The sequence below is a fragment of the Pelophylax lessonae genome (assembly GCF_965119305.1).
Source record: "Pelophylax lessonae genome assembly, chromosome: 9".
NCBI classification, from domain to species: Eukaryota; Metazoa; Chordata; class Amphibia; order Anura; family Ranidae; genus Pelophylax; species Pelophylax lessonae.
In genome coordinates this window covers 103,660,223-103,804,401 of record NC_138776.1, presented here as the reverse complement: position 1 = coordinate 103,804,401, position 144,179 = coordinate 103,660,223, and the positions used below count along the sequence as shown (strand labels likewise).

The window sequence follows — 144,179 nt, the reverse complement described above, 5'->3', positions numbered from 1 at the left end:
CAGAAACTGAGACAGAAAATAGAAAATAAACTTTTATTATCATTCTAAAAGGCTTTCTGCTTTAAGTCCTTTTTTTTTGCTCCCCTGCACCAACCGCAAATCCAAAGAACAGGCTGCATGGAAGGAATGCTGCTCTAAGAGCATTCAGACACCTTACCATTTCATCTTGGCAGATTTTGAAGCAAGCCTAAAGCCTAAATAGATGACGTTTAGTTTGCTCAATCGCTGTGTGTTATAACCAACTGTGAGTTTGCTTTCCCTTTTTTCTAAGACATTTTTTTAGCTCAGTGCTGCTGATCTCTTCCAGCTTCTTTCAGTCACCCTAATGTCATGCATGCAAGCCAGTGGCTGCACATAATTACTATGGACCAGCTTTCTAATAATGAAAATGGTGGAATGTGGGTGTACAATGTGTATCGGCACAACTGCTGGTAATCTCCCCCATGGACTTGTGACGGAACGACAAAGCAGTAGCAAAGTTGGGAGGCAGGGACTGTGTTGTCACCCTATAACAGAAAGTGACTGAACATAGCCAGCATGGCAGGATTTTAATGAAAGTAACAGGTTTAATGATTAAAAAAGGTTTTTCATTTTCGTTCATTGATGGACACAGCGCTCCATATTCAGAACCATGGGGTTATAACTCCCTACAGGAGTAGGACACTAGGCAGAAAACAGACTTGGCTACGCCTATGGGCAGTCCTACCTGGTATACATCCTCCTCCCTGCTATAGGCCTTCAGTTTTGTTTCTGCCTAGTCAGGAGTAAGAACCTAGTTCCCTGCCGGGATCTTTGGTTCTGGCAATTTGTTCCTTTTAAATGGCATTTTTTTCTCCTGTTTTTTTTCTGTAAGATCTACAATCAACTGCCGGACTGGGTGACGGGTTGGATAGCTAGATCCAGCAGTCCCCGCAGTCTGGCCAGGGAGCACATGCAGACCAGAGCTCTGCACTGGGTCGGCCTTGACATAGCCCCACTGGACGGGGGGTTGGCCTGCGAAGTAGATGCCTCGCGGGGTCGCATATGACCAGGTCTTGGACCGAGTGGCAGCGTTCCTCCTGGCCGATAGCCCCCAATATTCGATGGTGAGGGGTTTTGTCTGGAATAGTGTCCACTTGGTTCTGTGGAATGGAGAGTTAGATGCCCCCCCTCCCCCTGGATACGGTGTGGGGAGGACGCAGGAAGCCCCTGCGGGTTCCCCTCCTTCCCCCTAGGCCCCCCTGTTTTGTGTGGTCCCTGTGGGCCATCTTTGTATCCCCCCCACCCCCCTGTACAGGGTAGCGTGGTGGGTTGGTAGGTGGATGTGGGCTGGTGTGCAGCACTGTACCGGTGGGAGTGGGGTCAGTTGGTTATGCTGTCGGGGGGGACAGACTTCCCTGCTTGGGTGGGTGCTGACAGTTTTGTGGTCCTGCGACTGGGTCCCCCCTTCCGCCGTGGATTGTGGCCTGGGATCCAGGGGTTTCTCCTGGGTCCCTGGGAACCTTGTGGGCACCTCATGTGGCTGCCATTTTGCCATGATCAGTGCCATTGCTTTGGGGCCAGTGTTGTTTTCTATCCCGGCAGCCATGTTTAAGTAGTCTGGCGGCCATTTTTGGTTGGTCTGGCCTGAATAGGGAGCGGCGACTATGACAGTGGAGCCTCTGGGCTGCGATTATGGCTGTGGGGGCTCCTCCTTTTCCCCTGGTGTTAACTTCTGGGTTTACTTTTCCCCTGGACGCCGCACATCGCTTGGCTATTCTGGTGCAGACCGGCACTCCTCCGGTAGGGCGGTGAGTTCTGGTGTGGTCCCTCCCTCTCAGGTTGCGGGGTGCTCTGCTTCAGGTGCCCCTGTGGTAATATGGGTACGGTGCCTTCGGTGGGTAAGTCCCCTAGCGGTGCTAGACACATTTTGTTAGTGGGTTCCACTTTTAACTCATGGAGTCTTTCTCGGCACAAAAAAAGTTTTTTCGTCCCTCAGGGTCCACTGACAGGGATTCACAACCTTTCAAGTCCTCCTCGGGAGGTTCCAAGCAGGCCCTGGTCTGGGAAGCCCAGAGCGGGATTCTCTAGACCCGCGGACAAGACTCCTTTAACATGAAAGTGCGCCCTCATCCATACTTGGGATGGGAGGCGTCTTTGTTGGTTTCTAGGCCCGTGGATCTCCTTGGTGAATGACAAATTTGTCCACAAAGTAATTCTAACCGGTTACAAGATAGTTTCGTTCTTGACCTCCTGAAAAGTTCTTTCCTTCCAATGTGCGTCTGTCCCCGAACCGACTGCAAGCTATCTTCAAGGCGGTGCAGGACCGCTTGCTTCAGGGAGTGATTGTCCCGGTTCCAGTAATAGAACGGTTTCAAGGTTTTCATTCAAACCTGTTTACAGTACCAAAGAAGGAGGGCAAGGTTTGTCCTGAACTGCTTTGTGCGGGTACAAAAATTCATAATGGAGTCCATTCACACAGTGGTGGCATCCCTACATCAGGGGGATTTTTTAGCCTCTATTGACATCAAATATGCTTACTTGCACATTCCAATATGTGCCTGACACCAGCATTTCCTCCGCTTTGCTGTGGGAGAGGACTATCAGTTAATGACGTAACCCTTTTGGTCTCGCTTCCGCTCATCGGGTCTTCACGAAAGTGTTGGCCCCGGTTCTGGCTTACAGACCTTGAAGGAGTTTGGTTGGCTTCTAAACTACCAGAAGTCTGCCCTGATTCCATCCAGAAAATTGGATAATCTGGGTCTGGCTCTGGAATCAGCTCTAGCTAGAGTGTTCCTTCCTCTGGACAAACTCCATAAGTTGCATGCTGCGATTCATCTATTGCTGACCCACAGATGGCCTTCCCTCTGGACTTGCATGCGGGTGCTGGACCCGATGGTTTCTACTCTCTACGTGGTTCTGTTTTCACAGTTCAATACAAGGTCCCTCGAGAGGGAGATCCTGGTGAAATGGGACAAGTGTCCAAAGTCTCTGGACAATCAGATTTGACTGGTCTGGTGGCTTCACTTTCCGACTCTTCGGCAGGGCATTTCTTTTCTCCCTTTCAAATGGACAGTGGTCATAATGGATGCCAGTCTGTCTGGGTGGGGAGGTGTCCTGGAACTGAGCTCTGCTCTGGGTTGTTGAACACTGGAGGAATCAAGACCACTGAACAATGTCTTGGAACTTTGGGCAATCAGGCTGTGCCTAGATCACTGGACGGATCGGCTCCGGGGGGGGGGGGCTCCAGTTCCAGTTAGACAATGCCACAGCAGTGGCTTATGTCAATCACCAGGGCGGAACAAAAAGTGTGTTGGCGGCTCTGGGATTAGTTGGCATTCTCTGGTGGGCAGAATGCTTCATTCTGGCCCTCTCCATTGTACACATTTCGGGTGTGGAAAATTGGCAGACGGACTATCTCAGGCGTAGGACCAGGGGGGAGTGGTCCCTTCATCTGGATGTGTTTCCTCTGATATCTCTGTGGCGGAGAAGGATCTGTTGGTGTCTAAGCTCAACAGAAAGGTACTGAGATTTGTGGCAACATCACGGGATTCTCTGGCAGACACCACAGACACTCCGGTGACCCCATGGGGTTAGTATTGTCTGAGCTACGCTTCTCTCCTCTCAAGCTTTTTCCACAGCTTCTGTGCAGAATCAAGGCTGAAGGAATTCTGGTCAGTTTGGTGGCCCTGGAATGGCCTTGCCAGTCTTGGTATGCCGACCTGGTGTGATTGGTCACCTAGGTCCCTTGGAGACTGCCTCTCAGGGAGGGCCTGCAGTCCCAAGGGCCGATCTTCCACCATATAGTACAATCGCTGGCTTTGATGGCCTGGCTGTTGAAAGCCAGGTCCTGAAGAATAGAGGTTTGCCTGGGTCAGTGATTCAGACAGTGGTGAAGGCTAGGAAGTTTACCTCTAGAAAAATGGTGGTCTTCTTTCAGTGTCCCTTAGCTAAGCATTCCTTGGTGTGTACTTTCATTCAAGGGGTTCGATACCTGACTCCACTGGTGCGGTCTCCTCTACCGCTGTGGGATTTGAACTTGATACTCTGTTCTCCAAAAGCCTCCCTTTGAAAACACCTGGGAAATTCCCATGCTTACGCTGTCTCAGAAATTGGCTTTTTTGGTGGCTATCACTGTGACCGACGCGGGTTATCAGATCCCTGCCCTTCTCACTAACTTGTGACAAAGGACCATCCAATCTCACACCACACTGTCACTTACGTAACAATGCCACTCTCCGCTGCACTCTGCACAAAGATTTTACAGCTAGCGGGACCACAGTATATGTGCCAGCCGGCTGAGAGCAATTGTTACTGGGCTAATTAAGCTATTAACCCTTTAACTGCCACCACCCACTTTGGGGAAACTCGTAATTTTAGCAATACCAATTATGATTTTAGAATAATGGTCTGTAACACACACTGTAACCACAGACAGGTATATTCAACGGATTTATCCTTTAGTGTAACACTCTTCAAGAGACTGGTTCTTTGTTAGCTTGCCTTAAGAACTTAGGGGCAAGGTTAACACTTTTCTAAATATGGTTTTAATAATGAAAAGGTCAAAAAAGGGTATTTCAAAGAAATAGAGACATAATTCAGCAATAGAAAAACAAGGTAGAATTGAGGAGGAAGAATACTTGCAGTCAATGTCCTGGGTGTTATCAGAGTTCGGTCGATGAGCCAGGTGTTATCAGTTCTGAAACTTGACAGATGTTCCTGCTTTGATGGTACCATGAAAACTCTCTCAACTGGTTAGGCATCTTTTTCTCTGGGATCAAAGGGGTGTTGACAGATGCCCCTGACCAATAAAACGGAGTGTCTATGGGCTGTCCTGCAGTTTATGACAATATCAGGTCTCTCCCCTACAGACAGTTTTATACCAGGGTAGCTCAGATAAACTCGTCAGAAACAAAGAGAGAAAACAGGCGCCTCTGAGTAAAGATTTTAATGGGCAAACAATAGTAAAAACTTACATCGGGGTAAGTAATAGCAGACAAGGTGGGTCCTTCCGGTATCCGTGTGGAGGCTTGGGGCTTAGGGTCACCGATGGGGATCTGCAGTCATCTACGCTCTTCCTGTTCCTGTCCGGCAGGAAATGGAGGGTGTCACGGGCGTGAGATGGAAGCTTGGACCGCAGGATGGAACCCAGGGTGACTGTGTTGCACGTCCACAGGATCTTCCAGCGTGATGACAACGCATTTCCGAGCATGCGCACTGCGGTGGGATACCAGCGCGCGCTCCTTTTTCAATTCAGATGGTAAGGAGGGGAAGAACAGACCAATTTATGTGCTCAGGAACAGTGTCCTCTAGTGAGGGAATTACTGAAGTGCTGTCTAGATTGATTACCATTGTTCTATGTTATGACTATACATGAACTTAGGGTCCCTCTAGAGGTCAGAAAGGTGTACAATAGCAACTTGCAGTAATATAGGTCTGATACAATACATGAAATGACATTTGTAATGAAAATATATACATTGAAAACAGGACTATATAAAAGATGGCTGTGGGAAAGGTGAAAAGACAGGGTAAATAAGATAAATTAATAGAAATAAAAATAATGACAAGGATAATGGGAGGAAAAGATGGGAAAAAAAATATATAATGAGAAAATAATATATAGATACATATAATGGAAATAGAAAGGAGTGATGGATAACAATAATAGTTATAAAATAAGAATTAAAGATAAAAAACATATATATATAAATATATGTGTATTGTTGGAATGGATAAAAATAAAAATAACAACTGGAAAATATATGTGTAAAAAATGTATAATAAAAAATGATAATAATATATATATATATATATATATATATATATATATATATATATACAAATGTATAATAGGGAGAGTTATGGTAGTGCAGTGCATGGATGGGATGGGATGATGATGAGTCTCTGGGCTATGTAGGGTACCGGGGGTGAGACCTGAGGAGACTGATTATAAGATGGTGGATACATCTAATTCTTTGTTGATCCCATTGGGCGAAAGTGTGTTTGAAGAATAAATCCAAAAAGTTTCACATTCACATAGTTTGTGAAATCTTTCAGCTTCAGGGAGATCTTTAGGTATTTGCTCTATGATCCATACCTCAAGGTCTGTGGTGGATTTTCCGTGATGCATGAGAAAATGGCGGGGGACACTATGTTGGATCAATAACCATGATGTCATTATCAAAAGTGCCAATAAAGGAGGAGGTATTGCCCTCCTTGATCAAGATTTTTATATCCAGGAGGCTGAAAGACTACTGGCTGATTCCAACACCTACACACCACTCCATTAAGACCCTCTTCCTGAGTACAAACTTGACCTCAAAGTCATCATCGACCATGCCGTTGAAACTAAAATTATAGGCTCCAATGAAGCCACCTTCCTCAATACGATGTTCTATCGCACCCCATATTTTTACCATATTCCCAAGATTCACAAAAACCTCACCCACCCCCCAGGCCGTCCAATTATCGCATCCATGGAGAGTATTACCTCTGGTCTCTCCCTCTACATAGATCAATTCCTCCAACCTCTAGCCCAAAGCTTACCGTCCTACATTAGAGACGGTACCCACCTTTTGGAACTACTATCTTCCTACACATGGGAACCTAGTTACACTTGGATGTCTTTGAATATCAATTCACTGTATACATCCATCCCACACCATTTTGGTCTCACAGCCTTAAATCATTTTCTCCATCATGATCCTTACATGAGTCCAAAACAAGCCCATTTCATCTCCGAATGTACAAAATTTTGCCTCACCCATAACTATTTTAAATGTAACGACCAATTTTACCTACAAATTAATGGAACAGCCATGGGAGCAAATTTTGCACCATCCTACGCGAACCTAGCCATGGGTCTATGGGAATTCCAAAAAATATGGCACAACAACCCATACTCCAAACATCTTATCTTCTATGGCAGGTACATAGATAATATCCTCATAATCTGCAACTACAATCCCCACGGTTTAACATTTACCCATGTCATCAACTCTGAACGACTTGCTTTTCTGGACCTTGAACTTTATTATATAGGAAATCAAATTCATGCTAAGAACTACTCTAAACCCACTGCAGGTAACTCCCTTCTGCACTTTAAGAGTTGTCACTATAACAAATGGACCAACAATATCCCCAAGGGACAATTTTGCCGGTTAAGGCACAATTGTACCAGACACGATGACTACGTAGCTGAAAGTCATCTCCTGAAAGCAAAATTATTGGACAAAGGTTATCCGGCCCACCTGGTAGATCAAGCATATCACATGTATCTTACAGACCCCCCTCCAGCCAAATCCCAAGACACATTTGATCAATCCATCCGTTTCACTACCAAATTTAATTACGAACACAAAAAAAAATGGAACAGATCCTTCGCAAACACTGGCCTATACTCTTGGAGGATCCATATCTCAAATCAGTCCTTCCGAGCATACCCAGAGTCACATATAGAAAGGCACCCAACCTGAAAAATAAAATTGCACCCAGCAAACTAAAAACCATCAGGGATGTCACCCCTAGGACGTGCCTTATACCCTTAAAAGGCATGTATCGGTGCAACAAGTCCTTGTGCAAAACCTGTGCACATGTTAAACATGGTAAAAACAATTCCACACTCAAAATAAAACATATAACCTTGATGACTTCTATAATTGTTCGTCTGATTTTGTAGTCTACTGCCTCAGTTGTCCTTGCAACCTCCTATACGTAGGACGTACTATCCGCCCCCTTCGACAAAGATTTGGGGAACACAGGAGGAAAATAGAGGAAGGAAAGGACAAACATAGTGTCCCCCGCCATTTTCTCATGCATCATGGAAAATCCACCACAGACATTGAGGTATGGATCATAGAGCAAATACCTAAAGATCTCCCTGAAGCTGAAAGATTTCACAATCTATGTGAACGTGAAACTTTTTGGATTCATTCTTTAAACACACTTTCGCCCAATGGGATCAACGAAGAATTAGATGTATCCACCATCTTATAATCAATCCCTTCAGGTCTCACCCCCGGTACCCTACATAGCCCTTAACTCTGGTCATAGGTTCATATGTCTACATATATATATCCCCCCCTTCTTTCCCATTGCCAATACTTCCCCATTCATTATAACTAAGAGAATATCTTCTGCTCCCACCACATGTTTATCCATTCCATATTTCACACACTTTCCAGCAAGAGACTCATCATCATCCCATCCCATCCATGCACTGCACTACCATAACTCTCCCTATTATATATTTGTGTATATATATATATATATATATATATATATATTATAATTTTTTATTATACATTTATTTACACATATATTTTCCAGTTGTTATTTTTATTTTTATCCATTCCAACAATATACATATATTTATATATATTTTTTTATCTTTAATTCCTATTTTATAACTATCGTTATCCATCACCCCTTTCTGTCAGCGAGTCTGTGGTAGTGAGCCCTTATAGATCCCCAGCTCAGTACCGAGTCGGTCGGTACACAGGAAATCAGATACAATAGCCAAGGGATACACGGATGGGAGCTCAGAGAACAGTGATGTTGCTCAAGCAAGGAGCAGTGCACTGAGCATGTGTATATATAGGGAAGCACACAGGGAGGTGACCCAGGAAGTAATAGACAGGAAAAGGATATAACCCACAGTGGAGCAGGCGACGCCCATAGGAGAACAGAGAAGCCAAACACCACATGTGAAGATAGCAGCAAGGAGGTAAGAGATACAAACAAACTACAGGTTAACTTGTGACACTTTCTTTTTCCATTATATGTATCTATATATTTTTTTCTCATTGGATATTTTTTTCCCCATCTTTTCCTCCCATTATCCTTGTCATTATTTTTATTTTTATTCATTTATCTTATTTTCCCTGTGTTTTCACCTTTCCCCCAGCCATATTTTATATAGTCCTGTTTTCAATGTATATATTTTCATTACAAATGTCATTTCATGTATTGTATCAGACCTATATTACTGCAAGTTGCTATTGTACACCTTTCTGACCTCTAGAGGGACCCTAAGTTCATGTAGAACTTGTAGAACAATGGTAATCAATCTAGACAGCACTTCAGTAATTCCCCCACTAGAGGACACTGTTCCTGAGCACATAAATTGGTCCGTTCTTCCCCTCCTTACCATCTGATTTGAAAAAGGAGCGCGCGCTGGTATCCCACCGCAGTGCGCATGCTCGGAAACGCGACGCCATCACGCCGGAAGATCCTGTGGAAGTGCAACACAGTCACTCTGCGTTCCATCCTGCGGTCCAAGCCTCCATCTCACGCCCGTGACACCCTCCATTTCCTGCTGGACAGGAACAGGAAGAGCGGAGATGACTGCAGATCCCCAGCGGTGACCCTAAACCTTGTCTGTTATTACTTACCCCGATGTAAGTTTTTACTATTGTTTGCCCATTAAAATCACAGTCTTTACTCAGAGGTGCCTGTTTTCTCTCTTTGATTCTGTCTATGTCTGGAGATCGCTTCCGCACCCTAACGGGCTGGCCCTGAGCGTATGGACTGTTTCCTGTTTCCTGATTCCATCTAAGACTTTATGGTAGCCCCCATGTGCTACTATATGGACTACTTTTTAATGTAGTGCTATTCGTTTTTGCGCCACTTGTCATTTTTTTCCAGATAAACTTGTCACCCAGGGAATATCTGACAGCTATCTTCCCTTCTATATGTGCTAGTGTGGTCATGTATGACCTTATTTCTTTCAGTACAACATTTCTCATTCACATATATACTAATTCTTAATGTTTTATGTTCCTGTCTGAGTTTATGAATCGTGTGTGGATTTGTTAGGTTCTGAATTGGGCAGAGCGCTCTGATCTTTTACAATCCTCATTAGTTCTGGGCATCCCTAATGGATTTGGTCATAGATTTACGATAGGCTTGGACAGCAGAAACAGACATCCTGCCAGGACTCAATTAGCTGTTTACAGCTCTGACAGGCCTAAGCGCTAGTTTCTGATGTCTCTGAGTTGAGATAACTGCTCTTTTGAAGTGTAAAACCTGTGCATTCTATAAATTAACTTCTTCCGGTCCGCGCTATAGCCGAAAGACGGCTACAGCGCGGACTCGAATTTCCGGGAGGCCGTCTGTAAATGGCCTCCCAGAAACAGGCTCCCCACGCGCTCCTGCGAGCGCGCATCGGGGGAAAATCTGTGTCGGCCGTGTCCCTTGGACACAGCCAATCACAGATCGTGGTAAATGGCCAATCACAGCGGCCATTTACCACGTGATAGGCCCATGCAATGAGAGATGATCTCATATGTAAACATATGAGTACATTTCTCATCGCCAGCTCTCCTTCCTCACACAGAGACTGCAGTGTGAGGAAGGAGCAGAGCCGATCAGCCATTCGGGGACACAGAAAAATGTAATCAGGGCACTGATCACCAGTGCCCTTTTTACAATAGAGGTAAATAAAATACAATGTGCCCACCATCAGTGCCCACGGTGCCCTCCATCAGTGCCCCCCATCAGTGCCCACAATCAGTGTCCATAGTGCTGCCAGTCAGTGCCCATCAGTGCCTGCTCATCTAGGCACTGATGAGCACTGACTGGCAGCACTATGGGCACTGAGTGTGGGCACTGATGGTGGTGCCCATCAGTGCTCATCAGTGCCGCCCATCAGTGCTCATCGGTGCCACCCGTCAGTGTCCATCAGTGCCACCCATCAGTGTCCAGCAGTGCCACCTCTCAGTGCTCAGCAGTGCCACCTCTCAGTGCCCAGCAGTGCCACCTCTCAGTGCTCATCAGTGCCACCTATCAGTGCTCATCAGTGCTGCCTATCAGCAGTGCCGCCTATCAGTGCTCATCAGTGCGGCATATTAGTACCTCCTCATCAGTGCCACCTCATCAGTGCCCATAAGTGCCACCTCATCAGTGCCCATCAGTGCAGCCTATCAGTGCCCATCAGTGCCGCCTCATCAGCACACATCAGTGAAGGAGAAAAATTTATTTATTTTCAAAATTTACTGACCGAAAATAAGAAAAACTTTTTTTTTTTTTTTCAAAATTGTGACGAGACCCTTGCTCGCCCTGTCCGCTCTCCCGACACTCCTCTGTTTCTAGTCAGTCAGCTTGCAGATCGCATCGTCTGATGGTTTGGTCAACCAAGGATCCGGGATCCGAACTACAGCTATGTGCCGTTCGGAATCCATTAGAACAAAACACCAAGCAGGCTGTATGTAAGTTCAAGCAGGAAGACAATTTATTGGAAGAACACAGCACACTTTATACAGAAATTGGAATATCCATTCAAATGAGGGCTTGAAATGAGTCAACAGGGATTGGTCAGATAGCTTTGACCAATGCAAGGAGACAGAAGCCCCAGGGGGCAATCAATGTACACAATAGTCAGACACAGAACAATGGTTGTCTAACGAGCCCTGAATACACATTACTCTGTGTCAATACCTCCCTTAGCAGACAACAGGTGCGGTCATTAGCATTAGCCCACCTGACAATAGTTGAATGGGGAGCCACCCCCAGACAGTCCGGCTCCTCAGAACTTTCTGGGATGACCATATTAGGAATGGGCTTCCTGCTCAGAAACCTCATGGCAAAGGGAACAATTGACCTTGCTGACAAAAATGAAGCAATTCAACCCCTCACCCATCTGTCCTTAAATTCCAGTGATGGTGAACACCATCACATATCTTCCCCCGGGTAAACAGTCCAACAGCCACAGTGGGACCCCGAACGGGTCAACTCGAGGATGTTGGAAAAGTAGTCTTAAGGTTCTAGGTCTGTCTGCCGGGATAACCCATCCGCATTCCCATGTATATTCCTGGTGTAGGGGTGTGGGGCCTTTGTGTAATTGAGAAATCTACACGTATGTGTCTTCCATCAAGTTCCATGCCATTTGCATGTTCTTTTGCCTCCTTTGCGTCTTCAACATTTTCAAAGCAGACAAACGCGAAACCCCTGGAACGCCTAGACTGCCGATCATACACAATGGATACATCAGCCATTGGACCATATGTTGAAAAAACTTCTCTTAGATCTCGCTCCGTTGTGTAACGACTTAGGCCAAACACGCCCAAACAGCAGTTAGGATCAGGATTTACCGGACGTACTCTACTTCCTATATGCCGCCTTCGATTTGACATGGGAGAGCGACTGTGGCTGTGACGTCTGGAGGTCCCGGCCATGGTGGCCTCTGGGGCATAAGAGGAAGTTAAATGGCCCAAATCATTTCCCAAAAGTACTTCTGCGGGTAACTCGCGTAGCAATCCCACTCGCACATATCGCTCCCCTGAGCCCCAATCCAAGCGGACTTGGGCGGTGGATAAACGTAGCACCTGGCCCCCTGCTACCCTGACTGCAATAGTCTGGCCGGTCCGGGCTGACTGGGGAATCATGTGAGGCTGGATGAGGGTAATCGTAGCCCCGGAATCGCTGAGTCCCTGGGCTGGCTGCCCATTAACCCATACTGCCTGGCGATGGTGCTGCCGATTATCTCTGGCAGCAGCTTGGACAGGGTCCACTTCAAAAAGTTCGCCGCACTCTTCCTGAACATCTCGATGGATGGGCTCATTCCGGTAGCAATGAGCCGCTGGTCTGGATGGATGATTAGTCTCTCGATACCTCGTGGATTGGCTAGGGCAATGTCGTTGCAGATGACCAGTTTGGTTACAGGTATAGCACTTAGGTCCGGTAGGAGGGTTGAGTCGGGCTGGGGGTCTCGAGGCAGACCACGGAGGTACTGAAGTCGGCTTAGAGGCTGGTAAACTGGGCCGAGATAGTGGATAGTGCTCGTTTTCGCCTGACCTTCGAGAGTCCAGATATTCATCGGCCAGAGTAGCCGCTTGTTGTACCGTCTGTGGTTGTTTATCTCGCACCCAATCCCGTACTACCGGAGGGGTGTGGTTAAAAAACTGTTCTAATAGTACTAGCTGGGTGATGTCCTCTATGGTATGAGCGTGGCTTCCCTGGAACCAGCTCTTAAGGTTCCGCTGCATATGATGTGCCCACTCCACGTATGTTGTGTTGGTTTGTTTCCGGGATTCTCGAAACTTAATCCGGCTGGCTTCGGGTGTAATGGCAAATCGGGCTAGCAAAGCTTCTTTTACCCGGTCGTAGTCTTTAGCGTCTTCGTCCTCCAGGGCCCGAAATGCATCCGCCGCTCTGCCAGTTAAATTACTCGCCAGTAAAATGACCCAATCTTGGGACAGTACTTCATGTATCTGGCATAGTCTCTCAAAGTCCTGCAGGAATGCGTCAATTTCCTCCTCTCCTTCCTTAAATAGTTTGAACGCCCGAAAGGGCAACTTACGGACAGTCGCTGCATCTTTAGGCGTTTTCTCAGATTGACGTATTTCTGCCATTTTCTGCTCATGTTGCCGCTCTCGTTCCCTCTCTTGCCATTCATCCTGCAGCTGGATGTCTCTAATGGCATTCTGTATGGCGGTCTCTGATGGGTTAGCACCATATAATGCCAACCGCTCCCGAACTCGTTGCTGAAAAAAGTCTTCAACTGACCGGGGTCCTGCATCACCATCCCTCTGATCCATCTCGGCTAGCTCACTGATCAGGGTGGCCTTGTTCTTTGTCCCACCGGTCCCTCTGCGGCTTTCAAGTAAGTCTTTCAGCGTGGCTCTCCTGCATGCTGCATAGCTGGTCATTGACTCTGGTGGTTTGGAGTGTCCCGGTAACTGGAGAGCAAATCCCACCGCTGCCACCAATGTGACGAGACCCTTGCTCGCCCTGTCCGCTCTCCCGACACTCCTCTGTTTCTAGTCAGTCAGCTTGCAGATCGCATCGTCTGATGGTTCGATCAACCAAGGATCCGGGATCTGAACTACAGCTATGTGCCGTTCGGAATCCATTAGAACAAAACACCAAGCAGGCTGTATGTAAGTTCAAGCAGGAAGACAATTTATTGGAAGAACACAGCACACTTTATACAGAAATTGGAATATCCATTCAAATGAGGGCTTGAAATGAGTCAACAGGGATTGGTCAGATAGCTTTGACCAATGCAAGGAGACAGAAGCCCCAGGGGGCAATCAATGTACACAATAGTCAGACACAGAACAATGGTTGTCTAACGAGCCCTGAATACACATTACTCTGTGTCAATACCTCCCTTAGCAGACAACAGGTGCGGTCATTAGCATTAGCCCACCTGACAATAGTTGAATGGGGAGCCACCCCCAGACAGTCCGGCTCCTCAGAACTTCCTGGGATGACCATATTAGGAATGGGCTTCCTGCTCAGAAACCTCATGGCAAAGGGAACAATTGACCTTGCTGACAAAAATGAAGCAATTCAACCCCTCACCCATCTGTCCTTAAATTCCAGTGATGGTGAACACCATCACAAAAATGTTCTGTCTTTTTTCTTTTTTTTTTGTAAGAAATAAAAAACCCAGAGATGATTAAATACCACCAAAAGAAAGCTCTATCTGTGTGAAAAAAAATGATAAAAATTTCATATGGGTACAGTGTAGTATGACCGCGCAATTGTCATTCAAAGTGTGAGAGCGCTGAAAGCTGAATATTGGCTAGGATAGGAAGGGGGTGAAAGTGCCCAGTAGGCAAGTGGTTAAAGGAGGAAAGAGGGGGCAATATCCCTGCGGCAATGTGTAACTGTTCTGCAAGACTGTCATGGCTTACCTATGATAACTAAACAACATGGCTGCTTGCTACAGTTTTTTATATCATTACACCTCCCCCTCAGGTGGTTGCATGGGACGGAACTGCAATTTCCCTCCTGACGCAACCAACTGCTGCCGGCTTGGCTTGTCGCCCCACAGGTCCACCTTGCTAAGGCATCTACCTTTGTGCGGTCTGATCTGATTGCATTGCTGGAGAACCGGGTTCCCTCTAGTGAGTTGTTCTCCCTAGCAAAGACATGAAAGTGGGGGGTGTCATGGCGCTCTTCTAATATCCCAAGATGGTACAAGGAATGTGGGTGGATGGGAGGGGGGGGTTATGGGGCTGCGTGGGGGGGGGGGGACAAAGTTTGGTACTGTAGGGAAGCTATAGTCCGCGGCAGCCGGCTGAAGCGTGGAGAACTTTCATGAGCTGCCTCTAATCCTATTGGTACACCTGTATACCAGTGATCTCCCACCCCCTCCCTTTCCCTCTCCCACCCCATTTCTCTTGAACTATTGGATGTTTCATCTTTTTATGACATTTTATAATATTGGCACATGAAAACTTCATGCCGTGATTTCTTTCATAAAAACAATTTGTTTTTCTTCAAGTGACAGTTTTTAAACAAAGCTTACAGCAACGGAGTATATTCATCTCAGTCCCCTTTTTGCATTATTGCTCAGTCTCTTTTGCAATATCATTTATATATATTCATGCATTTTCCCACATGGTATTGCTTTTATTTCCTTACTTTTCACCATATGTATATATGTGTGTATATTTATATGTTGTATGCTTTATGTATGAGATATATCTTGTTTTTATGTAAGGTACTATCAGAGATCACTTCCAGTATCTCACCACCATCTCTTACATAGTAAAATTTATACCAGTCTTCACTACCTTTTCCTTCTCCTCCCCTGAGTTCGTGTGTCCCTTCCTTCCTTCCCTCCCCCCCCCCCCCCCCTTTTTTTTATTTTTTTTTATTTTTTTTTTGTGGTTTTTTTTATTTATTTTTTTTGTGTTTTTTTTTTTTGTGTGTTTTTTTTTTTTTTTTTTCCTTCCCAACATGGATATCATTGAACACCTAGAGTCCGCCAAGTACACTATACTTGACGAACTATACATGCTTTTCCCATCGACTTTTTTCCAAAATCAGGCCTCCATCCCCAGACCCCAATATCGCCTATTATGTACAAAATTTCGCAAAATAGAGGACCTTATTCATAAGGCCAATATGCAATGGTGGGATAGGTTCTTCCTTCAAGAATATCTCAATAACCACATCACCCCTAGAGGCCTTAGGGTCTTAAAAAATTGTCCATTCTTGAGTGAAGAATTGGATCGAGAATGGTTCCACATATCAGAATTCTGCACACGTAAATGGATGTCCATTATTATCACACAGAGAGAAGCCCAATACCATTCCTTCATCTCCAAAACTCAAACGCTAATTTCTTCCCTCCAAAAAGACTTTTATCCATTTCCATCTTCTTGGCTCAGAAAACTTAAATTAAACACAAAATTTCTAGAAGATTCCCTCCTTCGAAACAAATTGCAGAAAATACGAAGGGATATAGATGACTATGCTCAGAAAAAAGTTTTCAATTGGAAATCCACACAGTCCCCCCCTCTCACTACCGCCACAGGCCCAGTCCCTCTCATGGACTGTCGCCCTGTCAGCCGGCAATCCACACAATCTTCCCTCCCATCCACCACCGCTATAGGCCCAGTCCCCCTCATGGACTGTCGCCCTGTTCCCACACCCTCGCTACTCAAGAGGGTATGTACATCATCCAAACAGATCAATTGTTCTTCCAGCAACCTACCACCACGTGGAAAGGACCCCCCTAAACCCCTTATTCCATCCCAACCTTGCTCTACACCATGCAGTCGTCAAGCAGAAGTCCCTCGCCAAAGGAGCAAAAAGGCTACCAGATCAAAAATAGATTCCAGCACACCCCATCCACTTGACAATACTGGGCAACAGCATATCATGCCCACAGCTCAACAACACCATACATCTGAACCCAGCCCACCCAACCAAACCAGCTCAGGAACAGAGGACAAGCAATACCATGTATTAACCACTGACCCTCCTACCACAGGAGTGTACTCGGTTCCCCAATCACAGGAGCCCCCTAATGCTACACCCAACACACCCCCTATAAGCTTACCAGCTCCCTCTTCCCCCCAGTCTTTTTTAGTACAAACCCCCCTACCCTGCTCAAAAAGAAAATTCATCGCAGAGGTAGAAGAGGGGGAAAACGTAGACACGGACAGACCAGAAAAGTCACGCAGACTATGAAAATCTTCAACATCTCCAACCACCCCCTCTCCACATCTGAAGAATCCCTCTTAGCCCGAGGACTCACTTTTGCGCCTACAGCTGCTCCCAATCCATTCACCCTTTTCCTAGATCTGAACAGATTCATACGGAACCTTACGGTGCAACGCTTCTTCCATATTCAAGCTAACAAAAACAAAAACAGTATAAAGGAATCACCAATACCCAATATAGATGATACTGACAGTTCTCCCACCACTGAACAGAACTATAATTTCAATACACAAGAACTACAGGCTCTAGAGAATTTAGAAGATCTATACACTTGCGATACTGATGATTACGTCTCCATTCTTTCTCAAAACCTACCTGGTTCCCCACCCATACAGCATACTACGTTTCGGCCCAAATCAGTTTTTTACCCCACATTTGCTAAAGGTCCGTACATCCAAAGCTTCTACCAAGTGGTCCACGCTGATATACGCCGCATGTGCCAATCATCCCATGACCAAACACACCCTGCCTCCAATCTAACACCTATGGAAAAATCAGCTTTAAAGGAACTCATGAAAAACCCAAATATCATCATAAAATCAGCGGATAAAGGTGGTAGCCTGGTCGTTCAAAATAAAGCTGACTACATTAAAGAATCCATCAGGCTTCTGTCCGATAGCTCCACCTACTTAAAACTCACCAGTGACCCCTTGCCCGAATTCAAAGTGGAAGCTCATTCCCTCATTGAAAAAGCGGCAAAGGACAATGTCATCACCTCCACAGAAGTGTCATTTCTCAAACATGACTTTTACCATAGGCCATATTTTTATCATCTCCCCAAGATCCATAAAGATCCCCTTCATCCCCCGGGCAGACCCATCATTGCAGCCATTGAGAGTGTCTCCAGTTATTTTTCCTTCTATATCGACCATTTCCTTCAACTGATAGTCCAACAACTTCCGTCATATGTTAAGGATGGCATCAATCTACTGGACCTATTATCCTCTTACCCATGGCAACCATCATATCTCTGGCTATCTTTGGACGTAGTCTCTCTATACATCTATACCACATCACATTGGACTTCAGGCCGTACGTTTCTTCTTGAATGATGAATCTGCACTCAATCCCCGGCAAACACACTTTCTCCTGGATCTCATAGAATATTGTCTCACCCACAATTACTTCGAGTTTAATGGCGAGTTCTACACCCAAATCAAAGGCACGGCCATGGGGGCCAATTTTGCCCCCAGTTACGCCAACTTAACTATGGGCTACTGGGAGCAGCAATACATTTGGCACAACAATCCCTTTGCTTCTCATCTCATCTTCTTCGGTCGATATATCGACGATATAGTTATCATCTGGGATGGCCCAGCCTCCCTCATACCACCATTTCTCGAACACTGCAATAACAACCAGATGGGGCTTTCCTTCACATCAGTCTCAGATGCCGAAAAACTTACTTTCTTGGACCTCGAGTTATACCATCATGATAATACAATCAGTGCTCAGAATTACGTTACAAACCCACCGCTGGAAATTCATACCTGCACTACAATAGCTGTCACCACCCCAGATGGATTCAGAATATACCAAAGAGCCAATATTGCCGCCTTAAACACAATTGCACTCAGTCCCAAACATATCTCCACCATGGAACACTACTCAAACAGAAATTTCTTGAAAAGGGCTATCCTGAAGAACTCATAACAAAAGCCTCTGACCACTACCTGCATGAAGATCTAAAGAAAAGTAGAGCGGAGTATACACGGAAAATAAACAATCATCCCACCTCTGCACGATTCACTACCCAGTTTCACAGTAAATTCAAGCACATGGAACGCATTTTCCATAAACATTGGGCAATCCTAAAGGAAGACACTTACCTACGTGCAGACCTCACCAGGCGCCCCCGTTTTTCATACAGGCGCGCAAAAAACCTCAAAACTCTAATAGCACCAAGCCAGGTCCGCTCCATTAGACCAAAAACTAACTCATCACTCACCTCCTTTCTCCAAATCAAGGGAATGTACAAATGTTGTAAGACCAGGTGCTTAACATGCAAACATGTGAGACACGGTCTAAAGGAATTCACAAACAATGGAAAAACCCATCACCTCACTGACTTCTACACTTGTTCGACGGAATATGTCATCTATTGCCTCGTGTGCCCCTGCAACCTACTTTATGTAGGCCGTACTATACGGACCTTATATATATATATTTTTTTTATATATGTATATGTGTATATGTATGTGTATATATATATATATATATATATATATATATATATATATATATATATGTGTGTGTATTCTATTCTCATTTTCATTTTTATTTTTATTTTATTTTTATTTTTTCATTTTTATTATTATCTTTATTTTTACTTTTATTTTCATGTTTATTTTTATGTTTATTTTTATTTTTATTTACATTTATTTTTATTTTTATTTTTATTTATATATTTTTATTTTTATGTTTATATAATTTTTTTTTTTTTATCTTTACATTTATTTCTATTTTTATTTTTTCCCTCCAATACCGTTTTTTCATGTAGATGTATACACACATTACCGATCTATTTTCCCCATGGCCATGTCAGTATTGTTTTTATGGGATTTATTCTTATAAGTCCTCTTTTATGTAATACCATCATGTATTTTTATGTACTTTTATGGATTTCCTAGAGACATGTATCCCCAATTGTGTTTTTACTGAGATGACTTTCTTGGAGTCTTTTGGCTCCGCCCCCCCCACAGACAGATGTCTTTGCAATTAGTCCGGCAACAGGGTATAAATTCCCTGCCCCACCTGAGACACTCCCATCGCCTGACGAAGGAGCACGGATGCTCTGAACGCGTGCAACCCCTATTTTTCTCCTGCCAGGAAGTGATGTCATCAGGGATCAGAAGTCGGCAGCCGGAGCCCTGTTGTGCATGCTCTGCTGCGGCCAGTGACAACTAGCAGCCCCACAGCGGCTCGGCTATACCTCTGGAACCTCACCACCTTCTCCTATGACCACTACCCTGGAAGAGGAAGATGGATGACCCTAACAGTCTTTGTGTACCGGTCTCACCCAACCTCGGACAGTGAGACACCAATTTTAACAGTGTTAAATAAACTTGTACTATACTAAGCTGGCGCCGCTCTCTAATTTCTTGTTCTCCCTAGCAACACAGTTTGGCCAACAAAGTAGTTTTTGATGGGTGAGTACCAGTCGGATGTAACCACCTGGATAACGTGGCAGCTTCCGTGGTGCCCACCCGATCACAAGACACCTCTGTTCAAGGATGGCATATGTTAACTGTCTAGAAGGTGCCTTCCTGCATAGGTAGAGGATGAGATATTTCTCTCCTTTCTCATGCATCTGGCCCAGGGCTGCACCTGACCCAAAGGTATTGGCATCAGTGTGTGCCAGGACCGAACAGTTGAATTTTGGGGACTGTGTCCCAGGTGCGCTGGGCCAGTACTTCCGCCAGGGCGGGACAGTCCTTCTTACACGCTGGCATCAAGGATGTCATTTTAGTCAGTTTCCCAATGTATCGGCCATTCACGGGTTCAGCTGAGCCACTATAGTTGTATCCCAGCATTCTACTGTAGCCAGCTGTACCCAGGAATGACGTAGCCAATATTTTGGTCTGAGGAGTAGGCCAGGCCCTGATAGCTGCAACCTTCCCAGTTCCAGATCTCTGGGTGCCTACTTCCCCCTGCTGTTCCCAGTACCAAACCACTTTGTTGCCCATCTGACAGTTACTGCTTGAAAAGGTCAAACTAGGTCCTGCCAGATTGTTTAATACTGCACACTGGAGCCCTGGGTGTTCCATCCAGACAGAGCCAAACACTACCAGGCCCCTAAAGCAGGTCACTGCACAAGAGCCTTCCAGGTTAGAGGGTTTGATCCATGCCCCCCTACTCAGGTTCATAATGGTTAGACAGTGGCCAGTGGCCACCTCATGGCTTCTTGGCATGGGGTAGGCCACAACCGCAGGGCTGGCATTCAGTTTTTTTAAGGGCTCCACAAAGCCTAGTCTTCTGATCCCTTTTGGAGACCAGGACTTCTGGTGACATCCAGCCCCACCTCGTGGACACGATGGTGTGCCCTCCCAGGTTTTTCCATGACCCTGACACAGTATACTGTAAGCACTGCCTGCAACATAGGTATCTGGAGGGAGAAGAAAGGTGATTTCAGCTGAAGTCCTAAGCCTACTCCCTGAGGGTCAGCTACCACATCTAACAGGGTACCTAACTCTTCTAATTTAGGTGTACTGCCACTGGCCACGACATGTGCTGTGCTGGGATGTTGTTGAAGAATCACGTTAGGCTGCAAACCATTGTGTCTCACTCCAGTCCTGGCCTTCCTGATTTCACATGGATCTTCACAGACCTTATCAGGTGACACCTTTAACACATGCCTTCTAGGTTGACTGGACACAAGGAGCAGCTGTTTACCCCTTTTAGTCTTCCGGTCTCCTGCCTGTAGACCTGTCTGCTCACTGTCCCAATCAAGCCTTTGTTCACTTTTCTCAGCAGGGAAGCTAACAGCTGGCCTCCTCTCCCTTTATAGAAGAAGGAGAACCTTATACTTATACTCCACCCTCCCCTTCCTCTGTCCATCCACAAGTATCCCAGGCATTAACCCAACATCTGCACACAGTACCTTGGTAGGACCAGAGCGTTCCGTGGGGGCATCAAGGGTGCTCTTAGCAGGTGTGTAGCAAGAAACAGGGGTACCTGCAGGTCCTGGTTGCTGGGGAACTTGACTCACAGGTGCAGGAGGGGTTGCCATGGGTGATTTCCCTCCTTTCCAGCCATTTGGAGGAACCTTGTGATGGTCATATACCCAAGTGTTGATATAGGTATCTGCCAGTTCTGCTGCTGCTTTGGCAGAGGTTGGCTTCCACTCCAACACAAACTGTCTGACATCTGTAGGACAAATGGGCAAAAGTTGATCTTCAATTATAAGATCTTCCAGGGACTCAAAAGAATCGGCTTTCAAGCCTCTAGTCCACTGCAGGGCTTACCACATCCATATATGAGTCCCTAGGCCCCTTTTGCAAGGACCTAAATCGCTTCCGGTACACTTCTGGGGCCAACTGATACTTTAGGATGATCGCAGCCTTCATGGCCTCATAATCATTGTCCTGCTCCGCTGGCAATTCGACATAAGCTTCCAGGGCCTTGCCTTGCATCCCTGGCTTTAGGTACTAACCCATTGTGCTTGGGGCAAATGGTACTGATGGCAAGTTTTTTCAAACGACAGTAGATACACGTCAATGTCACTGTCCTTTTCCATAACTTGAAATTTGGCTGCCTGGCTCACAGGCAGAGAGGCATCCCTGTGTTCTAGGGATCCGAGGATCTGAGCCTGTTGCTGCTGCTGGAGCCTAGCCATCTCCAGTTCGTGCTGCTGATCAACCTCCCTCTGCGCAGCCTCTCTCTCAGCCTAGCATTCCGCAGCCTCTCTCTCAGGTGCAGCCCAGCATTCTACAGCCTCTCTCTCAGCCTGGCGCTCGAGAAGCTGCAGATACACCATAGGATCCATCTCCCTGATGTTTTGTAGTGTTTCCTGCATTTGAGGAGAGTCTAAGCTAGTTGCAGGCAATCTGGGGCTGGCCTGCTCATGCTGTGGCTTGGAGGTGACATTCAGCGATACTCCAGTGTCAGTCTCTACTTGCCCATCCTGCGAGGCCTTTTCTGAACCATTGGGCTCTGAAGTAGCAGGAACCCTTTCAGGTTCAGGTTCCCCCAGGTTCCGGTCTGCCCAGATATCATACTCCTGTAGGGCATGAATCATTCCTTCACGATTTTTGCCACCGAGATCAATTCCTCTTAATGCACACTCAGCAGTCAGGTCTTTTTTGCTCAAGTTTTTATATTCTGACAACCCAGGCATGTTTGCAAGTAGAAAAGATAGAACAGAAAGCAGAGATAGGAAGGAGCTGTAGGAAGTAGCTGTTGCTGTATGTCTCTTTAAAAAAACAAAAAATATGCACCGGCTTATCTCTAAGCACTGTTTCCCCAAATGTTACAATCCTTCAGTGCAGAGCTAATTCCTAACAATGCACTGAATGCTCTAATGCAAAACTATCCCACCGCTGCTAGCCAATATGTGATGGACGCGGGTATCAGATCCCTGCCCTTCTCACTAACTCATGACAAAGGACCAGCCAAACTCACACTCTGTCATTTACATAACATTGCCACTCCCCGCTGCACCCTGCACAAAGATTTTTCAGTTTGCGGGACCACACTCTAGGTGCCAGCAGGCTGAGAGCGATTGTCATAGGGCTAATTAAGCAATTAACCCTTTAACTGCCACCCCCACTTTGGGGAAACTCATAATTTTAGCAATACCAATTATGATTTTAGAATAACCGTCTGTAACACACACACTGTCACCACAGACAGGTACTGTATGTTCATAGGATTTATCCTATACAGTAGCACTCTTCAAGAGACAGCTTCTTTGTTAGCTTAAGAGCTTAGGGACAAGGATAACACTTTTCAAAATACGGTTTTATTAATGAAAAGGTCAAAGTTGGTGAAAATAAAATATTTACAGAAAAAAGGTATTTAAAAAAAAAAAAATAGAGACATAACTCAGCAATAGAAAAATAAGGTAGAATTGAGGAGGAAGAATACTTGCAGTCAATGTCCTGGATGTTATCAGAGTTCAGTCGATAAGCCAGGTGTTATCGGTTCTGAAACTTGACAGATGTTCCTGCTTTAATGGCACCATGAAAACTCCCTCAACTGGTTAGGCATCTCCCTTTTTCTCTAGGATCAAAGGGATGTTGATAGATGCCCCTGACCAATAAGACGGAGTGCCCATGGGCTGTAGGGATACTAAACACAGGGTAGCTTAGATAAACTTGTCACCCAGGGAATATATGACAGCTATCTTCCCTTCTAAATGTGCTAGTGTGGTCATGTATGACCTTATTTCGTTCAGTACAACATTTCTCATTCAAATATATACTTATTATTATTAATGTGTCATGTTCCTGTCTGAGTTTATGAATCATGTGTGGATTTGTGAAGTTCTAAATTGGGCAGATCTCTCTGATTGTGCAAAAAAGCTATCACCGCAGTTATGTGAAATAAATAGAAAAACATTTTTTGAAAAAAATATCCGACAGCCACCACCAGATAGTGTTATCCACTTCCAAAAATCAGAAAATTGTCAATAAATCAATACGTGCATACACTCAAAATCATGAAATTAAATGTCCATAAATAGGTGCATTCCAATCCTCAAAGTAATGGCCACCACAGACGTGATTAATATATGATATTGTGCTTCACTCCACCGCCACCAGAGATCAAAGCCTCTCACCTTAAGATTTGACCCAGAACACTGAGTCATAAACAGCTTTTTTACCCCTCTGGGGTCACAGGCAGATGTTGCCAAATGGTAAGGAGGACTCAGACGGATGCACAGGGACAATGTAACAGCGATGGTGCCGCTTTCATACAGGGCACATAGAGATCACCACATAAGCAAAGAAGCAAAAAGAAATCTAATGCTCTCCGTGCGGATAGGCTGGTAACAGCCGTTTATTAAAATCAATATACTTTTTTGTGTGATATTGGGAAGCACTTATGATTTAAGGTCATTGAGTTTGCTTATTATTTACACATATTGTCATTATACATATAATTTTTTTTGACATATTCACTATTCATTTTTCTGGCGCAGCACCTGTTTGTTTTGAATTACTTAGATCTCTCTGATTGCCTTTTACGATCCCCATAATTTTTGGGTATCCCTAATGGATTTGGTCATAGTTTTACAATGGGCCTGGACAGCAGAAACAGACATCCTGCCAGGACTCATTCGTTTTTTACAGCTCTGCATAGGCCTAAACACTGGTTTCTGATGTCTCTAAGTTGAGATAATGGCTCTTTTGAAGTGTAAAACCTGTGTCCAGTACGTGATATCATTACAATCACCTCGGCTCGCAGGGTGTCATAACTAGCAGCGTTATCTTGACGTAACCCCTACTTGGTGGTCCATAAAAATAAGGTGGCTCTTCATCCACACCCATCGTTCCTACCTAAGGTGGTCTCTGACTTCCATTTGAATGAAGACATTGTGTTGCCTTCTTTGTTTCCCAGGCTCATTTATCCCAAGGAATTTGTGCTGCATACCCTGGATGTGGTTCGAGCGATTTGGGTGTTTCTGCCAGCCACGGAGTCTTTTCGGAGGTCAGACTCACTGTTTGTGATCACGGACGGGCTAAGAAAAGGGCTGTCCGCTTCTTCTGTGACCATTTCCAGATGTATCAGACAGATAGTGACTCAGGCCTATTCTGTCAAGGGTCAGTTTCCTCCTTTCCCTGTAACAGCGCACTCTACTCAGGCGCTTAGTACTTCTTGGGCGTTTCGTCATCAGGCAACGTGCCACTTGGTTGTCGGTGCACACTTTCACAGAATTCTAAAAGGTGGATGTTTTGACATCTGCGGATGCTTCTTTTGGCTGCAAGGTTTTGCAGGCTGCTGTTTAGAGGGTCAGTTCCCTCTTTGGGGGTGTATTGTTCAGGTTTGGCTCCTGTTGTTTTTTGTTGAGCACCTGTTACATGGTTGGCTTCTTATTTTTAGCTTTGGTTTTTTGTTCCACCCTCATGTTTTTGGCTCTGCTTGGGGACGTCCCTATGTTCTGAATATTGAGTGATGTGTCTGCCAATAAACGAAAGAGAAAATAGGATTTTTGTACTTACCGTAAAACCCATTTCTCTGAGTTCATTCTTGGACACAGAACCCACCACTCTATGGAGATTTGATACTTCTGACACTGTTTGTTACTAAACTGAAGACCTATAGCAGAGAGGGGGATGTATTCCAGCTAGGACTGTCTAAAGGCATAGCCAAGTCTTTTTTCTGCCTAGTGTCCTACTCCTGTAGGGGGCACTATAACCCTATGGTTCTGAATATGGAGCGCTATGTCCTTCAATGAACTCTGAGAAATTGATTTTACGGTAAGTACAAAAACCCTATTTAAATTTAAATATTTAAAGTACACTGATATTTAAAGGCTATATGTGATATTTATAATTGGGTTTACATCTAATTTAAAGCTATACTCCAGGGAAAAACATTACTCTTGCAGTGGTTCCCCCTCCCCACTTCAAGGATTAACTGCTTATTTTGCCTAGGGGATCATGAATAAAGTGATATACACACCTTATTCCTTACTTCTGCAGGCTTCCTCTTCTTTGTGGGACTGCAAACGCTGCAACCTCTTTTCTTCACTGCCCAACCAATCAAAGCTCTCTGACGTCACCCATACAATGCCTCCGACAACCTGAGAGTGTCAGACAGCAGAGGTGAACAGCAGCTGCTAGTGCAGCGAGGAATAAGAAAAGTAATACCTTATTCATCATTGCCTAGGCAAAACAAGCAGTTACCTCTTGCAATGCGTAGGTTGACCAACTGCATAGGTAAAGATTTTTCTTCTCTGGAGTTCAGTTTAACTTATTACAAGTTCCCTTCAAAGTTCACGTTTTTTTGTTCAGAGTTTATTTCTACAACTTTTAATTTACAAAAAAATTGCCTCCCCTCAATGTGAACTTGTAAACAGGGCCCTTATTTTTCCACCAGTGATGGTCATGCTGGACAAGGGCACCTCCCACCGTCCTCCTGCAAACGGAACAAGATAGGGTACCATGCACAATACTGTACATGCTAATGTTTTGAAGGCTTCCTATTCCCATAAATCTCTGCATTGAAATTCTAATGACCATGGATTATAGAGGACTAAGCTATCCCCATCTGTCATCATAGTGGGGCAAAATAACCCATCCTGCTGTCATTCAGTTAAAATTATTTAATTGATCGGAAATACTCTAATGACTGCTCTCTTTTATCAGCCCATATGACACTTAGGGTGACAGAACTACCCCAGGGGTACAAGCATCACTGCCTGCAAATCTCAGCAGTGGATTATAATGGGCTATAGAATTGCAGATCGTTTTATAGTTGAACAAAAATCCAAGTCCAGGTGTTTCAGTGCAAATAATTTGACAAATTGTTAAAAGCTGTCAATGCTTTTATTACATGGCATTTAAATATGAAAGCGTTTTTGTTGCTAGTATCACATATCGCTGTGATAGTAAATATTACTGTACTAGTCTAGTACAAGTTTATTTCCATTACAGTATTTTGCCCAAAGGCAAGGGCAGTATTGTTAGAGGTTTTAGTAACATTTACTGTACATAGAAATAATTTTAAACACTTCTGTATACTGTACTTTCAAGTGCTTAGTGTTCTGTACTATATTCTATACTGTTTAGAGGTGTTCTGTACTGTACTATATACTGCTTATTGCTTAGTAGTGTTCTGTACTGCATTATATGGTAGACTGCCTTGTAGTGTTCTGTATTTTATACTGCCTAGCAGTCTTCTGTACTGTACTATAGATGGCCTAGTAGTGTTCTGTACTGTATTATACAGTGCCTTGCGAAAGTATTCGGCCCCCTTGAACTTTGCGACCTTTTGCCACATTTCAGGCTTCAAACATAAAGATATAAAACTGTAATTTTATGTGAAGAATCAACAACAAGTGGGACACAATCATGAAGTGGAACGAAAATTATTGGATATTTCAAACTTTGTTAACAAATAAAAAACTGAAAAATTGGGCGTGCAAAATTATTTAGCCCCCTTAAGTTAATACTTTGTAGCGCCACCTTTTGCTGTGATTACAGCTGTAAGTCGCTTGGGGTATGTCTCTATCAGTTTTGCACATCTAGAGACTGAAATTTTTGCCCATTCCTCCTTCCAAGACAGCTCGAGCTCAGTGAGGTTGGATGGAGAGCGTTTGTGGACAGCAGTTTTCAGTTCTTTCCACAGATTCTCGATTGGATTCAGGTCTGGACTTTGACTTGGCCATTCTAACACTTGGATATGTTTATTTGTGAACCATTCCATTGTAGATTTTGCTTTGTTTTGGATCATTGTCTTGTTGGAAGACAAATCTCTGTCCCAGTCTCAGGTCTTTTGCAGACTCCATCAGGTTTTCTTCCAGAATGGTCCTGTATTTGGCTCCATCCATCTTCCCATCAATTTTAACCATCTTCCCTGTCCCTGCTGAAGAAAAGCAGGCCCAAACCATGATGCTGCCACCATCATGTTTGACAGTGGGGATGGTGTGTTCAGGGTGATGAGCTGTGTTGCTTTTACGCCAAACATAACGTTTTGCATTGTTGCCAAAAAGTTTGATTTTGGTTTCATCTGACCAGAGCACCTTCTTCCACATGTTTGGTGTGTCTCCCAGGTGGCTTGTGGCAAACTTTAAATGACACTTTTTATGGATATCTTTAAGAAATGGCTTTCTTCTTGCCACTCTTCCATAAAGGCCAGATTTGTGCAGTATACGACTGATTGTTGTCCTATGGACAGAGTCTCCCACCTCAGCTGTAGATCTCTGCAGTTCATCCAGAGTGATCATGGGCCTCTTGGCTGCATCTCTGATCAGTCTTCTCCTTGTATGAGCTGAAGGTTTAGAGGGATGGCCAGGTCTTCGTAGATTTGCAGTGGTCTGATACTCCTTCCATTTCAATATTATCACTTGCACAGTGCTCCTAGGGATGTTTAAAGCTTGGGAAATCTTTTTGTATCCAAATCTGGCTTTAAACTTTTCCACAACAGTATCTCGGACCTGCCTGCTGTGTTCCTTGTTCTTCATGATGCTCTCTGCCCTTTAAACGGACCTCTGAGACTATCACAGTGCAGGTGAATTTATACGGAGACTTGATTACACACAGGTGGATTCTATTTATCATCATTAGTCATTTAGGTCAACATTGGATCATTCAGAGATCCTCACTGAACTTCTGGAGAGAGTTTGCTGCACTGAAAGTAAAGGGGCTGAATAATTTTGCACGCCCAATTTTTCAGTTTTTTATTTGTTAACAAAGTTTGAAATATCCAATAAATTTCATTCCACTTCATGATTGTGTCCCACTTGTTGTTGATTCTTAACAAAAAATTACCTGTTTTATATCTTTATGTTTGAAGCCTGAAATGTGGCAAAAGGTCGCAACGTTCAAGGGGGTTGAATACTTTCGCAAGGCACTGTATACTGCCTAGTTGTGTTCTGTACTGTATTATATACTGCCTAGTTGTGTTCTGCATTATATACTGCCTAGTAGTGTTCTGTACTGTATTATATACTGCCTAGTGGTGTTCTGTACTGTATTATATACTGCCTAGTGGTGTTCTGTACTGTATTATATACTGCCTAGTGGTGTTCTGTACTGTATTATATACTGCCTAGTGGTGTTCTGCGTTATATACTGCCTATTAGTGTTCTGTATTATCTACTGCCTAGTGGTGTTCTGTACTGTATTATATACTGCCTAGTGGTGTTCTGTACTGTATTATATACTGCCTAGTGGTGTTCTGCGTTATATACTGCCTATTAGTGTTCTGTATTATCTACTGCCTAGTGGTGTTCTGTACTGTATTATATACTGCCTAGTGGTGTTCTGTACTGTATTATATACTGCCTAGTGGTGTTCTGCATTATATACTGCCTATTAGTGTTCTGTATTATCTACTGCTTAGTGGTGTTCTGTACTGTATTATATACTGCCTAGTGGTGTTCTAGACTGTATTATATACTGTCTGCCTAGTGGTGTTCTGCATTATATACTGCCTAGTAGGGTTCTGTACTGTATTATATACTGCCTAGTAGTGTTCTGTACTATATTATATATGGCCTTGTAGTATTCTGCATTATATACTGCTTAGTAGAGTTCTCTACACTGCTCTGTATGCAATCCTCACCTCTATTTTGCACTGTCCATAAATTGCTCTCATTCTGTCTTCAGCTCTGTCCTGCACTGTCTGTGTGCACTGCACTGTGTTGTCCTCAGCTCTGTCACACTGTCTGTGTGCACTGCACTCTATACTATCCTCCCCTCTATCCTGAACTGTCTCTGTACATTGCTTACTCTGCTATATACTACACTGTCTCTCTGTCCATTGCTCCCTTTGCTGTATACTGTACTGACTGTCTCTATACATTCCTCCCTATACTGTATACTGCACTGTCTCTGTACTCTACTCTCTATACGGTATACTGCACAATCTCTATACATTGCTCTCTATATGGTATACTGCACTGTCTCTATACATTGCTCTCTATACGGTATACTGCACTGTCTCTATACATTCCTCCCCATACTGTATACTGCACTGTCTCTGTACTCTACTCTCTACACGGTATACTGCACTATCTCTATACATTGCTCTCTATACAGTATACTTCACTATCTCTAAACATTGCTCTCTATACTGTATACTGCACTGTCTCTGTACTCTACTCTTTATACTATATACTGCACTATCTCTATACATTGCTCTCTATATGGTATACTGCACTGTCTCTATACATTCCTCCCCATACTGTATACTGCACTGTCTCTGTACTCTACTCTCTATACGGTATACTGCACTATCTCTATACATTGCTCTCTATACGGTATACTGCACTGTCTCTATACATTCCTCCCTATATGGTATACTGCACTGTCTCTGTACTCTACTCTCTATACAATATACTGCACTGATTCTATACATTCCTCCCCATACTGTATACTGCACTGTCTCTGTACTCTACTCTCTATACGGTATACTGTACTATCTCTATACATTGCTTGCTATACTGTATACTGCACTGTTTCTGTACATTGCTCTCTATACTGTGTGCTCTCTATGCTGTATACAGCACTGTCTCTGTACTTTACTCTTAATGCTGTATACAGCACTGTCTCTGTACTCTATTCTCTATACTGTATACTGCACTGTATCTGCACTCTATTCTCTATACTGTATACTGCACTGTCTCTGCACTCTACTCTCTATACTGTATACTCCACTGTATAAGTACTCTACTCTCTATACTGTATACTGCACTGTCGCTATATATTGCTCCCTCTACTGTATACTGCACTGTGTATGTACATTGCTCCCTGTGCTGTTTACTGCACTGTCTCTGTGCATTGTTCCCTGTGCTGTATACTGCACTGTCTCTGCACTCTACTCTCTATACTGTATACTGTACTTTCTCTGTGTATTGCTCCCTCTACTGTATACTGCACTGTCTCTATACATTGCTCCCTCTACTGTATACTGCACTGTGTATGTACATTGCTCCCTGTGCTGTTTACTGCACTGTCTCTGTGCATTGTTCCCTGTGCTGTATACTGCACTGTCTCTGCACTCTACTCTCTATACTGTATACTGCACTTTATCTGTGTATTGCTCCCTCTACTGTATACTGCACTGTCTCTATACATTGATCCCTCTACTGTATACTGCACTGTGTATGTACATTGCTCCCTGTGCTGTATACTGCACTGTCTCTGTGCATTGCTCCCTCTACTGTATACTGCACTGTGTATGTACATTGCCCCCTGTGCTGTATACCGCACTGTCTCTGTGCATTGCTCCCTATGCTTTATACTGCCCTTGCTGTTGCCCTCAGCTCTGTCCTGGACTGACTCTGGGTTGCTTTGTTCTGCTTTCTTGTCTCAGCAGGCTGTGCTGTACCGGGTAATGTACTATATTCCGCTCTGCTGCTGTCATGCTGTGTGCACTATCCTTGGCTGGCTGCCCTGGTCTCTCATTGGGGGTGGAGTAATGATGTTTTGGGGCTTTTCCAGATAAAAGAAGCTGAATCAGTGCTGGGCTGCGAGGACACAGAGAGGAGGCTGGACAGAAGAGAAGATTGCTGGTCTCCTGGGCAGGGAAAAGGACTTCTGTGCTGCGTCTGGGATCCAGCCTCTGCGCCTGGCACACACTGATAACCTGCTGGTATATACTCTGCCCATACTTCACACTTTCTGCTATTTACTGTAAAATTCTTTTACCTTCCAGGTCACAATATTAACATTTTAAAGGAGAGATCCTATTTACTGCATTCTTTATTTTATGTATTTGCATTGTAGACTGCTACCATTATTTAATAAGGCAAATAGTGTAGTTTTGCAATCAATAGCACCTAAGATTGCATCTTTCACCGCTCAGACTCCAGGAAACTGAAAATTGGTAGTTTGCTGGTGTTTGTTTCCTATTGCCTAATCAAATAATTTAGTTTGCAATGGATATTGCTGTAATCAAGCAATACTAATCTCTGTAATGCAATTTGTTGAAGGAGGTTACATAAATTCAGCCATAAACTTTCTTTTTTATATTTTATTTTGTGTATGCATGCAGCTGTGCCTTTTTGTTTTAATTTTTTTTTAAGTTTGTTATATTAAATAATGTTTTAAAAGAATGATAATCTCTTTGGATTCAGTAACTAGAACTGTGGAACCCTATCATTATTGCTAATATCTGCTGTTCATATTTTCCTAGGTGCACTTTTGTCTCTGGGGGTATTTTCATATTTGGTACCCTCTAGTGTCAAGCATCAGTATTACAATGCTGTGGGTCTTGGTACTGCTGTCCTGTGGGGTTCCTGCTGCTTTGATCCCATCACCTGTTTCCCGGTGTCCAGCTCGCTGTGATCCGTCCTCCTGCCCGCCATCACCTACGAACTGCCCATCTGGAGAGACAGCACTGCGCTGTGGCTGCTGTACTGTATGTGCTGCTGATGAGGGGGATAGATGTGGAGAAGGACCAGCTGATCCTACTTGTGCCTCCGCACTGCGCTGTGTGAAGAGTGGGCTTTTGGGGAGTCCCAGGACTTGTCAGTGTCCATCTCCCCAGCCTGTATGTGGGAGTGATGGAAATACTTATAGCAGCCTATGCAAACTGCAGGCAGAGAGTAAAGCTGTTCAGATTCAGGGATCTGCAGCCATCATCCCAATCCAGAGAGGAGATTGCCAGCAAGGTAAGAACAAGGGTAGCTAGTGATTGAAATATCAAGTTATAAATGAAGCACAATTGGGATCCCCATTAATAATTCTAACATTGGTGATTTTACCTATTTCAACTGTTCATCAGTTTGGAGTACATTTGCAAACATTGCTATCCTTTGCACATTGCGTTTTGCTGTATTGGCATTTTTCTTCTTCTATGGCTATGATTATATTCTGTCATAGGTGTGCGCAGCCTATTGCATTAGGGTGTGCACCCGAGAGCACAAACACATGTGTGTTTATCAGCAAAGCAGTAGATATTGTAACTAGAGCAAAGATTGGTGTCAGTAGGGCAGTGGACAATGTCAGCCGTTTTTTATAAAAAAATGTTTTACTTACTTTTTTTTCATTAATTTCTACAATATTATTTTTATTACCTTATTTGTATTACCCATTTGGGGGCTTTGGTGAAATATCAAGGGCCTAAACAGACCTCTGATGTCTCACTTTTGAGACAGGGAGAAACTGAGGACAGAAACTCCCCAATCTCTTTCTCTGCAGCCGGGCAGTAAACCTAGTTTACTATGCTTCAGTTTAGAATGAAGAAAGAAGTGATTGGTAGAGATCACTCGCTATATTCATTCAGAAAAGGCAGGGGCCGATTAATTAAATATTTACCACCCCCTGCCCTGCTCCTAAGAAGAGGGTAGAGAAGCTGGCAGCACTGCTGGGGGGAGAAAGGAAGCAGGGGGAATCGGCATCGCACGGGGATGATTAGGGTATGCCCAGGCACACTTGGCATACCCTCTGCGCACACCTATGTATTCTATATAGTTTAGCTGTTGTCTATCTGTTAAATAGTTAAAGGGGTTAAATATCTGCAATAAAGCTGTTCCCGGAAGTACCGTAACTTTCTTTTAGAAACCTATCTTGCCTTCTCTTTTGAATATGGGCATGCAGGGCCAATTTCATTCCATCTGCTGTTTAATCTAGTTATCATTTCCATTCTGTTTCAGAAGTTGTTTTACAGTATCGATACAGCGTCTCCAATTTGTGCAGCAGTTTACATATTGTACACTTATACCAGTCCCTGTCCGCGAGAAGCTTACAATCTAATATCCCTATCTCACATACATACACATACTAGAGCCAATTTATGCAAGAAACTATTAACCTTCCAGCATGTTTTTGGAGTTTGGGAGGAACTCACACAAGTACAGGGAGAACACACAAACTCCATGCAGATAGTGTTCTGACTGGGATTCAAACTGGGGACCCCAGTGCTGCAAGGCAGAAATGTTAACCACTAGACCACTATGCTGTCCAGTGACTTTTTTGTTGACATTGCGTCAGATACATTATAGTAGCTACACTAAAGTCAAAATTAGCAGCAAAGGCAGTTCGCATGGCTTCAGTTCCCCAAAGTGTCATCCATTTTTTTTTTGCTGGTCCAGCTTAACTTTACCTGCACAAGTATAAATGCTATTAACCTGTAGCAGCAGGCACCCACAGGTGTCTATACATTATTCAAGTTGTTCTCTAAAATGCCATGACCCTGCTAAAATGGGAACTTCTAGTTTTAGAATTATCTAAGTTTGTGCTTGGCCCTACTCCTTTGCCACTCTATGGAACAATGTGATGAACAACTTTAAGTGATCAATAGGGAGTACAAGATGGGCCATGGCCAGGCATGACATTGGGAAGTCAAAATTTGCACATCATTGCACCCCAAGTTTAGAGAATTTTCAGATGATTTAGGCTGTGTTCAGTAGACAAGACTGTTCTTTTCTACTGGGCCAGTTCACACCTGTGCACTGCACTGTCGTGTATTGGTAAAAATGGTACAGGTGTCGTTTTTTAGAGCATCAATGTGCACTTTTATCCCCCTAGACCTCATGGCAAAGCATTAAAAACACTTGTAGCTTGCATTTTCGTGTGTTTTAGCTCATGACAACAAGCCCCCATCACTCTAACAACCTTTGTCCAACCAAGTTTTACGACTTTCGTTGGACAAACAAAAAAATTCAGAAAATGCATGAAAACACACTAAAACACATGTAAACTCATTAAAATGTGCACTAAAAGCAGACCCAAGGGTATGAAGCTATCCAGAACAGCAGTAACTGTATGTAGGCATCACTGAGAGTTTGATATTACATGCAGCAAACAGCGTAATAGGTTGCATGGTAGTACAGATACACACTTTAACTGAATCATTATCACCAAGAGGGAAAGCAACCCCATCATGACCAGGAAAGGCCATTCTCACATAAAGGGTGCTGCCTATTTTGCATAACTTTTCCTTGTCTTTATCCAGCAGTCATGGTCTTTTATTAGGAGAATTTCTTAAATAATAAGTGGTATTTATTATATATTAAATATTTAACTGCAAAACTAGACAGAAGAAACAGAGGTAGTGCTTAAATCAGAATTTCTTCTTACCCTTTTATGACTAATGATAAATTTGGTAAATAGTGGTTATGATTCATTACATTATTATGTGCCCAGCGAGGAATGTTCATATTTTACTTATTGCCATATTGTAACCATGGAAAGCCATGTCCATGTAAACTTTCCATACTGAATTATGAATAGCCGCAGACAGGAAATCAAGCCAATGAACACAGTCTGAACACTTCACAGGCCTAGGAGAACAAGATAGATAATTAATACTGTTTAGAAAGTTTGTCATTTACTGTCATTACTTAAAAAATCAGATTAATCAGAGAGGTGGGGAATGTCAAAGTGTATGAAAGAAAAAAACACATTTAATACATCTCTGCAATATTTGCATATTTCTCCATGTTTTGTTCCTGCAAAAAAAAATAAAAAATCCTGTTGATCCTGCAAGAAACCCAGAGAGCCTCTAACCAGGGATGATCCCTGGTTGAGTCGAAACTCAGTCCAAACCCCATTCTACAGATCCCGGTGTCACATGTTCGTAACTTTGCCAGCCCAATAAGTTGGTCAATATAATTGACCAAATATGGCCAATTGTGGTGTCATAAGCATCCCTGCCTCTTCTGTGCACGTAAATGTCCCAGCTGCAGCTAATGGGCTGGTAGGGATGCAATCATGTGACAGCTTCCTTTTGGGTTCTGCTGAACTGGATTCAGACCAAACCCAGCTCATCCCTACTTCTAACTTCCTGTTTGAGCTGACAACGCTGCCTCTGCTGCACTGAAATTCCAAACGTTATTTCTTATGACTACAGTCTGCCTTCTCCTTGTTACAGAGATGTGGAGAGGAGTTATTTAGTTTTATGTATTCCAGAAGAGAGAACTGGGCAAGACTGATAATGCTGCTTGGGATTTCAGCAGATGCACTGTGTTGTCAGCTCAAACAGGTAGTAACAGGAACTCCAGCCAAAAATGTTATTAGCTATGTAAAGAGAAGGAATTGGTCTGTGTTCCATTTTGGAAAGAGTTAAGCCCCGTACACACGTACCGATCGTCGGCCGAACGATCAGCTGTCTTTTGTCCGAAGGCTGTCTTGTCTGTTGAAAAGTGCAAAAGACTGCACACGAATTTTGTCGGCCAACAACAGCCGACTGCAGAAGTGATGTCATGTGATGGTTAACTTTCCTTGTCTTTTTTCTTTTCTGAGCATGCCCAGTCTTGCAAATCTGCTGTCTGTCGGCCGAAATCTGTACTGACTGGCGAACAATCGGCCGTTCTGGTGTTGGCCAACAAAAATTTTAATGCTTGCACGACAGATTCTGTTCGGCCAAAAATGCGCTGTCGGCTGTCGGAAGCATCATACTAACAAGCCTACAATCGGATGATCGGTCGTCGGCCGAATCTTTACGGCCGACAATCGGTACGTGTGTACGGGCCTTTACTCTCACTTTCTGTTCCAGTAATAGGGTGTCACAAGGACAGGAAGAGATCAGGCATCTTTCTGATTGGGACACAAATTGCAAAGAAAAGCAGAATGGGAAGAGGTTATAAAATCAGGTTTTTTATGCTCTTTTTTTCCTGTCCAGTGACACTCTGATGTCACCAAAACAGGAAGTAAATGGAAAACTACTCAATGAGGATATAGACAGGAATAGAAACTTGATAGAGGTTGTGACTATTAATTATATTAAAAACTATAACTAAGATAATGTTTTTACCTGGTCTTGTAGTTATACTTCCACAAGCTCTTCCCCCACAGTGAAATGTTCAGATTTTGCATGTTTTCTTGGACAGTGTATCTACAGCTGTTTTCAGTTTCCTTCATCTGTCTTCAAAATGCTCACACAATATTCCATGTGTCTACAAAGCAACAAGAAACGTTTATCCCAGTGGAAACAACATATAAAGTTTCTAAAGGGTCAGTCCACCCAAAAGTGATAATTAAGTATCTGGTGGAACCAATGGGTTGAGTCAGCCCTTAGCTTTTAGATTTCTTGGACAGCGCAACACTGAGATCTTCCAACCATAATTCCTATCTGTATTCTGGATGTTCTTACTCTCAACGTTGTAGGTTCCACACCTCATATTCCTTGTAATATAAAATGAATACATAATCTAACAAGGAGAGTGAGAATCCCTCATAGTGGCCACAGGAGGTCTTTAGACCCTGGAACTCAAGCTTGACTACTTTACCAATAAAGTCCCAATGGGGGTCTGAAAAAATGTCAGGTAGTTTAACTCTCCCTCATCTTCCCAAAACTGAAATTTTCTTTTGGGTGGATTGACCTTTTTAACATATAAGGGGACATGACAAGTAATACATTCTCTTTACATGGTGGAATATTTTGTTTCCCTTCCCTACAGTATAAAAATTGCCGGAATAGTGGAGTTGCGCACTAACATGGAACACTGGTCTGTTTATTTTGTAGCCATTATTATGTCTTGTTTCAGTTCCAAATAAAATAAATGCTTGGATAAATTTCCTAGTTGAAGATAAGGGCAATATGACAGCATTAAAAACACAAATAAAAAACTGGCAGTCAACAGTACACCCTGGGAATATATACTTGGCACTTATTCAAGATACAGATTGAGATGTCATCCTATTTTCAATTTGACTGTCAGTGAATACTACCTCCTGCTTATTCGTGTATAGTACTCATTTGTATAGCATTTGTTCACCTTTGTTCTTGTTACAGGTCAGAAGGATCCAGACAGCCCTCGCTATAAGTATAACTTTATCGCTGATGTGGTGGAGAAGATTGCGCCAGCTGTTGTGCATATTGAGGTGTTTCGAATGTAAATGTCAGCCACGGAATGTTATACAACATAGTTCAAATGGGGTTGTACTAACCATTGTCATACAGGATGCATCGGTTTTAGTAACCATATGGAAAAAGCTAACTTAACAATGTATATGTTGTGTGTTAATAATGCCTGGCATGTACAGTGCATGCTTTTGTGTGTGTTTATAAAAAAAAAGTAGAGCTATTCATCCTGTGAAACTGCACGTACATCCATTCTGTGTGGATGAGGGTAACATTGAAAGTTATTAGGCTTTTTTTCTCCAGGTTGTATGTTATTTATTCATACAGAATAGTAATCAGGAAAATACTGCATTACGGTTACTAGATGGTGCTGATGATCATAAGAAATCAAAAACATATTTACTTTGATCGTCCACTCCATCTAACAGTGACAATGCAGCATTTTTCGTGAACCACTCTGTTTATTAAATAAATAACATTCAACCTGGAGGGAAAATAGCCAAATGACTTTTCATTTTTCCCCAATCACACAAATGGGATGTACACAAGACAAATACCTCTGCAAAGTTTTTATAAATACACCCCATATTTCAATCATTATGATACATTGTATGCAAAGTTTCATCTATATGCAATTATTGCACTTAATTGTTTTTTTTTTTTTTTAATTACATTGGTTTATAGATAGTGGTATTTTTACAAAAAAAAAAAAAAAAAAGGCCTAATAGTGTAAACTTTAAAAATCACTGTGGGAAAAGAGACTACTGTAGAGAGCTGAATATGTATTTGGCAGATTCATAGTTATGCACACTTTAAGGGGCAATTATAACAAATGAGGGTAGGTGAAATAATTTGTTTTTTTAAGTAGTTCAAAATGAACTGAAGAACGCTGCTACATATGACAAAGAACAATGTTCCCATAGCAGCCAGTATAAAATATTTTTTTCCTTGTTCTGGGTACCCTATTTTAAAGGCAGCTGAACTCTGGTTGGTTGTTTCACTTAATTTCACTTTACAGTTGCATACATACAGGGGCAGACTGGCAACATTTGGCCCAGGGGCAAGTACAAACCAGAGGCCCATGGTGTAGTGACTTGAGCCCACTCCCACTCTCCCTCTTCCTGTCCTCCTCCTGATCCTAATTCCAGGCTGAAGCTCCACTTCAGGTACTCTCTACTCACCGACTGAATCTCTGTTCCCGACTTGGCCAGCAGGGGCTGTTGGCTTGGTTGGGACTGGCCGGGGGAGGAGTATCCATTGGGGCATTAAACCGGCTTCTGCTCAGAGGGGGTAGGCCTGCGCTCTGTCCTTGTCTTCAACTTGCACTCAATGGGTCAGTAGCAGGGACTTTTTACTTCTCTTTACCAGGAATCTTTATGGCATGTCCGTGGCAGAAGTGGTGCAGCCTTTTTATGGGGCATCAGAGTGGCCCAGGGGGCAATTGTCCCCCTGCCCCCTGGCCTGGTCCTCCCCTGCATACATATTAAGATATTCTTTACTAAGCTTTTTGACACACCTCAAATTTTCTCTAGCATACCTTTTATAAATCAGCTGTAAACTGTGAGTGACTTGACTAGCCAAGATTTCATGCAGATAAGGCAATTTGCCCCTGACACTTGCTCTTTGCCCTCACTTTATGGTCACTTGGCTAGTAGTTTTGAATAGCCTTGTATTCTAAACATGATAAAATGAGAAATTATTCCTGGCACATAGAACTATGGAAGCAGATTGGAAAACTGCCAACAGAGTAAATTATTTGATTACTTGCTCATCTCTATTGGCCATAATGTAATGCAGTCTTTCTCAACTTCTTTGACATGGAGAAACCCTTGAAACAATTTTCGGGTCTCAGGGAACCCCTTCTAAAAATTACTCTATTTACAGCTCACGGTATGATAGCATAAAAACAGTATGCTGTCATATAAGAATTAATAAAGGAATAAGGAATGTGGCATAGCTCACATATTTGAAAACCACTTTATTTGACAATTCTATTTTTAGCAGTAACAGTAAAATAGAATAAACTATTTTATTGGCAGAAAAGAAGTTCAGAAAATTGTTTTCTTTCCCTGGTGTTCAGTGGAAAAGTTACCCTTACATTGGTGGTCATCAAGAAGAGGCCCTGTAGATTGGTGATTGGTGGGAGAAACACCTCCTTACATTGCTGGTCATTGGGAGGAGGGCTCTCTTACACTAATGGTCAGTGAGAGAAGGGCCTCATTACACCCCATTTTGGAAGACTGCTCCTTACATTGTTTGTTAGTTGAAAGAATGCTCCCCTTACAAAAAAAAAAAGCATTAGTGTCAGTGGTAACCTATCTGAAAGGCAGAAACTCTGGAGGAACCCCAGAGTTCCATTGAACCCTTGTTAAGAAAGGCTTTTTGTAATATGTTACTTGTGTGTTATGGTGTGATCCCATCTTCTTACAACCAATTCTTGTGTCCAGGTTCAATTTCTTTGGAAAGCGTGAAGTTCCCTCAGCCAGCGGATCAGGTTTTATTGTTTCAGAAGATGGGTTGGTTCTTACCAATGCCCATGTGGTGACAAACAAGCAAAGGCTAAAAGTAGAGAGGAGTGATGGATCCACATACGATGCCAAAATAATAGATGTGGATGAAAAAGCTGATATTGCCCTCATTAAGATCAAACCAAAGGTATTGCTCATCTTTTGTACTCTTCTACACTGTTAACTTTGAACCTATCTTCAGCCAGCATCATAAATTCAATGTCATTGGGTATTTGACACACCAGAGCCTCCTCTCTCTGCCAAGAAAATTCAGTGCAAACATTTATGGCTATGGAAGTTTGCAAATCTGTTACAAATGTCAGGTATTTAATTTGCAGAATATAATTATTACTAAATAAGTTCATGGTAAACATGAAACATACTTAGTAAATACGCCTTTTATAAGCCTACATCTTTGCTTAATCTTCGATAATAGAGCTTTCTGTTGTTGAATTCACTGGTGGATATGTGAATGTTGCATATACTTAGGCTGCATTCACACCTGAGCATTGCATATTTGATTATTTTTTTGGGCATTTTTAAGCATTTGTATATGCGTTTTTGAGCATTTGTATACAGCGCTTTGGAACTTTGGCGTTTTCTACTCAGCCGATAGAGAAAAATATCATTTGTTTCATCATTAGTTATTATGTTTTTAAGCTTTTCCAACCACTTTTATTTATTTATTTTGCTAGGTTAGGGGTTAATATTAGGGTTAGGGTTTTGGATTAGGGTTAGGGGTTAATATTAGGGTTAAGGGTTGGGGTTAGGGTTTTTTATTTAGTTTATTCTATTTATCATTTATTTATTTTATTATTTATTATTATTATATATTTTTATTTAATTGTATTTTTAGTGAAAATGGTCAAAAGCATGTGACAAAATGCACTAAAATGCTCAAAACTTTCGAACCAAGTATTTCCATGCATTTTTATGGAATAAAAATGCTTAAAAATGCACCAATCTGCTTAAGTCGAACTACAAAAAAGCTCCAGAACTTTTCGGAGCTTCAGGCAACTTGTAGTAGAGATGTGAACCAACTCCATAGAGAATAATTCATTTTTTCTCGTTTTGGAGCTTTAGCCATTGTTCACATTGTCATGCTACTTGTCATGTGATTTGACAGGTCAAATCGCATGACAACTCGCACCCTATTGCCCTCAATCGAACTGTTCAAATTGGTGTGACGCCGACTTTGTGGTTCTGCACCAATTTGAAAAAAGTAGTTCCTGCACTACTTTTGGCAATTTCGGACACAACTTGCATAGACATCTGTGCATAAAGCCGCACAGATGTCTTCCAAGTCACACCTGAAGTCGCATTGACATGTGGCTTTGAAATTGTGCGATTTCAGATGAAGTTGCCACAATCAATGTGAACAAAAGCTCAAGATACAAAATGATGAAGTGTGAATTGGGCCTAAAGCCTCGTACACACGCTACAAATTTCGGACGACCGATCGCCCGTCTTTCGTCGAAAGTGCGTGTCCATGATGTTGGAATGTGTTATAGACTGCCTGAATTTTTTCGTTCGACAAGTCTGAGTCAACTGTCAAAAGGACTATACTAACAAGCAGATAATCGGACGTCTTACGAAAATTACCGTACGATTTGCGTATTGTTTGCACGGGCCTTTAGCCCCCGTTCACACTGGGGCGACCTGTCAGGCAACCTGGGTGCCTGACAGGTCGCCTGCCATACAGAAGCTATGGACCCCTTCTAATAGGAGCGACACAAGTCGCTCTGACTTAGAAAAAGGGTCCGGAGCTTCTTTGGGGCGACCCGGAGCGACCTGCATAGACTTCAATGTTATGAAGTCTGTGCCGGCTGCTCCGAGGTCGCTGGGCGAGCAGCGCGCCGCGACCTGTGAGGTCGCTCGGCGAAGTAGCGTCGCCCCAGTGTGAACGGGGGCTTAGAGTTACATGCTTTGACTGGTCTGAACAGCAATGGAAACCTTGCTTCTGCTCCAGGAAAGCAGATGTTTTCAATACATGACCTATGCTGGCTATATTTTGGCAATTTTGGAAGATTTTCATCAGCTGTTGGTTAAAAACTTAACCTCCTTAGCAGTATTTCCGAGTATGGCTCAGGGTGAAATATTAGTACCATTAGCCGTAACCCCAAGCCACACTTGGGGTACCGCCAGGGAGCATCGCTGGATCCTGGAAGGGGTTACTTACCTTGTCCCCAGGATCCAGCGACGTGTCCCTGCAGCATACGGCGGCCGGACCTTCTGCCCGATGCTGTGAACCCCGTCTTCTGTCTCCTGCGACGTGACGCTCGCAGGGGTGTGGAACCGGCGGCAAATTTGAAAAGTAAAACACACAAACACACTGATATATTGTAATCCTATTGGGTATTATATTACAGAATAAAATAAATTGACATTAGTTTGCCCCCCAGTGCCCTTTCCTGCAGTTTTACTGTACTTTATATATATATATATATATATATATATATATATATATATATATATATATATATATATATATACATATATATATATATATACATACAGATATATAGATAGACACGTATATCTATATACATATGTATACACACATATATATATATAATATATGTATATATATATATATATATATATATATATATATATATATATATATATATATATACTTTAACTTTATTTTAATTTATAGTTATTTATTATATTATCATTTATGATTTTGGGTTTCAAACTTTATCATACCCGAGATGTTATAAAGAAGAACGCACAGTAAAAAAAAAATCATATGTAACTAGTTGGTTTGGGCTGCTCGTCCTTAAGAATTGCTAGCAAAATAATTGTACCGCTTTCAGCACCTAAAATCGGAAACAAACTGACAATTGCGCGGTCGTGCGACGCCGTACCCAAACGAAATTTACATCCTTTTTTTCCCCACAAACAGAGCTTTCTTTTGGTGGTATTTAATCACCTGTGCGATATTTACTTTTTGCGCTATAAACAAAAAAAGAGCTTTTATTTTGAAAAAATAACAATATTTTTAACATTTTTTTATATGAAATTCCCCCCCAAAAAAATGTAAAAATCCAATTTTTTAAAAATTTTTGCCCAATTTGTTTTCTGCTACATATGTTTGGTAAAAAAAAATCACAATAAGCGTATTTTGATTGGTTTGCACAAAAGTTATTGCGTTTATTAACAAAGAAAAAGATTTCTGTCATTTTTGGTGTTTTTTTTTTTAACGGGTAATGGCGGCGATCTGCGATTTTTTTTTTTGCGGGACTGCGACATTGCGGCGGACAGATCGGACCCTTGACTGACATTTTTGACACTTTTGGGGGTACCAGTGACATTACTGCAGTAATCAGTGCTATATATATGCACTGTTACTGTAAAAATGACACTGGCAGGGAAGGGGTTAATTTTATTGGAGAGGGAGGGGTTAATGTATGCCTGGTGCTTACTAACGTGTGGGGGGGGGGAGGTGACTGAGTGACACAAGGACAGATCGAGGGTTCAGCTATGCTGAACCCTGAAATCTGACCCTGCCTGTCATTTAGGAGATCCGCCCGCTCTGTTTACAGCCGCCGAGAGAGGGGAATGTCTGGTGATGTAGACCTACGTCGCCAGACGATAACGAGCCACTGTGCTGCAGTAGCAGCACAGTGAGCAGTGGTAAAGCGGTTAAAGTGACTCTGCCATGGGAAAAGTATGGTAGATAGTATTACTGGCCTTCTTTTGGAAATGCTAGTTGTCTGGCTGTGTCTACAATACTTTTGACTCACAAATTTGGAACATGCATGGTGTAAGTGGGTGTCAGAGACCCAGAAAACAATGAAGCCAAATCATCGATTTCACAGTTAGAACACTAATATTCTTAAAGTAGAGATCCGCAATGGAAGCACCATACTTTTTTCATTGAGTTCAATTTAAAGTGGAACTTTAGTCAAAAATTAGTACTACTAGACCACTTCAGGGTGGCCCCTTTTGCAGGTATACCTATGTAAAACATTAACAATAAGTGCCTATACTGTTTAAAATCCAGTAATACACTGTCTCAGTCTCACCCTACTCTGCCCATGCTCAGTTGCTCTCCATTTTTGGGCACTTTAATGCACTGCTGAATTTGTAGAGGCCAATCTGCTGACAGCCTTAAAGGGGAATTAAACCCTCCTATCCTTTAAAGACAAAGAAGTTGCTTCTGTTTGATCGCCAACTGCCCTGGTTTTGATGGTTGACAGTTTGGTCGAGGACACAAGCAAAAGCAAATGTGACAAATAGCAATCCCGGCATTCCAGGAATGCATCTGTTTTTTGAAACCAGTAAATCAATGGCTTTAGTTCTGCTTCATGATTTATTGCTGTTCAGGGGCTCTGGGCTTCTGCAAAATGGCAGCCTCCAGCAGGAAGAAACAGGAACAATGCTGGAGGCAATTTACAGCACCCTAATTCTGGCAGCATAATTATTAATGTGGAATGTACGTATGTTCCTTGTTAAAGAACATGTTTTTTTATCAACTTGTTATGGGTAAAATTCTGCTTTAAGTGATTAAAACTGGATTGCAAATTGACCAAAAGGCTTTGTGGTGGTTTCAAGTGATTTACACCACAATTTTAATTGTTTGGATTCAAAATGGTTGGTAGCTGATTGAAATAAGTTAGTGGAAGGCTGATGGAAAGTTTTAAAAATCGTCTAAATATGCTAAGCACTTTATGTACTGTTGTTGAGTTCACGTGCTACTTTTTCATGGTGTAAAAGAAATACTCATTATTAATAAGTGATAGTGAGCTAAAGAAATGCTTAGACTTAGATTGTTCTGTACATCAGTAAATACTCCAGTAACACATAATTGTTCCTGTGTGAGCTGAATAAATGGCAGACAGGAGAATTCTGTGACAGTCTGTAGACAATAGAGCTCTCTGGAACTAAATGACCACATAGTCATTTGACTGTGCTGATAAGTACATGCTAGATAGAATTTACCAAATGTTTCTGCAAGTAACACCTATGGGTCTGTTTTTTCTAATTAGAAAGAACAGACAAGACAGATAGGTAGATAACAGCCCTGGGTCAGTGATGCTCTTATGGCTAGGATCCAGTGATAAAGGGTAGAATGGGTTACCTTCTGTATTGTGAATAGGAAGTATAATTGTGAGTGTAGTCATTGGATACATGCACATGCAGTAAATGAAAAAGGTCTAGTACCCCTGTCAAATTACACGTGTTGGTAATTTTCTTACTGAAAAAAGCCTTGCTGGTCTCAAACTTGCAGAGGAAATATTTCTCCAAATTCCACGACACAATTAGAATAAGTCTGGCGAATGTGAAAAAGAAAATGAAGTACTCTCAGTACTCAGTACTCAGTATTTCGGGAAGCTGCCCGTAAAACTTTACAGTTTGATTGTACAATCTTTGTTACAATCTACTTTCAATTTATCAAAAACTATGTCATGTGGGGGCCTACAATTTATTTTGCATATAATCAGACAGGCCTCACAAAATTTGATGGTGAATCTGAAGGAAATTCTACAGTCGGACAGTAATATGTACTGCCGGCTTTACATTCCTGTTGGCAGGCAGCACAGACTCCAAACAACTAACAATAATTTCATTCTAGCATGAATTCTTTTGACTCCTTCTTTTGCATGCATTAAATATTTGAGATAGGCCAACAGATTTTCAATCATATTTGAGTCAGGGGAACATTAAAGCCAATTCAAAACTTGTATTTTTCACTTCTTGAAGCATTTCAAGGTTTGATTTGTGTTTTGGATTATTATCTTTTAGAAATGTATTCTCCTCCTTTCAGGTTCAGTTTCATCACTGCTTGTAGGACATAAGCCTCCTTGATGTATTGATGCTTAGTAGTTTCAATTCTTCCCGATGCCACACATCTCTAGGACATAATAGATTGACCCTAGGGCTTAACTGTTGGCAAAGTGTTCTTTTCTTTAAATGATTCTTCATTTTTTTCCTCCAAATCCACTCTTAGCAATTAAAGACTGTGTTCCATTTTCCTTTCACCAGACCACAGTACTTGGCTTTAAAATACCTCGGGCTTATCAAGGCTTTGTATTACATACTTCATATATCATATTGCTACATTTGTTACAAGATAATCTGCCAGCGAAGTGTCCAAGAGTCTTGGTGGAATCATTTCTGAAAAAAACGTATTTTGAAATTTTTTTTAAAAATGTTCAAGGTGATAAAAGCCAGGCAGAGGTGCTGATTGGACAAGACATTGATTAAGGCATTGGTCAAGTAGATTTCAAACCTTGTACATCTCTATTCATGTTTTGGATAATTATTACGATACATGAAATATGGTAGATTCAAAGTGTAAGTAAAGTCAAAACTTTGTTTTATTTAGATTCGGATAGAGAAAGGTTACAAACCCCTACCAGTATATTGTTTACTGTCTGTGTACCTTCCTTTCACTTTATATCCCAGAGAAGGAACAAGGATGATTCCCCTTTTTAGACTGTTGTCCCTGGAACATCCATCTCTTTTTCTGGCAACAACTCTAAAATTTTGGATGTTCCCTCATGTACTTAATTGATGGCAGTGGTCACGGGATGAATAAAGTGATGCCTCTTCCCAATGAGGACACTCTATCCACTCCCACTCTATCGAAAAACTAAAAAGACCTTTTGTCAAGAGATATAGTTTGACCAAGTTAGTTACCCAAGTATATGAAAAAGCAAATTTAAACCCGCGCTACACGGTGTGTTAATTATTATTAACCACTTAAGCCCCGGAAGATTTTACCCCCTTCCTGACCAGGGGGTATTTTGCGATTCGGCACTGCGTGACTTTAACGGACAATTGCGCGGTCGTGCGACGCTGTACCTAAACGAATTTGACTTCCTTTTTTTCCCACAAACAGAGCTTTCTTTTGGTGGTATTTTATCACCTGTGCGATTTTTTGATCACGCGCTATAAACAAAAAAAGAGCGTCAATTTTGCAAAAATAACAATATTTTTCACATTTTTTTATATGAAATTCCCCCCCAAAAAAAAGTAAAAATCTAAATTTTTTAAAATTTTCGGCCAATTTGTTTCATGCTACATATGTTTGGTAAAAAAAAATCGCAAAAAGCGTATTTTGATTGGTTTGCGCAAAAGTTATCGCATTTACTAACAAAGGGAAAGATTTTTGTCATTTTTGTTGTTTTTTTTTTAACGCGTAATGGCGGCGATCTGCGATTTTTTTTGCGGTACTGCGACATTGGGGCGGACAGATCGGACCCTTGACTGACATTTGTGACACTTTTGGGGTTACCAGTGACATTTCTACAGTAACCAGTGCTATACATATGCACTGTTACTGTAAAAATACACTGGTTGTGAAGGGGTTAACTTTATTTGGGAGGGAGGGGCTGTGTGTATCCCTAGGGGCGTGCTTTCTACTGTGACTGGCTGTGGCTTGAGCTGTAAGGACACTGATCAACGGATCTACATACTAGATCCGTTTTATCAGTGTCTTTACAGCGAGGAGAATGACAGGTGGCTTGTTTACACAAGCTGCCTGACATTCTCCCTCTCCCCCACGCGCGGGGGGGTCCGTGACCACGCGGGAGCGGGAGCGCGCCTCCGGGGGCGCGCGCTCGCTCCCTAGACCCTCACAAGCTAGTGACGTATCCCTACGTCACTTTGCCTGTGAGCGGCTGACTGCCGACGTAGATCGGCGTTAGGCAGTCGGCAAGTGGTTAATAGAAAAAAGTGAATGTGTGCAGCTGCTGCAAACACTAAGAAATTCTTAGAGAAGGTAATTAAAAACAAATTTATGCAGCGCTAGCATCTATAATAATTAAGTGAAAAATTGTACCATATAATTATAGCTCAAATAAAGTCATAAAGTGCTATAGTGCTAAAATCAGAATAAATCCAAATACACGATATACTAAATAATTAAATGTCAAGTGCATATAAGTCCTTGTGCAATGGTAAAAATATTAAAGTGCAATGAATGATTTTATCCAAATAAACAATAGATAGTAAGTGCATAAAAAGTCCTTAAATTGTGATCCAAATAAGGTGCCAAAGTGCCAGGAAATCAAGGTGCTGGTAAAGTGATAGGTGCCCCTCTCGGTTCCCAACTCACCGGATTGAAAATGAAAAAAGACCTTTATCGTTATTGCACAGTAGCCCAGGATCTGTATGGAACCTCTCCAATGTGACCTCCGATATTAAATGTGTCCACCTCCGCTTCCACCATTAAACAAAAAGAGGGCCGTACATGGTGAAGTATGTAATGACTATTTTATTTTCCAAAAGTCAATTGGATACTTACAAACTGTAAAAAGATATTAAGCATATATCTGTATGATCGCGTGGCGCCGCTCTTAGCGTGCGTTCCACATACAGGAAGTTCCTGACCGGAAATGACGTTCCGTCTCGTCCGCAACCGGAAGTGCGTCAACGCGTTTTGCCGTCAATCACATCACAGCGTCTTAGTTACCCAAGTGGCTATAAATGCTCAGATGAAGCCACTTATGATGAAACATCTTCAACACTGCTAGACAAGTCCAGACAAATGTGACTTATTACTAATCTCTATACTAGAACCTTGACAGATGTAATCCTTCACATACATAGATTTTACAGTAAATACTCACTGTGGTCAAATGTAAAACAAAAACAGTTTTAACTAATCGATTCTGATTGCATCACAGCTAACCAGGAAGCCCTGTAACCTGTTTTATACATGGCTTTCCGTATCACCAAATATACAGTAAAAAGAAATTGATGTCAATTGGAAAGGGAAAAAATCCTTGATTGGTAATGTACTTTTATTAAACCTGCAAACTGAGAGATAGCAAGTACTATTTCATTGCTTGGAAGTACAATACTATTGGCTAAATAAAGGGAAAGGTCTATGTATGCTCCAGTGTTATGTAAAGGACTATCTTAGACCAAGCCAACTAAGCTTTTTGCGGTAGATCCAAATGCAACAAAGCCCTTAACAATCTCTTATGTGTTACGTCTTGTTGATGTGATTCTTGACAGTTCCTAGTGTTGAGGTTACCATATGGTGGAACAGCGATGACCATTGACTCTGATCTCCAATTCAGGCTGGATTTGGCCCCTACGGAGAGAGGATACCTGTCTAATGTGGACTAAAATATCCTTGTTTGCTTTCTTTGACAGGCAATTTACACCCTGACTGTATGCCCACACTATTTTTTGATCTGCCTACAACAGGCTGCTGGGGGCAAACTGAGAGGACTGACATGTCATAAATAAGCTCTAACAGCCAGCAAGAGAAGCCCCAACATTTTTGTAGGATCACCTTACTGGCGGTTCAGAGACCTTTTTGGACGGTGGTGAGGTTAAGATTTTCACTCAAAGCTAATTTATAACTTTAGTATTAGCAGTATCCATCATGGCACACTTACTAATACCAGAGAGGACTAGAATATATTAATACTAGACGCTGACACTATATTTTACAACTGTAAGAGGTTTGTATTGACACTCAGTACCAGACTCTTACAACATGCCATGCAACAAATATTTTATTAAGACTTTATATTCTACTTACCCTAGACCTGACATTTTGATGAAGCAGTCCTAGCCTAGGAGACCACATTTGTCAGGGCAGTACTTCAGGGGGAAGCTAAAGGGTCAGTACTGTGTTTCTAAATTCTTGCTTTAATCCACCACTTTTCTTCATGCACATGCCAGATTTGCTCACAGCAGTCTAGTCTGTGGCCATAAATTACGGCCATAGAACATCAGTATATCCAATTGAAAATGCTAATAAATTCCACAGCTCACATAGTAAATTTCAGACCTGTGGCTTCAACTATAAAACATTATCCACATTTCAAAGCATTTCTGTTTTACAGGATTAAATCAAGTGGTGTCCTTTTAAAGTAAACTTTACTTGTAATGCAGCACTGTAAAATCATTAGGACTCTAAAATCTGACTCAAAACCTTTACCTTTACTCAAGTTTACATTATAGCTTTTCATTTTTTTTTTTTTTCAGAAAAATTTTATTGTGTGTTTTTTAAAGAGGAATTTGTCTGCTACACAATATGTTATATACTGAAACAATTATGCCCCATACACACCTGCAGATTATCTGCAGACTTTTGTCTGCAGACTTACCTTTTCTATGTAGTGCAAGGGCCTGCTGGATTGCATACAAATTGAAAGTGTTTAGGTTTGACCTCATATTATATGGTTTTGGTAAGTCTGCAGACAAAAGTCTGCAGATAATCTGCACGTGTGTATGGGGCATTACACAAAGGGAATGGTCTTAAAGAGAGGAAGTAGCCGGACTAAGCGGTTCCCACTGCTGATTTTAGGAAAAGGGATAAGATAAAACAAAGCAAGGATGCTTTACCAAGGGAGGTGATAGGAAATAAATAAATGTTGCTGCACCACGTCTGGGTCTTCCTTACCCCCAGAGGCGGGTTAAAGAAAAAAGGGGGGAAGAATGAAAAAAGGGGAAAAAAAGTGAGGGGTGGGGGGAATTGTTTTCTCTTTTTTTATATTAATTCATAGAATCAGTGAGTCAGGGCAAAAAGTGAGTGGTAAAAAAAAAAAAATTAAAAACAGTCCAAGGTTCTAATACCTTCTAAACCTTTAATTTTTTTGAATTTAGGCTTTTTTAGGATGATGATGAAAATATAAAGAATGATGGTAATCAATATATGGAAATGTTTCAGTTTTTTATTCACTTGCATTGTGCCTTTAAACTTGCTAGAAATATAACTACCCCAGGAGGAGTCAATTCCCTAGCACAGCCATCTCCCTGCATGCCCTCTCCTCTTTTGGGAGTGTCTAATTACTCCCTGTGCTGTCCCAGCTCCTTTGCCCCTCCCCTCAGTACATTATCTTTTATGCAGCTTCCAGGGGAGAAAGGAGAGGAAATACTAAAGAGTCACTTAAACTCTGAGTCTGCTGGGGCTGCTGACGTTACATTTAAGATAGCAATACCCAGCAACAGTCTCAGGGCTTTTTTTTTGGTGGAGGATGCGAGCATTGAAGGGCTTTTAGATTTCTACATAAGGGATGATTTTACAGGTAAATAACATACTCTGAACAAGCTAAATGCACATACAATCTTATGTTTTTTTTTTTTTTTTGTTGAAAAGATTGATCTGGCAACAGGGTCTTTTTAGTGACCTTGGGAGGAGTTACAACCTCTGCTTGGTTTTTATTTCTGTCCCTGTACTTGTTGGCAAGGTATCCCAAAACTGGGGAAGCAAAGGGGAAATCTCCCCAGTAGGGGCACAGCTGACAGTAAAGCCCCACAGAAAATCCTATATTTCCCCTTTTATACAAAATTTCAGAAAAGACTTCATGTCGTCAAAAGTAGTTGGTATTGTGCAGATTGGCTGCGACATTAAAGCTGAATTCCAGGAATGATCTGCATTGCCTACTTATATTCGTTCATCTTGATATACATAACTTCTACCTGATGGGCCAGTACAATCACTGTAGTCAGCGCTACTACAGGTAAAACCGCAATCTTCTGGGTAAAGTGCATTCCTAGTCTTGTTTGGTTTCTGTGTGTGCCGTATCTCCACTGCACTCCACTGACCACAGGGGGCTGCTCAATTGGCATTCCCGCCAATAATAGAACAAGTTGTATTTTGTTTAATGAATGCAAGGTATTCTCTGATTTGATCAAGTGTAGAGCAAGGGTCGTAATTCTTACGGTCTCCATCTTGTTCAATCAAAGAATGGTTTGTATCTATTGAAAAAATACGAGGCATTCTATGAATTGCTGCGATGCCGAAAGAGCAATCTCTGTGGCCTGGGTGCAGTGGGGAAGATGCTTCAGAACTGAATCGGAAAATTGCTGCTATCACTCTAGTAGCACAGACTACTACAGGGATTTTCAGCTTCCCCAGCAGTCCATTAGATATGAAATATGCAACTGGACAACTGTAAATAGGCAATACAGTTCATTCCTGGAGTTCAGCTTCAAAAAGCATAGGACCAATTCAATCTGAGGTTCGGGGGGGTTAAAAAAAAACATCTATAATCACATTTATGCTGTAGCATCCTTGTGATGCTGCAGCTGTCTCACGTCAGCTCTAAGACTGAGAACTGTGGGATCACATGACCACTGATCGCTGTCAGTCTCTGCTCTCTGCTGTGCTCTTCCAGCACTCACTGAAATGTAGGGCTGGGAAGGGGGTGGGCGGCTGGTTTTGGCTCATTCGTGTGCTGAGATGCGGAACCAGCTGTCAGTCAGGCAGCCTGGTGGATACTGACAATATTGTCAGGATCCTTCCAGTGCCTGTAGTGGCTCTGCTACATCAGCTGAAAGGGGGTAATAGTCTGCTATTAACAGTAACTCACCCTAGCTCCACCGCACTGTGGGAAGATAAAGAGCTAGGTGTCGGTGCTCAGGCTGAACGTCCAAACCAAATGTTATGTGAATAAAGCCAGCACACGAAAAGTCTTCTTCCAAGTAAAATACTTTAGTCCAACATGGATAGCGGTGACAACATGACAAATTCTGACGCGTTTTGGCTTTATGCCTTCCTCATAGCATGCTATGCGGAAGGCGTAAAGCCGAAACGCGTCAGATTTTGTCATGTTGTCACCGCTATCCATGTTGGAATAAAGTATTTTACTTGGAAGAAGACTTTTTGTGTGCCGGCTTTATTCACATAACAAATAGTCTGCTATTAGCTGACTCTTGGTCACAGGAGAGCAAAACTGAGTGCACTCCTGTGACCCACAATAGAAGTATGGCCAAAAAAATACCTTTGACCATACTTCTCTTGTAATGTCTAGTAAAAGACAGATATATGGAAAGACATTTCCATATATCAGTTTCCAGCATTTCTTTACATTTTCAACATTATACAGTTTATATTCCTATTGCATGCATGGTTTATTCCTTATTTGTAAATGACTCTGTTTAGGTTTATAAATAAGTAGACAGATTTATTTCAACATGTGGGGACACAGCTGTGAATGATTCACTTTGACTCATCATTCTTTAGTTAATATCATTCAGCGGATGGATTTTAGGCTTTTGCTTGTAAATAAAAACAATTTAAACTGGAGACATGACTATATCAGGACACAGTATCTGGCTGACACTCTTCCTTATAAATGCCAAAATCAAAGTGAGCCATCATCAAGGAGCATCCCATGATAATGTTTTTGACTTGTCTGGTGCTGCAATAAATCAGGGCTGAAACTACAAAGTTCACCACTTCTTGATCTATGAAATGACAGCCCTCTACTCCCATCCAGGTGTCAGCGATTCTGATGAGATGCTATGTTTAATGTTTCTAGTAAACCTCCCCTTTATTTAGATGTTTGATTGCTTATATGACTCATAGGCAGCTGTTTTTTGGCTGGGAGTAATGGCAGTTCTTGGAGAATGAAGATTGACTGTGTGTCCTGAGCCTTGGCCTTGTGCTGTGCACTTTTGCTTAGAAGACTAAGGCAAAATGATGTGGTAAGCAGAGTTATGGGAACAATATGTGTACTTCTTTTTAGGAGATTTGTATTGCCTGGCAACAGTGATGTGTGGAATAACAACACCTTTTTCTAATTATTCATTACTTTCAGCAATGTCTTTGATCACTAGAGCCTTTTCACACTTGTCCATTTTTCTGCATGTTAAGTAGAAATCCCAGCCTTTCTCTGTGGCTGGTTCACACCTATGAATTGCAGCTTATTGTGAAAGACATGGATACAAATAATACGATTTTTTGGGGACTTTAGGGCTGGGTTCACACTGATGCCAACACGGGCATGGCAAGTGATTTGACCAGCATTGCTGTGCAGATTACATGCTATGTCTGTGCAATGCGAATTTAGCCATAGAGTTTGTATGGCTGCATTCGCATCACATTCAGACCAAAATGGAGCATGACCCTTTTTTTGGTGCGCATTGGAATAGGATCGCATGGGTGTTCACACTTATGCGATCCGATTCCTGTATCATTTCACAGTTTGCACTGCGATCTGCGAGCCAATCTGGGGGTGTCATTAACTTCACATTGACACCCACAGCAGTTCACAGATGTCAGTGTGAACCATCTGCGATTCAGCTGCGATGCAGGAACCTGCACAGCATTCACAGGGCTTCCCGTATCCCACCATTGTAAACCCAGTCTAAAAGCTAAGTTCACCTTTGCCAGAAAAAAAGCCTATGCAGTCAAGGGGCCCCAGTAGATATTAGAAATCTGTGCAGCTTTAAAAAATGATCATTAAAGCGGAGTTCCAACCAGTGAAAGTTTTTTTTAATAAAAATACCCCCGGGACAGTCAGGGCTAGTGCATTCCACAATGGCTAGCCTCTGAACTGTCCCGGGTTGCACTTACCTGCAAGAAGAAATACTTACCTTGAAAATGTCTTCTCCAGCGCTGCCATCTCAGGTGTGGGCAGCTTGAAGCCAGCGCGATCCTCTTCTGTGTCCTCTTCCGTCGTCTTCGGTCCCACGATGCACTGCACCGGCCCGCCGTCACTTCCGGTGCCTCAGCGTCATCCCTGCACAGCTTCTGGGCATGCCCAGAAGCTGTTTAGCAAGGTATAACGGTGCCTGCACCGGAACTGACGTCGGGGCCGGTGCAGGCGCATTGATTCCTGGGAGCGATGATGTTCAGCTCCCAGGAATCATTGCATGCCAGGAAGTGATGACTCGCCGCGGCCGCCGAGGGGAGGAAGAGGAAGGTAAGGTAAGTATATTTTCTTCTTAACGAGGTAAGTAAAAAAAAAAAAAAAATTGCGATTATCCATTTGTTTTTCAGGTGACCCGGAGCGAGAAGATGGAGGTAAGTATAAATTTAGGGTGGAACTCCACATTAAAGTGGTTGTACACCCTCACATATACCCAGTGCAGTGACTGACCTCAGGTGACTGACCTCAGGTGATAGATGAAACAAATCCTCCTACACAAGGTGTACCTATCTGCAGTTTTCTCTTCTCTACATCTGTTCAAAGTGCTGAATTTATAAAGCTTGTCTGAGCATTAAAAAAAAAAAAGGGTCCAGAGAGCTGAGATTCCACACTGCAGAGCTCAGTAAGGAGAGCTCTGAAAGCTGATTGGAGGCAAGTGACACACACCCCTTCACACAGCACACAGGAACAGAGCTGAAGCTGTCAATCAGCTGGAGATCCCTCCCCTGTGACCCCTTTTCTCTTGGTGTCAGGAAAACTTGTCAGAAGTGACTCATGCTTATAGCAAAGGAATGAAGCAGCAGACCGAAATGACACTTAGGGGGAGATTTACTAAAAATGATGCTCACAGAATCTGGTGCAGCCATGCATATTAACCAATCAGCGTCTAAATTTAGCTTGCTCAATTAATTGATTTGGCAAGTCAAATTGCATGACAAGTTGGAGCCTATTGCCGACAATGGCACCTTTCCAATCGGTGCAACGCCAACTTTGCGGTGCCACATCGATTTGCAGAAGTAGTTCCTGCGCGATTTTTGCCGATTTTGGGTTTGGCTTCAATAGACATCTGTGCATGAAGCTATACAGATGTCTATCGAGTAGCACCTGAAATCGCACTGACCTGCTACTTCAGCTGAAGTAGCACAATTTCAAAGTAGAATCAAAGAGAACCAGGGCTAAGCCCCGGTTCACACTGCCGTGACTTGTCATGAAACTTGAGAGTTCATAGTTGCATGACAAGTTGCACCACATTAATGGTAATGGAATCATGGACTTCAACACTACTTGCTTTGACTTCTGTTATCGAAGCCATGGCAGTGTGAACAAGGGCTAATACCTAGAAGCTGATTGGTTACTTTGCACAGCTGTACAAGATTCTGTGTGCACCAGTTTTAACAAACTTAACCATAGTGATTTTAATTGAGCCAAGTACACACTATGGAGGGATTATGGAGGGATATGCTTTGCTCATATTTTATTTCTGAGGTTTACAACCATTTTAATTTGTTTTACTCGTAGGCCATTTGGGTCCCCTCAGAAGCAACCCCCATATCCTGATTTGTTGCTAGGATGCAAAATCATTGGTTTTCATTCCTACAATCCTGAGACTGAATATCCAATGATTTTCATGTCCTAGCAACAAGTCCGTACTTGGGAGTTGCTAAATAGGAGCCTACAGATAAAACAATACAGTGTTTCTAAAGGCAGAAGTTTTTTTTTCATTTGAATGAATTCTATGCATTAAGATAAAAACCTTCTGTGTGCAGCAGCACCCCTCAGCCCCCCCTAATAATTACCTGAGCCTCATCTCGATCCAGCGATGTTGCATGAGAGCATCGGCTGTCTGGGACTCTCCCTCCTCATTTGCTGAGACAGGGAAAAAGGGAAAAGAGGGGGTAGGGCGGTTCCATGTCTGAATGGACACACAGAGCAGTGGCTCAGCTTGGGTGCCCCCATTGCAAGCTGCTTGCTATGGGCACATTCGGCAGGAGGGAGGGGCCAGGAGCACCTGTGATGGACGCGAGGAGAGGATGTTTAGGGCTGCCCTGTGCAAAACCACTGCACAGAGCAAGTAAATATAACATGTTTGTTATTTAAAAAAAAAAAACAAGACTTTAATATCACTTTAAAAAGTATTTTACCAAGCTGCGCATATTTTTAATATCTACTGGGGGCCCTTTAATGCATAGGCTATTTTCTAGAAAATTTGATGTTCTGCTTCTGCAATTTAAGCACTGAAAGTTTGATCTCTATAACTGATTCAGTTGTGGTGGATTAGCTTAACGCACAGTCCCATTAGCTTGGCAAACAGTAACTCAATCCAAATGGCATTTTGCAGATCGTAGAGAGCTCTAATCCAAAACTTGTGCCAGATCATAACAGATGAACATCAGATGGGTCAAAAAATCATAGTGTGTCTAGCTCCAGCAGAGTACAGTACATGTTATGAATGGAGGCTAAAGCATTAAGAAGAAATGTGGCACTAACTACACAGTGCATCCCCTAGCTACAGATTAAGGTAGGGGCAATATTATTTAAAGGGGAAAAAAAAAAGCAATGTACTTTTTCAAAGTCACACACTCATGGGGCTATAGTAGACACTCTAGACATGTTTTGTACGGCATAAAATCAGAGGGCAACCATACTTCATTCAGCAAGGCATTACACACCAACCAGATTAAAATATGTTGACCATACCTTTTAAACACACACACATCCAGTCCCACAAGAGATGGCCAAATTTGGGAACCACTCACCCAGACAGTTATCTCCCTTAGGTATAAGATGGCAGGGAGTGATACAAGTTATAAAGTGCCCTCCTATCTCTCCTCAATTGTCAAAAAAATTAAACTTAATAACAGTGTGTCCATCTGTATATACCATACATAATGTTGCTTGCCTGTCCTAATAAAGCAACTGAGTGGAAAACACCTGGCGAAGCTCCTTCAAGAAATGTCCATTTACAATTCAGACTTCCCCTGGCTTTTGGGGTCCTAAAAGATGGGCACAATTGTCCCCAGTGCTCGGCTTATCTATTGATTCCTCAAGGTGTTTGTAGTCATATTAGTGCACTTGAAACAACAAAACTACTACTACTGTCCATGATAAATATTTTATTTCCATCAACAGTTAAAGCAGAAGCAAAGAAAAGAATACTTACCTATGCTCCAATGTTTTGATATCCATGAGGCCCCTCACCGGTGCCATCATTTTCTCCCCAGCTTCTTCTCGCTGTATCCCCTTCTTCAGTCATTTATCTCTTTTATTTTTTGTCAAATAGAATTTCCATTCATAGTTCAACAGTTTTCCTTTCCTGAATATTTCTTTAATCTCTTTAGGAACCAAAACATTTATGACTTCCAGAATGGTCTAGTTTTAATGTTCAATAGTTTTTATTAAAGATTTTACAAATGAACATATAAAAGTAGGAAATTGGAACAGCCAACAAGCCATATAAAAAGGTTACGGCAACATTGTACAAACATGGCAATAATGTTCAAGAGTGTTCCATACATATGCACAGCGATCCCAATGTATAACATCCCGTGTCAAATAAATTGTTTCAAAATGGTGATCGTCAGCACTCCGCACATTACAGAACAGCATGGGAGAAAATGAACTGTAAAGAGACCGTCCATAGCAGTTTGCCTTGTCCCAATTAATCAAGGAACCAAGCTAATAGGATAGAGAAGAAAGAGGAAAGGAAAAGTAAGGGAAAAATGGAAAAAGAAACAGAATGGTCTAGTTTTGAGAAAAGATGTCCCACAAGTGTGCCATTTTCATCTTCTTTGTGTTGCATTTTCCACAGGGGAAGCTACCTGTGCTGCTATTGGGTCGATCAGAAGATCTCCGCCCTGGTGAGTTTGTTGTGGCCATTGGAAGTCCATTCTCTTTGCAGAATACTGTCACAACAGGTATTGTGAGCACGGCACAACGTGGTGGGAAAGAACTGGGCCTGAGGAACTCTGATATGGAATACATCCAAACTGATGCTATCATAAATGTAAGTGTCTCATATTAATTGCACCTCCTTAGCATTTGTCATAACATGTTAATTATGAGTCTGAAAATTTTTTTTTTTCCTTTTCTTTGTAATATATATTAGTGATTTTATTGTAACCTGACAAATGCACATCTTTTCACATTTTCACTCCTAGTTCAAGGTGAGAAAATTCTATATATTCTTTGACGTGACCATGCCAAACAGCAGTAGATTGTAACAGGCTCCTACACAAATAAACTGTTTGTTTTCCATTTCTTACACTTTGCATACCCACTTGCTGTGGGGCTCCCTGGTCAACCTCTCCACATCTGGAAATCACAGGACAAGAATTGTAGTATGTTCAGCCTCTGCCCATTTTATTTCTACTACATCTCATTATTTAATACCCCATTTAGTACAGCTTTTGTCCCAAACTTGGCATTACCATTAGCACCAATGCCATTACTTCTGTAACCTTATCAACTCCAAAGGTCTTAGATCTGATATAGCTGATATGTTTTATGCAAAAAGCACCAGTTTTCAGGATCTTTTGTATTTACTGTGAGGTTATCATTGATTGTTATAGCAGTTTAAGAGGTGACAGCACCAAAAGACTGTCTGACAATTTTGGTTTATCGTTTTGGTGCTACCCAGTCCAGACATCAGTGCACACCTGCAGGGAAATTCAACAATGAAGAGGGTGCAGGGGCTGTAAAGAGGAGTCACACAATTAGACTGTGTAACATGCATCCTTCTTTCTCTGAAGGCAGCTGACCGGTGGACTGTGTAATGCATTCCAAATTATGCTGCTGACCTTAAAAACAGAAGGAGGTATATTGCCACAGTTCAATGCATATAGTGATTGGCAGAAGATCAAACCTTGAGAAAATTCATACTGGCGAGTGTCTAAGGCTACTTAGCTTCAATGCTCTATTTGGAACCCAATGTTTTGTGAAGTTCAATGAGGGTAACTTTGTAAATAAAGGAACATTCTGGGTGTTTTAAAATATGGTGTTAAACTTTTAAGATAATATTAGATGGCTGGTGACAAGACAGAATTAGTCCAAATAAATGTTGACAATTGTGTGTCTCTATATACAGCACTATTGGGTTTGTTTCTGAAAAACATATCTGTCTGATTCTGAATGCTCTAAAAGAAAATAAGTAGGTAATAACCGAGACAGCACTAACTGTAAGTGTTTGTTTGTCTTTCAGTATGGAAACTCAGGAGGACCTCTTGTGAACTTGGTAAGAGCTCATGTCCTCCCTGCCTGCAGGTACTGGTTCTTTGTGTAGAGTCATGATGTGCTGTCAGAACACGTTGACTGATAGAGCCTGGCAGGAGGTTAGCTGTACTGACATTACATTACTGTATGACTCAGATCTGTGGTTGGCAAGACTTTCAGAGGGTGGTGGTGTTACTGACTGACTAACCCTTGAAACACATGTAAAAGTTCAATAGATCTAAACTTTGTGGACGTTTAGTCACCGGGGGGAATTAAAGTTTCCAGCCCACTGACATGGCGATAATTTTAGTAAAGTAAATCCGGACAGAAAATCGTCATGCGTTTGAAGTGTTGAAACTTTTTTAGTGGGAGGCAGAAAATAAAGATTAATGGAGTAAAATGATTACCTCTGATGGTATGACTAACTTAAAAAAACATTGTAAGCCCTGTGTTTCTCCACAACCACCATCTGTATTTTCCTCCTAACTGCTCCTACCTTTATTTATGTCCTAAAGGTATTTTTCTTAGGTGTGTCTCTACCTGTTTCACCATTTCCTGATGGATCCTGTGGTCACATCTAATGTTTTAATTCTGTATTAGTCTTGTCACCATTTATGCATTCTGCTCAGTCTTTCTTCTTGACTGATTTTCATGATGTAGCACCCTTTATCTCCTTTTCTGAGCACCCCTACCTTTTTTACCGAATACACCCTTCCTTCCTTCCTTCCTTCCTTCCTTCCTTCCTTCCTTCCTTCCTTCCTTCCTTCCTTCCCCTTCCTCCCTTTTTTCCCTACTTCTCCCTTCCTTTTTCCTTTTCCTTCCCTGATACATAAGATTGTCAGTCTGCAGCCATAGTACAGTAGATAGTCAGTGACTAAGGGGGTTAGTTCATCTTTAATTACATTTTCCAAAAAAATCCCTTTGTATTACAGCATCCTCAGTACAGTATTATGCAGTCCTCTGTTTTGTAAAAATGTGCTTACTTTTCAAGCTGCCTTTTCCATTGCACTTCCCTTTCCATCCTGCAAATAGCAGGACATACCAAGCATTAGAGGCACGGCCCCGGCAACTCAGCAACGTGCGCACTGCTTAATTTCCTGCCCACATTTGCACAATCTGCTCTCCTTCAGTCTCCCAGAAGGCTGAGCTGCAAAACAGAGAAGAGTGCACAAGTGTGGGTAGGGAATAAAGCACTCGTTCGTGAGTTGCTGGGACCATGCATCCAGCTTGGACCAATATGAGTATGCATATATCATACATGTGGGATTCTTCTAAAAGCTGGAAATCATTATAGTAGGTACTGCTAAGAAAAGAAACGGCCGCACATCCAGGAATTCCAATTGCCGTTAATTTCCAAAGTGATAACTAAGTGATGACACCAAAGACACAAACATAGGGTCACGTAGACGCGTTTCACACATACATCTTGTGCTTAATCATTAGTGGTAATGATTAAGCAATGTTGGTGTCTTTGGTGTCATCACTTTGGAAATTAAAGGCAATTGGAATTCCTGGATGTGTGGCCGTTTCTTTTCTTACAAGTTTTCCACGGAGGCGGGCCGGGGCTAGCACTCTATGGAATATTCCACCTCTAAGCTACCATCATACACCTGGAGCAGTGTTTTCTCCCTATAGTAGGTACTGCTACTCCACAAGCTTCTGTGTCTTGTGCTGAGGGACTGTCCTGCTGCATTGTTAACAAAAGAGGTAATTTGCTTGGCATGGGCACCATTCAGAGCACACTTTGTATCCGCCCAATAAATGCTAAACATTGTGTGATTGGATGAGATGGAGAGGTGGAATGATGATGTCACCTTCTCCACCTCATTCATTTAGAGAACACTTTGTGTATTCATTGAGAGCATGCAAAGCTTTCTCTGAAGGGTTCCTGTGCCAGGAGAGTAACCTCCTGTGTTCAGTATGCAGCAGGGCATAGCAGGGCACGGAATCCAGAAGCTAGTGAAGATCACCGGGGTAACGGTGCCTACTACAGTGCCTTCCAGGTTCCAGAGGGATCCCACCGGTATAGTATATGCATATTTACACTGGTGCAAGGTGGACCAAGAGAACTATGTAAAATTGCCATACCTGGAATTCAGCTTTAAAGCTGTGAGTGGACAATTTAGGTGTTATGCCTCCATACTTACAGCTGGAACACAGATACAAGGCTTTAGTTCACAGTAAAGCAGACAACAAAGGGCAGATAGGGAAGGTGTGGGACACTTAAAGAGTATGTAAACCCAGCATTTCATATTCCTGATAAGTGCCTGCTGTACCATGTGCTTGTATGAGAAGTATCCTGTTCTCTTTGTATTGCTTCCTTTGTGTGAAATCCCTGGTGTTCCTGTCAGTCCCTCTGCTTTCCTATTAATACCTGAACACACTAAGCAGCAGAGCACAGCCAGGTCAGTTCTCTAGCTGTACTGGAAACTCAGCCTGCTCTCCTCCAATGATCAGACTTGTCGTGATACCCCCCTTTCCTGAAAAGCCATTCACTGGGAAGATCAGTGTACTGTTGCTTCTCCTCCCCCAGCTGAGCACAGAGGGAATGTAATCACTTATAAAAAAAAGGAAAAAAGGTATTGATCCTTTTTTAAAAAAGGTATTTTTTTTTTATATCTATACACAAATTTTTTGCCTTTCATTTCTATTTTAAACTGAATGGGTTCTTTTACAAGGTGATGGTTTATAATCCAGTTAAGGACCATTCTATCACTTGACACAATGTATAAATCATCAGTTTAATTCTTGCATACCACAACCATACTTGGGACACGTTGAACGTTGGTACTATTAAGGCGTGCTCTTTGGAAGTTGAAAATTTGCAAGCTGTCATCTAGAAATGTTTCCATCAGGCGGGATAGTGTTTCCTCGCTGCTTGCCAACCACACTTCATTAACCGGCATTTTCCTCTTTTCACCACAGGACGGTGAAGTGATCGGAATAAACACTCTGAAAGTCACTGCTGGCATCTCATTTGCTATCCCATCTGATAAAATACGTAAATTTCTTGCCGAGTCACACAGCAGGCAATCCGCAGGTGAATGTGAAGCCGCTATCATTCCCTATGTATGCTTATGTGTGAATAGTTGCCTTTTTATCATCCCAGTATAAACAGAGCATGCCAGCCTACCCATTTACTGGCTTGTGGCTTCAATGTAAATAAACCAAAGGGCAGGTTTATTAAAGGGGTGTTATTAACGTAGTGCTCATCAATAACAGTCCCACACACGTTGTGACCTATCATTTGTCAGATGTCAGATCAACACTTTGTCCACAAATTATACCAACTTATGTTTAGACACTGAATCAACAAGCAAATGAATAGGTGGATTTAGTGCTTACCTGTCTAGTTTAAATGATGAACCTCACATGCAGCAATTAAAGTAGTAATAAACCCTCAACGGATTTTTTTTTTTTTTTGTATCTTAACACACTCAGTAGAATAAAAATACATCCCCTAGTCAACTTTGTTAAAATATTTGTTAAAATTGTTACCCAGGAACCTGCAGTTGACAACTTTCAGTAGTGCCGTTGCTTCCCTGAATTTCCAGGTTTTACAGGATAGAATTAACAGTGGACAGTGCAATTTGGAGTTGATCCATTGGCTTAGAGAAGGGGGGGAGGAGTGACTAGCAGAACAGAGTCTAAGCTATGGGGTTGTGTGTTTCTATTGGTCCACAGTGTAAGGAGACATAGCTCTAGTACCTGCCTGCAAGTGTAGCGGTACCCCAGGGAGGGCTGCTTAACCACTTAAGCCCCGGAAGATTTTACCCCCTTCCTGACCAGGCCCTATTTTGCGATTCGGCACTGCGTGACTTTAACGGACAATTGCGTGGTCTTGCATTGCTGTACCTAAACGAATTTGACGTCCTTTTTTTCCCACAAACAGAGCTTTCTTTTGGTGGTATTTGATCACCTGTGCGATTTTTTGATCATGCGCTATAAACAAAAAAAGAGCGACAATTTTGCAAAAATAACAATATTTTTCACATTTTTTTATATGAAATTCCCCAAAAACAAATGTAAAAATCTAAATTTTTTAACATTTTTGTCCAATTTGTTTTCTACTACATATGTTTGGTAATAAAAAATCGCAATAAGCGTGTTTTGATATGTTTGCGCAAAAGTTATTGCGTTTACTAACAAAGAGAAAATTTTTTGTTATTTTTGTTGTTTTTTTTTTTTTAACGAGTAATGGCGGCGATCTGCGATTTTTTTTTTTGCGGGACTGCGAGATTGCGGCGGACAGATCGGGCCCTTGACTGACATTTTTGACACTTTTGGGGTTACCAGTGACATTACTACATTAATCAGTGCTATACATATGCACTGTTACTGTAAAAATGACACTGGCAGGGAAGGGGTTAACTTTATTAGAGATGCAGTGGCTAAGTGTGTCCCTAGAGGCGTGCTTCTTACTGTGCAGGGATGTGGCTTTTCATGTAACAGCAGAGATCTACGATCCTGCATAGCAGGACCGTATGATCTCTACTGTTACACAAGGAAGAATGACAGGCGGCTTTGTTTAAATTAGCCGCCTGCCTTTCTCCCTCTGTAACTGACGATCGCGAGTGACCGGTGGACATCGGGTCCACCGGTCTCTTGCACAGAGGTGTCCGTGAACAAGCGGGGGCGGGACCGCGCCTCCGGCGGCGCGCGATCGCCCCCTATTGGCTCACCCATATGTCACTTTGCCTCCACGGGGCTGACCGCTGCAGTGTATGTACTTGCCGTGGTCGGCAAGTGGTTAATTAAAGACACTGTACCCCAATGGTTGCCCTGACCTTGCAAGTCTCTGGATAACTCTGACACCCTGGGCTCAGACATTTCAGCAAAGAAATATGGAGTAAACCAGATAAGTTTTACTTAGGGTTTTGCAGTAAATAGAATCAACAGCAAATGAATAAGATAAGAGAAATAAAGTTGTTATACTCTTTATATGAATGAAGAAATTATTTATCAGTAAAGTCCATTGAAGAGCAATAAAACAGCAAGTATTAACTAATCAAGGTCTATGGCTGCAGGTCAGAAAAGGGTAGGAGAATGACCAATGTGGAGTTAGACTACTCCCTTTAACCTCCTGACACCACAGCCCCCTTAACAGAAACAGTTTACACAGCTTAGCAAGTTGTATCTAGAGTCTATGACTGTAGTCTCTAAATATAAGAGAGTTTCTTGGAGATATGGGGCCAGATAAACTCCCACTGTTCCTGTCCCTTGTGGGGGGAACAAAGGAGTCCTTTCATTGATGTAAGTGTCTTTAATCTTCTGCTAGCTCAAATGAGGGGGGTCAAAGTACTTGTGAGATAATGACATTCCATTATAAATCAATGAAAAACATTCAACCAGCACAGGAAATAGCCTAATAACATTCCCTTAGGATGTACAGTGCCTTGAAAAAGTATTCATACCCATTGAAATTTTCCACATTTTGTCATGTTACAACCAAAAAGGTAAATGGATTTTATGTGATAGACCAACACAAAGTGACACATAATTGTGAAGTACAAAGAAAATGATAAATAGTTTTCAACATTTTTTAGAAAAAAAAAAAAAAATCTGAAAAGTGTGGTGTGCATTTGTATTCACCCCCTGAGTCAATACTTTGTAGAACCACCTTTCACTGTAATTACAGCTGCAAGTCTTTTTGGGGATGTCTCCACCAGCTTTGCACATCTAAAAAGTGACATTTTTGCCCATTATTTGCAAAATAGCTCAAGCTCTGTCAGATTGGATGGAGAGCGTCTGTGAACAATTTTCAAGTCTAACTAAATCTATTCCATTGTAGCTCTGGCTGTGTGTTTAGGATAGTTGTCCTGCTGGAAGTTGAACCTCCGCCCCAGTCTCAAGTCTTTTGCAGACTCTAACAGGTTTTCTCCTGAGATTGCCCTGTATTTGGCTCCATCTTCCCATCAACTCTGACCAGCTTCCCTGTCCCTGTTGAAGAAAAGCTTCCCCACAACATGATGCTGCCACCACCATGTTTCACGGTGGGGATGGTGTGTTTAGGGTGATGTGCAGTGTTCATTGTCCGCCACACATAGCGTTTTGCTTTTAGGCCAAAAAGTTCAATTTTGGTCTCATCTGACCAGAGCACCTTCTTCCACATGTTTGCTGTGTCCCCACATGTCTTCTCACAAACTGCAAATCAGACTTCTTATGGCTTTCTTTCAACAATGGCTTTCTTCTTGCCACTCTCCCATAAAGGCTAGATTTGTAGAGTGCACGACTAATAGTTTTCCTGTGGACAGATTCTCCCACCTGAGCTGTGGATCTCTGCAGCTCCTCCAAAGTTACCATGTGCCTCTTGGCGGCTTTTCTGATTAATGCTCTCCTTGCCCGGCCTGTCAGTTTAGATGGACGGCCATGTCTTGGTAGGTTTGCAGTTCTGTACTCTTTCCATTTTTGGATGGTGGATTGAGCAGTGCTCCGTGAGATGTTCAAAGCATGGAATATTTTTTTATAACCTAACCCTGCTTTAAACTTCTCCACAATTTTATCCCTGACCTGTCTGATGTGCTCCTTGGCCTTTATGATGCTGTTTGTTCAGTAAGATTTTCTAACAAAGCTTTGAGGGCTTCACAGAACAGCTGTATTCATACCTGAAATTAAATTACACAAAGGTGGATGTAACATGACAACATTTGGAAAATTTTAGGGCGTATGAATACTTTTTCAAGGATCTGTACATGCACTTTCACTTGGGCAATTTGCTATACAACTTGTGCTTTGAATTTGTGTGTGGGTACTCTCAGAATAAGCAAACTATATTATGATTGTCTGACCCTACAGTTCAGATGTCATTTTAAATCAGTGTTTTTGTGTGTTCTAACTGGAGTCTATTTTGCAGGTCAGGGAATTAAGAAGAAAAAATACTTGGGTATAAGGATGCTGTCGCTGAGTCCTGGGTGAGATAAACAATTACACAATACCTTTTAAGGGAACATTTTGTATGATTTTTTTTATTCATTTATTATTTTTCTTTATTCATTTTCTAATCAAATATAATTTGAATTGTTGGTCACTACAAATTATGCTACGATGCAAAGCGGTATGTGATAGCTCTCGACTGCATGGTTGTCAAGATTTTTATTTAGATTGCTCCAGTTTTATTGGTCCCTATGTAATAAAAGAGAAATTTCAAAATTAAATAACACCATAAATATCGGAGTATTCTACCCACCAGGTAACTGACATTGAAGGGTATGCTGTCACTGGTGCATGATCTGACACTTGATGTGCTGTACTGTCACTGCAAGTAACACTGCTCTCATTACAGCAAAGTGAAGGAGCTCAGGGAACAGCTAAAGGATTTCCCTAATGTGACGTCCGGAGCGTACATTGTAGAAGTGATTCCAGATACACCGGCAGAAGAGTAAGTACAGCCTAAACTGTCCTTATTTTTTGTTCCTTACAGTAAAATACAACACAAAGGCACAAACCAGCTTTGGATAGGCTTCCATGGGGGGTAAAATTTATGAGTGACATGAGAAGCAAGAATGTTTTTCATCTTAGCAGCATTCTTTAGCCACTTGCCATCTGGAAAATTTACCCCTCTTCATGACCAGGCCATTTTTTGCTTTTCGATACTGCGTTACTTGAACTGACAATTGCATGGTCATGCGATGCTGTACCCAAATTCAATTTATATAATTATTTTTCACACAAATAGAACTTTCTTCTGGTGGTGTTTGATCACTACTGGGCTTTTTTTTTTTTTTAGCTCTAAAACGAAAAAAAGACCAAAAAAAAAAAAAATGTTTTTTAATTTCTGCTTTAAAACATATCCCATTAAAAAAATTAAAAGAAAATCAAATTTAGGCCAAAATGTATTCTGCTACAAATTTTTGGTAAAAAGAAATCCCAATAAGCGTTTATTGCTTGGTTTGCACGAAAGTTATAGTGTCAACATGGGCGTCCAGAGAACTTTTTTCAGGAGGGGGGGGGGGTGGCATCATTTTAAGGTCCCCCATGTTCCGCCCCTTTTCAACAATGTCATGAAGGGGAGGGGCTTAGTCATTAAACTTAGCCCCCGTTCACACTGGGGCGAAGCTACTTCGCACCGCGACCTCCGAGGTCGCGGTGCGAGCAGCGCGCCGCTACCTCGGAGTGGCCGCCACTGACTTCATAACATTGAAGTCTATGGCGGTCGCCTCCTGGTCGCCCCAAAGAAGCTCCGGACCCTTTTTCTGAGTCGGAGCGACTTGTGTCGCTCCTATCAGAACGGGTCCGCAGCTTCCCTATGGGAGGCGACCTGCGGCGACCTGTGAGGCGACCAGGTCGCCTCACAGGTCGCCCCAGTGTGAACGGGGGCTTATTTTGAGTATTTATTTTTAAAGAGCAAACAGCAGGATTTATTTTTAAAGCATTTGTTAGCCGAAAAAAAAATTGATCCTGTTCCCTTAAAGCATGTTACAGAGAACAGTGCTTTTCTTTGTAATTTGGCCCCTTCTATTACCTAAAATACCTAGCTGATCCTGCCTGGCTATACCCTCCCCTCTGTAAACTGACCACAGTATAACATGGCTGCTGAGCCCTGACACTGTGGTCAGTTTACGTGGCTCCATCATCCGCTGTCCTCCTCTGTCCTCTCTCCCTCCTCCCTCCCTGCCTGTCTGCTCCTGTGTCAGTGCCCCCCCCCCTCCTCCTGCTGCTGTAGTTTCATTTAAAGTTTCACAGTCTGTTTAATAATCCTGTGTGGCCCTGTGTCTGTGTTTTATAAAAATAAGCCATTCTTTACAAGTTTTCAGAGCGCCACTCACCGCTCACGTGACCCGCCGCCTCTATCCTTCTCCCCTCCTCCTCCTCGCTCGACTGACATCAGTGAGGAATCCTCAGTCCCACCCACTGGAGGCAGCTGTCAGATAGGGAGAGGAGAGAGCCGACGGGTCACGTGAGCGGTGCTCGGCCCTCTAAAATCTGGACTTTTTTTTAAAAACACATACACAGACACACAGGCACACAGGATTTATAAACCGACCAGACAGGATGGTATAAAGTGGCTTAACCACTTGAAAGGGGAATTTGAGATTCCAGGGGGGGGGGGGTGAATGCCTTACCCCTACCTGCAGATGCCCATGAGTGTCAACAAACTATGGTATATAGATACGAGAATTTGTATTTATTTATTTTTATACTAGTAATGATGGCGATAAGCGAATTATAGCGGGACTGTGATAGTATGGCAGGCAATCTGACACTAACGAATGAAAAGATGAATAAGGGTGCGCTAACTAAAATAATATGCAGCTGCACTAGAAAAGGTGAAAATAACAGTGAAAAAATGAAATAGTGCGCTTACAACGTGGCATAGAGTGTATACAACCAACACAATAAATCATATAGTGATACTGAACCACACGGTGATGATAAAAAAAACGTAAAAAATAAATCCATCAAAAGTCCATTTAAAAAAGCAATCTCTCAAAAGCATAAGCGTGATAACACACAAAGAGTCTTTTAAAAAAAGAAGTGTCTTCCAATTGGAAGTGTTTTCCTATGGAACTACTGATCATTTTCACATGTAGTTTTACCTATGTATGAATTCATTTTTTGATCATATGCTCAGTTTAACCCCTTGCCGACCGCCGCACGACTACAGTATATACTGCGGCGGTCAGCCCCTCCAGGGCAAAGTGACGTACCGGTACGTCACTCACCCACGAGCCTTTAGGGGGCGAGCGCGCGTCGCCAGAGGCGCGCTCCCGCCCCCCGCTCGTTCCCTGACATCCCCGCGCGAATGACCGGCCACTCGCGTTCTCCCGCTGGAGAGGGAGAAAGGCAGACGGCTGATGTAAACACAGCCGTCTGTCATTATTCCTGATGTAACTGGAGAGACTATACAATCCTACTATGTAGGATCATATGTCTCTGTGGTTACATCACAAGCCACGCCCCCCAACAAATAGAATCACGCCCTTGGGATACATTTAACCCACCGATCACCAATAAAGTTAACCCCTTCCCCGCCAGTGTCATTTGTACATTAACAGTGCATATGTATAGCACTGATTACTGTAGTAATGCCACTGGTACCCCCAAAAGTGTAAAAAATGTCAGTCAAGGGTCTGATCTGTCCGCCGCATTCCGCAAAAAAAATCGCAGATCGCCGCCATTACTAGTTAAAAAAAAACAATAAAAATGACATAAATCTTTCTCGTAATTAGTAAACGCAATAACTTTTGCGCAAACCAATCAAAATAGGCTTATTGCGATTTTTTTAACCAAAAATATGTAGCAGAAAACAAATTGGCCTAAAATGTTAAAAAAAATTTTGATTTTGACATTTTTTTTTTTTTTGGGAATTTCATATAAAAAATTTTGAAAAATATTATTTTTTCAAAATTGTTGCTCTTTTTTGGTTTATAGCACAAAAAGTAAAAATCGCACAGGTGATCAAATACCACCAAAAGAAAGCTCTGTTTGTTGGAACAGCGTCGCACGACCGCGCAATTGTCCGTTAAAGTCACGCAGTGCCGAATCGCAAAATAGGCCCTGGTCTTTGAGCAGCCAAATCCTCCGGGGCTTAAGTGGTTAAATAACCTATGTTTGTGACCGGTTTACTTTAACGCTATTACTGCTATAGTATAACCCACAATTGGATGATTAATACACAGATTGATTGGAAGGCCTTTACATGCCACCTACTGGTGACACATATTATTACAAATATACATTTTCCTCATTAAAAGCAAACTACTCACATAGCCTTTTATAATTTGTATTAAGTAAATAAAAGCTAAAATGACAAGGCTGATGTACATTGGTATGTTAATCATTTTAGAAACCTGGTTTCTATGTAACGCTTGTAACTATGTATGCACTTAGAGCAGGCTTATTTGTCTTTGAACATGTGATGAGTTACTCCACCCAGCCAGTGCAGTCCATAGGTCAGGACAAAAATAGAGCATACTAGATAACACAGAGCAGCAGTATAAAGGAATAAAAAAGTATTTGGCTAACAGCTCAGCAGAACAGGTACGGTGTTATACAGACATATCCAATGTTTCTAAGGCTGAGAAGTAAGCAGGCCATAGAATCACAAATCTATGAAAACTGCCCTACCCTCTGTGAGCTATAAATGAAGGAAAGTGAAAAGTCACTGGGTTTAATGTCACTTGGACCAGTGTCCCAGAACACTCTCAGGCTCATCAGAAAGACATGCTAACAAAAATTACCCACTTAAGCCCGGGGGGATTTGGCTGCTCAAAGACCAGGCCCTATTTTGCGATTCGGCACTGCGTGACTTTAACAGACAATTGCGCGGTTGTGTGACGCTGTACCCAAATGAAATTGACGTCCTTTTTTCAGCACAAACAGAGCTTTCTTTTGGTGGTATTTGATCACCTCTGCAATATTTCCTTTTTGCACTATAAACAAAAAAAAACGCCAATTTTGAAAAAATAATATTTTTCAAATTTTTTTATATGAAATTCTCAAAAAAAAAAAATCTAATTTTTTTTTTAACATTGTAGGCCAATTTGTTTTCTGCTACATATTTTTGGTAAAAAAAAAATAGCAATAAGCGTATTTTGATTGGTTTGCGCAAAAGTTATTGCGTCTACTAACTACGGGAAAGATTTATGTCATTTTTATTGTTTATTTTTTTAAACTAGTAATGGCGGCAATCTGCGATTTTTTTTGCGGGACTGCAAAAATGTGGTGGACAGATCGGACCCTTGACTGACATTTTTGACACTTTTGGGGGTACCAGTGACATTACTACAGTAATCAGTGCTATACATATGCACTGTTACTATAAAAATGACACTGGCAGGGAAGGGGTTAACTTTATTGGTGATCAGTGGGTTAAATGTGTCCCTAGGGGCGTGATTCTAACTGTGGGGGGGGCGTGGCTTGTGATGTAACCACAGAGACATACGATCCTACATAGCAGGATCATGTAGTCTCTGTAAATACATCAGGGAGAATGACAGACGGCTGTGTTTACATCAGCCGTCTGTCTTTCTCCCTCTCCTGAGTGGGATCGCGAGTGGCCGGCGGACATCGGAGCCGCCAGTCACACATGTGGGGCAGGGAACGAGCGGGGGCAGGAGCGCGCCGCCGGCGGCGCGCGCTCGCCCCCTACAGGCTCATGGGCGAGTGATGTACCCATACATCACTTTGCCCAGGAGAGGCTGACTGCTCCAGTATATAATTGTGCGGCAGTCGGCAAGTGGTTAAACAGCAAATAGAAAGATACTGCCACCAATGCATATATCGACTCAACCCCTTTCTCAGTATGTTTGCAGCATCATGGAATCACTCTCCTCTATACACAGATTAGACTGCACAATAAAATCCAATAACTAATAAAATTATATACAGTATATATATATACACTATATTGTCAAAAGTATTGGGACGCCTGCCTTTACACGCACATGAACTTTAATGGCATCCCAGTCTTAGTCTGTAGGGTTCAATATTGAGTTGGCCCACCCTTTGCAGCGATAACAGCTTCAGTTCTTCTGGGAAGGCTGTACACAAGGTTTAGGAGTGTGTGTATGGGAATGTTTGACCATTCTTCCATAAGCACATTTGTGAGGTCAGGCACTGATGTGGACAAGAAGGCCTGGCTCACAGTCTCAGCTCTAATTCATCCCAAATATGTTCAATCGGATTGAGGTCAGGACTCTGTGCAGGATAGTTAAGTTCATCCACCCCAAACTCACTCATCCATGTCTTTATGGACCTTGCTTTGTGCACTGGTCACAGTCATGTTGGAACAGGAAGGGGCCATCCACAAACTGTTCCCACAAAGTTGGGAGCATGAAACTGTACAAAATGTCTTGGTATGCTGACACCTTAAGAGTTCCCTTCACTGAAACTAAGGGGCCAAGCCCAACCTCTGAAAAACAACCCCACACCATAATTCCCCCTCCACCAAATAATTTGGACCAGTGCACAAAGCAAGGTCCATAAAGCCATGGATAGGCGAGTTGGTGGTGGAAGATCGTGAGTCCTGACCTAAACCCCATAGAACACCTTTGGGATGAATTTGAGCGCAGACTGCGAACTAGGCCTTCTCATCCACATCAGTGCCTGACCTCACAAATGCGTTTCTATATGAATGGTCAAACATTCCCATAGACACGCTCCTAAACCTTGTGGACAGCCTTCCCAGAAGAATTGAAGCTGTTATAGCTGCAAAGGGTGGGCCAACTCAATATGGAGCCCTACAGACTAAGACTGGGATGCCATTAAAGTTCATGTGTGTAAAGACAGGCGTCCCAATACTTTTGACAGTATAGTGTATTTATGTACAGTATAGAGAGCATGAACTGTACATTCTATGTAAGAATACAGTTGGATAGCAGCACACATCCCCAGCCACTAGATGGCATCCACATCCTTGCTTAGACTATTGTTACAAAAACCGAAACCAAATGCAAAAGCCTAAAGTTGTGTTGCCTAAATATTAAAAAGCCACATGTGCAATATATAGGGAAGGAAATATATAATTTGCTAAAATGTAGCTATGTAAGCCTTTTTTCCTTTTTATTCACTATATAGCTGTAATTGCTCATTAAGGTTACTGCATCTAAAGGTCCCTTTATTGTCAGAAAAGAAAATAATGATCTGCTTTGACATGTTTTAGATTGTCTGTCTTTAAAAAGGTTAGATGAGGAATCAGAAACTGACATGAGTGTTATAAAAGTTTTGGAAGGTAAATCCTGTATGGTATTAATAGTTTTCAAATGGCAGCAAGTGTGCCACTGATAAGTCTATATCAATATTCTCAGCAAGGATGTTGGCTCCATCTAGTGGTTAGAGGAAGTTATTGCAATTTTAATGTTTTCTAATATAAACTGCTCAAAAAAATTAAAGGAACACTTTGAAAACACATCAGATCTCAATGGGCAAAAATACCATGCTGGATATCTATAATGATATGGACTGGGTAATGTGTTAGGAACGAAAGGATGCCACATGGTTTCATGGAAATGATAATAATCAACCTACAGAGGGCTGAATTCAAAGACACCCCAAAAATAAAAGTGAAAAAATGATGCAGCAGGTTAGTCCATTTTGCTGAAAAATCATTGCAGCATCTCAAATGGTACTCAGTAGTTTGTATAGCCCCCAGTGCTTGTATGCATGCCTGACAATGTCGGGGCATGCTCCTAATGAGACGGCGGATGGTGTTCTGGGGTATCTCCTCCCAGATCTGGACCAGGGCATCACTGAGCTCCTAAACAGACTGAGGTGCAACATGGTGGCATCAGATGGATCGTAACATAATGTCCCAGAGGTGTTCTATTGGATTTAGGTCAGGCAAGCATGGGGGCCATTCAATGGTATCAATTTCTTCATTCTTCAGGAACTGGCTGCATACTCTCGCCGCTTGAGGCTGGCATTGTCGTACACCAGGAGGAACCCAGGACCCACTGCACCAGTGTAGGATCTGACAATGAGTCCAAGGATTTCACCCCAATACCTAAAAACAGTCAGGGTGCCATTGTCTAGCCTGTAGAGGTCTGTGTGTCCTTCTATGGATAAGGCTCCCTAGAGTCCAGGGGTGTCAAACTCTAATTTAATCGCGGGCTGCATCAGCATTATGATTGCCCTCAAAAGGGCCGGTTGTATCTGTAAGACTAGATGTCAAGAGCATCCCCTACCCTTACATAAGACGTCAAGAGCCTCTCCACCATCAAAAGTTGAGTCCCCCACCCTCCCTTACATCACAGTGCACCTCCCTTAGCTTGTGGTGCTGCTGGGAAGAAGCTGGAGGCATTGCTGTAAAGCAGAAAGTATAAGATCTGGAGGAGGACTGGAGCTCTCCTGCAGCTACAGGAGAGGTGCGAGGGCCACATAAAATGGCCTGGAGGGCCGGATTCGGCCCGCGGGCCTTGTGTTTGACACCTGTGCCCTAGACCATCACTGACCCATCACCCAACCGGTCATGCTGAACGATGGTACAGACAGCATAACGTTCTCCATGGCTTCTCAGGACCCTTTCACGTCTGTCACATGTGCTCAGGGTGAACCTGTTCTCATCTGTGAAAGGCACAGTATGCCAGTGGCGGACCTGCCAATTCTGGTGTTCAATGGCAAATGGCAATCGAGCTCCACGTGCCGAGCAGTGAGCACAGGGCCCTCTAGAGGACGTCGGGCCCTTAGATGACCCTTGTGAAGTCTGTCTTTGATTGTTTGGTCAGAGACATTCACACCAGTGGCCTGCTGGAGGTCATTTTGTAGGGCTTTGGCAGTGCTCATTCTGTTCCTCCTTGCACAAAGGAGCAGATACTGGTCCTGCTGATGGGTTGAGGACCTCTACGGTCCTATCTTGCTCTCCTAGAGTAACTGCCTGTCTCCTGGAATCTTCTCCATGCTATTGAGACTGTGCTGGGAGACACAGCAAACCTTCTGGCAATGGCATGTATTGATGTGCCATCCTGGAGGAGTTGAACTGCCTGTGCAACTTCTATAGGGTCCAGGTATCGCCTCATGTTACCAGTAGTGACACTGACCCTAGACAAATGCAAAACTAGTGAAAAACAGAAAAGAAAATGTAATTGGCCTCCACCTGTAAAACCATTCCTGTTTTGGAGGTTGTCTCATTGTTGCCCATCTAGTGCACCAGTTAATTTCATGAACACCAAAGCAGCTGAAACTGATTAACAACCCCCTCTGCTACTTAACTGACCAGATCAATATCCCAGCAGTTTAATTGACTTGATGCTATACGCTGATTCAAAAGTGTTCCTTTCATTTTTTTAAGCAGCGTAGATCTCATGTACTTACTGTGGTACAAACAGGGCAAGTAGACAGGTGTGCTCTTCATGAACAGCACAGGGTAATGTTTTTTTTTTTTTTTTTTAAATAAATAAAATTTCACCTTTTGTTATAACTTAATTTTTCTAATATTTTTTTATATATAATAAAAATATTTTTATAGTTTGTATACGCCTACAAAGTGTTTTGCACATACAATATTACAATGTAAGCAATTTCTAGGCATTTTTACAGTTGTCCCATTTTATTGTGTAGTAATTTAGTGTATCTGGTTTGCACAAATATCTCTATGTATAGGATAAAGTGGTTTCATCCATCCCCTGTAAGGCCGAGTTCTTTATTTCAAATGGTTTACTTCATGATGTTGATAGCACTCTAACAAATCTTTACATTTGCTGTTGGGTGTTTGTGAACAGGTCCTCCTGTTCTATGGTTACCAATCTCAGTGAGCTTTTCAGCTTCCCTTCATTTCCAGTTCACAGAAGGTAGAGCTGTGTCTATCCATTCCACAGATGTACCTGTATATTATTGCTATACTGTAATTGCAATACTTTTTATTATCCTCAATGCAAATCAATGTTGACCTGCACTATCCTTTGCACTCTTTAAAAGTAGAGATGGCCTTGCGTTTCGCCCAGCGGTCGGTTCGCGGCGAACTTTGCTCGTTCGTTGTTCACCGATCATGCAAACATATGGCGATGTTCGCGACCGCCATATTCTTTTACATTGTGAAGAACTTTGACCCATGACACATCCATTAGGTGGTACAGGACAGCCAATTGAGACATTTCAGCACATGGACATAACCCCTACCTTATAAATAGACCTGATCTGGCTGCCATTTTACATTCTGCCTTTTGTCAGTGTAGGGAGAGGTTGCTGTGTGGAGCAGGGACAGACTGTTAGTGACACAAATCGCTAGCTAATAGGTCCACAAAAGTCGTTTTAAGGACTGGTATAGATGTACTATTGTTTGGTGTGCAGCATATAGGGGTGTATTACACGTATAATATACTTTCTAAAATAGAAAGCTTATTATAGTGGATTTGTATTGTGCAGCATTGTGACTGGTGAGAGGTTGCTGTGTGGAGCAGGGACAGACTGTTAGTGACACAAATCGCTAGCTAATAGGTCCACAAAAGTCATTTTAAGGACTGGTATAGGTGTACTATTGTTTGGTGTGCAGTATATAAGGGTGTAATACACTTATAATATACTTTCTAATATATAAAGCATATTATAGTGTATTTGGGTACTGCAGAAATGTTGTCTGTTTTGCTGCATTAACTCTGCTACACTGGGAATTTTTTTTTAATAACTGGTGTGATAGACCAGTGGCCCCCCAAAACGACAGATTGAAGCGGGTGTTATATAACAATATACTTTCATAATAGTGTATTTGGGTACTGCAGAAATGTTGCCTGTTTCGCTGCGTTGACTCTGCTACACACAGTGACAAATGTTACTGGGAAATTGTTTTTATAACTTGTGTGATAGACCAGTGCCCCCCCAAAATGACAGATTGAAGTGGGGTGTTATATACCTTCTTCCACATATACTGTGCTTCTCTAGAGACTTTTGTCACAGGGTCATTTATAAAATGACAGGCAGAGGAAGAGGCAGGCCCTTCCGCAGGGGTGGTAGGGGTAGGGCAGGAGCACCAGGCCGGAGCCAAAGTGGGAAGTTGCAGAAGGTGCGTTCGATTATGTCAAAGGACGCACCAGACTTGGTTGAGTGTCTCACTCAGCCTTCCTCTTCTGCACCCTCCTCATCCTCTCTATCTGCACCCTCTTCACTCTCTGCTGTGTACACCCACAAAGCCACCACCACCAACACCGCCACCACCATATACCCTCCGCTTGAGTCACAGGAATTATTTTCCGATCCATCACAAGACATTTGCGATGCGCAGCCGTTCTTGGCATCGGATCAAGAAGAGGAGGTAGCAACAGCCACCAGTCAGCAGTGTGACGACAGTACCCAGATTAGCCTAATGAGGTTGGTCCTCGCTGTTACTGCCTACGCCGATATCTCAAATGTTAGTGGTGGGGAAGGTGACGTCGATGATGACGTGTCTATGGACATCACGTGTGTGCCCACAAGAGAGGAAGAGAAAGGGAGTTCAGAGGGAGAGATGGACCAGCAGATAGGGAGGAGAAGCAGGCCGAACTTACATTGCACAGGAGGGACAAACCAGACAGCTAATGTATCAGGAGCGAGCCATCAACCATGTACGGTCACATTTGGCGATTCCAGAACGCCAGCACATGGCTCCGCAGTGTACTTAGAGCCCTGGTACAAACAAAAAATGGCAGAAATTTTACCACCATCACAGAGCATTCTGCTTTTGTGTGCGCTGGCAGAGGAATTTCCACTCACAGAGAAACAGTTGCGGGTACCAATCCAAAAGAGCCTGCAAGAAGAGGGTGGTTTGAAGATGTGTTGGTCACTTCTGATATGAGATCATTATTTCAGCCGACCCATCCACAGCTGTCCTCTGGATCCAGCATCAGGGAACGCCTAGACCGACAGGTGTCCAACTACATCGGGTTAACTGCCGATGTGGACGCTCTGAGAAGTGATGAACCCCTGGACTACTGGGTGGGCAGGCTTGACCTCTGGCCAGAGCTTGCACAATTTGCAATGGAACTGTTGGCTTGCCCCTCGTCCAGTGTCCTGTCTGAAAGGACGTTCAGCTCACGACAGTGTTGACTACCTCACATTTATAAAAATGAATGAGGCATGGATCTCAGAGGAATTCAACACGTGACCAGTAGACCATGTTTGATTCAAATTCCTCATGACAGCCCACAAATATCCGCCACCACCCACAACAATTCATGGTCCCTGTGTTAGGTAAATACAGCGGCATAAAAGGTCTTTTATGTCTGTTGAATGCCTAATTTTTGGGGCCTGTAATGGCCCCAGGTTATTTATCCTGTGAATGCCTAATGTACCTCCAGCCACAGAATACAAAGTTCTTTGCTGTCAGGTGAACGCCTGTGGGCTAATTTTTGGGGCCTGTAATGGCCGACACTTACTTCTGTATCCTGTAAATGCCTAATGTACCTCCAGCCACAGAATACAAAGTTCTTTGCTGTCAGGTGACACCTATGGGCTAATTTTTGAGGCCTGTAATGGCCGACACTTACTTCTGTATCCTGTGAATGCCTAATGTACCTCCAGCCACAGAGTACAAAGTTCTTTGCTGTCAGGTGACGCCTGTTGGCTAATTTTTGGGGCCTGTAATGGCCGACACTTACTTCTGTATCCTGTGAATGCCTAATGTACCTCCAGCCACAGAATACAAAGTTCTTTGCTGTCAGGTAAACGCCTGTTGGCTAATGTTTGGGGCCTGTACTGGCAGACACTTGCTTTTTTATCCTGTGAATGCCTAATTTTTCAGACTGGGATTGAAAATCAATGGGTCTGTGAACGTTCCGCTAAATTGTGTAATGGATGTAGACCCATTTTACAGACGTGTGAATGGACCCTATATGTATTTGACATTTATTTACCGGCTGCTGTCAGTTCTGGCTGATTTAGAAAAAAAAAGAACATTTTTTTTGCTGAAAAAAAAAAAAAAAAATTTATGGCAACTTTTCCAATAGCAATACTTCTGGTATGTCAGTGTCCATGTTGTGGGACTATGTGTGCACAGCTAGTAAGTATTTTGTGACTGCAAATATGACCTGGAGGTTTTTCATGTTCGCCTGCCATTAAAATGAATGGGACTCGCCGCAAACATTTGAGCGAGTTCGCACGAACCGTCCCGTCAGATGTTCGTACATCACTATTTATAAGTCTTTGATGTTCAGCTGTAGTATTTGCCTCGCTACACCTATAAGGTTTGCAAGGATAAGTGCCAGTAGCAAGAGATACAATATTGCCTCCATATTACACCATTGACTGTGTCTTATGGGTGTCCTGGTGAGCATTTTCTGATTAGGAGTTCTCCTATATTTTGACATCTGTCAGGTCTGTTAAGTAATCTATGACTGATATTTACCACAGCATCTCAGACCCTCTCCATTATACAGATTTTTTTCAGTAGGTCTTTAAAATCTTCCTATTGCTGGTCGTCCTATTTATGTAATACAGTATTGGACATATGGTGCAGCAAACATGTAAAAAAAAATGTGACAGCTACACAAGGAAATACTTTAAAGTTTATGTTTGGTGAACACACATTTGGCAATGCTTTCCCTTCATTTAACTTCATTTAATTATTGTCTTTGTGGCATTGATTGTTTCTTTAGGGCCGGGCTGAAGGAAAGTGATGTAATTATCAGTATCGGTAGTCAAACTGTGACCTCCAGCAATGATGTCAGTGAGGCCATTAAACAAGAAGGGCCCCTGCGTATGGTAATACGAAGAGGAAATGAGGATGTCATCATCACAGTAACACCTAAAGAGATTGATTTTTAATGGAAGCAATGAGCTGGTTTCATAGGTCTTCCAATCAACAGATATACATCTAGGCACTGCCTGTCAGAGGACACTGTATATATAAGCACTGAGTATTAATGTGCCTCAGCCAAGAGAACCCTTTAGCGTTTCATTCCCAAACCCTTTGCTCATGCTTCTTCCTCATTCCATTACTGACTATGTGCCCGATTCCAAACTATCACGCTGGATTCTGTGTCTTAACTGGACAAAAAAGTAGAAATGTTAAACTAAATATTAAATTTGGAGAACCCATGGATTACATTTTTATAGCTTGTTTTCTATGTTCTGTGTTACTCTGAAATGTTCAGGTTTGCTTTGTATTTTATATTCACATGATGCCAAATGATGCAACTGGTTTCCTATGGAAAGGTCAGAATAATAAATCAGTTCTATTCTACAGAGCACAGCTGTGCAGGGAAGCTGTTTTGGGCCAGAGTTACAGAGCAGTGGGGCTCCTCCATATGTCCTGTGTACCTGGTCTTGTGATTTGTGGTGTCACTTCTCCAAACAGATGGGAGGCATCACACATCATGGGGCATCATTGCACTTTGTACCAGGTCCATGCAGCTTCCCTGTACAGCTCTGCTTTGTAGGAAGTGAATGTCCAACACCTCTTTATTTGTCACACTCTTTATAAAAAGTAAGTATATATGTGAGTTGCATTAGAGGGGATTGGGCCCACATAGAGTAGGGGCCCAGTTGTAGCTGTGACTACTGTGACCCCTGTTGCATTGCCAGTGCCTCTATTTTAGTCTTCATGTTTGTCTTAGGAAGTAAATGCCTAGACTTTTCTTTCTTGGCCATGAAATTTGTATGCAGTAAATACAGAAACTAGGTAGGCAAATTGGTAACCTAAACCGTTATAAGGTGCAAAAATATATATTTTTGTGAATTCTAATTTGAAATCATATTACTTAGTGAAATGTCAAACCAAAAATGATTAATATATAAATGATATAAACTAAAATAGAGGAGCTGCCCGTTATAAGGTGTAACAACTACCTGCAAATGGTAAAGAATAATAACTGTGCTCCCTAGTATGTTTATAATACAAATATTCACAATATAATAATATAAAAGTTTGAAGTTACAACCAAAGATAGGAATAGTGTCAGTATGTGAAGAAATGTCATCAGCACACCAAGGATTCCTCGAAAGGGTCCAAAGCTTTATTCCGTGGTCACAAAATAGATATGTAGCAACGTTTTGGAGCCACGCAGTGCCCCTTCATCAAGTAAGTGACAATGTTCAATGTAAACCAACAAGTATTTAACAAACAATCCATCAATCAGTGCAAACAATTGTGGTCAAGCCCCGCCCCCTGGCATCAAAATGACATCATAGGCCCACCAATATGCCCAGTATACATCTATGGCTTAAACAGTATCCATAAAGTAAAGATCATCAAAGAACTAACAATCAAATTTTTAATACAAAAAACCCATATATGCAGGAGAATAGTGGTCACTAAATGAAGCTAAAAGCTCGGTATATACTTCTAACTTTAAACCAACAACTTTTTTAGATTCTTTAAGTGACCCCTATTCTCCTACATATTTGTTTTTTTTTCTTAAAAATTTGATTGTTAGTTCTTTGATGATCTATACTTTATGGATACTGTTTAAGCCATAGATGTGTACTGGCATATTGTCAGGCCTATGATGTAATTTTAAAGCCAGGGGGCGGGACTTGACCACAATTGTTTGCACTGATTGGTGGATTGTTTGTTAAATACTTGTTGGTTTACACTGCACATTGTCACTTGCCTGATGAAGGGGCTCTGCGTGGCTACAAAACGTTGCTACATTTCTATTGTTTGACCACGGAATAAAGCTTTGGACCCTTTCGAGGAATCCTTGGTGTGCTGATGACATTTCTTCACTTTGAGTATCCACGGTTTCCAACCTATGGTCATTATAGCACCCAGCATCACTGAATTGCAGGTTATCTTGAATGTGTGCATGGGGAATATTGCGTTTCGTAGTGTCACTATGTAACACATGAAAATTTTAGTCCATATAACAAGATGAAATAAACAAAGCCCCAAGTATTCAGATTAAAGTGACGTAAACATCCACTGTGAGTGAAGAGTGTTGTCCTTTCCACCAACATATAAATGCACAGCACACTCACCAGACTCTACTGACCCCTATTAGAGGGATTCAAAAACAGAAAGGGGGTAATTCTTAAAAGTTCACAGGCTTATCACCATCCAGCCGAATCCAGGTTGCTGCTAGCATCCACCCAAATATCCTAGTAGGGAAATCCTCGAAGAGGTGTATATCACGGTGCACCAGCGCTCTAATACTGTATAACTCAGAATGAGTATGCACATAAGAGGGGAGAGAGAACAGAGCTCTCATGGTGTAGTCATTAAAGATTTTGTTTTAAAACCAACAATATTGCACTTACATACAGCTGCAAGAAAAAGTATGTGAACCCTTTGGAATGATATGGATTTCTGCACAAATTGGTCACAAAATGTGATCTATTCATCATCTAAGTCACAACAATAGACAATCACAGTCTGCTTAAACTAATAACACACAAAGAATGAAATGATGCTATTGTTTTATTGAACACACCATGTAAACATTCACAGTGCAGGTGGAAAAAGTATGTGAACCCTTGGATTTAATAACTGGTTGAACCTCCTTTGGAAGCAATAACTTCAACCAAACGTTTCCTGTAGTTGCAGATCAGACATGCACAATGGTCAGGAGTAATTCTTGACCATTCCTCTTTACATCACTGTTTCAGTTCAGCCGTATTCTTGGGATGTCTGGTGTGAATCGCTTTCTTGAGGTCATGCCACAGCATCTCAATCGGGTTGAGGACAGGACTCTGACTGGACCACTTCAGAAGGCCTATTTTCTACTGTTTAAGCCATTCTGTTGTTGATTTACTTCTATGCTTTGGGTCATTGTCCTGTTGCGACACCCATCTTCTGTTGAACTTCAGCTGGTAGACAGATGGACTTAAGTTCCCCTGCAAAATGTCTTGATAAACTTGGGAATTAATTTTTCCTTCGATGATAGCAATCTGTCTATGCCCTGACGCAGCAAAGCAGCCCCAAACCATGATGCCCCCACCACCATACTTCACAGTTGGGATGAGGTTTTGATGTTGGTGTGCTGTGCCTCTTTCGCCACACATAGTGCTGTGTGTTTCTTCCAAACAACTCAACTTTGATTTCATCTGTCCACAGAATATTTTGCCAATACTGCTGTGGAACATCCAGGTGCTCTTGTGCAAACAGTAAACGTGCAGCAATGTTTTGTTTGGACAGCAGTGGCTTCCTCTGTGCTATCCTCCCATGAAATCCATTCTTGTTTAGTGTTTTATGTATTGTAGATTCGCTAACAGGGATGTTAGCATTTGCCAGTGACTTTTGTAAGTCTTTAGCTGACACTCAAGGATTCTTCTTCACCTCATTGAGCAGTCTGCGCTGTGCTCTTGCAGTCATCTTTACAGGACGGCCACTCCTAAGGAGAGTAGCAGCAGTGCTGAACTTTCTCCATTTATAGAAAATTTGTCTTACCATTGACTGATGAACAGCAAGGCTTTTGGAGATAATTTTATAACCCTTTCCAGCTTTATGCAAGTCAACAATTCTTAATCGTAGGTCTTCTGAGGGCTCTTTTGTGCGAGGCATCATTCACATCAGGCAATGCTTCTTGTGAACAGCAAACCCAGAAGTGGGGTGTGTTTTTTATAGGGCAGGGCAGCTGTAACCAACACCTCCAATCTCATCTCATTGATTGGACTCCAGTTGGCTGACATCTCACTCCAATTAGCTCTTGGAGATGTCATTAGTCTAGGGGTACACATACTTTTTCCTCCTGCACTGTGAATGTTTACATGGTGTGTTCAATAAAAACATGGCAACATTTCATTCTTTGTGTGTTATTAGTTTAAGCAGACTGTGATTGTCTATTGTTGTGACTTAGATGATGATCAGATCACATTTTATGACCAATTTGTGCAGAAATCCATATCATTCCAAAGGGTTCACATACTTTTTCTTGCATCTGTATAGGTTAATAAAATCCAGCATTAAAGACAAGCATTTTCACAAGTTCCATTATGACACTATTCCAATCACTTTGATGGTAACGTCAAAGTTTTATTTTATTATATTGTGAATATTTGTATTATAACACACTAGGGAGCGTGGTATCATTATTCTTTTTTCCATGACATTTGTATGGCCAAAAAAAAAATGTATTCTACGTGATCACCTGTTTCTTTTAAAGTCAGGGTCACATGGAGCTGAGGTCTCTGGTGAATGTAGCTCATTTAGCATTTCGAAGCAGACATATGAAATATACTATGCCTAGTTACTGTGTTCACCTATAGCTTTCATGAAGCCTGTGGGTGGTGCTTGTTACATTGCAGTCACCTGGCTGTATATGCACTTTAGGGACAGGCAAGTTGTGTATTTTATGTTAGATTAGAGGATAACAGAAAGCATTATCTTTTAATAGCATTGCCTCATAAATCTGGTAGTACTATGTCAATGCTATGGGGCAATCATCAAGTAGGCAAGCCAATGCAAACAGCAATACAGTTTTTGCTTAACAGATCGCAACCTTTCATATGTCATCACTTAACAAAAGTGTTGTTCAGTCAACTGTAATCTGATTACACAAAGGTTTACTAAGGGTTAGAACACATTCATTAATTTTTGTATTTGCAATACCATAACTAGTACAGAAAATTGAGAAATACATTATATATACCAATAATGCTGAATGGGGATGACCTGCAGCTAATAAAATATTTGGTGTGTATTCTTAGGTACCCGTGTGCCCCAAAAAAATGGCAGACCATTTACTTACTATATTAGCAACAACCTGTGTGTTTGTTAAAATATACTTTTTTCCCCTTTAGTACATTGCAATATATGTTAAATGTTTATTAAAGTGAACCTGTGAGGACAGACATATGAATTAGCTAATTGCTTTTTTGTTCTAAAGGTGCAAATGGACACCTGGCACAGGCTTCACTAACTAGTGAGTCTCTAAATTGGGATCAGAAGGCAGCCTATAAAGTCTGTAGGTCCATCCCGAATGTTTGTATAGAGACTTGCCAGATAGTGAGCATTGACCGTCTCATGTTTTTTATCCTCCAACGTTCAGGGATTGAACTGGTTAAAGAAGAACCAAACGAAAAAAGAAAAAAAAAAAAAAAACAACTATCAAATGTCGGTATTGACATCATTTTAATTAAATTAAATGAGCTTTAGAAAACCCAACTTAACAACTTTCCACCTAAAATACCAGATATGCACCAGCATATGTTTATGAATATATGTTACCAACCCCTAAACTGGAAGTAGGGCTCATCTAACCCAATGTGTGACAATGTGGTGTCTTGGTGGCAATGAGCTGGGCATCTAAGAATTTAAAGTACATGTAAGGCCTAACTGGAATGGCATTTCATTTGCTAAAGCACTGTATATCATAAACAATTGTCATGTTTGTTTAATAAAATGATTGTTTTCACCCTTTTTTCTTCCTCTTTGCATCTCAGTGTTGGTGATCTCCTGAAGTGATTTGAAAGGCCCACTATAAAGCAGTGGGCACCACAGCAAAATAGCAGCGTGGCTCGCTATGAGGGGGCATGAATAAATAGGCATGGTTTTAAAGATGCAGCTTTTTCTACAGCTGTATAGAAGAGTAGAACTAGGCCAATTTTTTTTCTTTTTTATCATAAAGGTTTTTCTCCAGTTTGTATGTAGATGGATAGCTGACCCTACTCACAGTCCACCATTATTTTTATATGTTACAAAGACTGCTTATGTGTTACAAAGTTTGTCATAGCAGCTTGCATGCATGTATCAAAGGATGGAAACCTTAAAGGGATTGAGATTAATAATGAGGTGCATTTAGTGTGGACATGTGGGCATGGCCAATAATGTGTAAGTTCACAGTGACAAACATAGACAAAACAGGTGCAAGGGTTGTGGTACACTGGAAAAAAAAAGTAGAAGTAAGCCCTATTCTTGTAAGCGGAAAAAGACACACACAGTATTTAAAGCAAGATTGAACCCTGAACTGTGCCACATGAAAAAAATCAACACAATGCAGGACTTACCCTAAATAAATACATTTGCAGCTAAGGCCCTTCTGCAGAAAAATTATATGTGGCACCTTTACAAAGCTAGAACACTGAAAAGAACAGCAGAGATAGCCTGAAATGGTAATGGTGGCAGGCCACCAATGATGGCAACAGATAGTAATGGTGGCAGGCAAGCATAAATGGAAGAAGCTTGTAATAGTGACAGGAGATAGCAATGTTGGCAGGCCAGCAGTGTGGGCAGGAGATGGTAATGGTGGTAATGCCAGGTCAGCAGTATGGGCAGGAGATGGTGATAAGTGAATGTAGAAGTGGCAGGAGATGGTCAATGTGTAATTTTGGGGGGCTAAATTTCAAGCAAGTTAGCTGCACCTGCTGTGTAATCATTGCTGATCCAGGACTCGTTCCTTTTTTTTTTTTAAAGTTGAGTTGCTCAGCTTTGGTATGGGGCAGCAGCTTCATCTCTCACAAAACCTCCCGCTGCGCTGAATGCCCTCTGTGACCACACACTATGCCCATACTGCGCAAGCTCCAGTTGGCTGTCCAGCATGGGTCCTCAGTTCTAAGGTTGTCGACAACTGCCCTGGAGGCCAGATAATTCAAGATCATATAGTTTAGGCACTGCCTGTGACTGATGCCGAGAGACTCCTCCTTTAACCGATCTGAGGAATGGAAGTACATTGAAAGGGGATTCTGCCACTCTCTGGAAAGGTGGCCAAGAGGTTAATTTATTTCCAGCTATAGAATAGCAGCATGACATTTTCCCCTTGAATCAGGTATCAAAAAGGATGGGCAACCAGTAACAGTTCCTTTCCACCATCACTCAATATCTGGCATCTTTGTAGAAGCACTTCAACATGAATAAGCATGTAAATACTCCTGTCCACTGCTTATTGTAGCTTAAGAAGGGGGGCTCAAAATGCATTTTTACTGATCCCCAACTGAATGTCTAAATGAAGCCTTAAAGACTGTAAGCTTCTTACTTTCCTTCGTCTGGCTTTCTTCTCCTTGATGGAGGGTTCAGCATTGGAGGAGGCACTATCCAACAAAATCTTTCTCACGGCTAAAGCAGGGTATACACGTATTGAAAATTGACCTGTTCAACAGAAGGCGATTGTTAGACCACTTTTGTCGAACAGTCCTGCCTAAAAAACACCATTCTATCAGTCGCTGCAGCCAATGGCTGTAACGCTGATCTGTGTATTCTGACACATCAACTGTTGTACTGATTGACTTCTGAACGACCACCCCATTGGATATTCTTTATTCAATCAGCACCCTTGGCTATAACTGGCAGTGCTAATCAGTGTATTCTGATGACAGAGAACTTTCCCCACTGTCAGAATACAATACCTCAGCAGAGAGGATTCCCTCATCCACATCAATGATAGGAATTGGGGTAATTTTATCTTTTGTTCAAACCGCTGGTTGAACGAAAAGTGTATGGGTTGTTTTATAGCAAACCTGCCTCTACCCAGTCCAATTCTCAACAGCCTCAACATTACCTGTACACTTGCTCTTACATCTTGTTGTATGGTGACTGACCTCAGCCTGCAAATATCTTCATCCTTCTGAAACGTTTGGCTCACCTGTACCCTACTAAGGAAACGTTTTTAAAGAAATGGGTAATCCCTATTGTGGACATTTCAGTTTCCTGCCTTAGGAAGAAACCTAATGGTTCCTGTTTCAGGATGTCCTGGTTTTCAAATATCCTGGGAACAAGAGGGTAAACGCCTTCCTTAAGACCTGATTCTCCCTGACAGGTCTGGTTATGCAACCTGCTTTTGTGATCATGTTTGTTAGCCAGACCTTAGCTGTTTGGACCAAAAAGATGGCATGGGACCTCCCAGATCTATTGTAAATGGATCCAGCTGTCTTCCATCTGTAACTTTTCCCTGAATCCTTGAACTTTTGTGTTGACATCACCATCCTGCCACTCCACTTTATCCAGAGTACAGCTTGTATTCATGGAAAAAAAAAATACAAGGTGTTCTGTGAATGATGGCAGTTCCAGGTGAGCACATTCACTCCTCCCCTGTGATTACTATGCAGAAGGGCAGCTGATCTGCACTGGACCTGGAGTACTGCTGCTATCTCTGTAGTAGTGGTGATTACTACATTGATTTACAGCTGCCAAAGGCATGGCTTAGGGTAGAGGTATTGCCATTTACATTGGATCAATGTAACAATGCTATAAAATTCATACCTTCATATTAACTTTAACAACCTGCAGCAAGGAGCGCTACACGCAGCTATTCTCTATCTATAGAAAGCCAGACAACTGAGCCTGGCACCTGGAGAGCTGGTGACCTAAGTAAAACTGACAAGTTTCCAGGTAATCATACAGGTTAAGTGCATATAGCACTATCCCTGTAGGAGCAACTGGATATAATGGGTCCCATGTTCCTTGCCTCAACCTCCTCAAAAACCTCAGCCCCTCTAACACACTAAGCTATATATATATATATATATATATATATATATACTGTATATATAAACATGTGTAGCCCTGGCCCCTGGGGAGTGGCTAAGTAAACAGACATCCTCCTCACTTCCTTTGCCCTGAATGTCACCCAACCCACTTGACACTATAGGTTCTGTCATTGTAAATTATAAGACACTACTAGAGTTTGCAGTAAAGAATCAGCTTTACTTATCTTTAGCTTGTGTTTAGTAGAATGCACAAACAGTTTTAATAAAATGGTAAACTCAGGAACATTAATAACAAGTTAGATCCTGAATCCTCAACTTGGAACTGGATAAGGTTCAGCACTCAGAATCAAAAGAGCAATCCTGAGATATATATTGATATAAATGGAGGATTAATATTTTGGGGATCTGTAAATACACTATTCCTCCAGTGTAATGCAAGAGTGACCACAAATCAATGCTTAACTGTAATAAAAGGTAACTCCAGTTATTAATAACCTCTCAATAGCTCTAATATACTGGCACTAAGCTATCTATCAGAGTGCACTCTGTATCTTATAGGGGGCCTCCTTTACATTAGATTGCAAGTGTCTCCTGGATGAGCTAAGCCTTGCTAGTCTTTGCTGGCAAAGGTGTCCTCAACCAATCCAGAGAAAGTATTTGTAATCCACAGTAAAGGTGATTCATTTACTGTAATCCACCACAGGAATAACCATTAATTGTAATCCAAACAAAAAGGGAGAAGATAGGTCTCTGTACTCCACAACTGGTAGTCAATCTGGAACTGAAAAGGAGAGCGAGGCCTTCTGATTCCCCACGCACTATCCAAGGCTGCAGTGTCCTGTGGCGACCATTAGAACTAATGTAGCCTTCCGCTAGAACTGCTTTGCAGACCCGCCGCGGCTCAGTCTAGTAGTACAGTAGATACTTTAAATTGGATTTCTCTCACCCAATGTGATGAGCTCTGTATTCCACAGTCCACTCCAGCAGTGTCCCGCTCTCTTCAGTGACATTCATGGCCCCTCCGGACGTCCCTCCGTGCGGAAGGATCTTGACCACCGAGATCCTTCCGCACACCGCTCACTCTGTCTCCGGTGTCTGTCCGCTAGGGCTCTGGCCTATCCTTTTCTGCGCTCCGCAGCAGCTCTTTCCCTCCTCACAGCACGCTGTCCTCCAGGCAAGAGAGTGAACCTTGGTCCCGCCCCCTTTATAAAGACCCTCCCAATGGGCTCTGCGAGTCTCCCTGGGAGAAGAGTTCATTCACACAGGCAATCCATGGTACTTACTCCTCCCAGAACTACATCTCCCATAATTCAACAAGTCAGTACTTTGTAGAAACTTTAATGACAGAACAAACAGTCTGAACAACACCAGCCTTGCAACCAGGCTACATCCTCCCCCCACTTGAATATCTTTGGTCCCCAAAGATAATGAAGTCTTAGGAAAAAGAGTTACTCTATGGCAAGAATTTTAATCAACAATCTAATGTAGCATTTATAGCAACTGAAAACTGGCTAATAAACACCATTGACTGTGTCTTGTGGGTGTCATGGTGAGAATTTTCTGATTAGGAGTTCTCCTATATTTTGACATCTGTCAGGTCTGTTAAGTAATCTATGACTGATATTTACCACAGCATCTCAGACCCTCTCCGTTATACAGATTTTTTTCAGTAGGTCTTTAAAATCTTCCTATTGCTGGTCATCCTGTTTATGTAATACAGTATTGGACATATGGTGCAGCAAACATGTAAAAAAAAAATGTGACAGCTACACAAGGAAATACTTTAAAGTTTATGTTTGGTGAACACACATTTGGCAATGCTTTCCCTTCATTTAACTTCATTTAATTATTGTCTTTGTGGCATTGATTGTTTCCTTAGGGCCGGGCTGAAGGAAAGTGATGTAATTATCAGTATCGGTAGTCAAACTGTGACCTCCAGCAATGATGTCAGTGAGGCCATTAAACAAGAAGGGCCCCTGCGTATGGTAATACGAAGAGGAAATGAGGATGTCATCATCACAGTAACACCTAAAGAGATTGATTTTTAATGGAAGCATTGAGCTGGTTTCATAGGTCTTCATATCAACAGATATACATCTAGGCACTGCCTGTCAGAGGGCACTGTATATATACTGTATATAAGCACTGAGTATTAATGTGCCTCAGCCAAGAGAACCCCTTAGCATTTCATTCCCAAACCCTTTGCTCATGCTTCTTCCTCATCCCATCACTGACTATGTGCCCGATTCTAAACTATCACGCTGGATTCTGTGTCTTAACTGGACAAAAAGTAGAAATGTTAAACTAAATATTAAATTTTGGAGAACCCATGGATTACATTTTTATAGCTTGTTTTCTATGTTCTGTGTTACTCTGAAATGTTCAGGTTTGCTTTGTATTTTATATTCACATGATGCCAAATGATGCAACTGGTTTCCTATGGAAATGTCAGAATAGAAAATCAGTTCTATTCTACAGAGCACAGCTGTGCAGGGAAGCTGTTTGGGGCCAGAGTTACAGAGCAGTGGGGCTCCTCCATATGTCCTGTGTACCTGGTCTTGTAATTTGTGGTGTCACTTGCCCAAACAGATGGGAGGCATCACACATCATGGGGCATCATTGCACTTTGTACCAGGTCCATGCAGCTTCCCTGTACAGCTCTCCTTTGTAGGACGTGAATGTCCAACACCTCTTTATTTGTCACACTCTTGATAAAAAGTAAGTGTACATGTGAGTTGCAGTAGAGGGGATTGGGCCCACATAGAGTAGGGGCCCAGTTGTAGCTGTGTCTACTGTGACCCCTTTTACATTGCCAGTGCCTCTATTTTAGTCTTCATGTTTGTCTTAGGAAGTAAATGCCTAGACTTTTCTTTCTTGGCCATGAAATTTGTATGCAGTAAATACAGAAACTAGGTAGGCAAATTGGTAACCTAAACCGTTATAAGGTGCAAAAAATATATATTTTTGTGAGTTCTAATATAAAATCATATTACTTAGTAAAATGTCAAATCAAAAATTATTAATATATTAATGAGATAAACTAATTAGGAGCTGCTTGTTATAAGGTGTAACAACTACCTGCATATGGTAAAGAATAATGATAACTGTGCTCCCTAGTATGTTTATAATACAAATATTCACAATATAATAAAATAAGACTTTGAAGTTACAACCAAAGATAGGAATAATGTCAGTATGTGAAGAAATGTCATCAGCACACCAAGGATTCCTCGAAAGGGTCAAAAGCTTAATTCAGTGGTCACATAATAGATATGTAGCAACGTTTCGGAGCCACGCAGGGCCCCTTCATCAGACAAGTGACAATGTTCAGTGTAAACCAACAAGTATTTAACAAACAATCCACCAATCAATGCAAACAATTGTGGTCAAGCCCCGCCCCGGCATCAAAATGACGTCATAGGCCCACCAATATGCCCAGTATACATCTATGGCTTAAACAGTATTCATAAAGTATCCATCAAAGAATTAACAATCAAATTTTTAATTAAAAAAACCCATATATGCAGGAGAATAGTGGGTACTAAATAAAGCTAAAAGCTGGGTATATACTACTAACTTTTAAAACAACAACTTTTTTTAGCTTCATTTAGTGACCACTATTCTTCTGCATACATGGGTTTTTTTAAATTAAAAATGTGATTGTTAATTCTTTGATGATTTATAATTTATGGATACTGTTTAAGCCATAGATGTATACTGGGCATATTGGCATGATGTCATTTTAAAGCCAGGGGGCGGGGCTTGACCACAATTGTTTGATAAGTGGATTGTTTGTTAAATACTTCTTGGTTTACACTGCACATTGTCACTTGCCTGATGAACGGGCTCTGCGTGGCTCTGAAACATTTCTACATTTCTATTATGTGACCACGGAATAAAGCTTTGGACCCCTTAGAGGAATCCTTGGTGTGCTGATGACATTTCTTCACTTTGAGTATCCACGGTTTCCAACCTATGGTCATTACAGCACCCAGCATCACTGAATTGCTGGTTATCTTGAATCTGTGCACGGGGAATATTGCGTTTCGTAGTGTCTCTATGTAGCACGTGAACATTTTAGTCCATATAACAAGATGAAATAAACAAAGTCCCAAGCAATCCTATTAAAGTGACGTAAACCAGTGTTTCTCAACTCTGCTCCCCAGGGCACACTAACAGGCCAGGTTTGCAAGGAAACTGAAATACATCACAGGTAATATCATTTGCCACTCAGTGAATGCAGTATTTTAGGCTGCATCTCCGCAAGGTAATACTTAAAATCTGGTCGGTTAGTGTGCCCTGAGGCCCGGAGTTGAGAGACACTGACGTAAACATCCACTGTGTGTAAAGAGTGTTGTCCTTTCCACCAACATATAAATGCACAGCACACTCACTATACTCTATTGATCCCTATTACAGGGAGTCAAAAACAGAAAGGCGCTAATTCCTGAAAGTTCAAAGGCTGATCACAGTCCAGCCGAATCCAGGTTGCTGCTAGCATCCACCCAAATATCCTAGTAGGGAAATCCTCCAGCGCGCTAATATAACTCAGCTTGAGTATGCACATAAAAAGGGAGAGAGAACAGAGCTCTCATGGTGTACTCATTAAAGATTTTGTTTTAAAGCCAACAATATTGCACTTACATATACGTAAATAAGATCCAGCATTAAAGACCAGCATTTTCACATGTTACATAGTGACATTATTCCCATCACTTTGATGATAACGTCAAAGTTTAATTTTATTATATTGTGAATATTTGTAGTATAACACACTAGGGAGCGTGGTATCATTATTCTTTACCATGACATTTGTATGGCCAAAAAGAAAACTATTCTACGTGACCACCTGTTTCTTTTCAAGTCAGGGTCTGACCACATGGAGCAGAGGTCTCTGGTGAATGTAGCTCATGTAGCATTTCAAAGCAGACATATGCAATATACTATGCCTAGTTAGTGTTCACCTTTAGCTTTCATGAAGCCTGTGGGTGATGCTTGTTACATTGTGTTCAACTGGCTGTATATGCACTTTAGGGACAGGCAAGTTGTGTATTTTATGTTAGATTAGAGGATAACAGAAAACATAATCTTTTAATAGCATTGTCTCAAAAATCTGGTAGTACTATGTCAATGCTATGGGGCAATCATCAAGTAGGCAAGCCAATACAAACAGCAATAAAGTTTTTGCGTAACAGATCGCAACCTTTCATATGTCATCACTTAACAAAAGTGTTGTTCAGTCAACTGTAATATGATTACACAAAGGTTTACTAAGGGTTAGAGCACATTCATTCATTTATGCACTTGTCATAAATAGAACTGAAAATTGATAAATACATTATAGATACCAATATTGCTGAATTGGGGTTACCTGAAGCTAATAAAAGTTTGGTGTGTATTCTTAGGTACCCGTGTGCCCCATAAATGCCAGACCATTTACTTACTATATTAGCAACAATCTGTGTGTTTGTTAAAATATACTATACTTTTTTTCCCCTTTGGTACAATATATTTTAAATGTTTATTAAAGTGAACCTGTGGGGACAGACATATGAATTAGCTAATTGCTTTTTTGTTCTAAGGGTGCAAACTGATTTTGTGCACAGGTTTCACTAACTAGTGAGTCTCTAAACTGGGAACAGAAGGCAACCTATAAAGTCTGTAGGTCCATCCTAGATGTTTGTTTAGAGACTTGCCAGATAGTGAGCATTGATAGTCTCATGTTTTTTATCCTCCAACGTTCAGTGATTGAACTGGTTAAAGAACCAAACTAAAAAAAAAAACAACTATCAAATGTGGGTATTGACATCATTTTAATTAAATTAAATGAGCTTTAGAAAACCCAACTTAACAACTTTCCACCTAAAATACCAGATATGCACCAGCATATGTTTATGAATACATGTTACCAACCCCTAAACTGGAAGTAGGGCTCATCTAACCCAATGTGTGACAATGTAGTGTCTTGGTGGCAATGAGCTGGGCATCTAAGAATTTAAAGTACATGTAAGGCCTAACTGGAATGGCATTTCATTTGCTAAAGCACTGTATATCATAAACAATTGTCATGTTTGTTTAATAAAATGATTGTTGTCACCCTTTTTTCTTTCTTTTTGCATCTCAGTGTTGGTGATCTCCTGAAGTGATTTGAAAGGCCCACCATAAAGCAGTGGGCACCACAGCAAAATAGCAACGTGGCTCGCTATGAGAGGGCATGAATAAATAGGCATGGTTTAAAAGATGCAGCCTATTCTACCTTTGTATCGAAGCGTAGAACTAGGCCGAATTTTTTTTTTCTTTTTTATCATGAAGGTTTTCTCCAGTTTGTATGTAGATGGATAGCTGACCCTACTCACAGTCCACCATTATTTTTATATGTTACACTGCTTACATGTTACAAAGTTTGTCATAGCAGCTTGAATGTATCAAAGGATGGAAAACCTAAAGGGATTGAGATTAATAATGAGGTGCATTTAGTGTGGACATGTGGGCATGGCCAATAATGTGTAAGTTCACACAGACAAATATAGAGAAAACAGTTGCCTGGGTTGTGGTACACTGAAAAAAAGTAGGAGTAAAGTAAGCCCTATTGTTATCAGGGGAAAAAGACACACAGCTTGCAACTTTTCATAAAAAAATAAATATTAAAGTGTTTATATTTCACAGACAATATAAATTGTGCAGACTTCATAAACAGTATTTAAAGCAAGATTGAACCCTTAATTGTGCCACATGAAAAAAATCAACACATTTGCAGCTAAGGCCCTTCTGCAGAAAAATTATATGTGGGACCTTTACAAAGATAGAACACTGAAAAGAACAGCAGAGATAGCCTGAGATGGTAATGGTGGCAGGCCACCAATGATGGCAACAGATAGTAATGGTGGCAGGCAAGCATAAATGGAAGAAGCTTGTAATAGTGGCAGGAGATAGTAATGTTGGTGGGCCAGCAGTGTGGCCAGGAGATGGTAATGGTGGTAAGTGATGGTAGAAGTGGCAGGCATGCAGCAGTGGCAGGAGATGGTAAATGTGTAAAACATTTTGGGGGCTAAAAGTCAAGAAATTTAGCTGCACATGCTGTGTAATCATTGCTGATCCAGTACTCGTTCCTTTTTTCAAAGTTGGGTTTTTTCAAAGCTCAGCTTTGTTATGGGGCAGCAGCTTCATCTCTCTGTCACAAAATCTCTCGATGTGCTGAATGCCCTCTGTGACCACACACTACGCCCATACTGCGCAAGCTATAGTTGGCTGTCCAGCATGGGTCCTCAGTTCTAAGATCATATACAGTGCCTTGCGAAAGTATTCGGCCCCCTTCAACTTTGCAACCTTTTGCCACATTTCAGGCTTCAAACATAAAGATATAAAACTGTAATTTTTTTGTGAAGAATCAACAACAAGTGATGAGACACAATCATGAAGTGGAACGAAATTTTTTGGATAATTCAAACTTTTTTAACAAATAAAAAACTGAAAAATTGGGCGTGCAAAATTATTCAGCCCCCTTAAGTTAATACTTTGTAGCACCACCTTTTGCTGCGATTACAGCTGTATGTCGCTTGGGGTATGTCTCTATCAGTTTTGCATATCGAGAGACTGACATTTTTGCCCATTCCTCCTTCCAAAACAGCTCGAGCTCAGTGAGGTTGGATGGAGAGCGTTTGTGAACAGCAGTTTTCAGTTCCCTCCACAGATTCTCGATTGGATTCAGGTCTGGACTTTGACTTGGCCATTCTAACACCTGGATATGTTTATTTGTGAACCATTCCATTGTAGATTTTGCTTTGTTTTGGATCATTGTCTTGTTTGAAGACAAATCTCCGTTCCAGTTATGTTCACTACCACAATGGATTTGCAATGAAACAAACAAGATGTGCTTTAACTGCAGACTTTCAGCTTTAATTTGAGGGTATTTACATCCAGGTGAAAGGTTGTAAGATTCTGGTACCTTCGGTACCCTTCCAACCCATTTCCTCCGCATATAGCTGCTGTCCCTTTAACTCTCATGACGTCATCACTAGGCGCCGCTCTGAGCGGCTATTTCAATCGCCGGCTTTCACTCACAAGGTGTTCGTGCAAACCGCTTGTTACACAGCCTTGTCTGACGCTGCCGAAGCCTCCAGCTATTTCCTGTATCTCGCTACTGATCCTGTATCTCGCTACCTGATCCTTATCTCATTACCGGACCCCTCATCTCTCTAAACCAACTAGTGATAAGTACCCCACAGGGGATTCCTTCCTATCAACTTACACTATCTACTCTTGCATACTAAAGACTGTTGCTATCTATGCATTACTATTTCTATCATCTGCACTGTTACATAGATTGCTAGCTCTTGAGTCTACTACCATCTATATCCTTGCACTGAGTTAGCAATTCCTGTACACTTCATCTGCTGTCCCCTACCACCTGTTATTGTACATGATTGCTAACCTATCTGCATACTATCTATCACCATCTGCTAACACTCCAGAACATTACTATTGAGTGCCTATCATTGCTATCACTACTCACGCCTGTCCTTTCAGCACATCACCTCTATACTATCGTATACAACCTATCACTCCAGGAACATCTTATCTGAGTGTCTGTATATTTGCATGGTGAGGCAGGCTGGGCCACAATGATGAGTCTGGAGAGTTGGATATGGTAATTCAACACATCGCTACACGACTACTGAGTGGAAATTCTGCAGCTGCAAATCCAGTTCACTAAACAAACTCCGGAGCGTTACAGATTGCACGAACCTGAAAAAAAAATGGATTCAGCAGAATTAGCCACTCATGTGTTACAACTAACACAAAAAGTAGATGCATTAATCCTTTCCCTTGCTGAAGTGAAAAATGAAAATCAGACTTTGAGACAGCAGATAGCCCGTGTTTCACAGCTCACTGCTGCTCAACCTCGTGAGCCCAAAATAAACCCTCCTCTAGTGTTTACAGGTGATCGGAAAAAATTTAGTGAATTTAAAAACGCATGTCAATTGCTTTTTGATTTAAAACCTCGTACTTACACTACAGACCAAATTAAGGTCTGCACCACTATCTCATACTTGTCGGGTGATCCACGGGCTTGGGCAGACTCTCTCTTTGAGAAAAATGACCCTCTTCTTAACTCCTATCCTTTATTCTTAGCAGAACTCGCTAGCTTATATGAAGACCCAAATAGGCAGAGTACTGCTGATAGCCAATTGAGGGCTTTAAAACAAGGAAGGAGACCTGTTGAAGACTTCGTAGCAGAGTTCAAAAGATGGACCCTTGATTCAGGGTGGAATGATGCATCTTTGCGAACCCAGTTCAGACTCGGGTTATCAGAAGCCGTTAAAGACGAGCTCGCCCGAGCGGATTTACCTGGCACTTTGGATGCCTTAATACAACTCAGCATCAATATTGACAGGCGACTGCGAGAAAGAAAGGCTGAGAAAATGGGAGTACCATTATCCAATCCTTCTCGGGTTTCGCCCGTTGACCCTACCCCTATGGAGGTAGGAACCATACGCCCACCATTATCGTCTACTGAACGAGCCAGGAGAAGATCTGAAAATCTCTGCATGTACTGCGCCTCCCCGGATCATTTGATAAGCGTCTGTCCCCTTGTCCGCAAAAAAGAGGGTGAGTGTTCACATGTCTTGCTGGGGGGATTAACGACTTCTTTTTCTAATCCCTATCTTTTTATTAATTTGACCTTACAGTGGGACCACAATAGGATCACCACCAAGGCTATGATCGACACAGGATCTTGTGGGAACTACATTGACACTAGTTTTGTTACTTTAAATAAAATACCTATTATTTCAAAATCTAAACCTGTCTCTGTTAGTTTTATTAACGATAATCCGTTATCTTCTGGTCCAATTACCAATCAGACACAAGCACTCCTTGCTACTGCTAACGAGTCTCATGCTGAGACCACCACTTTTGATGTATTACCTTCACCACATTTTCCCATTATTTTGGGACTTCCTTGGTTACACATACATCAACCAATCATTGATTGGAAAACACGGACTCTAACCTTCCCCTCTCACTACTGCGAGACCACGTGTAACCTCCAATCTCATAAAAAAATCCTGTCCATGGTGTCGGATGAAATTACACCACCATCATGCTATCAGGATCTATCTGAAGTCTTCCTTGAGAAAAATGCCCAAGCATTGCCTCCCCATAGGGACTACGATTGTTCTATTGATCTACTCCCTAATAGTAAACTACCTTTCGGTCATGTTTATCCTCTTTCTCAGGATGAACTTTCTCATCTCAAGGAATACGTGGATGAGAATTTAGCGAAAGGGTTTATTAGACCCTCTACTTCTTCCACAGCTGCAGGACTTTTCTTTGTCCGCAATAAGGATTTAAGTCTCAGGCCTATTATTGACTATAGGCAATTAAATACCATTACGATAAAGGATCGCTATCCTTTACCTCTCATTCCCGAACTCATTGAACAAGTGCGTGGAGCTACCTACTTTTCAAAATTGGACCTAAAAGGGGCATACAACCTCATCCGAATCCGTAATGGGGATGAGTGGAAGACGGCATTCAGAACCAGATATGGATTATTCGAATATCTAGTGATGCCTTTTGGGTTGTGTAATGCTCCCGCAGCATTTCAGCGATTCATAAATGACATCTTCAGAGACTTACTTGATGTTTGTGTTGTGGTATATCTGGATGATATACTCATTTATTCTCAGTCCTTGTCCGAACATGTAAGACATGTAAGACTTGTGCTATCCAGATTACTCGCACACAATTTATACGTAAAATTGAAAAAATGCCTATTTCATAAGGAAGAAGTACTATTCCTAGGATACATCATATCTAAGAACGGTATCAAGATGGATATGAACAAGATATCGTGTATACTGGATTGGCCTGTACCAACAACTCGTAAGGCATTACAACGATTCCTTGGATTTTCAAACTTCTATAGGAAGTTCATCAAGAACTTCTCTTCTATTGTGAGACCGCTCACACAACTTACAAGTGTAAAGAAACCATTTAAATGGTCTGAAGAAGCAAATAAAGCTTTCCGCTTGTTAAAATCAAGCTTCACTTCTGCTCCCATACTACGCCATCCAGACCCATCCCTCCAATACATCCTGGAGGTAGATGCGTCAAATATGGCTGTAGGAGCAGTTCTTTCCCAACGACCAACGAATACTTAACCACTCCACCCAGTTGCTTTTTTCTCTAAATCACTAAGTAGCCCAGAGGTGAATTACCCAGTGGGTGAAAAAGAGTTGCTTGCCATAAAACTGGCACTAGAAAATTGGCGACATTTACTTGAAGGTACTCGATTGCCAATACTCATATATACAGATCATAAGAATCTCCAATACCTTCAGACCAACAAGACTCTTTCCCACCGGCAGGTATGTTGGTCATTATTCTTCCTAAGATTCAACTTCCTAGTGACCTACACGCCTGCAGACAAAAACAAAAAAGCGGATGCGCTATCACGGCTAACCGAAGATAACTGCGCCGAAATCCCTTCACTTCCTATAATACCCCATGACCGTATTATTGGTGTTGTTCGTTCCTTGAAGGAAGAGATTCTGCACAGTATAGGACTGGATTCACCACCACCACAACTAAGTGCTGATGCAGAAGGCTTCCTCTACTTTAACGACAAACTCTACATACCTCCTGGTATGCGTACCAAGATCTTGGAATTATCACATGACGTACCTATGGCAGGACATATGGGTATGACTAAAACATTCAATTTGCTCACCAGGCAATTTTGGTGGCCTGATATGAAGACGTCTGTACAAAAATTTGTTTCCTCATGTGACATCTGTGCAAGGTCCAAAATTGACACTACAAAACCATCTGGTCTACTTTGCAGTCTACCAATACCCAAAGTTCCATGGGAAGTTGTGTCCTTAGACTTTATAGTAGAATTACCACCTTCCAAAGGATTTACTACCATTCTAGTGTCAGTGGACCATCTGACAAAGATGGCACATTTCATTTCTATTCGCAGACTACCTTCATCTAAGCAAACAGCGAAATTATTAGTGAAACATGTGTTCAAGCTACATGGAATTCCGAAGACTCTTTTATCTGACCGAGGTTCACAGTTCATCTCCAAGTTTTGGCAAGCTCTATGTCATATACTGCGAATTGAGCGAAAACTTACTTCTCCCTACCACCCTCAGACCAATGGACAAACTGAAAGAGTCAACCAGTGCATTAAACAATATTTGCGTTGCTACACCTCATACCTACAGGATGATTGGGTGGACCTCCTCCCTCTGGCAGAATTTGCTTACAATAACGCAACCCACAGTACTACTAAGCAAAGACCATTCTACCTAAACTATGGGTTTCATCCCACACTTCTTCCACCACGCATCCTGCCATCAAGTAACCCAGTAGCCTCTGACTATCTTACCCAAATAAAAGACTCTCTGGGTTTACTTAACACCACCATCTCACATGCTCATAGCCAACAAAAAAGGTACTACGACCTCCGTAGAAGACCTTCTCCTCAATATGCTATTGGGGATCTCGTTTGGCTATCTACGAAAAACTTAAGGTTAAAGATCCCCAGCAAAAAGCTTGGGCCTTTGTTTCTAGGACCTTTCCCAATTGAGAAGCTCATTGGGAGAGCTGCAGTTCAACTCACCTTACCGGCAGATCTTAAAATACACCCCATCTTTCACGTGTCGCTACTGAAACCACGTTCCCAACCAAGGAATAAGACCTACCATCTCGCCTCCACCTCCAGTACAAGTTGAGGGCGGAGAAGAATTTGAGATTAAGGAGATTTTGGATTCTCGTATCCACAGAGGGAAACTCCAATATCTCATAAGATGGAAAAACTATGGACCCCAAGACGACACCTGGTTGGATACTTCTGACGTTCACGCTCCCAGGCTTATACGAAGGTTCCACTCCAAATACCCGGAGAGACCAGTGCTATAGGCCTTCCGGAGCCGGCCTTAATGGGGGGGTACTGTAAGATTCTGGTACCTTCGGTACCCTTCCAGCCCATTTCTTCCGCATATAGCTGCTGTCCCTTTAACTCTCATGACGTCATCACTAGGCGCCGCTCTGAGCGGCTATTTCAATCGCCGGCTTTCACTCACAAGGTGTTCGTGCAAACCGCTTGTTACACAGCCTTGTCTGACGCTACCGAAGCCTCCAGCTATTTCCTGTATCTCGCTACTGATCCTGTATCTCGCTACCTGATCCTTATCTCATTACCGGACCCCTCATCTCTCTAAACCAACTAGTGATAAGTACCCCACAGGGGATTCCTTCCTATCAACTTACACTATCTACTCTTGCATACTAAAGACTGTTGCTATCTATGCATTACTATTTCTATCATCTGCACTGTTACATAGATTGCTAGCTCTTGAGTCTACTACCATCTATATCCTTGCACTGAGTTAGCAATTCCTGTACACTTCATCTGCTGTCCCCTACCACCTGTTATTGTACATGATTGCTAACCTATCTGCATACTATCTATCACCATCTGCTAACACTCCAGAACATTACTATTGAGTGCCTATCATTGCTATCACTACTCACGCCTGTCCTTTCAGCACATCACCTCTATACTATCGTATACAACCTATCACTCCAGGAACATCTTATCTGAGTGTCTGTATATTTGCATGGTGAGGCAGGCTGGGCCACAATGATGAGTCTGGAGAGTTGGATATGGTAATTCAACACATCTCTACACGACTACTGAGTGGAAATTCTGCAGCTGCAAATCCAGTTCACTAAACAAACGCCGGAGCGTTACAAAGGTATAGGAATTACAACAGTTTGTATATGTGCCTCCCACTTTTTAGGGGACCAAAAGTAATGGGACAATTGGCTGCTCAGCTGTTTCATGGCCAAGTGTGTGTTATTCCCTCATTGTCCCATTTACAAGGAGAAGATAAAAGGTCCAGAGTTAATTTCAAGTGTGCTATTTGCATTTGGAATCTGTTGCTGTCAACTCTCAATATGAGATCCAAAGAGCTGTCTCTATCAGTGAAGCAAGCCATCACTAGGCTGAAAAAACAAAACAAACCCATCAGAGAGATAGCAAAAACATTAGGTGTGGCCGAATCAACTGTTTGGAACATCCTTAAAAAGAAAGAACGCACTGGTGAGCTCAGCAACACCAAAAGACCCGGAAGACCACGGAAAACAACTGTGGTGGATGACCGAAGAATTCTTTCCCTGGTGAAGAAAACACCCTTCACAACAGTTGGACACTCTCCAGGAGGTAGGTGTATGTGTGTCAAAGTCAAGAGAAGATTTCACAAGAGTGAATACAGAGGGTTCATCACAATATGTAAAATATTGGTGAGCCTCAAAAACAGGAAGGCCAGATTAGAGTTTGCAAAACAACATCTAAAAAAGCCTTCACAGTTCTGGAACAACATCCTATGGACAGATGAGACCAAGATCAACTTGTACCAGAGTGATAGGAAGAGAAGAGTATGGAGAAGGAAAGGAACTGGTCATGATCCAAAGCATACCACCTTATCAGGGAAGCATGGTGGTGGTAGTGTCATGGCGTGGGCATGTATGGCTGCCAATGGAACTGGTTCTTCTTCTTGTATTTATTGATGATGTGACTGCTGACAAAAGCAGCAGGATGAATTCTGAAGTGTTTCGGGCAATATTATCTGCTCATATTCAGCCAAATGCTTCAGAACTCATTGGACGGCGCTTCACAGTGCAGATGGACAATGACCCGAAGCATACTGCAAAAGCAACCAAAGAGTTTTTTAAGGGAAAGAAGTGGAATGTTATGCAATGGCCAAGTCAATCACCTGACCTGAATCCGATTGAGCATGCATTTCACTTGCTGAAGACAAAACTGAAGGGAAAATGCCCCAAGAACAAGCAGGAACGGAAGACAGTTGCAGTAGAGGCAGTAGAGCATCACCAGGGATGAAACCCAATGTCTGGGGAAGTCTATGCGTTCCAGACTTCAGGCTGTAATTGACTGCAAAGGATTTGCAACCAAGTTTTACAAAGTGAAAGTTTGATTTATGATTGTTAATCTGTCCCATTACTTGTGGTCCCTTAAAAAGTGAGAGGCACATATACAAACTGTTTTAATTCCTACACCCTTCATCTGATTTGGATGTAAATACCCTCAAATTAAAGCTGAAAGTCTGTAGTTAAACCACATCTTGTTTGTTTCATTTCAAATCCATTGTGGTGGTGTATAGAGCCAAAAAGATTAGAATTGTGTAGATGTCCCAATATTTTATGGACCTGACTGTATGTAGTGGATAATAAACTTGGATGGGGTTAGGGGGAAAACGGGATGCCCACTTGACTTTAGAAAACTCTTCAGGGACAACCTTCCTCTGTACAGTCTACTTACACACTGCTCAGCTTCCTCCAGAACATCACTTGCTTGCAGTACAAAAAAAATCACAGACCCAGCGTGCACACTGTTAGATGATCAGATAAAGCAAAGACCCATTACAGACAAGGACTGTGGGCTCCTTGGTTGTGTAGCAAAGTCCCAGTGTCCAGCAGTCCTCCTGTGGCTATTGATCCCAGAACCACCTCTTCAGCCACTGCCAGCCCACCTGGCTGCAGCTGCCCCTTTCACTAGCCCTCCAGGCTAATCTTCCACAGTCCTCCCAGACTTACTCTACAACCATCTCAGACTGCCACTCCTCAGCCTTTTTAGGCTGCCTCAGTCCTACCTGACTGTCTCACTCACCAGCCACCCGGCTGTCATCTCCCTGGAGATCTCCCGGACATGTTCGCTGGCTCCTGCTGCCCTCACCCCAGACCTGAGGTCACCCCCCCAGACTAGGGAGTTACCCTCAAGGGTCTCCAACAGCCTCCTCAGCACTCTACCTCCAGCTTCAACCCAAACTCACACTGCCTCTGCTGGGCTGACCCAACCCAGAGTATGAAAGAGGTCCCTCCCCCTGCCAGCTCATTTGGCCGGAGATTGGTTGGAGCCCTCTTCAATACTCCAAGCAGCTCCTCCTAGCCTCCCCCCATTCTTATAGAAGTTTCTCAAAGTTCCAGCAAGTAGGGGGAGGTAACAGAGATTTTGCTTGATGAGTAATTTCAGCCTCCCTGAGTCACTCAAACCAAGATCCAGAATAAACCCAGGCTTGGCTGCTAGCCAAGCCAAATTTACCTACACTAACAAACTATGTACAGTACATTCCCATACTAGCACACAAGAGGGTGGTACAATAAGATGACACTTTGAGTCCAGATCAGCATAAACAGAAGCAAGACCACTTGCAGCAGAGAACAGTCATAGGCTTCATATACCCAATACTAGAACTATACTACCATAGTGCATATTTGGCAGTCATGCTAGGCCTAGACTGGCTGAGCATGCACTGTCCATAGGAACAATTATAGAAAAAGGAAAAAGAGAGGGCATATAGTATGGTTCAACAGGAGGGGCAGTTCTGCAATTGGAAGGACATTGCTTTAAGTTGTGCTTCTGCTGGCTACCGTTGGAGCCCTTTAAGAAGGGTTAGTGCACTTACCAACAGTTTTAATAAACCATCATGCAATATGGGGCAGTAAAGGTGTAACATACTATAGATATGGCACAGTTGCAGTTTCAGTGGGGTAAATGTGCTGAATCGGTACACAGGTGCAGTATGGATGTTATATACCTAATGCCTCTTGGAAGGTATGTCGCAGGACTAGATGGTAAAACATATGCGGACTTCATTAATGTTTCTTTTTGTATTTTAGGTGTAAATAAAACCTGACTATAGAACATACTCCTCTCCCTTTTCAAACCAATTCTGCTTTGGCTTTAGCTGTTAGCTTTGTTTTCAGCTTATTGAAGAAGTATTCTATTGTGCACATTCAGTGTAAGGTTGTTATTTGTTAGAAACATGATTTTGATAAATATTGTGGTTTTTGAGAAATATGACTTTGGTAAAAGCTACATGTCAAGTGTAAAGAGACCCCTTACATCCCATGGTGAGCATGCCCACGCCACTGCAGTGCCCTTACAACTTTTGGAAAAAGCATGAAGTCAACCAACTATTAACACTAAATTAGGGCTGGTTCACACCAGATACAGTTTAGTATATTTTTAATCTGTGCATGCAAAAAAATGCATGCACATTAAATTTTCCTTGTATTCCAATTGCCTTGGTTCACACCAGTGCAGTCAACAATCACAGCATATACTGAATTTTTTTCTGTGTGGAATGCATCTGGAATGCGGAAAAATGCATCAAAATTGCACTGGTACACATAAAAAATGCATCAGGATGCATCAAAAAAGCATAAAAAATTCACATGCAGAAATGCATCCAGAAACACAGAAATGTTGGTGTCAACTGGTCCTTAATGCAAATTCTGTGTCTTTCTTTATATATTCATCATTTGATTATTCTCAGAATAAATGTGTAGTTAAAAGCTGTCTTTATTCTTATGTGATATAAAGGATGCAACATGTATTGGGGAAGCTTGGTAAACGTGAACAGAAGAAAAAAAACAGCAAATGATCAAAAGTCCATATAAATTTTTTCTTACTAATACCACCACAATGTTCAAGCTTAATAAAAACCGTTTAACCTTTTTTCTTGATGTAGCACTGTCCCTGTAGGGCTTGCTGTGTGGTGAATTCTTGGGTCTCTTCTGATTACCTGCAGACAGTCGCTAATGGACAGTTCACTCAGTTACTCCCATTTGATCGTTATTCAATAAACAGTTCAGGGGATTTGGTTTTAAATTTAAAGGGGAACTTGGATGGGAGAAGGGAATAGTGGGATACTCCACCTGAACTATTCACAGGAGATAAGGACAACTCTCACTTGGCCTCACCAGATTATTTGTGGAAGCAGACACACTGCTTTAACCATACTGCCACTTGTATGGAAGAATTAGGTTCTCTTGCTCTCTCTTACTGTAGACTTGATGCAACTACATTATCTTCAGGACATTCTCTAGCATCACCTTGACTGACACCCATCCACTGACTCTTCTAGCAGAAGGGGTGGCCCTCTCAGGATACTTTCCAGTGTAACTAGAGTAACTGTAGGACCCCTGGGCTCAGCTTCTCTCTGACTCTCAGGCCCTCAGGTTGACCACCTGAGCCTGCATGGCAGCTTCTACAGAGAAGGGGCAGCTGCCTCCTCCCTCTGGGACCCCGCTCTCCAGCTGTAAGACCCCAAGCACATATGCCCTTGGCATTTATACAGTCACACATGCACATGCACCGAGGCACTTTCCTCTGCCTATCACCAGGGCTGTAAAAAATGCATGTGCACTCACTTGTCAGGTTTCCTCCCACTGTTCAATATGCCTCCCTATTGGAACAGTGTGAAACATTTTAGACATGCTGAGCTGCACCTGAGCACCATGGGCAGACCTCACTAATGGATTCTGTCTGGTGTCCGGTCTGGTTCTCTCTGGTAGATGGAGAGCAATATAAATTTACCTGGCAATATCTCCGGTAAGCAGAAAGACTCAAAAACTATACTCTTGTGTACTCCCTTGTCTTCTCCTTTTTTCTTCTCTCCTTCTCGGTGTCTGTTTTTCTCTCTTTACCTCCCCTTTAGTTCTCCCCCTTCTGGGGGTTTTCACAACATACAAAAAAACCGGGGAATCAGAAGCGAATGGGGGTGTTTCTTTGATAGCCTTTTCCCTCGGAAGAGGGGGTACCATGATGCTACGAAATACCTGGGTTGCTGACAGGGTTTATTTAGGCACTTTTGAACCTGTTTAGGATGTTTGCATTCATTACCTCTACATGTTGGCCGTTCTACAAAGATGAGGTGTTTTATGATTTTTTGACCTGTATGGCTGGATGTATATACACTTTATGTGTAATATTGTTTGCAATTTCTGTTGATGTTATTCCATTGTTTCTGATTTTCTATTTCTTTATAAATAAACATATTTGAAAAAAAAAAAAAAAAACTATACTCTCTCTCTAGCACCTACCTAGGAGGGTGCTACATTGACAAAAATGTCACAACAATATTGGGGGCATAACATTTCCCTTCATCAGGGCTGAAATTTTGTTGGTGTGCCATTTTGGTCTGCATGCTTTTAGATAAAGGAATCAGATATTTGTTTTGGCCCCCGTAATACATTCACTACCATTGTGACACTGTTGTCAAGAATAGAAGTTATATGGACTTTTGAACTGATCATTTTTTTTTTGTTCGTCTAACCTACTGAAGTTCTGTGTCCCAGTTCTGCTGAACAGTTTTCATGCTTTATCTTTTCTGAGTGGTCTACTTCCACTGAGCAAGCACCATTACCAACTTACATTAAAAAAAAAAAAAAAAAAAAAGCTGAGCATCAAGTCTAGCTCCTTTATTTTTATTTAGTTTTATTGCTTGTTAAACAGGCATACTTTGTATTCTGATTAGTAGTGCAGCACACTGATTTAGCAAGTAAAATGTGAAGGGCTCATAGAAAATGCTTTCAGGCAAATTAAACTATTGAAACTATATTTCTCGTAACTAGAGAAGCATCCGTAACATTTACCTGTGTACTGGAGTGTTTATTGGTTAAAAGAATAAAAGCGGTCCACTGAGATTAGCAAATAAAATGACAATGTGTTCACTCAACCAATCATGTTCCAGCAAAAACCTTGTATTTAGATTTTCCTTACACTTGACTGGATATTCATAGTTAAAGAGGAAGTAAACCCTCCTCAGGAAGTTGTACCTATAGGTAAGCCTATGTTAAGGCTTACCTATAGGTACTGTAAATATCTCCTAAACATGTACCGTTTAGGAGATATTTACATTTGATGCAGCCAGTGACGTCACTGGCGCATGCGCTCTGAAGGAACGGCAGATCGTGCCGTTCCTTCAGAGCCCTGTGCCGTGACCGTCGGCTCCCGCGTGCGCAGGAGTGACGTCACCGCGGCTCCGGCCAATCAGATGGCCGGATGCCGCGATCCCGGAAGACGGGTGACTGTACATGTCGCCCGTCATAGAGGTAAGAGAGCGGCGCGGCGAGGGCTCGTTCTAAGGTAAGTATTTGATAATGAGCTAGTATGCGATGCATACTAGCTCATTATGTCTTTATCTTTCAGGATGTAAAGAAAAGAAAAAAAAAATTATCGGTTTACAACCTCTTTAACAGACATCCTCTCACATTATTTACTAACATTAAGGCCCCTTTCACACAGGCGGACCGTTCAGATCCGCCTGTCCGTTTTTTTGGCGGATCTGAACGGTCCCCCCATGCATTCCTATGGGGCATCGGATGTCAGCTGAGACATGTCGGCGGCTCGATCCCCCGCTGAGAAAAACGGACTCCGTCCAACGGACGGAGTGTGTGAAAGAGCCCTTACTGTGCTTTTTACTAGGGACAACCTCTATTTCAGTTTTCCTCAACCTGCTTACCATCAAAGAACCCTTGAAATAAGTTATAGGTCCTGGGGAACCTCCAAAAATGATAATTCAGCTCCCATAATATAGTGTAATCAGTAAGTTGTAGAAATCTGTTCATGCCTAACCCACTAAGCTGTACTATAACTTCTTAGAATGAAACATGATCTATGAATGGAGGATGGGTGAATGATTAATAGCCCCCCCCCCCCCCCTTCCATTCATAGAATATATAGTATGGCTTCTATGAATGGAGCAGCTGGGAGGAAAGGGCAGTCATAGTTGGGCTCTCTTGATGAGTGCTATGACAGCCCCCTAATTTGGCTATGCTTAGGCTTTAATAGATCAGGGTCGAGAAGGCTGGTTTTAGGTGTGGTCTATATTTAATGTTGTCCCCTTTTTTACTCTGATAAAGCACTTATAAGTGTTAAGGAGCTGCATTCCGTGTTTCTTAATACAGTTAAACAACACAATGTTTTCCACAGTCTGATTGTCCAGTGATTTCATCTTATGCTACTTATATGACAGCCTTTAAACCCCCTTATGTGCCTGGCCTTGTGACTAGCTACTGAATCCTACTGTCACTTCCTGATAGGAGGTTAGTGTCTACCCTGATGACATCTACCTGCAGGATCAGAAAATTGTGTAGATGGGCTAAATAAAAAAACAAAAAAAAAACACAACATGCATTCCCATTGACTTGTGTGGGAAGAAAAGCATTTCTGACCTGCACAAAAGCTTGTGTACAGATGCTACGGTATATATATATATATATATATACATATACATACATACCAAGTACTGGCTGCACAGAAAAAGGGAAAAGGTGCAAGTTTAGGAGATATCCACAGAAGGAGATATCCACAGTACTTACAAGTAAGCCTTATTATAGGCTTACCTGTAGGTACAATTAAAAAAGATTCCATGTAATTCACAAAACAAATAGGAGAAACATCTCAGCCGCCCCCCAACATGTGTAATCCCACCCACGGGGCTTAGTCATGGAGGTACCTGCTATAACGTATTACATGCTGGGCTTGTATAGTGTGCGGTGGCTGATATTTTTCTCTATTTGTTCTGTGGACTCCCATTAAATAGACACACATGTACCCAAAGGAAAATTATAAAAATAGTAAAAACCTAGGGGTCTATTTAAGAAATTTGCTGTTCGCGTGTACACTCCTACTGCATTTGCACAGCTGTCACAAATAATTCCTGTAATGCATCTAAAATGTTTATTTCTCATGATTGTCAGCTTCATCTAGTGGCAATAATGTGGTATTTTCCTGAAATACCTCAATCAGGAAAATACCACATATTGGCCTCTAGATGGGCATAGAAAATAAACGTATTAAACACATTATGGGGATTATTTGTGATGGCTTTACAAATGCTTTGACATTTTTACAGAGATTTTTTATAAGTTCACACATAGCCTCACCTAATGATTGCATTTATTCAAACATGATCAAATATCACTTAGTCACATACCACTGCATAACACAGCACAAGTCTGATCACTTTGCAAAGGTAGGAGTCACTTGAGTAATATAGTGGGCTTCAAATTCATCTCCAGAGTTAAGGGAATCAGTTGCAAATACTATTGTCATTACTGGGGAAGTGGAATAGAATTTTTTTTCTGTATAGTGACAGATCCTCCCAAGCACAATGTTGTTGTTTGAATATCCGTCGTATATTGTCACAGCACCGAAATTACAATCCAGAACAGATTCAGGAGCCATCCTTTCAAAATAAAATAGCAAAGAAAGTTTATTGGTTTTACAATTTACATACATTTTTGAGCATTTACTTTACATAATTCAAATATGTTTGGTTTACTTACTTTACGTAGGAGAAACTGAGTTCTACAATGCTTCCTGGTACTGCTTCAATTACCCATTCACACCAGAAGTTAGGTGGATATACTTTATTAGATATTACTCCTGAATGGTCAGTCAGTACCTCCCCACATTTCTTTGCAAAGGTAGGAGTCACTTGAGTAATATAGTGAGCTTCAAATTAATCTCCAGAGTTAAGGGAATCAGTTGCAAATACTATTGTCATTACTGGGGAAGTGGAATAGAATTTTTTTTCTGTATAGTGACAGATCCTCCCAAGCACAATGTTGTTGTTTGAATATCCGTCGTATATTGTCACAGCACCGAAATTACAATCCAGAACAGATTCAGGAGCCATCCTTTCAAAATAAAATAGCAAAGAAAGTTTATTGGTTTTACAATTTACATACATTTTTGAGCATTTACTTTATATAATTCAAATATGTTTGGTTTACTTACTTTACGTAGGAGAAACTGAGTTCTACAATGCTTCCTGGTACTGCTTCAATTACCCATTCACACCAGAAGTTAGGTGGATATGCTTTATTAGATATTACTCCCGAATGGTCAGTCAGTACCTCTCCACATTTCTCTAGGGCAAAATAAAATATAGGTAAGTATGGAACAATACGTGCAAATTTGTGTCTGCTTTTTAACTACCTGGATCACAATATTGTTTATATAACCTTCTGAATGGAAAATATTTAATAATTATTTCACTGTGTGAGACATGATTTATTGAGCCAAGGCAGTATACAACTCCTTTCTTCATTTCCTGATAATGGCCAATTAGGGGAAGCGCATTAGGCGGAGCTGTTCTGTAACACCATCATGCATGTCGACGGGTCCCGTGGTGGTGCTGTGGATTGCATACCATGCTTGTTTCTGTCTAATCTGTGTAAGTGCATTATCCTTATATTAAATGGGATTTAACTGAAATGAGGCTCCTCCTGTGTTTCTTTTCAATGGTAACACTGTATATGGCCGAGTGCCTATTCTGGATATTCCTGTGATGGTACATTTCGGGAGCCAGCCAAGGGAACCTCCTGCTGTGTTACGGATATAGCGCCCTGCTATGTAGGTGGTAGAAGAGAGAATATAGTTTTTGGATCTTTTCTGCCTACCAGAGTGTAACAATAACGTAATTACCCGTATGGATCTCAGCTGCGGAAGTCAACCACTCAGTAACGGAGATATGTTTACCAATGTGAGGTTTGGTCATACAGGCTACAGTAACATCATAGTGAGACTTTTTTAGCAGAGGAAACAATTTAGATCAAGGCAATATACTTGCTGTTACCTGAGTTAAATGGGAACTGCAGTTTAGCTGAAATTGTAGTACACTGTTCTGCTAGTAGATGGAGCAGTGATCCAAGAAGTCGTGTAGAAAGTATGAAGGACGGAGGTAGTCTAAGAACAGTCACAGGAGATGAAGGCTTGAGGGAGCTGATCATCGGCGTCTGACGTGTTGCTGAGACATTGAGGGAATGAAGTTCACGCCTTAAGTAAAGGATGGGTGGGGTCACACATGGAACAAGGAACAGGAAGTCAGGTAACATGGAACGAGGAACAGGAAGTCAGGTAAGTCTGTTACACAGAGAGCAGGATCTGCTAGGGAGGTCTGCTCATGGTGCTCAGGTGCAGTTCAGTTTGTCTGAAGTGTTTCACACTGGTCCAATAGGGAGGCATATTGGACAGTGGGAGGAAACCTGACAAATGAGTGCACTGGCATTTAGTACAGCCCTAGTGATTGGCAGAGGAAAGTGCCTTGGTGCATGTTGGGATAAAGTATAAATGCCCAAGGGCACATGTGCTCTGGGTCTTTCAGCTGGAGAGAAGGGTGCCGGAGGGAGGGGTGGCTGCCTCTCCTCTGTAGAAGCTGCCATGTGGTCTCAGATGGTTGACCTGAGGGCCTTAGAGACAGAGAGGAGCTGAACCCAGATTTTCTGCAGAGATGACTGGAAAGGAGACACTGGAGAGGATCTTATTCTTCCTGTACAGCAATTACAGATCTGTGTAGTGGGGCCTGTTCTGAGAGGTTCACCCCTTCTGTTGGAAGAGTCAGTGGAAGGGTGTCAGTCAAGGGGATGCTAGAGTGTCCTGAAGATAATGTTGTTGCATCAAGTCTGCTGCTAGAGAGAATAAGATGACTTAATTCTTCCACACACGTGGCAGAGTTGTCCTTATCAACTGTAAATAGTTCAAGTGGGAGTATCTCAATATTCCCTTCTCCCATCCAAGTTCCACAATAAATATAAAACCAAAACCCTTGGACTGTTTATTGAGTAACAAGCAACTGGGAGTAAGGATGGATTAGTGAACTGTCCTTAAGTGACTGTCTGCAGGTAATTGGAGGAGGCCAAATAAGTGAACACAAAGCAAGCCCTATGGGGACAGTGCTATATTTGGGGGCATCATCGTTCCTCTGAGTTACAGCAGTGGTTGCTACCGTCAACAACCGAACATTTACCCAAGAAACGCCATGTCGTCTCCAGTAAAGTGCTGGCGTGTTGGTAGAGAAAGGATGTACTGTACAGTAGAAGAAAATAATGTCTGCTTTACAGTGCAAGTTTGCTTTCAAGTTATGGTCAAAAAAGCAATGAACCGGGACGCAGAGATCAGCACGTCAGGGGATGTATCAGTAAATGTGCTGTAGAAAAAAAATGTCTGCCTTGTAGTCGGTAACAGCAGAACAATTTCTAACAGCAGTGAGGGAGTTTGGTTGGCTTGTGAATGCAAAAGTGCAACTGGAGCTCACGTCAAGACAGAAGAGGCAGATGTACGTGTATCTGTGGCAGGGAACACCGACTGCATTGCAGTACTATTCATGCAGGCTGCGTTATGGCAGAAGCGAAGGGGTTACTGCACCGTGCGGGAGAGAGCGAGCCAAAGAGATCTGCCTTGCTGGAGGAGCCACCGTCCGAGAGTCATCTAGTCTGGGTACGTGGGTGGAGTCACCATCCGTGGGCCGCCAATCCGAATTGAGGAAGGGAGCTGAGGTGTCACTTCTGCTTTGAAGTACACACAAGGAAAAAAAACGCTCAGGTGTATAATGTCCAGACATCCACATTGGGTGCTAGTTAGATCCACAATCCCAGCAGCTGTGTAGATAAAAGTAGATAACCACACTCCAACTTGAAAGTGAAAATGAATAAAATGTGTTTATTGAAAACTCCAAAAATCCATAATGTACAAAAAATCAGAGACAGAGGACAGGCATAGTTGACGCGTTTCACGAAATTAGATTCACTTAGTTATAACTATGAGGATATATGTGGAGATGCTGCATAAATAGTGAACTGCAACCTGAAATCAATTCTCGTTAATTAACTGCAAGGTTGCCAGCCATGAAGGACTGATTGCTTACAACAGTGAAACTAGCAGTTTTCTATAATAGAAAAAAGAAAAGAAAACTCCACATGAAGGAAAACTAAAGAAAATGAAAAAAGAAAAAGAAGAAAAAAAGGAAAAGAAAAAGGAGAAAGAAAGAGAATCAAATAGAGAAAAAAAAGAGGAAAAATAAAGATTAAAAAATGAAAAGGCAACAAATAAAATAAAGTAAAATAATAATAAAAATAAAAAATAAAATAAATAAGTAAAAATGAAAATAAACAAAGAAAAAAAAGCGAAAAGAAAGAAAAAAAAAAAAAAGAAAAACAATTGTTACCTGATGGTAAACGCGGTCTGAATGAACATATATGAACATATATTAACATTTATATAGAAAAAAGAAAAAGAAAATCTCAAAATTGTATTGTAAACATAAATATATAATTTATTCACATATGTCTTCAAAGAGTGTATAAAAAATGAAAAACATAATCAAAGAGTTTTGCTGGAAATAATGAATTACAAAAGGGGAAGGCACTATAGGGAGGGTAATATTGGGCGTATGTTATAGGCCCCCCAACCAGAGGGAGGAGGGGGGAGGCGGACCTCCTTTTACAGATAGGATTGGCAGCAAGGATGGGAAATGTCATTATAATGGGGGACTTTAATTATCCAGATATAGACTGGGCAGAAGGAACCGCGCATTCAGCCAAGGCTCGGCAGTTCCTAAATGTTTTGCAGGACAATTTCATGGGTCAGATGGTGAACGCACTGACAAGAAACAATGCGGTACTTGACCTACTATTACCAACAATTCAGACCTGCTTACGGATATAGAAATACGGGGCAACTTAGGTTCAGCAGCATCCTTTGGCTCTGAGGAAGGGGGTTCGCCCTCGAAACGCGTCAACCCAGCCACAGTGGTTTATTATGTGGTACACAGCATGCCATCCAGCATCGCGTAGTACCCTGGCCACCTTGGAGACCCTATGTTGAACATGTTATTATGTGCGATATTCACATCTGGTTTGTGAGTATAATGCTTATTTTATACTATTTTAATAAACATTTTTAGTGGTGATGCACTAGGTCGGTGCGCCCCTTTCTTTTTGTTAACATCAGTAGTCTGCAAGATTTTGGAGGGGATGTTAAGAGACTATATACAAGACTTTAGTAATGAAAACAGTATTATTAGTAGTAATCAGCATGGATTCATGAAAAATCGTTCTTGCCAAACCAATCTATTAACCTTCTACGATGAAGTAAGCTGCCACCTAGATAAAGGTAAGCCTGTGGATGTGGTATATCTGGACTTTGCAAAGGCCTTTGACACCGTTCCCCACAAATGCTTACTGTACAAACTAAGGAATGTAGGTATGGACCATAGGGTGAGTACCTAGATAGAGAACTGGCTCCAGGGGAGATTCCAGAGGGTGATGATTAATGGGGAGTACTCGGATTGGGCGGGTGTGGAAAGTGGGGCCCCCCCAAGGTTCTGTCCTGGGACCAATCCTGTTTAATTTATTCATAAATGATCTAGAGAGGGGATATCTAGTACAATCTCAGTATTTGCGGATGATACTAAACTAAGCATGCCAATATCTTCTATACAGGATGTGGAAACCTTACAAGCGGACCTGAACAAAATAATGGGGTGGGCAACTACATGGCAGATGAGGTTTAATGTTGAGAAATGTAAAGTAATGCACTTGGGCGTCAGAAACACGAAAGCAAGCTACTCACTAGGGGGGAAACCTCTGGGTGAATCTAAGATGGAAAAGGACCTGGGGGTACTGGTGGACAACAGGCTTGGCAGTGGCATGCAATGCCAAGCCGCTGCAAGCAAAGCCAACAGAATACTGGCATGTATAAAAAAGGGGATTCACTCCAGAGATAAAGAAATTATCCTCCCACTCTACAAGACTCTGGTCCGGCCACATCTGGAGTATGCTGTCTGGTTCTGGGCACCGGTCCTCAGGAATGATGTGCTGGAACTGGAGAGAGTCCAGAGAAGGGCAGCAAAAATAATTAGGGGTATGGAGGGCATCGGCTATGAGGAAAGACTACAAGCGCTGAACTTATTCTCTCTGGAGAAGAGACGATTAAGGGGGGATATGATATCCATGTACAAATACTGTACTGGCGACCCTAGCATAACGAACAAACTTTTTAGAGAAAGGGAATACAATAAGACACGTGGCCACTCACTAAAGCTAGAGATAAAAAGGTTTAACCTTAAAATACGTAAGGGGTTCTTCACTGTCAGAGCAGTAAGGATGCGGAATTCTCTTCCACAAGCAGTGGTATCAGCAGGGAGCATCGATAGTTTCAAAAAACTATTAGATGGGCACCTTAAAGACCACAACATACAGGGGTATACAATGTACGGTTAACAGCAAACACACACACATCATAGGTTGAACTGGATGGACTGGTGTCTTTTTTCAACCTCACAAACTATGTAACTATGTAATTATAGAAATAAAAAAAGGAATTTTGACTCCGAGATGGGCTTTCTAGATCAGCAGATCCTAAATAAAGCAGCATCCAACCAAACATCCCAAACAAATATTTCAGCCAAGCGCTCACTCGACAGATAAAGACTGGCGTGCTGCTCTCCTCAAGCAGGGGACTCCAAAACGGGTGCATGAAAGAAAGGAAAAGGAGGAGCAAACACCTAGTGCATTACCCGTGGTACTGTTTAAAATGATTTAATAAAATGCTGAATGCATACTCACAAACATGAAGAATAGAAATCGTGTTACAAATTCCCATCACACGTATGTTGGAACATGTCCTGGAAATTGCAACCGCTAACGCGTTTCGGGAGTCAAGCTCCCTTCCTCAGAGCTGGTCGGGTCATAGCAGATTGAAGTATAAATAGAGAGTAGCGCAATGTTTCTCCACCTTTTCCCTCCCTTGCCCCCCCCCCCCAAGGGAAGGAGGGGGTGGGACCATCCAGTGTCAACAGACCCACTCCTAATAAGCCTATATGCCTTAGTCCTCATTAACTTTGTGGCCTCTGGTTATATGTTTCATGAAGCAGTTCAAATGAAAACTGCCTTCAGAACTAACAACCACAACCAGCAAAGGGGTCCACGGAGCAGGGAATGTGATCCAGGGACAGCACCTGAGTGGTTGTGCAGACAAAAGATCTGTAATGACATGGAATTGTATGCACATTTTGGGTGTGCTTTTTCCAATGTGCTGATGAGGCCTGGAATGTATGGATGACTTACCCCTCCCAGAACTCTTTTTTGTGACCGCTGATGTCCACTTGTAGAAAAAATCGTGACAGTGCCCCAGTGTTGGCCACTCGTCTTCTCGTGCTGGAATGCAGCTATTTGGGTGCTTTCTAGCTCCTCAGAATCCATGACTATTCGAAGGATCGAGACTTCCGGGTCCTGGAACGCACGCCGTCCACTCTGCGCTCCAGAACCTGTATTGCATCACATCCTGTAGAACAATGTTCCAGGACCTGTATTGCATCACATCCTGTAGAAGCTCTGTGTGAAGCCCGCCTCCGTCTGTAACTGTGAAAACATGTATACAGACTCAGCAGGATCCCTGGTTGAGTGCACTGCCACCTAGCGGTAAAAGAAAAAACTGCACTACTCATAAATTCTCAATGAGACTTAGGCAACGCTGTCCTTAGGATACACTCATTAAAAATGTAAAAAAAAAAAAGGAAAAAGAAAAACAAAGTGGACATAAGACTGCTCACCTGAATGGGGTTTATTGCACGCTGGACAATCCCCCCTGCCTCCCTGTTTGACCAACTGGAATGTGGAAATTTCCAGCGTGTCATAAGGTGTAAGAACTTGATGCTAATCACTACTATGATCATCTCTTAAAACATATACAGTAATAATGCATAAATTATATAAAATGATTAAAATAGCCTATGTATGGCCAAAATCCTGATAAAATACATCCTTTAAAAACATTAAATAATGAATCTGCTATATGCTTATTTTGCAAAACTGCTGACAATGGCGTGTTCAACAGATAATATGCATGAATAATACAATAGTGAAATGGTGCACCATGTCTGCCCAATGCCCTCATCCCTAAGCCTCATATCCAATGGCCTGACTGGTTGGATGAAACCTTCTACCTACAATGGTGATCCCAAACCCTCGCCCTTCTGACATCTCGTTCCCACCTACACCTAACCTCCCCCCTTTGTGTGTTGTCCAACAGCTCATGACTCTAATCTCCCTGAAAAAGACCCTGGGGCAGATGGACCCTAAACTCAACGAATAACAGCTGTTATATCCAAACTCTCATTCAAACCCCTAGGAGCCAATGAGCCAAGAAGATGAATCCAATATTCCAAGAAGGTCCAAGAAAAGTCCAAAAGATGGAACAAAATGGTGGAAAGGAATATATTCACAGCTATAGAGTATCCAAAGTGATATACAAGGTGAAAATGTCACAATTGGATACACAGACCCCCAGTACCAGACGGCGTAATGGACTACTCATGAAAGTGGGTAACGTCCCATTCAAAGTTAAGTCCCTTGGGCAATCTGGTCTGGAGTCTGTATATCCAAAATACCTCCCTCCTACACAGGAGGCGAAAAGCATCACCCTCCCTCGGTGGGGGTGAAGGCATTCCAAGACCTGAACTAGCACAAGAGAGAGATCCCCATTGTGTTCTATATTGAAGTGGCGAGCAACATTGATGGACTTGCGGCCTCTGATGTCACCGAGGTGTTCCCTAAACCTGTCCTTCACCTTGCGTGTAGTCCTACCCACATATTGTATGGAACATTCTTTGCATGTAATCAAGTAGATTAAAAATGTGGTATTGCAATTGAAAAATTTGTTTATGTTATATATTTTGTTATTCGATGTTGACTAAAAGGTGTTGCCAAGTATAATATGTGGGCATGTCAGACAGTCCTTGGTGCCACATCTAAAATTGCCTTTGAAGTGGAGCCAAGTCTGGGACTTGTCGGCATTAGAATTGGAAGAAAAAAAACTAAGTGATAAATAATTTCCTAAAGTCTTTGCACGTTTAGCCACATCATTTACACCTTTGTCCAGAACTTTGGCACACTTAATATCTCCATATAAAACTGGCAAATGCCTATTTATTATATGTTTTATTTTGGCAAACTCTAGGCTGTAAGGAACTGTCAACTTGATGGAACTTCTCCAATCAGTTCTGTCTTTTTTGTGGTTTCTTTTGGATGCAAGAAGGCTATTCCAATTTTTCTTTAAAGCCATATAATAGGCTCTATCCAGGGTCCACCTAGGGTAGCCTCTGGCCAAAAAACGTTTGTATAGCAAACCAGACTCTTTTTTGAAAGTGGACAATTCACTACAGACTCTGAGTCTAATGCCTCGTACACACATGCAGATCGTCGGCCGAACGATCGGCCGTCAAATGTCCACGGCTGTCGTGTTTGTTGTTTGTCTGTTGAAAAGTGCTCAAAACTTGCCCAGGACTTTTGTCTGCCGACAGAAAATGACGTCAGAACGTTCAACGCACGTTCCACGCACGTCTGCCGCTACAAAAGAGGAAGTGAGTGTTTGGCCGTGACCCTTCTGGGCATCTCGCGCTGATTTCGGTAGCATTTATTTGGTTGACAACATTTCGCTATTTTCCGAGACATCGTTCGAGAATTTATTATGGAGACCGAGGATTCGACCATTGCTGTACTTAGCATTGGAGTTTTGGCTCTGAGGCGACGTATGAGCAAGAGGAAGAAGAACCGGACCTCCTGGACGAAAAATTGGTTGCTTAACCGTGATCAATTTTCCCACATGTCCTTGCTGAGGGAGCTCCAGGAAAATAATCCTGATGACTTCAGGAATTATTTGAGGATGACGGATCCCATCTTTTACCGTCTTCTTGCCCTGGTGTCCCCCTATATTCTGAAGCAGGATACTTGTATGCGGGTTGCAATTACTCCTGAGCAAAGGTTAATTGCGACTTTGAGGTTTCTTGCAACAGGGAGAAGCCTGCAGGATCTGAAGTTCACCACAGCCATCTCCCCCCAAGCACTTGGAGTCATCATCCCTGAGACCTGCTTTGCTATCATCAAGGTCTTGCCGAAGGACTATATCAAGGTATGTTTTATTTTTTACATTACATGTATTAGTCGTTTCACCCGAATTATGATGTTTTTGGATGTACAGCAATTGACACAGGCCATTATTTTGTAACTACCCTCTGTCCGCATGCACATAGTAGTAAAGATGTAGATTATCTTAACCATTTGTAAAATTACCCACTAACCACCCCAGCATTCTCCCCATATGTGTCCCTAAACGCATTGCGTGTTAATAGTATTTTGAATCTGTGTCATTTTATTACTTTCCCTCAAACAATTGTTCCTTGGCCAATGTTTTAGTACCTAGTTTATGATTTATCTTAAATACATCAGTCCATCCATTCCCACCTATGATTGTGTATATTTATGTAATGATGTTAAAACCTTCACTGACCACAAGCCCTTATTGATGTATAAATGCCTAGTTTTACTTACCCATCCCCCCACCCACATGCTAAATCTAAAAGTCAGCATATACCAAAGCTCTAGCTCAGAGGTCTTCAAACTATGGCCCTCCAGTTGTTCAGGAACTACAATTTCCATCATGCCTAGTCATGTCTGTGAATGTCAGAGAATTACAAGGCCTCATGGGATGTGTAGTTCTGAAACAGCTGGAGGGCCGTAGTTTGTAAATCTCAGCTCTAGCTGGTGAGTATAATGGGCCATACACACTATAAGATTTTCTGAACAATTTTTCCTTACGATTTACCAAAACCAAATAATATTAGGTCAAACAAACACTTTCAAATCCTATGCAATCTGGCAGGCCCTTGCACTACATAGAAAAGGTAAATCTGAAGGAAAAAGTCTTCAGAGAATCTTATAGTGTGTATGGCCCTTTACAATATAAGAACAATAGGAGGTGTAAAATAAATGTATGTAGATGTTACATCCCCAAATCCAAACGATTGCCTTCCTGTTGTTTATATTTTTAAAAAGTTGCATAAGCATTTAACAGACAACTGTGTGTGTAATTAATAATGTGATGTGCTCAAGCACTAAATCTTGTTTTTTTCTTTTTTCCCCCCACAATTTCCTTCAAACGCAGAGCAATGGCTGGAGATTTCTGCTCAATTTCTGGAGAAGTGGAATTTTCCCAATTGTGGGGGTGCTATAGATGGGAAGCACGTCCGCGTTGTCCCCCCTCCGAATTCCGGCACATTTTATTATAATTATAAAGGATTTTTTAGTATAGTCATGCTAGCCATAGTTAAAGCAAACTATGAGTTTATTTTTTTGGATATTGGCAAAAATGGCCGCAATTCGGATGGGGGAGTTATTGAGCAGACGGAGTTCGCTCATCGTCTTCATAACGGCACTCTGAACCTGCCATCCAGGGAGCAAACCGTTGAGGGTATGAGCTTTGTTTTTATCGCAGATGATGCATTTGCGCTTGGGGAGCATTTCATGAAGCCCTACCCTCAGAGGAACCTCACCCCCGGGCAAAGGATCTACAACTACCGGTTGTCCAGAGCTCGCAGAGTTGTGGAGAATGCCTTCGGGATAATGGCCAACCGGTTCCGGATATTCCTGACGTCCATACACCTGGCACTGTACAAAGTTGATAACGTGGTCCTGTGTTGCTGCATTTTGCACAACTTCCTACGCAGGAATGCAGAAAATTATGTTATGCAGCAACTGGATACTGACCCTGCTATGCCAGGTACAAGTAGAGAGGCACAACCTCGTGACCAAATGGAGTCCATGACCTCAATGCAAGTTGGACGCTCAGGATTGGCATCACAGAGGGCCCGTCAGATCCACCAGGAATATCTGGAATATTTTGTGGGGAGAGGAGCTGTGTCCTGGCAGCAATCAATGTCACACACACATTAATGTTGTTAAAGATTTGACACACAAGATAAATGTCACAGATATCTGATTTTTCAACACATTAAACCAAAATTGCAATGATTCTGTATTGTGGATTCTAATCATTTGGGCACATATGCCAAACATAATTATTTTGCTTAATCATGTGTTATATATGTGTGACTTTGGAAGGGTTAATACATTCATCAGTGTGTTTCTTTACTGTAGTCTCTCACCAGCTGATCCAAAGTGATGATGGCCATGTGTTATTTTTTAGCCAGTGGTGTAAATACAAGGGCCTTCTGCACCACATAAAATTTCCACAAACCCTCTCACATTGAGAACTAGGTCACACCCAAGGTTCATCTAATGTCACCTTACATTGATGGTCATTGTCCAGAAGGTGCTCATACTATATATTTCATATAATACATTAGGGTATTAACAACGTACCTACACCTGTTATGTTGTGTTCATTTATGACATCCTTCTCACTGCCCACCAATGTTAGGATATGTCAGTGTTATGTGAAACTTGATCATTGTTCATCTCAAAGTGTTATATATAGGTAATGGAAAGTGAACTAGAGCAACGAACAAGCAATACACTATAGATTACACTGATCTCCCTACACTGATTGCTACTGGCAATATCAATGCCATATTGAATCCTAGGACTGCTAGTACCTTGAGTGTTGAGTCACACTTATGCGATGCGGGAAGTCTGCGACTTTGCAGCCTTCCTGCATCGCATAAGGGTGACCCGCCACTTACTTTTTGCACAGGATTGTATTCCACAAGTGTGAAGCACTGTGCGATCCAATCCAGATACATCAGAAATAAAGGGTCATGTGCGACTTGTGGGCGTGTTCAGTGCGAATGTAGCCATACAAAGTATATGTTTCAATTCACACTGCACATCTGATGGCATGTAATATCGGAGCGCACTGCTCCTTTATTACAGGCGATCAGATGTTCAGGCCAAAATCAGCTATACAGTTTGTATGGCTCAATTTGCACTGCACTCGCACAAAAGTCGCACATGATGCATTTATTCAGCCGCATCAGGATAGGATCGCACAGTCGTTTACACTTGTGTGATCCGATCCTGTGTAAAATGTCAGATCGCACTGTGATATGCGTTAAAACTGGTGGGATCTTTAACATTTCATTGACACCTCCAGCAACTCGCATATGGCAGTGTCCAAAATGCTTTCATTAACATGTAAATATGTGAATAGGACAGCCATCATACATTTAGTGCTTCTTTACACAGCTTTAGACCTGGACCCCCCAACGAAAGTCAAATAAAGAATTGAACACACATTGTTGAATGTAAAAATGTTTTATTAACAAACATTCACAGGGTTAGGGTTAGGGTGTTCTAAAGTGCTTTTCCCAAACTTGGGTACACTCTTAACATCCGAGTGTAATAAATCTGGTATAAAAGATTATAAAAAATTTGTAACATCAGGAACATCCCAATACAAACATTAAAAACGTATTAAAATTTTGGTTTAAAATTTGGCAAGAATGTCCACAAAATCACGCATTTTGGTTTGTAATGCCGTTGCAGTCTCCTTTATTTGCTCTAGGTCTGAGCAGCATTGTAGAGCCTCACGGGTTAATTTGGCTAAAGTGCAACTATGTAAAACATGATCTGTAAAAAAAATACAACTGAGTCAATGTGAATCACCTACATGAGGTCATAATAGAGAAAAATTTGGTGTCCAGGTTATCTTAAATTCCTCTCGAGTTAATACCTACCCTGTCCTTATGCTCTTTTGCCCTAGGCTCTTCTTCTTCCTCCTGTCCTCCTCCGATGCTGTTGCTGATGATTCTGCCGGTCTCCTGAGCTTACTATATATTCATTAGGGGTGTGAACGCATGATGGCGTCATTGTGAGGGCATGGTCGTAATGTATATATATTAAGCTGCAGAGACCAGAGACGAGCAGAATGCACGGCAACAGCATCAGAGGAGGACAGGAGGAAGAAGAAGAGCCTAGGGCAAAAGAGCAGACAACATAAGAGCAGAAGATTGGACAGCAGAAGAGTGGAGAGGAGAAGATCCAAAGAGCAGAGTGGAGAAGACCGGATGAAGATATTTAATAACATTTCAGAAACGTCTCCTGTCGTTATTCACATACACTTCCATTTATGTGGTTAATGTGTAGGGGTACTATGTACCCCATACGCATTCACATAGGGATTGGGGTCTGGGATCTGGGGGCCACCCTTTGTTAAAGGTTGCTTCCAAAGTCCTAGGAACCCCCTGGCCGCATGACCCCCCAAAACCACCATACAGGGTTGTGGGGATGAGGCCCTTGTCCTCCTCAACATGGGAGCAAGGTGCTTTTGGGTGTGGGGTGCAGAGCCCCCCCTGGCCCAAAGCAACAAAACCCCCCCATGTTGAGGGCATGTGTCCTGCTCTGGTCCAGGGGGGGTTTGGTCCGCTTGCTCGCCCCCTTTCCTGGCCTGACAAGCTGCATGCTTGGATAAGGGTCTGGTATGGGTTTTGGGGGTAACCCACGCTGTCTTTTTGTTGTGGGCCTACCCTCAAACTCAATACCACACACAAAAGGCCTGCTTGGGAACTTGGGGGGGACACCCACGGTGGGTTATTCAATTTTTCTGTGTAGTTCCCCCTCAATAATCTTCGCATCGCAAGTGGCCCCGCAAGTCAGAGCATCCTGATCCAACTTACGGTGCGACTTCCATTCAAATAAAGAGGCTCCCATAGGGAACTAGTGTTGACAATTGGAGGCTAAAAATAACACTGATAAAAATCATTATGAAAAAACCTACGTGGGCACACAATTGGCTCTCCGACACTTGGTCCAGGATCCTCCACATTTTCTGATGTGCCCGCAACGCTGCTTGGCAAGTTGCCAGGAGATGTGGTTTCGGATGTGTTAACATCTGACCTGGCTGGAGATGCCACATCCTCGCATGAGGGAACATCTGCAATGTACATTTGTAAGGGAATACAAGAATATAAGGTTAAACAATCATTGCAAATACACATATTTCTATGATCCCACTACCCAAAAATCTGTGCCTACCAACCTTCATGTTGCTCTGGTGTCTGGTCACTTGTTGGCTCCACCAGTATAATTTCAGGAATAATGTCTTCATCTACATAATACAAAAAAGTTGCCATATCATAAAAGTCACAAGAGGTACATTTGTTAGGACATGGTGCCCTGCTTGATAGCTATTTTAGGAACAAATATTAAGACATGTACATGGTTATCTACTAAAAATATGGTACATTAATGTTTGACTGTGCATAGGAACCAATTACCTTTTGGAGAATCTGTGCCACCATCTGGGCCCATGTCCTCATCTTCTTCCTCCACTGCAGATGGAGCTGCCAAACCTCTCCTCCTCCTTTCCCATTGTTTGGCTCTTTGTTTTCTTTTTTCTCCTATTTCAAGGTTTGAATAATAGAATAATAATCTGTGATTAATAGGAATGTTTGCAGAGAAAATTCGTGCAGGAAAGAACATTCGTTGCAACACAATACATATATTTTTAACTATGGCTTCCTGTCTTTTAATGTAATATACTAAAAAATCAACAATAGATCGATCTAATCACGACATGACCAATAAAATTAGTAATAGTACTTTTTATATAGACATTAGAATCTAGACATGTTAATACAACATACACCAAATTTCAAATAAACATATTGCATGATAAAAAAAAAAAAAAAACTTACTTTTTTTCAGAATACGATGGATTTGGCCAAGCTGATCTTGCTCACGATGTTTAAGGTCGGACCATCGTTTCCTAATTTGATCTTTGGATCGCTCCACACCATATTTTTTATTCAAACAGGCCACCACCTTGTCCATGATGCGGTCTTTCCTGGCATTGGGCCGATCATAATTATGCAACTTCCCATCATAATCCATCCTTTCTAGGATTCCTACCATCTCCACCATTTCCCCCTTGGTCATGGGTGTAGCCCTGGTTTTTCTGGTGGCCCAACCACTTCTGCCCACACTAGTAGAGCTCTCATATCGTTGAGACATGGTTCTTGCCAACGATTATTCCACTGCCTCAGGTGTGTGTGTGTCGCATGTAGGCCTGATCTTCGGCACGTACACACCCCTGCACAAGCCCGCCACTGGAGGAGGAGTTGACGCATGCGCTGTATTTAAAGGACGCCAGATCTTTCGGCCGACGATTCACTAGCGGACATATCGTTGGTTGGAGCACGATCGATCGGTGAATCACGACTCTTCACCGCAAACAAAGGTACGACTATTTGATTAGAAAGTGTGTGTTTTGGGTCCTATACAGCTTTTATTGGGAATATCTTTATTATGTCCCAAAATACATGCTATTTTAATATGTTTTGTGTTGTGTTGTGTCTTGCAGGCATATAGTGTTTTGCAAAATGGTTGACTGTTTCACCAACCATGAATTTCTGATCAAATTTATTGACGAGTTCAGGCAACTGCCTTGTTTGTGGCAAATGAAATCCAAAGAATACAAAAATAGGCATCTGAGGCGACAGGCCTATTTAGTGGCCTTGTACCAGCCCGTCTATCCAAGGGCAAATATAGATTATGTAAAAAAAAAAAAAAATTAGCAGCATTCGCACTGCCTACAGGCGAGAGGTCAAAAAAATTGAGGATGCCACAAAGTCAGGAGCTGCTGCAGAGAATATCCCTGTACCACGGCTGTGGTACTTTGAGAACATGCGATTCCTGGCAGACACGGTGGAATCCAGGCCATCCATCTCAACACTGCCTTCAACTTTGTCAGAGGCCTCAGTCTCTGTTGATCCCAGCCAGGAGGAAGATATCCTGGAGGAGAATTTGACTCAGGTATGGCATTTCACAATATATTGTCTGTTAAAAATGTAATCATGTAACAAAATTATAAGCTAAACAATAATTGACCCTTTATGTAAATGGGCATAGCAAGGGGTTGGCATGACAGGCAACCGCCAGGGGCGCAGGCCAAGGGGGGGGGGTCGCAAAAACATTGGCATTGTTTTAGTGATTTTTTAAAAATCCACTCAGCCTGCACACCCCAGAACCCCCAGTTTGCAGGCGGATTCATGCAGGTGTAAAACATTGAGAGCTGCTTCATGCAGGTGTAAAACATTGAGAGCTGCTTCATGCAGGTGTAAAACATTGAGAGCTGCTTCATGCAGGTGTAAAACATTGAGAGCAGCTGAGCCAACAGGCCAGGAGACTGAGACTGCCTGTCACTGCATCCCCAGCACACCTCCGGTCTTACAAACACTGCTGCATCCCCAGCACATCTCTGGTCTTACAAACACTGCTGCATCCCCAGCACATCTCCAGTCCTAACAAACACTGCTGTAGCCTCAGCATTCCTCAGGCTCAACCTTTTTTTAACAAAACTAACAAACTAACAGCTCCTGCAAATGATAGATCCATCCTTGCTTCCATGTCTCTGGTCTCTCACTCCGGGTCAGCAAGGCAGGTGGCTTCCTTATTCCTGTTTCCCTGCAACGCTTCACCCTCAATGCCCTACATCAAGCCCTCTGCAAGTTCAGGCCCCTCTCTCTCTGCAACCCCCCTCCTCTCTCTCTCACACCCCCTCTTTCTCTCCCTCTCTCTATCTCTCACCCCTCTCTTTCTTGTTGTTCACACCTGAGACAATGATTGCCCACTAGAGAGCTCTACACTGGGCAAACAAGGGACAAATGAGAAACATTTAATGCCCTTTTAGATTTTTTTTTTGGGGGGGGGGGTTACATTTTAACATTGATCTTGGGGGGGGGGGGTTTGTTGCCAAATACAGCTCCTCAACAAGGGCACTGGAGACCCTATATACGCCACTGTATGTAAAGTCTGCTATTTGTTCACAATAATATAACAAACATGCATTTTTATATACACTATAACATTCTAATCAATTGTTCATTTCATCAACAGGGAAGTATCACTGAGGGGGAGGCAGGTTGCAGCCAGGAGCCTGGGGAGCCCTTGGAACTATTTCCACCACCACCTCCTGCCAAACGCAGACAAAAGAGGAAGCATGTGGATGATATCACAGACCAATTTATTAGCGAGGCCACCATAGCCCTCCGTAGGAAACCGGAGGCAAATGAGTTCTTCGGCAATATGACGGGCAAAATTTTAGGGCAGGTGGACCTCCTGCAGCGGCACTATGCCCAAAAAATTATTTTGGATGTGCTGCAAAAGGCGGAAAGGGGCTTCCTTACGGAGCACAGCCACGCATGCGAGGAGCACCCGTGCCCTCCACCTCCACCTCCACAACACCCACCACCTCGCCAAATGCCACATGGCCAGTGGCAATATGGCCAGCATGATACCAACATGCCCTCATGGCAGCCTGATTATAGTTATCAGCAGTTATAATTTTTGTACCCTGTTATTTATTTTACCCGTTTCTCATTTTCTAAGTTAATTTTGTCCAAATGGACCTTTTTTATGTTTATTTTTATAATACGGAGAGTATTAATATTTTCTGTTTGATTTTTGTGATTTAAAAAAATAAATAAGATTGCACTTAAAAAATGGCGTATCTTAATTTGTTAACATGTTTAATATTGTGCATAACCAGCAAAATATGTTTGATACATTAATTCATAAAAGAATAAAGGGACATATCAATAGTTAGATCTTTGCAGTCAAAATACAGAAATAATGGTGAAGAGTTAAAATTATTTAATTCTAAAATTTGATAGAACAGATAGAATAGACAAACATTATCTTCATCATAACAGAACACATGCCTTTTTATTTGAAAAGTATGGCATTATGAGCAGCATCTTCCTTCTTCTCACATTTATCAAGATGAGCATGTGCTCCGCATTTCACATATTTTTTGGACTGCCGCGAGCCGAAAGTTCTTTCTGGATAAAATGTTGAGTTTACTTGAGAAAATTCTTCCGGGACCTTATTTGGTTCCGATCATGCGTGTTGAGATTTATAGATGTGTGTCGGCCGAATTCTGTACTGACTGGCGAACAATCGGCCGTTCTGGTGTCGGCATACAAAAATTTTAATGCTTGCACGACAGATTCTGTTCGGCCGAAAGTGCGCTGTCGGCTGTCGGAAGCATCATACTAACAAGCCTACAATCGGCCAAACGGTCGTCGGCCAAAGCTTTTCGGCCGACAATCTGCACGTGTGTACGGACCTTAAGGGCTCTTTCACACGGGCTTTCCGTATGTCCGTATTTCATCCCATTTTTTTGCGGATGAAAAATGGACATAATGCATGTCAATGGAATTGGTCATCTGCTGACATTCGACTTTCATCCTTTCAGTTCTGTTCCGTTTTTTGGAGCGGAACAGAACCCTATTTTTCTTCAGTTTAAAAAACGGAACGGATGCATAAAACCAAACCATAGACATACGTTATGTCTGTATATCATCCGCAAACGGATGGGATGATATGCGGACATACGGAGCGGATGACACAAGTGTCCTCCGTGTCCGTGAAAAGAAAAAAAAACAGAGTGGCCATGCGAAAGAGCCCTAAGGAATCGTCCGACTGGAATTCCTTTAATGGTGTGAAAAGGATGGCTAGATTTTGCGTGCAATAGACTACTGCCTGCTGAAGGCTTTCTATATAGACAGAGTGACATCGAAAAATTAAATTTTGTCTATACTTCATATATGTTCATCAGGTAACAATTTTTTTTCTTTTTTTTTCTTTTTTCCCTTTTTGCTTTTTTATTTTCATTTATTTTCTTTTTTCTTTTTATTATTTGACTTTATTTATTTATTTTATTTGTTGCCTTTTCATTTTTACTCTTTCTTTTTCCTCTTTTTTCTTTTCTCTTTTTTCTCTTTCTCCTTTTCATTCATGTGGAGTTTTCTTTTCTTTTTTCTATTATAGAAAACTGCTAGTTTCACTGTTGTAAGCAATCAGTCCTTTATATGGCTGGCAACCTTGCAGTTAATTAACGAGAATTGATTTCAGGTTGCAGTTTTTGGAATTTTCAATAAACACATTTTATTAAATTTTCACTTTCAAGTCGGAGTGTGGTTATCTACTTTTATCTACACAGCTGCCGGGATTGTAGATCTAATTGGCACCTGACTTGGATGTCTGGACAATATACACCTGAGCGTTTTTTTCCTTGTGTGTACTTCAACTCAATTACGTTTATGAACCTGCTCGGTGAGTCTTTTCCACATATTTATTGATTGAAAAGTATAGAGACGTTTATTTTGTTATCAGAGACATGGAGGATTCTATGAATGGTCGTTCTCTCGGAAAAACCCAGCATTAATCCCTTAAGGGCAGATGCATAGGCACTACTTAAACAAGATTATGGTGCTCAACCAAGTTCCAAAGGAGTTTCATTAAAAAAATTGGAAAATGTAATAAGTGAAGGCTTATTGGGAGAAGACAACGCTTGCGGAGTATATAGATGTTGAACGGATTCCTTGGGGTATCTGTATAAAGAAATTTCCAACATTTGATCTCTATAATGAGGATTTGAAAAAACAATGGACGGACACCCTGTCCACCTGCTCTTTTGGTCTGATGAAATTGATCATTGCCTCCAGAACACTAGAATTGGAGAAATTGCAGGAGGATATTTCTACTACTCTGCAGCAAGAGATCTCTCCTTTTAAAGATACGCCTTCATTCACTGACTTTGATCAAAAATTAAGCACTAGAATTGATAAGCTTGAAAAGGACACTATCAATGGCAAAAAAAGAAAAACTATTCCGAGACAAAATGGACTATGAAGCTAACAATGTGTACGTATGGAAAAAAAAATTGAACCAATGGAATCGTTATCAATCAAGAAAAAGAGTCAGGTTCTCAGATCCGGAAACAAGTGTCATAGACAGTTCAATGGGGGCTTTTGCCTCAGACACATCGTCGACTATTCACAGATGTCCAGATCTGGAGGTGCAGCTAATGTTACCCCTTTTTCAAAAAACGGTGTACAGAAGAAAGTGAGAAAATTTCAAAAGAAAAAACCCCCAAAAAAACACGGAGGGAAGGAAAGAAGCACCGAAGATCCCCTGGACCATCATTATTCACTTCAAACACAGAGGAAATAGAAAAAGGAGAGGAAAATAAGGACAATGTTATCAATCTGTCTAATAAATCACTCACTACAGGAGAAATTGATCTTCTTTCAAAAGGTCTCAACTTTTGTTCGCATTAGCACTTTAATCCCTTTACCACAGTTCTTGATGTCAATAAATTTGTCCGCAATTTGACTCTGCAGAGACATTTTTCTGATATGGCCAATAAATTAAATGACACTCCTGATCTTAGTGAGAGAGGTGATACTGGAGTCGAATCTCCCAGGTTAATCAGGGAACAATGTGCGATTGCAGATTTGGAAGACCTAGCAATGGAGGGTACCAGGGCCGGACTGGGAATACAATTCAGCCCTGGAAATAATTGTATACCAGCCCCATAGCATTATTATACCAGCCCAACAGCATGATGCCTTTATTTTCCTCATCATAAAAGGGAAAACCATACATTTTAAAGCACCTGTGAAGAGTGTATTATATATATATATATATATATATATATATATATATATAGATAGATAAGACAGAGATGAAATTGCATAGGGCTTATATGTGTGTATATATATATATATTTATATATATATATATATATATATATATATATATATATATATATATATATATATATATATACATACACATACATACATAAGAGCAAATTCCAGTTAAAAGTGGAGCAATTATTAAGAATAGTCCACTTATTGCTATGGTGATATATTACCAGAATAAAAAATAATCAAAGTTTGCCTTTACATCAGGGTCCGCAGATTTCCCCCTTGCACTGTAATGGGGAATCCTGCAGACTCTAATGTAAAGGGGAACCCCAGGAACTCTGGAAATGTGAGACCACCTTCCCGCCGAAAGAATACAGGTGGGGGGGGCGGGGGTTACAGATATAAGGGGGTAACCTTTACATCAGTGTCCCCTTACATTATTGTATTCACTTCCCCCTTACATCACTGATCCCCCACTCAGACTGGTCTGGCAGCGCTGTCACTGACCTCCTCTCAGGTTCTCCGTGCAGGGCTCAGTTAGTCGACTCCAGCTTGGTGGCTCTGGTTTTATCCTATAGTCTCCTCTCTGCAGTCCACAAATGTCTGACTTCTCCCATGACCCCCATCCCGGTGGCACTCCCACTCCTGACTCCTCTCCAGACTCCCCCCTCAGAGACTGCAGACATTATAAAAGAAAAGAGATGGTCATAGGTTGCAGGACATGGTACAGGAGATGTCAGAGGCTGTGCGGACATGGTACAGGAGATGTCAGAGGCTGTGTGGACACGGTACAGGAGATGTCAGAGGCTGTGTGGACACGGTACAGGAGATGTCAGAGGCTGTGTGGACACGGTACAGGAGATGTCAGAGGCTGTGTGGACACGGTACAGGAGATGTCAGAGGCTGTGCGGACATGGTACAGGAGATGTCAGAGGCTGTGCGGACATGGTACAGGAGATGTCAGGGGCTGTGCAGACATGGTACAGGAGATGTCAGAGGCTGTGCGGACATGGTACAGGAGATGTCAGAGGCTGTGCGGACATGGTACAGGAGATGTCAGAGGCTGTGCGGACATGGTACAGGAGATGTCAGAGGCTGTGGGGACATGGTACAGGAGATGTCAGAGGCTGTGCGGACATGGTACAGGAGATGTCAGAGGCTGTGCGGACATGGTACAGGAGATGTCAGAGGCTGTGCGGACATGGTACAGGAGATGTCAGAGGCTGTGCGGAAATGTACAGGAGATGTCAGAGGCTGTGCGGAAATGTACAGGAGATGTCATGGGCTGTGCAGACATGGTACAAGAGATGTCATAGGCTGTGCAGACATGGTACAGGAGATGTCAGAGGCTGTGCGAAGATGGTACAAGTGATGTCATAGGCTGTGCGGACACGGTACAGGAGAGTCAGAGGCTGTGCGGACATGGTACAGGAGATGTCATAGGTTGTGCGGACATGGTACAGGAGATGTCAGAGGCTGTGCGGACATGGTGCAGGAGATGTCAGGCACTTTGCGGACATGGTACAAGAGATGTCAGAGGATGTGCAGACATGGTACAGGAGATGTCAGAGGCTGTGTGGACATGGTACAGGAGATGTCAGGGGCTGTGCGGACATGGTAAAGGAGATGTCAGGGGCTGTGCGGACATGGTACAGGAGATGTCAGGGGCTGTGCGGACATGGTACAGGAGATGTCAGGGGCTGTGCGGACATGGTACAGGAGATGTCAGGGGCTGTGCGGTCATGGTACAGGAGATGTCAGGGGCTGTGCAGTCATGGTACAGGAGATGTCAGGGGCTGTGTGGACATGGTACAGGAGATGTCAGGGGCTGTGCAGTCATGGTACAGGAGATGTCAGGGGCTGTGCGGTCATGGTATAGGAGATGTCAGGGGCTGTGCGGTCATGGTACAGGAGATGTCAGAGGCTGTGCGGACATGGTACAGGAGATGTCAGAGGCTGTGTGGACATGGTACAGGAGATGTCAGAGGCTGTGTGGACATGGTACAGGAGATGTCAGAGGCTGTGTGGACAGGTGATCAGTGGGATCAGTGACAGTGGTGGTGGTGAGGGGGGTGGAATCAGTGACAGAGGTGGTGGTAGTGAGGGGGTGGTATCAGTGGCAGCAGTGGTGGTGAGGGGGTGGTATCAGTGGCAGCTGTAGTGGTGAGGGGGAATCAGTGGCAGTGGTGATGGGGGGTGCAATCCTCCTCCACCACCCCCACTGCTGCCTCTTACTGACCCCCCCCCCCCATCATCAGGGATTATATCTGTGGGGGTGGTGGGATCAGTAAGAGGCAGTGGAGGTGGAGGATGGGATCAGTTGCACTGCTAATTACTTACCCATTTTGTCAGTCGAGTCAATAATTTGTAGAACTGGTGTGATAAACCTGAGGCCCCCCCAATACCACAGATTGAAGTGAGGTGTTATTTAACAGTATACTTTTCTAAGATTGTATTTTAGTCGTGCAAAAAATTGGCCTCTTTTGCTGTGTTAACTGTGCTACACACAGTGAGAACAGTTACTGGCCAATTATTTGTAGAACTGGTGCGATAAACCTGTGCCCCCCAATACCACAGATTGAAGCAGGGTGTTATATACCTTTTTCCAGATATACTGCGATTCTCTAGAGACTTTTGTCACAGGGTAATTAAAAAACATGACAGGCAGAGGAAGAGGCAGACACTTACTGTCAGGGCTTACCTTTGTTGGGAGTCATTCAGGCAGAGATTTATGCTCACCCTTGCAAACAAACACAGACCAGGGTGACCAGGTAAGAAGCCACCTGGCCTGTGAGTTTGTGCACGGGGGCTGTGCAGGATAACCAGGTCCAAATACAGGCAAGGACTAGAGCAGGAGAACCGTCAGGTGAAGCCAGGGGTCAGATGCCGGAAACAAACAGGAATGCAGGAACTCAAACAACAGGAACCAAACCAGGAAACCAGAATCAATGAACTGACACTGCCCTTAGGGAGGGGCAGTGTCTTATACCTTGTTAATTAGGTATCAAATACAGCTGGAGAGTTACTGACAGGTCTGAGCCTCTGGTGAAATCCAGCCCCCTAGTGCTGCAGGCAATACAGGAATAAACAGGAGTTCTCCAAAGTCCTGAAGTGGCTCAGAGGCTAGTTTGCAGACTGGGAAGCCAGAAGGACACAGGTTCAATACCTCTGAAATACACCAGTGGGGTGACCACGCCTAGCCGTCTGGCGGGTACGACTAGAACCCTGACAGTACCCCCCCTTTAGGGACGCCCGCCGGGCGTGAACATTTTCCTCATCAGGAGTGGAGCGTCTGGCACGCAATGCCTCCTCGAATAAACGCAAGTCTTTTTTGCAGACTACAGTACCATCAGAAGCATAGGTACAGTCTGGTGGTATATCTTCTTCGAGCAGGCTTGAAGTAGTGTTGGTACTAATAAGAACTGCATCTTTAGGAGACAGCGTTGCCTCTTCTGGGGCTTTAGACAGAAGTGTCACAGAGGTCACGTTATCAGGTACCTGAAGGACATTGGTGGTTTCAATCACAGTGGTCTGAGTACCTTTGGCCATAGACGAACATGAACTTGTGTGACAACAATGTTGGCAATTCACAGACAGAGGTGTATTGCTGACTGGGTATAACTGAACAGCACCCAAATGGAGAGCCCGAGGTTTAGGAGGGCGCGTAGGGCACAGAGAGATAAAGTGCCCTCTTTCTCCACAGTAAAAGCAGAGACCACGGCCTCTCCTCCGGTCTCTTTCATCAGGTGTCAATTTGGTCTTTATCTTTATGAGACCTATCTCCATGGGTTCTTCAGAGTCGGCAGGAACATGGGAAACCTCTGGAGTTTCTCTATGAACAGGTTCACAAGATGGCAACATTGACGTGTGGTGTTGGTATTCCCTGTCTCTGGGTATCTTGGATTCTCTGAAACCTGACCTTGGAGTAGACGGTTTTCTAGAGGTCTTACACTGCGAGTCCAATGCAGTCAAGAAGGACACCCAGCTGTCAAGGACAGGATTCTGAGCAAGCAACATCTGGTGTGCCCATGTCTTGATCCATCCAGACAGCAGATTGATAGCCGCACGGACCTTGATAAAGTCACTGGCATATGTCTGAGGCTTTAAGGCAAATAAAATTTCGCAGTCCACCTTAAAGCACTGGAAAGAAGCACGACTACCATTGAATCTCTCAGGCATGACAACAAACGGCTCTGAATATGCAGGTTCCGAGACTGGGCGTACTGTGCCTTTAAGTAACAGAATTTCACGCTGCAGCTCTGAAACAGTCTGGGCCAGGCTGGACACTTGCAGGGTTAGCATCTTGCACATCTCTGCTGACTCCATGTTTGGTCAGTTCATTCTGTCAGGGCTTACCTTTGTTGGGAGTCATTCAGGCAGAGATTTATGCTCACCCTTGCAAACAAACACAGACCAGGGTGACCAGGTAAGAAGCCACCTGGCCTGTGAGTTTGTGCACGGGGGCTGTGCAGGATAACCAGGTCCAAATACAGGCAAGGACTAGAGCAGGAGAACCATCAGGTGAAGCCAGGGGTCAGATGCCGGAAACAAACAGGAATGCAGGAACTCAAACAACAGGAACCAAACCAGGAAACCAGAATCAATGAACTGACACTGCCCTTAGGGAGGGGCAGTGTCTTATACCTTGTTAATTAGGTATCAAATACAGCTGGAGAGTTACTGACAGGTCTGAGCCTCTGGTGAAATCCAGCCCCCTAGTGCTGCAGGCAATACAGGAATAAACAGGAGTTCTCCAAAGTCCTGAAGTGGCTCAGAGGCTAGTTTGCAGACTGGGAAGCCAGAAGGACACAGGTTCAATACCTCTGAAATACACCAGTGGGGTGACCACGCCTAGCCGTCTGGCGGGTACGACTAGAACCCTGACACTTACGCTGGGGTGGTAGGGGTAGGGCAGGAGCAGTAGGCCGGAGCCAAAGTGTGAAGTTTCAAAAGCCGCGTGCAATTACGTCAAGACACACCAGACTTGGTTGAGTGGCTCACTCAGCCTTCCTCTTCTGCACCCTCCTCATCCTCTCTATCTGCACTCTCTTCACTCTCTGCTGTGTGCACCCCCAAAGACACCACCACAAACACCACCACCACATAGAGTCACTGGAATTATTTTCCGATCCATCACAAGACATTTGCGATGCGCAGCCATTGTTGGCATCGGATCAGGAAGAGGAGATAGCAACAGCTGCCACTCAGCAGTCTGACGACAGTACCCAGATCAGCCTAAGGAGGTTACATAGTTACATAGTTACATAGTGAGGTTGAAAAAAGACATCAGTCCATCCAGTTCAACCTATGATGTCTGTGTGTGTCTACTGTTAACCACACATTGTATACCCCTGTATGTTGCGGTCTTTAAGGTACCCTTCTAATAGTTTTTTGAAACTATCAATGCTCCCTGCTCATAAGACTGTTTGCGGAAGAGAATTCCTCATCCTTACTGCTCTCACAGTGAAGAACCCCCTGCGTATTTTAAGGTTAAACCGCCTTTCCTCTAGTTTTAGTGAGTGGCCACGCGTCTTATTGCCTTTCTCTGAATAGGTTTTTCCATATGCTAGGGTTTCCAGTACAGTATTTGTACGTTGATATCATATCCCCCCTCAATCGTCTCTTCTCCAGAGAGAATAAGTTCAGTGCTTGTAGTCTTTCCTCATAGCTGATGTCCTCCATTCCCCTAATTATTTTTGTTGCCCTTCTCTGGACTTTCTCCAGTTCCAGCACATCCTTCCTGAGGACCGGTTCCCAGAACTGGATAGCATACTCCAGATGTGGCCAGACCAGAGTCTTGTAGAGTGGAAGAATAATCTCTTTATTTCTGGAGTGAATCCCCTTTTTTATACATCCCAGTATTCTGTTGGCTTTGCTTGCAGCGGCTTGCCATTGCATGCCACTGCCAAGCCTGTTGTCTACCAGTATCCCCAGGTCCTTTTCCATCCTAGACTCACCCACAGGTTTCCCCTCAGTGAGTAGCTTGCTTTCTGGTTTCTGACACCCAGGTGCATTACTTTACATTTATCAACATTGAACCTCATCTGCCATGTAGTTGCCCACCCCATAATTTTGTTCAGGTCCGCTTGTAAGGTTTCCACATCCTGCACAGAAGATATTGGCATGCTTAGTTTAGTATCATCCGCAAATACTGAGATTTTACTCAATATCCCCTCCTCTAGATCATTTATGAATAAATTAAACAGGATTGGCCCCAGGACAGAACCCTGGGGGACCCCACTTTCCACACCCGCCCAATCTGAGTACTCCCCATTAATCACCACCCTTTGCAACCTCCCTTGGAGCCAGTTCTCTATCCAGGTACTCACCTTATGGTCCATACCTACCTTCCTTAGTTTGTACAGTAAGCGTTTGTGGGGAATGGTGTCAAAGGCCTTTGCGAAGTCCAGGTACACCACATCCACAGGCTTACCTTTATCTAGGTGGCAGCTCACTTCATCATAGAAGGTTAATAGATTGGTTTGGCAAGAACGATTTTTCATCGGTTGGTCCCAGCTGTTGCTGCCTACTCCGAGATCTCAAATGTTAGTGGTGGGGAAGGTGACGTGGATGATGACGTGTCTATGGATGTCACATGGGTGTCCACAAGAGAGGAAGAGGAGGGGAGTTCAGAGGGAGAGACGGGTCGGCAGATAGGGAGGAGAGGCAGGCAGAACTTGCATTGCACAAGAGGTACAAAGCAGACTGCAGATGTATCAGGATCGAGCCGTCAACCATGTACAGTCACATCTGGTGCTCCCAGGACACCGTAACATGGCTCCGCAGTGTGGACTTTTTTAATGTATTCGTTGCTGACAACAGTGTTGCCATCTGCAGCCTTTGCAGTCAACGCATAAGTCGCGGTAAGCCCAACACTCACCTAGGGACAACAGCCTTAAGAAGGCACCTGAAATCCCATCACCGAGCCCAGTAGGAGCAACACCGTCAGAACCCACAAAGCCAAACTCCAGGCTCTAACCGTCCAGCCTCTTCTCCGTCTCCTCTCTCCTCACATTTGTCCTCCACTCCACCTTCCATGATGCCGTCGTCACGTTGTTCTGGAAAAAGGCAGGCTTCTGTGGCCCAAATGTTGGAGCGTAAAAAAAGGTGTCCGACAGGTGTCTGACTACATCGGGTTAACGGCCGATGTGAACGCTCTGAGGAGTGATGAACCCCTGGAATACTGGGTGGGCAGGCTTGACTTCTGGCCAGAGCTTGCACGATTTGCAATGAAAATATTAGCATGCCCCCCGTCCAGTGTCCTGTCTGAAAGGACGTTCAGCGCAGCAGGGGGGATTGTGACCTATAAGCGCACTCGCCTAGCTCATGACAGTGTAGACTACCTCACATTTATAAAAATTAATTAGGCATGGATCTCTGAGGAATTCAACACATGTGACCAGTAGACCATGTTTCATTGAAATTCCTCATGCCAGGCCACAAATATCCGCCAGACCGCCATCCACCCACAGCAATTCCTGGTCCCCGGCTTCGCTACATACAGCGGCATTAAAGGCATTTCATGTCCATTGAATGGCAAATTTTTGGGGCCTTTCAGGGCCGACAATTATTTTTTCTGTGAATGCCTAATGTACCTCCAACCACCAAATACTACATTCTTAGCTGTCAGGTAAACCCATGTGGGCTAATTTTTGGGGCCTATACAGGCCGACACTTACTTCTGTATACTTTGAATGTCTAATGTACCTCCAGCCTCCAAATACTACGTTCTTAGCTGTCAGGTAAACCCATGTGGGCTAATTTTTGGGGCTATACAGGCCGACACTTACTTTTGGATCCTTTGAATGCCTAATTTACCTCCAGCCATCAAATACTACATTCTTAGCTGTCAGTTAAACCCATGTGGGCTAATTTTTGGGGCCTATACAGGCCGACACTTACTTCTGTATACTGTGAATGCCTAATGTACCTCCAGCCATCAAATATCCCACTTTCTGAGCTGTCAGTTAAACCCATGGGGGCTAATTTTTGGGGCCTATACAGGCCGACACTTCTGTATACTGTGAATGCCTAATGTACCTCCAGCCATCAAATACTACGTTCTTAGCTGTCCGTTAAACCCATGTGGGCTAATTTTTGGAGCCTATACAGGCCGACACTTACTTCTGTATCCTGTGAATGCCTAATGTACCTCCAGCCATCAAATACTACGTTCTTTGCTGTCAGTTAAACCCATGTGGGCTAATTTTTGGGGCCTATATAGGCCGACACTTACTTCTGTATACTTTGAATGCCTAATGTACCTCCAGCCATCAAATACTACGTTCTTAGCTGTCAGTTAAACCCATGTGGGCTAATTTTTGGGACCTGGAATGGCTGACACTTACTTCTGTTACCTGTGAATGCCTAATGTACCTCCAGCCATCAAATACTACGTTCTTAGCTGTCAGGTAAACCCATGTGGGCTAATTTTCTGGGCCTATACTGGCCGACGCTTACTTCTGTATCCTGTGATTGCCTAATGTACCTTCAGCCACAGAATACTACATTCTTAGCTGTCAGGTAAACGTATGTGGGATAATTTTTGGGGCCTGGAATGGCCGACACTTATCCTGTGAATGCCTAATTTTTCAGACTGGAATTGAAAATCAATGGGTCTGTAAAGGTTCCGCCAAATTGTGGAATGGATGCGGACCCATTTTACAGATGTGTGAATGGACCCTATATGTATTAGACATGTATTTATCGGCTGCTGTCAGTTCTGGCTGATTTATGAAAAAAAAAAATTTTTGCTGTAAAAAAAAAAAAAAAAAAGAAAAATTTAGGGCAACTTTTCCAATTGCAATACTTCTGTTATGACATTGTCCATGTGCTGGGACTATTTGTGCACAGCTAGTACGTCTTTTGTTGCTGCAAATATGACCTAAAAGTTTTTAAAATTTGCCTTCCATTAAAGTCAATAAGGGCCGCCGCGAACTCGCGGACTTTTGAGAAAATTTGCGGCTGACGTTCGCGAACCACCCCGGCCAATGTTCGTCCATCACTAGTCCTTAGGATCGCCCCACCAGAAGGTGAGCAAGCCAGGGTCCAGTAGCAGATATAGCAGGTAGAGATCAAGCAAAAGCATAGTCAGTAAACATTTTCAGTAACAAGTGGTTGCAGGTCAGGATCAAGCGGAAGCATTGTCAAGGAACAAGCCAAAGGTAGATAAAGAATAGATGTAGGTTTGGATTGAATAGAAGCGTAGTCAAGGAACAAGTCAAGGTTGGTAATGAGAAGTAGTAAAAATACGGAGGACAACAGGGGAGCAGACAAGGCAAGATAACAAGAGAGAAGGATGTTAGCTGGAGAAGAGAATAATCTAGCAAACAGGAGGTGTAAATGCACTGTTTAAATAGAAAGTTCATGGGAGTAGTAAGGAGTCCAAGGTTCATCAGAAACGAGACAACAAGAGCTACTGATGGACGTAGCAGAGGTTGTGGGTTTAGATCACGGTGTGACAATGGCAAGTTAAGTTGAAATGGTTCACGTGACCCTTTATATAGATAAAGTGACAGCGTTTCTTGAAGTTCAAAGCTTAAAGCAAACGTGCTTTTGAGGGCTTCTTTGCCCCCCTCTTTGGCATTATCTACATATATTGTCTTCATTCCTGCAACCCCTTTTGCCTGCTGATAGGAGTAAAAAGTTACTCACAATGAACCAGGGCCCCAAGTGTTAGAACTGGTGCTAAACCTGATGCTAGGGTCAAAAAGTGATGGCAGAAATGTCAGATATTAGTTAACAAGCCTGTGACTATATATGGTATATGATGATGCCCTCTTCCATTGAGTATTGCCAGATACCTGGAATATTAGATAAAAGTCATATTGAAGAGATTATTCCAATGATTGTACAGACAAAAAGTAGCCTGCTACCCAGGCAAGTTCCTGGGTGCTTTATGCAAACAGGTATAGTGTATGCCTGAGTTTCATGATGACTAGAGGTTTATGTGCTGAAGAACTGATAATGTCCCTGAAATTCACTGCTGCCTTAAAAACTGAGAGTGACAGCTCACAAACGTCTTAATATTTTTTAGTCAACTTTTATCAAACATTATTGGATTTTGAAACAAAAAACACTGAGCTGTGTTTTTCCATAAAAACAAAATCCTAAATATGGATGTTTTTTCCACATTATTATTAGACTTTCACTACAATTATTTTCTGTATGATTATAGTTACAATACTTTCACATTTGTGTAAAAACTAGTGGCTGATTGTTTAGCACAGAATCTTTTGTATTAGACATAGGTTCACGTAGCGCCCCTTTTTATTATTCAGGTTTTGTTTATGTCACACTTAACAAGGTGGCAGCGTATTTTCTTAATTTTATTTTTTCATCTTGAAGGTGGCGCGAGGTATATTTTTATATTATTTAGTGATGGAATATCTAAAGTCTACTAGCAGGGAAGTTCTTAAAAACTTCTGATGTTGGCTCTCTCTCAATTGTTCTTCCCCTAACTAAAGTATTTCAGATTGCATTTTGTTAAAGAAGTTTGTTTTGAGCTTAAAATGTGACCGACTGGCACCTGACCCAGTATTTTCAGGATGTATGTCATCTTTCAAGATACCCTAAATTACATTTTAGGATAACTTTATGTTCTGTTCTACTCACCAGGAAAAGTATCAGCAACTGCAAAGATATAAATATATGAAAAAGTTTAGAATAAGCCAGAAAGAGAAATATACTTGGTACATGTATACATTTATATTTTATGCTGAATTTACAGAATCGTTTCACAAGTCTCTAAGACTCCATTCACACTACCGCAACTTGTCAGGCGACTGGTCAGCCTGACAAGTCGCGGTCCATTGTGTGCTACGGGAACCGTTCTAATAAGAGCGACTCCAGTCGCTCCGACTTAGAAAAAGGTTCCTGTACTACTTTGGGGCGACATCGGAGCGACTTGCAAGATACAAATAATGCTTAGTTAAACAGTTTTCAAATTGTGATAAATCAGATAATTCAAAAACATGTGATCATTATTATGTGAATATTAAAAACGGCAATAATGAAATAGCAATATTATTTTTTTCTTTTTTTTCTTGCCTTTTTTAGATCAACTATGGTCTTAAAAGGTTTTTTGAAATCTGATATAAACTAGAGCACCCCGCACAAAAAAACATTTGAAACCAGGCATTTATTTAAAGTTTTTGAAAACACAACTGATAAGTTCTAATTGATCATGGCAACCATGAATCTAAATCTCTTCTGTTCTCATTACAGGTGCTATCCGGCTTGTAAGCCCAATTACAACATAGTTAAAATAGATCACGTAATCACTAACAAAGAAATCAGTGATAATGAATGATGCCTGCGTTCTCACCTGTCACAGCAGGTAGGTTCACCATAATGTGCAAAAGGCAGAGAGCAAAAGCCATTGTCTCCATGCTGGATGCTAAGTGAACACACTAGAATAAATTGTACCTATAAAGATTATGATCTTTGTTGGCAGGTCTTCTAAACCTTTAAACAAACAGGAAACTGGCACGATGCAAACAATGAGATTATCATAAATGTTCTGACATTTTGGAAAAAGATGTTGCAATAAAAAACAGATGTCACTATATACTTCCTTTATGCAATGGGAGAATATTTTTAGCTAAACATTACAAGGATTTATTGTTTCATACTGAAAGAGGATAATGGTCCTCTGCTATGAATATCCAATTGCTTTTCGGGGGATCAGGAGGGAATTTTTTCCCCTGCTGGAGCAAATTGGTTCATGCTTTGCTGGGGTTTTTTGCCTTCCTCTGGATCAACTCTGTGTATACACTATATTGTCAAATGTATTGGGATGCCTGCCTTTACATACACATGACTTTTGGTGGTATTTGATCACCTGTGCGATTTTTTTTTTGAGCTATAAACAAAAAAGAGCGACAATTCTGAGAAAAATAACAACATTTTTCACATTCTTTTATATGAAATTCTCAAAAAAAAAAAAAAAAAATGTAAACATCAAAAGTTTTTAACATTGTAGGCCAATTTGTTTTCTGCTACATATTTTTGGTAAAAACAAAACAAAAAAAAAACGCAATAAGCATATTTTGATTGGTTTGCGCAAAAGTTATTGCGTTTACTAACTACGGGAAAGATTTATGTCATTTTTATAATTTTTTTTAACTAGTAATGGCGGCAATCTGCCATTTTTTTTGTGGGACTGCGACATTGCGGCAGACAGATCGGACCCTTAACTGACATTTTTGACACTTTTGGGGGTACCAGTGACATTACTACAGTAATCAGTGCTATAAATATGCACTGTTACTGTAAAAATCACACTGGCAGGGAAGGGGTTAACTGTATTGGTGATCAAGGGGTTAAATGTGACCCTGGGGGTGTGATTCTAGCTGTCAGGGGGCATGGCTTGTTAGATCAACACAGAGACATATGATCCTACATAGCAGGATCGCATAGCCTCTGTGATCATGTAAGGGAGAATGACAGACGGCTGTGTTTACATCAGCCGTCTGTCTTTCTCTCTCAGCTGCAGGAGATCGCGAGTGACCGGCAGCCATCGGAGGCGCTGGTCGCACGCACTGGCTCCCCAGCTGACTAGCGGGGGCGCGCACTCGCCCCCTAGAGTCTTTTGAGCGAGCAATGTTATATTACGTCGCTTTGCCCAGGAGCGGCTGCCTGCCACAGTAAAACATGCTTTTTATGTGTAGGAG

General features: G+C 42.3%; 3 protein-coding genes and 1 long non-coding RNA gene across 4 annotated transcripts; 3 read left to right on the top strand and 1 right to left on the bottom strand.

Annotated features, from left to right (window-relative positions):
* Positions 1 to 6,671: 6,671 nt before the first annotated feature.
* LOC309564250 (uncharacterized protein) lies at positions 6,672 to 21,262 on the top strand (the record flags this gene model as incomplete). Its single annotated transcript, XM_082268875.1, has 2 exons — positions 6,672 to 7,234; positions 21,127 to 21,262. The coding sequence occupies 2 exons, from the start codon at positions 6,672 to 6,674 to the stop codon at positions 21,260 to 21,262; spliced, it is 699 nt and encodes a 232-aa protein (XP_082125001.1).
* A 10,274-nt stretch (positions 21,263 to 31,536) lies between these two features.
* HTRA1 (HtrA serine peptidase 1) lies at positions 31,537 to 80,914 on the top strand. The gene is made up of 10 exons (XM_082268057.1): positions 31,537 to 31,686; positions 32,230 to 32,707; positions 37,774 to 37,873; positions 40,290 to 40,497; positions 58,509 to 58,703; positions 59,898 to 59,930; positions 62,834 to 62,948; positions 66,762 to 66,819; positions 67,191 to 67,286; positions 79,909 to 80,914. The coding sequence occupies exons 2-10, from the start codon at positions 32,296 to 32,298 to the stop codon at positions 80,075 to 80,077; spliced, it is 1,386 nt and encodes a 461-aa protein (XP_082124183.1). The 5' UTR covers positions 31,537 to 31,686; positions 32,230 to 32,295; the 3' UTR covers positions 80,078 to 80,914.
* Positions 80,915 to 84,202: 3,288 nt separating this feature from the next.
* Positions 84,203 to 94,088, top strand: LOC309564575. The gene is made up of 2 exons (XR_014225753.1): positions 84,203 to 84,271; positions 93,396 to 94,088. It is a non-coding gene; the product is annotated as an uncharacterized lncRNA (long non-coding RNA).
* A 16,848-nt stretch (positions 94,089 to 110,936) lies between these two features.
* Positions 110,937 to 142,916, bottom strand: SPADH (spermadhesin family member). The gene is made up of 4 exons (XM_082266813.1): positions 142,832 to 142,916; positions 142,120 to 142,137; positions 111,234 to 111,366; positions 110,937 to 111,133 (listed from the first exon to the last, which is right to left on the bottom strand). The coding sequence occupies exons 1-4, from the start codon at positions 142,893 to 142,895 to the stop codon at positions 110,956 to 110,958; spliced, it is 393 nt and encodes a 130-aa protein (XP_082122939.1). The 5' UTR covers positions 142,896 to 142,916; the 3' UTR covers positions 110,937 to 110,955.
* Positions 142,917 to 144,179: the final 1,263 nt, after the last annotated feature.

What these genes read in the sequence shown, in the direction of transcription:
- HTRA1 (XM_082268057.1), top strand. Translation starts at nt 32,296, where the DNA reads ATGCTGTGGGTCTTGGTACTGCTGTCCTGTGGGGTTCCTGCTGCTTTG. An exon ending in GAGAGGAGATTGCCAGCAAG is followed by an intron (nt 32,708 to 37,773) that starts GTAAGAACAAGG and finishes TTCTTGTTACAG; the next exon opens with GTCAGAAGGATCCAGACAGC. An exon ending in CATATTGAGGTGTTTCGAAT is followed by an intron (nt 37,874 to 40,289) that starts GTAAATGTCAGC and finishes TCTTGTGTCCAG; the next exon opens with GTTCAATTTCTTTGGAAAGC.
- SPADH (XM_082266813.1), bottom strand. Translation starts at nt 142,895, where the DNA reads ATGGAGACAATGGCTTTTGCTCTCTGCCTTTTGCACATTATGGTGAAC. An exon ending in CTCAGTTTCTCCTACGTAAA is followed by an intron (nt 111,134 to 111,233) that starts GTAAGTAAACCA and finishes TTATTTTGAAAG; the next exon opens with GATGGCTCCTGAATCTGTTC.